The sequence below is a fragment of the Symphalangus syndactylus genome, chromosome 6 (genome assembly GCF_028878055.3).
Source record: "Symphalangus syndactylus isolate Jambi chromosome 6, NHGRI_mSymSyn1-v2.1_pri, whole genome shotgun sequence".
NCBI lineage: Eukaryota > Metazoa > Chordata > Mammalia > Primates > Hylobatidae > Symphalangus > Symphalangus syndactylus.
This window is the reverse complement of record NC_072428.2, coordinates 138,800,254-138,929,865: the sequence shown is the minus strand read 5'-3', so window position 1 is coordinate 138,929,865 and position 129,612 is coordinate 138,800,254. Positions and strand designations below refer to the sequence as shown.

The following is a 129,612-nucleotide window of genomic DNA, read 5'->3' as shown; positions in this document are numbered from 1 at the left end:
TTAAAAATTAGCTGAGCATGGTGGCTCCCGCCTGTAGTCCCAGCTGTCAGGAGGCTGAGGTGGGAGGATTACTTGATCCCAGGAGGTTGATGCTGCAATGAGCTGTGATTGCACCACTGCACTTCAGCCTGGGAGACACAGCAAGACCCTATCAAAAACAAAAAAATAAAAAACCTGAAGTGTGTCAGCACGGTAGGATTTGACAAAGTTAGATGGCATCCAGGTTTTTGTATATTTTTCTCCTTCTCTGTGTGCCAGAAGTATTTCTAATAAGTTAAACCACTGGCCAGGTGCAGTGGCTCATGCCTGTAATCGCAGCACTTTGAGACGCCAGGGTGGGGTAGGACTGCTGGAGTCCAGGAGTTTGAGGGTAGCCTGGGCAACATAGTGAGACCCCATTTCAAAAACTAATAAAAAAAATTAGCCAGTGTGGTAGCTCTTGCCTGTAGTCCCAGCTACTCAGGAGGCTGAGGTGGGCAGATCAGTGGAGCCCAGGAGGTTGAGGCTGCAGTAAGCTGTGATCATGCCACTGCACTCCAGCCTGAGAGACACAGTGAGACCCTACCTAAAACAATAGTAATAATAACTTAAAGCATTATTTTAAAAACTCCTTTTTGACCACATTTTTGCCGTAACCAACTTGCTTTAAAATTGGACCCTATGATTTGGCTGTTATTAAATCACTGTTAAGAATATTGAAGGCTGGGCGCAGTGACTTACGCCTGTAATCCCAGCACTTTGGGAGGCCGAGGCAGGCAGACTGCTTGAGCACAGGAATTTGAAGCCAGCCTGGGCAACACGGTGAAACCCGTCTCCACTAAAAATGCGAAAATTAGCTTGGCCTGGTGGTGTGTGCCTGTAGTCCCAGGCTGAGGTTGAAGAATTACCTGAGCCCAGGAAGCATGATTGCACCACTGTACTCCAGCCTTGGCAACCGGAGTGAGACCCCATCTCAAAAAATAAATACCTAAATAAATACATAAAAAAATGTATATATATATATATATATGGCATTAGCCATTTTGTTTTTGGACAAAATACAGCATTGCTAAATGTGTGGGGACCATGACAAAATTAAAACAACATACCTGATCTAACATGCCCAGACAGACTAGGAGGCATTGTTAGATGTGTAGGCAGTTTTTTCATCTTTGTGTAAACCTTTTTTTTTTTTTTTTTGACATGTTGTTCTCATACTTTGTCCCAGGAGTGAATGTTGAGAAATTTAGACACTTAGTGTGCTTTAAATTCCGGAAGCCAAACTACCCTGTCTGACTTCTCTGTGCAGATGATGGACTTCCAAAACCAGAACTAATATCCTGGATTGAACACGGGGGAGAGCCCTTCAGGAAATGGAGAGAATCACAGAAATCAGGAAACATAATTTGCTCCTCTGTTGATATGCATTTTGATCCAGGTTTTGAGGAACAGCTGCTTTGGGGTGAGTATTAAGAAATCAGGGCCCCGACCTTGAGACATTGTGTTCAGATTTGTTTCTCTTCTCTGATCTTGTCATCGTGTTTGGGTGAGCTGAGGTTTGATGACTCTTATCTTCTAGATAAAGGCAGTAAAGCATAATAGTTAGGAATGTGGGTTCTAGAGTCTATGTCTGGATCTTGCTTTTTCTTGGTGACCTTGGGCAAGTTATTGAACCTTTCGGTATTTCAATGCCTGATCTATAAAATGAAAGTACCCATGTTAACAGGATTGAATTGGTTAATATATATAGTGTTAGGCCAGGCATGGTGGCTCCGGCCTGTAATCCCAGCACTTTGGGTAGCCCAGTTGGGCAGATCACTTGAGGTCAGAAGTTCCAGACCAGCCTGGCCAACATGGTGAAACCCTTACTCTACTAAAAATACGAAAAAATTAGCCGGGCATGGTGGCAGGTGCCTGTAATCCCAGCTACTCAGGAGGCTGAGGCAGAAGAATTGCTTGAAACTGGAAGGCAGAGTTTGCAGTGAGTGAGCTGAGATTATGCAACTGCACTCCAGCCTGGGCGACACAGCAAGTCTCAGTCTCAAAAAAAAAAAAAAATATATATATATATATATATACACATACACACATATATATGTGTATATACATATGTATATAAATGTACACATAAATATATAAATATATGTGTATATATGTATACATATATGTGGGTATATATATTGAGAGACAGTTTATATAGTAAGAACTCAGCAGAAACTGGTTATCCAGATTTTTTTTTTTTTTTTTTTTTTAAGACACAGGATCTTGCTGTGTCACCCAGGCTGGAGCACAGTGGCATGACCATAGCTCACTGCAGTCTTGAACTCCTGGCTTCAAGCAGTCCTGGCCTCAAGCAGTCCTCCCACCTCAGCCTCCCAAAGTGCTGGGATTATAAGTGTGAGCCACCATGCCTGGCCCATGGTTATCCAGATCTTCGTGACTAACGTGGCTTCCTTCCTAACTAGAGACTGTTGTCTACTTGAATACTTCAACCTGAGCTCTTCCCTTTCATTTCTTGTCATGATGAGAGAGTCTAAGATTTTTGGATTCTTAAAGTACAGAATGAAATGAATACTTCAACCTGAGCTCTTCCCTTTCATTTCTTGTCATGATGAGAGAGTCTAAGATTTTTGGATTCTTAAAGTACAGAATGAAATGAATACTTCAACCTGATCAACCTGAGCTCGTCTCTTTCATTTCTTGTCATGATGAGAGAGTCTGAGATTTTTGGATTCTTAAAGTACAGAATGAAAAAGTCAAACAGGAGCATCATTTCAAGAAATCTTGTCAAATAGTTTTAGTTTTTAGGTGCTTATTTCGAAAGTGAAGCTTTTTCCCCACAAATTACCTAACTTTCTACCATCTATTAATTATTTCAAGAAACCTTCTTGAAACATTGGCAGAAATGGGGGCAGGGAGGGAGGAAGAGGCCCAAGCCTTGCTGCCAGGTCTTAGAGACAGGATGGCTCAAGGATCACGTATAACTGTGGTATTAGTCAGGGCTCCAGCTCGGGACTCCAGGTGTGTCTGTACATCAGAATGGGATACACTGGCTTTCCTGAAGTCATGAGAGCAGTCAACACTTACAGAGTACATGCACTATGCCAGGCACCATGCTAAGCACCTCATGCACATTAGCTCATTTAATTCTCACAGTAATCTTATGTACTTTTGTTTCCACGTTTTTACAGAAGGAGCTGAAGCCAAAAGAGAGCTTGACAAAGGTTACATAGTGGACAGATAGGATTCAAAACTAGGCAGACTGATTCCAGAGCTTACACTCTATATTTGCGACCTATATTTTCCTTTTTTCAGTATTATCCAAAGATACGTCTGTTCAGTTTAGTTTCAGCAGACTCACCAAACTCACGGCCATGAGACAGACCACACTACATGGTTGGGTAGCTCAGTGGAAGCTGGGTTCCCAGGCCACCAAAAGGCACTCTTGTGGGTCACTTGACTGTGAGAATCGCTAGTAGTGCTGCAGACAGGAATACCGACTGAATTTTTGTTTTCAATTGCAGGAAGCCAGCAGGCTGTGAATTCAGGAAAAACTAAAAGCCATTTCCAATTAGATCCTGAGAGCCAGTGTTCCTTTGGATCCTTTGTTTCCTTCAGGCCTGACCAAGGCATCACCCTCGGGAGCCCACAGAGACACGACGCCAGGGCTCCTCTGCCACTAGCCCGCGGCCCCAGTCAATCTACCCTAAAAGAAGGAATCCCAGGTCCCAGAAATCTGGATCTTCCTGGTTTGTGGGACGTCCCCACCTGGGAGAGCACCCAGCACCCTTGTCCTGTCTGCGGGGAAAGCTGTTGGGAGAACAACCACTTAGTAATGCACCAGAGAGGCAACTCAAAGGACCGGACACGTAGGGCCTGGGAGAAATTCAACAAGAGGGCGGAGACGCAGATGTCGTGGAGCAGCCCTCGGGTACAGAGGCACTTCCGGTGTGGCGTGTGCGGTAAGAGCTTCCGTCGGAAGCTGTGTCTGCTGCGCCATCTGGCGGCCCACACGGGGAGGGGCCAGTTCAAGAGCGCTGACGGTGAAATGCGCTTCCGACACGAGCTGGCCCATCCCAGCCACCGCCTCCCGCAGCAGGGGGAGAAGCCTGCCCAGTGCACCCCATGCGGCAAGCGCTGCCTCCCGGTGGACAGCACGCAGGCTCGCCGGTGCCAGCACAGCCGGGAGGGGCCGGCCTCTTGGAGAGAAGGCCCTGGGGCCTCCAGCAGTGTGCACTCGGGACAGAAGCCAGGCTCGCGCCTGCCCCAGGAGGGGAGCGGCCACCAGGAAGGGGACACGGAGGCGCTGCAGCACGGCGCAGAGGGGCCCTGCTCCTGCTCGGAGTGTGGCGAGCGCTCCCCTATGAGCGCCAGGCTCGCCAGCCACTGCAGGGCGCATACTGGACAAAAGCCCTTCCAGTGTCCGCTTTGCACCAAGCGCTTCCGCCTGCGCCGCCTGCTGCAGGTCCACCAGCACGCGCATGGTGGGGAGAGACCGTTCTCCTGCAGGAAGTGTGGCAAGGGCTTCGCCAAGCAGTGTAAACTCACGGAGCACATTCGAGTCCACAGCGGAGAGAAGCCTTTCTGGTGTGCCAAGTGTGGCAGGAACTTCCGTCAGAGGGGACAGCTGCTGCGGCACCAGCGGCTGCACACGGACGAGAAGCCCTTTCAGTGCCCAGAGTGTGGGCTGAGCTTCCGCCTGGAGAGCATGCTGAGAGCCCACCGGCTCCGGCACGGTGGGGAGTGGCCCTTCTCCTGTAGCGAGTGTGGCAGAGGCTTCACCCACCAGTGCAAGCTCCGTGAGCACCTGAGAGTGCACAGCGGGGAGAGGCCCTTCCAGTGCCTGAAGTGCGACAAGCGCTTCCGCCTGAAGGGCATCCTGAAGGCCCACCAGCACACGCACAGCAAGGAGAGGCCGTTCTCGTGCGGGGAGTGTGGCAAGGGCTTCACCAGACAGTCCAAGCTCACGGAGCACTTGCGCGTGCACAGCGGGGAGAGGCCCTTCCAGTGCCCGGAGTGCAACAGGAGCTTCCGCCTGAAGGGGCAGCTGCTCAGCCACCAGCGCCTGCACACGGGAGAGAGGCCCTTCCAGTGTCCGGAGTGCGACAAGCGCTATCGCGTGAAGGCCGACATGAAGGCCCACCAGCTGCTGCACAGCGGGGAGATGCCTTTCTCCTGTGAGTGCGGCAAGGGCTTTGTGAAACACTCCAAGCTCATCGAACACATCAGGACGCACACGGGAGAGAAGCCTTTTCAGTGTCCCAAGTGTGACAAGAGTTTCCGCCTGAAGGCGCAGCTGCTCAGCCATCAGGGCCTGCACACAGGGGAGAGGCCTTTCCACTGCCCTGAGTGTGACAAGAACTTCCGGGAAAGGGGACACATGCTGAGGCACCAGCGCATCCACAGGCCCGAGAGGCCCTTCGCCTGTGGCGACTGTGGAAAGGGCTTCATTTATAAGTCTAAGCTTGCAGAGCACATCAGAGTACACACGAAATCCTGTCCTGCTCCAAATGAACTAGACATTAAGAAAAGACTCAGCCAACTGTTCGCAATGATAGAGGCCGATTGGAGTTGAGGCAGAGTGGGACATCCAAAGCGTTCAGCAGGATTGGTATTGCCCAGGAATCCACAGCAACAGTAGCCAGACCCGCTGGTAGACGGGTTTTAGGAGCAGGTGTCCTTCTTTGAGCAAGAGTGTCATATAAGTTAGGAATATGAGGAACCACAAAGGATTTTCTCTTTGGAAACATCACCAATTATATTTCTTTTTTTTTTTTCCAAGATGGAGTCTTGCTCTGTCACCCAGGCTGGAGTGCAGTGGCATGATCTCGGCTATATTGGAAAAGATGGCATTATAAAACAAGGACATAATTTTATGAAAAAGGAAGCATCTGCAAACGAAAACAATTTCTACGAGGTTATATGTGATTGTTAAAATTTTTAAGAAAAAGTGCACACAGAAATCCAGATAGGATGTGATTACCTTTGCATTTATATAAAAATATATGTGTGTAATTACAAGGAAGTTCTGACATTTTAAAAAGTAATTGTTATAAAAGTAAATTTAGGCCAGGCACAGTGGTTCATGCCTGTAATCCCAGCACTTTGGCAGGCCATGGCAGGAGGATCGCGAGCCAAGGAGTTTGAGACCAGCTTAGGCAACGTGGCAAAACCCTGTCTCTACTAAAAATACAAAAATTAGCTAGGCATGGTGGTACACACCTGTAGTCTCAGCTACTCCGGAAGCCTAGGTGGGAGGATCGCCTGAGCCCAAGGAGGTCGAGGCTGCAGTGAGCAATGATGGTGCCACTGCACTCCAGTATGGATGACATAGCATGACACTATCTCAAAAAAAAAAAAAAAATTTAGGCCAGGGGTGGTGGCTCATGCCTGTAATCCCAGCACTTTGGGAGGCAAGGTGGGCAGATCACAAGGTCAGGAGATCGAGACCATCCTGGCTAACATGGTGAAACCCTGTCTCTACTAAAAATACAAAAAAAAAAAAATTAGCTGGGCGTGGTGGTGGGCGCCTGTAGTCCCAGCTACTGGGGAGGCTGAGGCAGGAGAATGGCGTGAACCCAGGAGGCGGAGCTTGCAGTGAGCCAAGATCGAGCCACTGCACTCCAGCCTGGGCAACAGAGCGAGACTCCATCTCAAAAAAAAAAAAAACAAATTTAGTATCTTCCAAAGGAAGCTTGGCAAGTCCTTTTAATTCTCTTTAGAATTTATAGAATATAGCCTGATGTGGTGGCTCACACCTATAATCCCATTACTTTGAGAGGTCAAGGCAGGAGGATCACTTGAGGTCAGGAGTTTGAGACCAGTCTGGCCAACATGGTAAAACACTATCTCTACCACAAAGTACAAAAATTAGCCGGGCATGGTGGCGTGCACCTGTAGTCTCAGCTACTCTGGAGGCTGAGGCAGGAGAATCGCTTGAACCCCAGAGGTGGAGGTTGCATTGAGCTGAGATTGCACCACTGCACTCCACCTTGGGAGACAGAGCAAGACTCCATCTCAAAAAAATTATAGAATATATAATTAATATATAAACATATAGAATAATATATACTTATAAATTCCTTTTTTTTTTTTTTTGAGACAGAGTCTCACTCTGTTGCCCAGGCTGGAGTGCAGTGGCATGATCTCGGCTCACTGCAAGCTCCAACTCCCAGGTTCATGCCATTCTCCTGCCTCAGGCTCCCAAGTAGCTGGGATCACAGGTCCCCGCCACCATGCCACCACACCCGGCTAATTTTTTGTAGTTTTAGTAGAGACGAGGTTTCACTGTGTTAGCCAGGATGGTCTCGATCTCTTGACCTCATGATCTGCCCGCCTCGGCCTCCCGAAGTGCTGGGATTACAGGCATGAGCCACCATGCCGGCCTGTTTTTTTTTTTTTTTTTTTTTTAGAGATGGTCTCTGTCACCCAGCCTGGAGTACAGTGCCATGATCGTAGCTTGCTGCAGCCTCCACCTCCCAAGCTCAAGTGATCCTTCTGTCTCAACCTCCTGAGTAGCTGGGACTACAGGTGCACGCCATCACGTGCCACCACGCCTATTTTTGTATTTCTAGTAGAGACTAAAAATACAAAAAATACTAAACGTTGGCCAGGCTGGTCTTGAACTAACCTCAGGTGATCTACCCACCTTGGCCTCCCAAAGTGCTGGGATTACAGGTGTGAGCCACTGTGCCCGGCCTATACTTCGCCATTTGTCTCTTAACACGGGTGCTCAAGAAGCTGCTGCTTAGGGGGGGCTGCATTCAGTTAACACTTACTGTTAACAGGTGTGGACCATCAGGAGATTGTCTCTCCCTGGCTGCCGAATTCTCAGAGAGGCAATTTGTTAATTGCCGAACCATCACCTGACATTTCTCTGCTGCCCTGTTCATGCCTAACTACCTGTAACAATCTGGTTATTGTAAGTTTTCCTGTATGCAGTATCACCTCCAACATTTATTAAGGAGTTGTGTGAAATACCACCTCACAACCAGATGAAGAATTTTATCACCACCCCCGCCAATTCCTCATAAGGGAGAAGTAGGAATTGCTCTGAGCCCAAAGGAACCGTTCCCGAAATGTTGAAAACCATCATTGTGAGTAGGTGAGTGGTGGAGAGGTGGAGCAGTGAATCATCTGTACAGTGGCACTGTCAAAAGACAAAATTACAACACATTTAGTTTAAAAATCTTAATTGGCTTATTTGGCATTCTAGAATTGGGCAACACTTCATCCCATGAAACAGAATAAGTGGCCGGGCGCGGTGGCTCACACCTGTAATCCCAACACTCTGAGAGGCTGAGGCAGACGGATCACCTGAGGTCAGAAGTTCAAGACCAGCCTGGCCATGGTGAAACCCCGTCTTTACTAAAAATACAAAAAATTAGGCGGGTATGGTGATGCGAACCTGTAATCCCAGCTACTCGGGAGGCTGAGGCAGGAGAATCGCTTGAAACCGGGAGGCAGAGGTTGCAGTGAGCCGAGATTGTGCCATTGCACTCCAGCCTGGGCAACGAGTGAAACTGCATCTCAAAAACAAAAACAAAACAACAGAATAAGTGTTTGGATGAGCCAGCCCAGGCAGGTTTTTTTTTTTGAGAGGGAGTCTCCCTCTGTCGCCCAGGCTGGAGTGCAGTGGTGCCATCCTGGCTCACTGCAACCTCTGCCTCCTAGGTTCAAGCAATTCTGCCTCAGCCTCCCAAGTAGCTGGGATTACAGGTGTGCGCCACCATGCCTGGCTAATTTTTTGTATTTTTAGTAGAGACGGGGGTTTCACCAGGATGGCCAGGCTGGTCTCAAACTCCTGATCTTGTGATCCGCCCGCCTTGGCCTCCCAAAGTGTTGGGATTACAGGTGTGAGCCACTGCGCCTGGCCGGCAGTTGGTTTTATGGACAGAAAAAGCTTGGGAAAAGCAGAAACAGAAAACTAAAAGTGGGTTGGTTGTTTCAAAGTTACTTTTTTCTTCTAAAGGTTAAAGCAGAGGGATCTTCTGGCCGGGCACAGTGGCTCACGCCTGTAATCCCAGCACTTTGGGAGGCCGAGGCGGGTGGATTACCTGAGGTCAGGAGTTCAAGACCAGCCTGGCCAACATAACATGGTGAAACCCCCGCCTCTACTAGAAATACAAGAATTAGCCGGGTGTGGTGATACACCCCTGTAATCCCAGCTACTCGGGAGGCTGAGGCAGGAGAAGTGCTTGAGCCCGGGAAGCAGAGGTTGCAGTGAGCCGAGATAGTGCCACTGCACTCCAGCCTGGCCGACAGAGCGAGACTCTGTCTCAAAAAAAAAAAAAAAGCAGAGGGGTCTTCCTTATCATGCTGGCCTGTTTGGTCAGATGAACATCTTCATTTGCCTTGGTGATGTGGCACTTTTGCATGAATAACTCCATTTTGGTGTGGTCTGTTGGAGCCTAGTGCTGGAGCTGAGTCCGAACCAATGGCCTCCTAGTATTTTATTTAATAACACTTAATTTCTTCCTTTTTTTTTGAGACGGAATCTTGCTCTGTTGCTCAGGCTGGAGTGCAGTGGCGCCATCTTGGCTCACTGCAACCTCCACCTCCTAGGTTCAAGCGATTCTCCCGCCTCAGCCTCCCGGGTAGCTGGGACTACAGGCGTGTGCCACCACGCCCGGCTAATTTTTGTATTTTTAGTAGAGACGGAGTTTCACCATGTCGGCCAGGCTGTTCTCAAACTCCTGGCCTCAGATGATCCGCCCGCCTCGGCCTCCGAAAGTGCTGGGATTATAGGCATGAGCCACCGCGCCCGGCCGATAACACACTTTCATTTTGAAGACAGGCGGCTTGAAGTAGCAAAAATTGAGACCGAAAATGGCGACGTTACACATTCTCCAACTCCCCACTAATTTACATACCGATCAATTTCAGAGGCAATCTCGTGTAACCCTAAAGGAGGAAGAGGTCAGACCTCTGGAGAGCCTGGAGCAGCTCCAGTTCAAGTTCAGAGATCCAGGGAGCCCAGAATGCACAGCGCCGCGGGGGTGCCTCCCGCCAGCAGGCGGCGCTGTGGGATCCCTGCCGGAGCTGTGTCCAGGCACAGGAAAGGCAGAGCGTTCTCAGCATGCCCTGCCTGTTCCCTGGGCAACGGCCGCCGCCGAGCGAGATCCCGGGGTCGCGCAGGGTGCGGCTGGGACTGAAGGGCGCAGGCCCCGCGTACGGAGGCCGCCCCTGCTTTTCCTCCGCAAGACCAGAGCTCAGACTACGGCAGGACTAGTCCCTGGGGTTCCCTCTCGGGTCTCAGACCCTCTGTGGGCGGTCGCGGGAGGGCTCGGGCTCGCAGGATCTGCAGGTGTTGGGGCTGGGGCAGTGGGGAGTGGTCCGTGGGCCCAAGAGGACGAAGCGGAGTCGGGCGGTTCCGACCGGAAGGAGGCGCCTCCCTGGGGCTGCCCTGACTTAGTAAAACCTGCGGGGAAGCCCTGGCCGGGGAGCCTTCCCCCGGCTCGCTCCCTGGGGCCTGGACAAAAGGCCGTGAAGGAAACGCAGCCCTGGGCTCTGCGCTCTTTGGAACAGAGACTGCGATTTTTCATCCTCGTTTCCCACCTAGTGTGGGGCCCCCGTGGGTGCTGTACAAACGCTGTGGAATCAAAGAATTAATCAGTGGAGGAGTCCTGCACGCACCCCTTGATTTTACTCAGTCCAGAGTTTTCGGAGACTGCCTGCTTTCCTAAGCGCAGCTTGTGGGCGGAGACTCTGCTGGACGAGGTGCAGATTGGGAGGAAGACCAGGAAATTACGGGTGAGAAAAGGAAAGGATTCCCATAAAGGGCACGTGTGAAAGTACAATGCTAAATTGCAATATTAGGCACTTGCATTTTCTTTTTATTTATTTATTTAAGATGGAGTCTCGCTCTGTCACCCAGGCTGGAGTGCAGTGGTGCCATGTCAGCTCACTGCAACCTCCGCCTCCCGGGTTCAAGCGATTCTCGTGCCTCATCTTCCCAAGCAGCTGGGATTACAGGCGTGGGCTACCACGCCCGGCTAGTGTGTGTGTGTGTGTGTGTGTGTGTGTAGCTGGGATTACAGGCGTGCGCCACCCCCCCCGGCGAGTGTGTGTGTGTGTGTGTGTGTGTGACGCAGCATCAGTCAGTTGCCCAGGCTGGAATGCAGTGGCGCGATCTCGACTCACTGCAACCTCCGCCTCTCAGGTTCAAGTTATTCTCCTGCCTCAGCCTCCTGAGTAGCTGGGACTGCAGGCACGCACCACCATGTCCGGCTAAGCTTTGTATTTTTAGTAGAGACTGAGTTTCACCATTTGGCCAGGCTAGTCTCGAACTCCTGACCTCGTGCCCGCCTGCCTCGGCCTCCCAAAGTGCTGGGATTACAGGCGTGGTATTATTAATGTTAATGGTGTTGCGTCTCTGGGGTAGTGACTGCCTAGTCAAGCTTCTGTTCTGTTTTCTAATTACTAGGAAGCTAAAGGGTATTTTCCTTATTCTGCTTTGTCACCTTCTTCTAGGGAAAGTGATGTTTTGTTTTTCTGGTGCAAAATGTTTTGAAGAAGATAATTTCTCATAGTTGTATTGGAGCAAACTGTCAGTTTAAATTTTATTTTGGTGAAATGGTACCAATTATGGCCGGGAGCGGTGGCTCACGCCTGTAATCCCAGCACTTTGGGAGGCCGAGGCGGGAGGATGCGGAGGCGGGAGGATCACGAGGTCAGGAGATCGAGATCATCCTGGCTAACACGGTGAAACTCCGTCTCCACTAAAAAATACAAAAAAAAATTAGCCGGGCATGGTGGCGGCGCCTGTAGTCCCAGCTACTCGGGAGGCTGAGGCAGGAGAATGGCGTGAACCTGGGAGCGGAGCTTGCAGTGAGCCGAGATCATGCCACTGCACTCCAGCCTGGGGGACAGAGCGAGACTCCTTTTCAAAAAAAAAAAAAAAAGAAATAATACCAATTATGGAAGTCTGCAGATGTAACTATTTTTTTGCTTATAAACACAGGTGTTTTTAACATCTCAAAATGTTGAAAACAGTTCAATGTGTACTTTATCACGCGGTACTATAACATTATATGACTGTATAGTAGGCTAGGTGCTTACAGAACTATGTCCTATGGTAATTGCTCAAATGTTCATTTAATTGAATCAAATTATTTCAGATTGTGTTTCTCCAGTTAGAAATAAGTGTCTGCAGAAGTTCCAATGATTGACTTCTCTATGAGTCTCCCCAAACTATTCCTGTAAAACAAGGGCCTATGTATTCAATATTCCACCTCTGTCAGGGTGTAAATCTGCTTTGTTTGCAGCACTGGTTAACTTTTGAAAAGAGGAACAGCAAAATCATCACAAGTCTATTCCTGGAATTATGTCACTAAAGCCTAAGTCAATTCACATGATGAATATTCTGCCTTCTCAAGATTTGTGTCCTAACTCCTTCCCCAATATAACAAAGGTAGAAGTGCTTTTAAACATTACTGATGAGGACAGGTGTGAAGCCACCCTGAGACAAAAGGAAATGTGTTTGGGGTTCCAAGTGGCAATGACCTTTGACGACATGGCCATCTGTTTTTCAATACAGGAGTAGGAGAATCTGGATGGATATCAGAAGGAACTTTACAAGCAGGGGATGAGGGGTATCTGTGAGACTCTGATCTCTCTAGGCAAGATGGGTTTTTGTTGAAAATTTGAGAGTAATTCATGAAATCAGGGACTAAGCAAGTCTCTGCAGGTTACCTGTTCTTTCTGTTTGCTGCTTGGTTGGCCTTTGGAGACAGCAACCTACTTATCAGTAGGATCTCCTGAGAAAAATTATTTCCTTGATAATTATGCCTAGTTCACGTCTTCCAAGTATCCTATTTGCTTTATAATACCTTAATCAAATGCTTTATTGCCACCAATTTCTTAGGGTCTCTGCATTTTGGCTTTATTGTCTTAGAACCCAACCCACAAAACAGCCAGAAGTGTATGTGCCAGTTAAATCAATGCTCATCTTTCCAGAATTTTCATTCCTTTATTTAATTCAGGAGAAATCAATAAACACTTACTGCATACTTCCTATGTATCAGATTCTGGGGTAAGTAGAAGATAAATAAAATATAGTCCCTACCTTCATGGAGCAAATAGCCCACTAAGAGAGACATATGGGCTGGGTGCAGTGGCTCACACTTGTAATCCCAAGACTTTAGGAGGCCAAGGCGGGCAGATCACCTGAGGTTAGGAGTTCGAGACCAGCCTGGCCAACATAGTGAAACCCGGTCTCTACTAAAAATACAAAAATTAGCCAGGCATGGTTGTGGGCGCCTGTAATCCCAGCTACTGGGGAGGCTGAGGCAGGAGAATTAATTGCTTGAACCCGGGAGGCGGAGGTTGCAGGGAGCTGAGATCGTGCCCCCGCACTGCAGCCTGGGTGACAGTGTGAGACTCCATCTCAAAAAAAAAAAAAAAAAAAAAAAAAAGACATATGTATTGCATGATGGCACTTTTGCTTGCAGATCACAGAAATTCAGCTCAAAGTACCTAAAGGAAAAATAAAAAGTAGCTTATAGGTTCATGTAATAGGAAGCCCAGTGGTCGGATTGTCTTCACGGCTGGCTGGGTGCAGGGGCTCACGCTGTGGTTCAGGGCACTTTTATGCTCTTTCTTCTTAGTTTTGCTTCCTTCTGTGTTGACCTTATTTTCTCCAACTGCATAAGTTTCTTTCATATGCTGAGGATGGTAGCTGCCAATAGCCCCAATTTCACTTCATGTTCCCAAGGGTGTTCTCCAGAAAAGGCAGATTTACAATTGCCCTCAGCATTTTTTCTTTTTTGACACAGTTTCACTCTTGTTGCCCAGGCTGGAGTACAATGGCACAATCTCGGCTCACTGAAACTTCAGCCTCCTGGATTCAAGCGATTCTCCTGCCTCAGCCTCTCGAGTAGGTGGGATTACAGGTGTGCGCCACAAGGCCCAGCTGATTTTGTATTTTTAGTAGAGATGGGATTTCACCATATTGGCCAGGATGGTCTCAAACTCCTGACCTCTGATAATCATCCCACCTTGGCCTCCCAAAGTGCTGGGATTATAGGCCTGAGCCACCGTGCCTGGCCATGCTGTCAGCATTTTTTTTTTTTGAGACGGAGAGTCTCGCTCTGTCGCCCAGGCTGGAGTGCAGTGGCACAATCTCGGCTCACTGCAAGCTCCGCCTCCCAGGTTCACGCCATTCTCCTGCCTCAGCCTCTCTGAGTAGCTGGGACTACAGGCGCCCGCCACCACGCCCGGCTAATTTTTTGTATTTTTAGTAGAGACGGGGTTTCAGTGTGGTCTCGATCTCCTGACCTCGTGATCCGCCTGCCTCGGCCTCCCAAAGTGCTGGGATTACAAGCGTGAGCCACTGAGCCTGGCCTTTTTTTTTTTTTTTTTTTTAACGGAGTTTCGCTCTTGTTGCCCAGGCTGGAGTGCAATGGGGCGGTCTTGGCTCACTGCAGCTCTGGCCTCCCAGATTCATGTGATTCTTGTGCCTCAGCCTCCGGAGTAGCTGGGATTACAGGCGCCTGCTACCATGCCCGGCTAATTTTTTTTTTTTTGAGATGGAATTTCGCTCTTGTTGCCCAGGCTGGAGTGCAATGGTGCAATCTTGGCTCACCGCAACCTCCACCTCCCGGGTTCAAGCGATTCTCCTGCCTCAGCCTCCCAAGTAGCTGGGATTACAGGCATGTGCCACCACACCCCACTAATTTTGTATTTTTTTAGTAGAGACAGGGTTTCTCCACATTGGTCAGGCTGTTTTCGAACCCCTGACCTCAGGTGATCCGCCCAGCTCGGCCTCCCAAAGTGCTGGGATTACAGGCGTGAGCTATTGCTCCTGGCCTGTATTTTTTATTTTTTATTATTTTTTAGTTTTTTAAAATGGAGTCTTGCTCTGTCGCCCAGGCTGGAGTGCAGTGGCGTGATCTAGGCTCACTGCAACCTCCGCCTCCCAGGTTCAAGCAATTCTCCTGCTTTAGCCTCCCAAGTAGCTGGGACTACAGGCACACGCCGCCACCCCTGGCTAATTTTTTGTGTTTTTACTAGAGATGGGGTTTCACCATGATGCCCAGGCTGGTAGCGAACTCCTGGGCTCAGACAATGCACCCCCCTCGGCCTCCCAAAGTACTGGGATTACAGGCGTGGGCCACCGCTCCCGGCCTAATTTTTGTATTTTTAGTAAAGATGGGGTTTCACCATGTTGGTCAAGCTGTTCTCGAACTCCTGACCTCAGGTGATCTGCCCACCTCAGCTTCCCAAAGTGCTGGGATCACAGGCATGAGCCACCGCGCCTGGCCAAGAACGCTTTTTACAAATATTTGGTAGCCACACCCTTTAGAGCTGGAATTCTGTGGAATTCACTTTGGGAAGTACTGTGAATTTCTTATACAAAGGACGGAGCAATTAATTCTTCCTGTGTAGGTTTCACTAAGGAAAAGTCAGTTGCTCTAGGCCTTAAATGATTTAAAAAGAGAAAGAAAATATTTTCCTAGGTTAAGGAGATGGGAGAGGGGCGATTCCTTAGGGATCTAGAACTAGAAATACTATTTGACCCAGCCATCCCATTACTGGGTATATACCTGAAGGACTATAAATCATGCTGCTATAAAGACACATGCACACGTATGTTTGTTGCGGCACTATTCACAATAGCAAAGACTTGGAACCAACCCAAATGTCCAATAACGATAGACTGGATTAAGAAAATGTGGCACATATACACCATGGAATACTATGCAGCCATAAAAAATGATGAGTTCGTGTCCTTTGTAGGGACATGGATGAAACTGGAAAACATCATTCTCAGTAAACTATCGCAAGGACAAAAAACCAAACACCGCATGTTCTCACTCATAGGTGGGAATTGAACAATGAGAACTCATGGACACAGGAAGGGGAGCATCACACTCCGGGGACTGTTGTGGGTTGGGGGGAAGGGGGGAGGGACAGCATTAGGAGATATACCTAATGCTAAATGACGAGTTAATGGGTGCAGCAAACCAACATGGCACATGGATACATATGTAACAAACCTGCACATTGTGCACGTGTACCCTAAAACCTAAGTATAATAATAATAATAAAAAAAAGAAAAGGGGTGGTGAAATGGAGTGCGTTCAAGACTGGCCTGTCATCTTTTCTGGCTAGATCATAGGATTCTTTGGGGGAAAATGGCAGGAAATAACCTGTGTGAGGCCAGCTCATGGACGGCCTTGAATGCTGCATTGGATTTGGCCTGCATCCTAAATGCATTAGGCTGCCACAGGGGCTTTAGAGATGAGAAGAGTATGATCTGTATATTGGAAAGTTAGCTGATCACATGATGTAGGTTGAATGAATCTGGAGAAATTGGAAGCAAAATGGCTAGATAAGAGGCTATTTCTGCTGCAACTTCTCAACTCTCCTGTTACAACATGAAAGCAGCATAAAAGATACATAAACAAGTGAGAGTGGCTGTGTGCCAATAGAAATTTATTTATGAATTCTGAAACTTGCATTACATATCATTTTTACATGTCAAGAAACATTATCCTTCTTGTTTGTTTGTTTTTTTTTGTTTTTTTTTTTTCCGAGACAGAGTCTTGCTCTGTTGCCCAGGCTGCAGTGCAGTGGCGCGATCTCGGCTCACTGCAAGCTCCGCCTCCGGGGTTCATGCCATTATCCTGCCTCAGCCTCCTGAGTAGCTGGGACTACAGGCGCCCGCCACCACGCCCAGCTAATTTCTTGTATTTTTAGTAGAGATGGGGTTTCACCGTGTTAGCCAGGATGGTGGCGATCTCCTGACCTAATGATCCGCCTGCATCGGCCTCCCAAAGTGCTGGGATTACAGGCTTGAGCCACCACGCCCGGCCAACATTATCCTTCTTTTGATTTTTTTTTTTTTTTTTTGGAGATGGTGTCTTGCTTTTTTTGAGGCTGGAGTACAGTGACTGGATCTCGGCTCACTGCAACCTCCACCTCCTGGGTTCAAGCAATTCTCATGCCTCGGCCTCCCAAGTAGCTGGGATTATGATGGCTATTTTTTTTTTTTTTTGAGATGGAGTCTTGCTCTGGGTTCAAGCAAGTCTCGTGCCTCAGACTCCCACGTAGGTGGGATTACAACGGCCTTTTTTTTTTTTTTTTTTTTTTGAGACAGACTCTCGCTGTCACCCAGGCTGGAGTGCAGTGGTGCTATCTTGGCTCACTGCAAGCTCCACCTCCCGGGTTCATGCCATTCTCCTGCCTCAGCCTCCCAAGTAGCTGGGGCTACAGGCACCTGCCACCATGACTGGCTAATTTTTTTGTATTTTTAGTAGAGACGGGGTTTCACCGTGTTAGGCAGGATGGTCTCGATCTCCTGACCTTGTGATCTGCCCACCTCAGCCTCCCAAAGTGCTGGGATTACAGGCTTGAGCCACCATGCCCAGCCTTGTTTTTGTTTTGAGACAGAGTCCCACTGTGTCTCCCAGGCTGGAGTGCAGTGGTGCAATCTTGACTCACTGCAACCTCTGCCTTCTGGGTTCAAGCAATTCTCTTGCCTCAGCCTCCCAAGCAGCTGGGATTACAGGAGCCCATTATCATGCCAGGTAATTTTTTTTTTTTTTTTTGTATTTTTAGTAGAGATGGGGTTTCGCCTTGTTGGCTGGGCTGGTCTCAAACTCCTGACCTCAGGTGATCTGCCTACCTCAGACTTCCAAAGTGCTGAGATTACAGATGTGAGCCACTGGCCCAGCTGTATTTTTTTTTTTTTTTTTAGTAAAGACAGGGTTTCACTATGTTGGCCAGGCTGGTCTCGAACTCCTGACCTCAAGTGACTCACCTGCCTCAGCCTCCCAAAATGCTGGGATTACTGGCGTGAGCCACCGTGCCCGGCCCTTCTTTTGATTTTTTTTTTTTTGTTTTCTACAGCTAAAAAGTGTACGGCCAGTCATGGTGGCTCACAACTGTAATCCCAGTGCTCTGGGAGGCTGAGGCAGGAGGATTGCTTCAGCCCAAGAGGTCGGGCTGCAGGGAGCTGTGATTGTGCCAGTGCACTCCAGCCTGGGTGACAGAACAAGACCCTTGTCTCTTAAAAAAGAAGAAATATAAAAACCATCCTTAGTTCACAGAATGTGAAAATAAAAGAGGCTGTGCACTGGATTTGCCCCACAAGCTGTAGTTTGCTGATCTCTGTCTACAGCTCAGAAGACATGGAACTGGTATCAAGTGCAAGCTTGATAGGAGTGCAAGCTTGTCCAACCCTCAGCCTGCAGGCTGCTTTGAATGTGGCCCAACACAAATTCATAAACTTTCTTAAAACATTAGGCCGGGCGCGGTGGCTCACGCCTGTAATCCCAGCACTTTGGGAGGCCGCGGCGGGCGGATCACAAGGTCAGGAGATCGAGAGACCATCCTGGCTAACACAGTGAAACCCCATCTGTACTAAAAATGCAAAAAATTAGCCGGGCGAGGTGGCGGGCGCCTGTGGTCCCAGCTGCTCAGGAGGCTGAGGCAGGAGAATGGTGTGAACCCAGGAGGCGGAGCTTGCAGTGAGCCGAGATCGGGCCACTGCACTCGAGCCTAGGCGACAGTGCGAGACTCTGTCTCGAAAAAAAAAAAAATTATTAGTCTTTTTGTGATTTTTTTTTTTTTTTTTTAGCTCATCAGCTATATTGGTCAGGGATCTCTAGAGGGACAGAACTAATGGAATATATATATAATATATTAATCTATATTATATATAGATAAATATATATAAATATCTACTATATAGTATAAATATAATATATAAATTATAATATATATTACAAGTATATAATGTATATTATATATATAAAATATATATGGGGAGCTTAATTAAGTATTACTCACACCATCACAAGGTCTCACAGTAGGCCATCTGCAGGCTGAGGGGCAGGGAGAGTGAGTCAGAGTTCCAAAACTGAAGAACGTGGAGTTCGATGTTTGAGGGCAGGAAGCATCCAGCATGGGAGAAAGATGTAGGCTGAGAGGCTAGGACCGTCTCTCCTTTTCACATTTTTCTGACTGCTTATTATTCGCTGGCAGCTGATTAGATGGTGCCCACCCAGATTGAGAGTGGTCTGCCTTTCCCAGCCCACTGACTCAAAAATTAATCTCCTTTGGCAACACCCTCACAGACACACCCAGGATCAATACTTTGTATCCTTCAGTCCAATCAACTTGACACTCAGTTTTAAGCATCACAAATCCACCCCTTGTCAACTTGAACCAATACACATCTCCTGAGATCATATATAATCTTCAAATAAAGATAATAATAGGGTCATAATCATGCCTAACATAACTATCCTTCCTACAACCGGAAATGCACCAATCCCCAACCCAAATACTATGACATAAAGTTAACAATACTTAAATGCTGATTTGAAGTCAATAAATCTAAATGTCATGTGATACAGGAGAAAGGAAATAGCATGTTTTTTTTTTGTTTTTTTTTTTGAGACGGAGTTTTGCTGTTGTCGCCCAGGCTGGAGTGCAATAACACGATCTCAGCTCACTGCAATCTCTGCCTCCTTGGTTCAAGCAATCCTCCCAGCCTCCTGAGTAGCTGGGATTACAGGCGTGCACCACCACGCCCAGCTATTTGTTTATTTTTTTGTGGAGATGGGGCTTTGCCATGTTGGCCAGGCTGGTCTTGAAATCCTGACCTCAGGTGATCCACCTGCCTCAGCCTCCCAAAGTGCTGGGATTACAAGCGTGAGCCACCGCACCCGGCCTAACATGAAGATATTTTCTTAAGTACAAGTGTATAAATGCACAAACACATTTTTAACAAAAGGAGGAAATACTCATGAAAATTACAGTCCTTTCTGCAGCTGGTCATGCGGTCATAGCTGGTATTGATGACTACCTTCTTCACTACCCATTCTGTATTCCCTTTGTCTTCAGCAAGCACCTCAGCAGGTTGTGGTATTTTCCTGGTGGAGTGACCCAAACCTTCATTCCTGAAGGGTCTGGTTCACTTGTAGTCCTTCCTGGATTGCACTGTTGTAGTTTCTGGTAGACCTTAATCACAGGGCATGGTAGTATCATATGGTAATACTAAGAGACACCCTAGGCTGGGCATGGTGGCTCACGCCTGTAATGACACCCTAGGCTGAGGCAGGCGGATCACAAGGTCAGGAGATCGAGACCATCCTGGCTAACACGATGAAACCCCGTCTCTACTAAAAATACAAAAAAATTAGCCGGGAATGGTGGCAGACGCCTGTAGTCCCAGCTACTTGGGAGGCTGAGGCAGGAGAATGGCGTGAACCCGGGAGGCGGAGCTTGCAGTGAGCCGAGATAGCATCACTAAGCTCCAGCCTGGATGATGGGGCGAGACCCTGTCTCAAGAAGAAAAAAAAAAAGAGAGACACCCTAATGGATCTCCTCTATTCCATACATACTCCTCCTTATCTCCACTGTGGAGTAGTAGACTGATTTCATCTTGATAGTCCGGGTCAGTCACCCCAGCCAACACTGTAACTCCCTTCTTAGCCTGTTGATTTAAAGGTAGGAGGACCCCAAAGTGTCCAGGTGGCAATTTTAACTTCCAATTTAATGGAATCGTGTCTCCTGGTGGCAGCGTTCCTCCCTCTGGGACTAACACCTCTAGGCCAGCAGAACATAATGTCATAGGAACAGGAAGCAAAAATTTTGCTAGTGGATTACTAGGGGTGATGGTGAGTGGTGCCACTTCCACTTCAACCCCTTGCTTCCCGGACCCGTGAATTCTGGCTATGGGAGAAATAGTACCATATATTGGACGCTGATTCAGAGCATACATGGTCTTGTGGAGAACTTTGCCCCAGCCCTGCAAAGTATTGTCACCTAGTTGGAGTTGTAATTGTGGCTTCAATTACAGTGAAGGCCATTCCACCATTCTATCAATCCAGCTGCTTCAGGATGATGGGCAACATGGTAAGACCAGTGAATTCCATGAACATGAGCCCACTGTTACACTTCTTTTTTTCTTTTTATGTTTTATTTTTTTGAGACGGAGTCTCACTCTGTCGCCCAGGCTGGAGGTCAGTGGCACGATCTTGGCTCACTGCAAGCTCTGCCTCCCAGGTTCACGCCATTCTCCTGCCTCAGCCTCCCGAGTAGCTGTAGTAGACTACAGGCGCCCGCCACCACGCCCAGCTAATTTTTTGTATTTTTAGTAGAGATGGGGTTTCACCGTGTTGGCTAGGATGGTCTCGATCTCCTGACCTGGTAATCCACCCACCTCGGCCTCCCAAAGTGCTGGGATTACAGGCGTGAGCCACCACACCCGGCCGCCCACTGTTACACTTCTTTAGCCCTAAAGTGAGTGCCTCGGTCAGAGGCAATGCTGTATAGAATACCATGCATTCCGTGAGTCCACAGATGGTAGTCTTAGCAGAAGCATTGCATGCAGGATAGGCAAACCCATATCCAGAGTAAATGTTTATTCCAGTGAGGACAAACCTCTACTGTTTTCTTTTTTTTTTTTTTTTGAGACGGAGTCTCGCTCTGTTGCCCAGGCTGGAGTGCAGTGGCGCACTCTCGGCTCACTGCAAGCCCCGCCTCCCGGGTTCACGCCATTCTCCTCAGCCTCTCCGAGTAGCTGGGACTACAGGCGCCCGCCACCACGCCTGGCTAATTTTTTTGTATTTTTTGGTAGAGACGGAGTTTCACCGTGGTCTCGATCTCCTGACCTCGTGATCTGCCCGCCTCGGCCTCCCAAAGTGCTGGGATTACAAGCGTGAGCCACCGCGCCTGGCCACCTCTACTGTTTTCATGATGGAAGAAGTCCAATATAATCTTCCTGCCACCAGGGAGCTGGCTGATGGAATGGTGCCATATCAAGGGCTCAGTGTTGCTCTCCACTGCTGGCAAATTGGGCACTCAGCAGTGGCCGGAGCCAGGTCCACCTTGGTGAGTGGAAGTCCATCTTGCTGAGCCCACATGTAACCTCCATCCCTGCCACCATGGCCACTTTGTTCATGGGCTCATGGGGTGATGATGGGTGGCTGGGGAAAGAGGCTGAGTGGTGTCCACAGAACGGGTCATCCTATCCACTTGATTGTTAAAATCCTCCTCTGCTGAGGTCACTTAGCAGAGCACTCACATGGAATACAAATATCTTCACAGTTTTTGACCACTCAGAGAGGCTCCATTCACATACCTCTTCCCCAGATTTCTTTTTTCTTTTCTTTCTTTTTTTTTTTTTTTTTTGAGACAGATTCTCACTCTTGCTCAGGCTGGAGTGCAATGGCGCAATCTTGGCACACTGCAACCTCTGCCTGCCAGGCTCAAGTGATTCTCCTGAGTAGCTGGGTTTACAGGTGCCCACCACCACACCTGGCTAATTTTTGTATTTTTAGTAGAAATGAGCTTCACCATGTTGGCCAGGCTGGTCTTGAACTTCTGACCTCAGGTGATCCTCCCGCTTCAGCCTCCCAAAGTGCTGGGATTACAGATGTGAGCCACCATGCCCAGCCCATTTTCCTGACCCTTTCTCTTTGCATTGGACCTTAACTGTTATTTTTCTGCTTATATAAATTAAGTAGGAATGCAGTAGGCTGCCTATCAATTTCACTTCTAGGAACACTGATTAATTAGCTAATGCCAGAGTTCTACAGGAGTCAGACTATTCTGATTGCCACTTTGCCTCTGCTGTCTGTTAGGGTAGCTATGCCCACCTTGCCTTTGACAATTGAGTGCTGCCACTTGGTCTCTGCCAACTTGGGATCCAGTTATTCCCGCTGTATTTAAGTTTTTTTTTCCCATGAGTTTTTATTAGCAGTGAAGTCATGATTTCGGATCCCAGGGCGGGGATCACCGTGTACTAGGTCCCCCTTCACCACCCTGGGAGAAAGACAGAGGACAGAGGAGGGGGAGGTGCAGCCAGTTCAGATCTTCCCAGGAAATGTGCCTTCAGCCCAGCACTCATCCCAGGCTGTGACCCAGGATGTGGAGCAGAGGGACTTGTACACACGCTGGTACCATTCATACACAGAGATATCGCCTCCTTTAGCGGTCATTGCCTTCTGACAGCAGTGGAAGTCCAGGTAGTTCTGCCAGCAGTTCCTGGTCTGGTTCTGGTTGGGAAGCAGCAGTCAAAAGGGGCAGTCTTGTAGTTCTTGATTTTGGTCTTGATGTCTTCTTCTGCCATGGTGCTGAATCCCAAAGGCAGCCTAGATGCAACTTCTGTATTTAAATTTTGTAGTTGAGTGACTGAGTTTCCCACTGTTGGATCTGACATACAGAGAAGAGCAATTACAGGGCTCTTCAAAGATGCAGGTGCTGCCCTCACAAATCTATTTTGCAAAGCACTGGTCAAGGGTATATCTTCTGGACCTTTCCAGCTGGGATGAGTAGGTCTAAAGTGACTAATGCACTCCACCATCCCAATCTCCCTAAGCCTTCAGATCCCTTGCTCTACATTAAACCAAGGGAGATCAGGCATTTCCAGCTCACTCACAGTGGGCCATCTTCTAGTCCATAGTTCAGCTGACTAGGCAAATAAACTATTAGAACCTTTTTTTTAACTCCCTGAGCTGCAACATTAAATGCGGAGTCCCTAATGAGTAGGCCCAAATCAATAAATTCAGCCTGATCCAACTCTATGTTTCTTCCATCTCCCTCCCTCCCTTCCTTTCTTTCTTTCTTTCTTTTCTTGACAGAGTCTCGCTCTGTTGCCCAGCCTGGAGTGCAGTGGCATGATCTTCGACTCACTGAAACCTCCACCTCCCGAGTTCAAGCAATTCTCCCTGTCTCAGCCCCCCAAGTAGCTGGGATTACAGGAGCCCACCACCACGCCCAGCTAATTTTTGCAATTTTTTTCGTAGAGACAGGGTTTCACCATGTTGACCAGGGTGGTCTTGAACTCCTGACCTCAGGTGATCCGCCCGCCCTGGCCTCCCAAAGTGCTGGGATTACAGGCATGAGCCACTGTGCCCGACCTGTTCCTTCCACCCTTATCCCACAACCATAATATCCATTCCCATGCCTGTTCTCCAGATTTCTGTTTATATAAATTAGAAAACTCAAGCAGTTCTTTCTGAGTGTAGCACATGTCCTGATGGGTCACACTCTCAGCCTCACCTCTAGGGGCCCACTGGGACTTTAGTTATAGGTCTAGAAGCAAACAGGGGTGTTGGGGTGGTGTTTGAGGAGAATCAATATTATCTTGCCTGGCAACCGCCTCAGGGGAGGCCATCACTGTTGTCTCAGGCAGCACAGGTTGTATCTCCTCAGACAAAGGTGGAAAGGCTGATGGCAGCATAGGCTGATGGCAGGGGAGGGATGTTGCCACTACTGGAGATGGGGAAGCTGTTCCTTCTGGCAAAAAAGGTTCATCAGAGTTCACAAACTCAGTGCCCCCAGCTTCATCAGGGTCCTCCCACACGTCCCCATTCCAAGTTGCAGGGTCCCATTCTTTTCCGATCAATGCCCTCACTTTAATAGTAGACACCTGGCTGGGCGCGGTGGCTCACGCCTGTAATCCCAGCACTTTGGGAGGCCAAAGTGGGTGGATCACGAAGTCAGGAGATCGTGACCATCCTGGCTAACACGGTGAAACCCTGCCTCTACTAAAAATACAAAACAAAACAAAACAAAATATTAGCCAGGCGTGGTGGCGGGCACCTGTAGTTGGCGGGTGCCTGTAGTCCCAGCTACACAGGAGGCTCAGGCAGGAGGATGGTGTGAACCTGGGAGGTGGAGCTTGCAGTGAGCCCAGATGGGCCACTGCACTTCAGCCTGGGCAACAGTGTGAGACTCCATCTCAAAAAACAAACAAAAAAAACAGTAGACACCTGGTGAGGCTGTGCATGCACCTTTCATTGCAGGTCAGCCGCTCACATGATAAGAGCTTGTGTCAGTTTTTCCACAATTTCAGCTCTTTCTCTACAGGAGATGAGACTCTCAGGGCAATCTTAGCAGACTTGAGGCTCAGTATCTGCTTCTGAAGCTGGGAAATAGAATCCCTGAGTTCATTATTTTATTTCATTGCTCTGTCCACTGAATTTAGAAGCAACCAACCCGCTTCATTTTGTTCCTTGGTTCTCCACATATGGTGAAAGGTATTAGGTAAGAGTCACTAAACTCCTTGCCTCTCACAAGCAATGAATCAGGAGTGTCAAATGCATTTATTTTGCATAACTCTCTAAACAGTTCATGCTAAGGACTATCAGTGTTCTCCAAACTATTAGAAGTATAGTCCTTAGCATTTCTAATCATATTACGCAGCCAACTCCAGAAACCCCAAAACCAACAAAAGAATTCCATCCTTAATATTCTGTTCCTCTAGAATCACTCTTGGTACTAAAATCTGTATTAGTCGGGGTTCTCTAGAGGGACAGAACTAATGGAATATATATAGATGTCTGTGTGTGTGTGTGTGTACATATATATATATATGAGTTTATTAAGTATTAACTCACACGATCACAAGGTCCCGCAATAGGCCATCTGCAGGCTGAGGAGCAAGGAAAGAGTTCCAATACTGAAGAACTTGGAGTCCGAGTTTCCAGGGTACAAAGCACCCAGCATTGGAGAAAGATGTAGGCTGGGATGCTAGGCCAGTCTCTTCACATTTTTTGCCTGCTTATATTCTAGCCATGCTGGCAGCTAATTAGATGGTGCCCACCCAGATTGAGGGTGGGTCTGCCTTCCCCAGCCTATTGACTCAAATGTTAATGTCGTTTGGCAGCACCCTCACAGACACATCCAGGATCAATACTTTGTATCTTTCAATCCAATCAAGTTGACACTCGGTATTAACCATCAAATCAGCTATCGTTAATGTTAGCGTATTTTATGTGTGGCCCAAGACAATTCTTCCAATGTGGCCCAGGGAAGCCAAAAGATTGGACACCCCTAGAGTAGAGAATTGTTGCAAAGAAGTCAAGGATGAGAATACTTGTGGTGAGTGTGGCTACTCGCCTAACCAGCCAGGGGGCAATCAGTGAGGTAAGTCCCAGTCAGACAGCCCTCATGCAGGAATAGAGCACAGGAAGAGACCTTTGTAAGTGGTGATGAGAAGTGTTATTGGTTGGCTGGGCACACTTGCTTATGTTTGTAATCCCAGTGCTTTCGTAGGCCAAGGTAGGAGGTTACCAAGAGCCCAGGAATTCGAGGCTGCAGTGAGCTATAATTGTACCACTACACTCCAGTCTTCATGACAGAGTGAGACCCTGTCTCTGAAAAAAAAAAAAAAAATGAGAGAGGCCGGGCGCAGTGGCTTATGCCTGTGATCCCACCACTTTGGGAGGCCAAGGCAGGCAGATCGTGAGGTCAAGAGACCAAGACCATCCTGGCCAACATGTTGAAACCCTGTCTCTACTAAAATACAAAAAAAATTAGCTGGGTGTGGTGGCGTGCACCTGTAATCCCAGCTACTCGAGAGGCTGAGGTAGGAGAATCGTTTGAACCCAGGAGGCGGAGGTTGCTGTGAGCCAAGATCGTGCCACTGCCTTCCAGCCTGGGCAACAAGAGCGAAACTCCATCTCAAAAAAAAAAAAAAAAAAGAACGACAGAGACCGAGAGAGATGTCATCATTGGCAACTGGTGAGATTCTAGGGTTTATAGGGAGTAGAAACCAATTGCATTAAGTATGGGAGATGAGGCAGTGGAGGAAGCCCAGCCTGTTATGTGGGCGACTATTCTTTCAGGATTTTTTTTTTTTTTTTGAGACGGAGTCTTGCTCTGTTGCCCTGGCTGGAGTACGGTGGCACAATCTCGGCTCACTGCAACCTCCACCTCCCAGATTGAAGTAGTTCTCCCACCTCAGCCTCCTGAGTAGCTGGGACTACAGGCGTGCTCCACCATGCCCCGCTAATTTTTGTATTTTTAGTAGAGACAGGGTTTCGCCATGTTGGCCAGCCTGGTCTTGAACTCATGACCTCAAGTGATCCACCTGCTTCAGCCTCCCAAAGTGCTAGGGTTACAGGTACGACCCACCATACCTGGCCTTCTTTCAGGTTTGATGGTTAAGGGAGGAAAAATCCTTATAAAGAAGAAACCTTACAAAGTGAAAGAAGAATCCAAAGTAAGGATTTTTTTTTTTTTTTTTGAGACGGAGTTTCGCTCTTGTTGCCCAGGCTGGAGTCCAATGGCGCGATCTCAGCTCACTGCAACCTCTGCCTCCCAGGTTCAAGCAATTCTCCTGCCTCAGCCTCTCAAGTAGCTGGGATTACAGGCACCTGCCACCACGCCCAGCTAATTTTTGTGTGTGTGTGTGTGTGTTTTTAGTAGAGACGGGGGTTTCACCATGTTGGCCAGGCTGGTCTTGAACTCCTGACGTTGGGTAATCCACCCTCCTCAGCCTCCCAAATTGCTGGGATTACAGGTGTGAGCCACTGCACCTAGCCCCAAAGTAAGGATTTTTAAGAATGAAGACGCAGCCGGGCACAGTGGCTCACACCTGTAATCCCAGCAATTTGGGAGGCTGAGGAGGGTGGATTACCTGACGTCAGGAGTTCAAGACCAGCCTGGCCAACATGGTGAAACCCCGTCTCTACTAAAGATACAAAAATTAGTTGGGCATGGTGGCGCATGCCTGTAGTCCCAGCTACTCGGTAGGCTGAGGCAGGAGAATTGCTTGAACCTGGGAGGCAGAGGTTGCAGTGAGCCGAGATTGTGCCACTGCACTCCTTTGAGAAGGAGCTCCTTTGAGAAGGAGCAAGACTCTTTCTCAAAAAAAAAGAAAAAAAGAGGACATAATTTGTGAAGCAAACAGGGGATGGGGTCCAGGGGATGGGACAAAGGGCTCTTTTTGAAAAGGAGTAAGGACCTGACCTTCCTTTGGAGCTAAGTATTGACAAACTACCTATTACCTATTGTTGCGTAAAACATTACCCCAATACTTAGTGGGTTAAAACAGCAAGCATTTATGATCTCACAGCGTCTGTTGTACAGGAATGCAGGCACAGCTTAACCAAGTACCTCTGGCTTAAAGCTTCTCATGAGGTTCGAGAAGCTGTTAACGGGAGCTGCAGTCTCATCTGAAGGTTTGACTGAAGGAAGGCTCCACTGCCATGCTCTCTCCTGTGGTTGGTGGCAGGCCTCAGTCCCTCCCACATGGGCCTCTCCATAGAGCTGCTTCACAACATGGCCGCTGGCTTCCACCATGGAGACAGAGACAGAGAGAGATGGAGAGCAAGTGCTGGAAAGAACAAGAGAGCTCACTCACTATGGAAGCCATCGTCTTTTAAAAACTTAATCTCAAAAGCGATAGCTCGGCCGGGCGCGGTGGCTCACGCTTGTAATCCCAGCACTTTGGGAGGCCGAGGTGGGTGGATCACGAGGTCACGAGATCGAGACCACGGTGAAACCCCGTCTCTACTAAAAATACAAAAAATTAGCCGGGCGTGGTGGCGGGCGCCTGTAGTCCCAGCTACTCGGAGAGGCTGAGGCAGGAGAATGGCATGAACCCGGGAGGCGGAGTTTGCAGTGAGCCGAGATTGTGCCACTGCACTCCAGCCTGGGTGACAGAGCAAGACTCCGTCTCAAAAAAAAAAAATAAATAAATAAAAAAAATAAAAAATAAAAAAATAAAAATAAAAATAAAAACTTAATCTCAAAAGTGATAGCTCGGCCGGGCGCGGTGGCTCACGCTTGTAATCCCAGCACTTTGGGAGGCCGAGGTGGGTGGATCACGAGGTCACGAGATCGAGACCACGGTGAAAACCCGTCTCTACTAAAAATACAAAAAAATTAGCCGGGCGTGGTGGCGGGTGCCTGTAGTCCCAGCTACTTGGAGAGGCTGAGGCAGGAGAATGGCGTGAACCCAGGAGGCGGAGCTTGCAGTGAGCCGAGATCGCGCCACTGCACTCCAGCCTGGGTGACAGAGCAAGACTGTCTCAAAAAAAAAAAAAAAAAAGTGATAGCTCATAATTTCCTTGCTATCCTGTGTGTGAGAAGGGAGGCAGTATGTCCATTCCATGCTCAGTCAGATGGAGGGGCCTGCAGAAAGATGAGCAGATCAGGAGAGCAGGGGTTGCTGGGCACCATCTTGGAGGCTGCCCACCACCGCTGGTGCAGAAGGCAGAGAAGTTTATGTCTCTTTTGCCTCTGAAAATGAAATATCTGCTGTGGATGAAGATGATAAACAATGGAAGTAGGGAACTTAAGTAATATGGTAAAGCTTTTGTATAGACACTGAGAAAAGTGGGAAAGGAAGCTGTCCAAGAGCAGCATCTGGATATGAAAAAGTAATGAAACAGAAATACAATCAAAGTTCTGGAGGCCACGGCCTGGTTAGGACGGGGACAGATCTTAGTGAGAGGTGCTTACTGTAAGTTGCTTTCTTGAATCAAGTTCCCTCCTAACCTTAGTCATCAGAATCTCACTTTGCTCTATCAGGTAAGGGAAACTTCAAAATATTTCTATTCCTTTTTTTTTTTTTAAGATGGAGTCTCGCTCTGTCGCCCTGGCTGGAGTGCAGTGACACGATCTCGGCTCACTGCAAGCTCCGCCTCCTGGGTTCACACCATTCTCCTGCCTCAGCCTCCTGAGTAGCTGGGACTACAGGCTCCTGCCACCACGCCCGGCTAATTTTTTGTATTTTTAGTAGAGATGGGGTTTCACCGTGTTAGCCAGGATGGTCTCGATCTCCTGACCTCGTGATCTGCCCGCCTTGGCCTCCCAAAGTGCTGGGATTGCAGGTGTGAGCCACTGCACCCGGCCAATATCTCTATTCTTTCTCTTAACCTTTTTGAATATCACTGACTTACCCATTTGATGACTTTTAAACTGACACATCTTTCATTTTAAAGTCACTTTTGCATTGAAGATTCAGCAGTGACTCAATGAGGCATCCACATAGTGGTGAAAGAAAGTAACTGTACAGAAAATTATCCCCTTCTGCCATTCCCTTCAAGTTTTCATGCAGGGAGAAGAGAAAACTACCTGTAATTTTACTATTTGAAAATTACAGGCGGGGCGCGGTAGCTGACACTTGTAATCCCAGCACTTTGGGAGGCCGAGGCGGGTAGATCACCCGAGGTCAGAAGTTCGAGACCAGCCTGACCAACACGGAGAAACCCCGTCTCTACTAAAAATACAAAATTAGTCGGGCGTGGTGACACATGCCTGTAATCCCAGCTACTCGGGAGGTTGAGGCAGGAGAATCATTTGAACCCGGGAGGCGGAGGTTGTGGTGAGCTGAGATTGTGCCATTGCACTCCAGCCTGGGCAACAAGAGCAAAACTCTGTCTCAAAAAAAAAAAAAAAAAAAAAATTACATTAGGCCAGGTGCGGTGGCTCATGCCTGTAATCCCAGCACTTTGGGAGGCTGAGGCAGGTGGATCCCCTGAGGTCAGGAGTTCCAGGCCAGCTTGGCCAACATGGCAAAACCCCATCTCTACTAAAAATACAAAAAAATTAGCCAGATGTGGTGGCACACGCCTGTAATCCCAGTTACTTGGGAGGCTGAGGCAGGAGAATAATTGCTTGAACTCGGGAGGCAGAGGTTGCAGTGAGCCGAGATCACGCCACTGCACTCCAGCCTGGGTGACAGAGCCAGACTCCGTCTCAAAAAAAGAAAAGAAAAGAAAATTACATTAGAACTGCCTTATTCAGTGAGAATGACTGATGGGGGGAAAAGAGCCTCTTTCCTACTGGATAGAAAAGAGGAAGGACATAGCTGTAAGAACTGCTGACCCAACACCATGGAACCACGGAAGCAGAACTGCGACAGGGAAACCTCCTCCTGTTAACCTTATCGTAGCCCTGGATTAAGCTACGCCTGAAGTTATACTACGCCAGGATGCCAGTTATAAAAACTAATAAAATTCCCTTCTTGTTTAAGACACTTTAGAGTTGAATTTTCTCTTACAAAATAGAGTCGTAACTGACATAGAAATTGTTAACTAAATGGGAGGTTGCAAGTAACAGATCCTAAACTATGGAACTGGTCGCGAAGAGTGGGATGGAGGAAAGTGAGGACTGTCCTGGTTCAGGAAGTTGACAGTCTTTGTTGGGTGGGAGCTATCACCTGCTGTTTCTCGGGACTTGACCATGTACATACTAATATGAAGCACTAGGGACTTGGTAGGAAGAAAGTTCAGGCATTACAGCTTGCTTGTCTTAGCCCTCAGCAAATATCTAGAAAAAAGAAACAGCCTTATCCTGAAACTGATCAGTTTGTAAACAAAGAAGGGAGAAATATGGCTTTGCTAAGAGAGGCCCTTTCTAAACTTGAGGAATTTTTCACATTTAATTTCCATTTACATTTCTTCAGGTAAAATTTAAATTTAAATGATTTTATTAAGAATTATGGCCAGGAGGCCGGGCGCAGTGGCTCCTGCCTGTAATCCCAGCACTTTGGGAGGCCGAGGTGGGTGGATCACGAGATCAGGAGATCGAGACTATCCTGGCTAACACAGTGAAACGCCATCTCTACTAAAAATACAAAAAATTAGCCGGGTGTGGTGGTGGGCGCCTGTAGTCCCAACTTCTCGGGAGGCTGAGGCGGGAGAATGTCATGAACCTGGGAGGCAGAGCTTGCAGTGAGCCGAGATTGCACTACTGCACTCCAGCCTGAGCGACAGGGCCAGACTCCATCTCAAAAAAAAAAAAAAAAAATTATGGCCAGGAGTTGTGACTCATGCCTGTAATCCCAGCACTTTGGGAGGTCGAGGTGGGAGGATCACTTGAGGCCAGGAGTTCGAGACCAACCTGGGCAACATAGTGAGACCACCACCCCCGTATCTATTAAAAAAAAAAAAGAATAGTGTGAAGAGCATGACTGCACTTAGTGAAATAATTCCCATCTATAGTTTTTAAATTTTTTTAATTTTTAAATTTTTTTATTTTTTCCTGAGTCAGAGTTTAGCTCTTGTTGCCTATGCTGGAGTACAGTGGCACACTCTCGGCTCACTGCAACCTCCACCTTCTGGTTTCAAGCAATTCTCCTGCCTCAGCCTCCTGAGTACTGGGATTACAGGCCCCCACCACCACGCCCAGCTAATTTTTGTATTTTTAGTAGAGACGGGGTTTCACCATGTTGGTCAGGCTAGTCTTGAACTCCTGACCTCGTGATCTGCCCGCCTTGGCCTCCCAAGCCCATCTATCTTTATCCTGTCCTCTCAATTCTTGGAAGTACAATGCAGAGAAGTTTTATTCTCAGCCATTTGAGAGTAAATTGCCTGGGGCTCCATTACCCTCCAAACAAGGACATTCTCCTACATAACCACAATGGCACCATCAAAATCAGGAAACTGGAGTGATACCATCAAAATGATACCATAACCATGAAAACCAGGAAACTGGAATGAAACTGCCAATCCTTAGGGCCCCTTCGAGTTTTGACAATCATTCTAATAATGTCCTTTTGCAAAAGGAGCCAGTTTAGAGTCGCCTGCTGTATTCAGCTGTCCTGTCTCTCTAGTCTCTTTCAGTCTAGAACAGTCTCAGTCTGTCCTTGACTTCCATGGCCTTGCTGCTCTTCAGGACTACAAAAAAGTTATTTTGTTGAATGCCCCTTAATTTGGGTGTGTCCAGTATGTCTGTCTTCATGAGTAAGTTCAGGGTCATTTCTTCAGGAGCATGTCCAGAAGTGATTCTGTGTTCTGTTGCATCTCAGCAGGTGGCACACGATTCCAATTTGTTTCATTACTGGTGATGTTCACTTTGATCACTCAAGTTAGTGTCTGCCAGATTCTTCCACTATAAATAAGGAAGTTGCTTCCCCATCCCCTTTTTTTTTTTATTTTTATTTTTTATTTTTTGAGATAGAGTCTCGCTTTGTCGCCCAGGCTGGAGTGCAGTGGCTCCATCTCAGCTCACTGCAAGCTCCGCCTCCCAGGTTCACGCCATTCTCCTGCCTCAGCCTCCCAAGTAGCTGGGACTACTTGGAAGGCTGGGACTATTTGGAAGCCACCCGCCACCACGCCCAGCTAATTTTTTGTATTTTTAGTAGAGACGGGGTTTCACCGTGTAGCCAGGATAGTCTCGATCTCCTGACCTCATGATCCACCCACCTCGGCCTCCCAAAGTGCTGAGATTACAGACGGGAGCCACTGCGCGTGGCCCCCTTTCCCCCCTCTTGATAACTTTCAAGTATTTTTGTGATTTTTGTGGGGGTAATTTGAAATCATGTGAATATCCCATTCCTCATCGAGTTTTTCATTTATTCCTCTGCAGATTTTATACCTCTATGACTCATCATTTCCTGTAGTCCTGTTTTATCCCATGCATTGTAATCCTTCTCTCTCGTTATTTTGATGCTCTGTCTCAGATTTGGCCAGTGGGAGCCCTGTACACAGACATCTGTGCCTTTTGCATGTCCCTGGCATTCTTTGGGCAACCTCCTTGCTCTCTCTGGCACAAAAAGATGTTCTGGGTTCATTTATATTTTCCCTGTCCTGATACTGGAATCAACCATTTCTCAAAGGATCCCTTGCTCCTTTTAATGGAGAATGGTTAGAAGCCAAGAACTGGACACAGGATGTGCTCGTGGCTATTTAAGTGTGGCCATGTCCAGGTCCTCTCAGTGGGCAGAGCTAGGATGTGCATACGTGGAACACACATGCAAACACAGAACACACATGCGAACACAGAACACAGCGCACACATGGAGCACATGCGAACACAGAACATGTACACACATGAAGCACATGTGAACACAGAACACATGCGAACACAGAACACACGTGCGTACATGGATCACACATGTGAACATAGAACACACATGCATACATGGAACACACGCATACCTGGAGCACAGAGACATATTTACACATACACTTATTCCCATATCTTTAAACATTTTTACTGCTTTTTTAAGGTCTCATTGAAAAATAAAAATTGCTTACATTTAATGTGTACAATGTGATTATTTGATACTCGTGTACACTGTGAAGTGATGACCATGACCAAGCTATAACATATCCTCCACCTTCCCTAGTTACCATTTGTGTGGGGAGAACACTTGAGACTTACTCTCTGTGCTTTTCAGGTATACAACACAATATTGTTAACTGTAGTCACCATGCTGTACTTCCAAATCTTTTTTTTTTTTTGAGAGAGAGAGAGTCTCCCTCTGTCGCCCAGGCTGGAGTGCAGTGGTGCTATCTCAGCTCACTGCAAGCTCCGCCTCCCGGGTTCACACCATTCTCCTGCCTCAGTCTCAGCTGAGGACTACAGGCGCCCGCCACCACGCCCAGCTAATTTTTTTGTATTTTTAGTAGAGACGGGGTTTCACCGTGTTAGCCAGGATGGTCTCGATCTCCGGACCTCGTGATCTGCCTCCCAAAGTGCTGGGATTATAGGTGTTAGCCACTGTGCCTGGCCAATTTTTTAATTATTTATTCATTTTTTGAGACAGAGTCTTGCTCTGTCACTCAGGCTAGAGTGCAATAGTGTGATCTCGGCTCACTGCAACCTCCGCCTTCTGGGTTCAAGCAATTCTCATGCCTCGGCCTCCTGAGTAGCTGGTATTACAGGCATGCTCCACCATGGCTGGCTAATTTTTGTATTTTTAGTAGAGACGGGGTCCCACTATATTGCCCAAGCTGGTCTCAAACTCCTGGCCTCAAGTGATCTGCCCGCCTCAGCCTCCCAAAGTGCTGGGATTACAGGTGTGAGCCACCACGCCTGGCCCTCTAAATCTATTTTCTAAATGACTTTAGGTGGTGTGTGGCTCAGGCCTGTAATCCCAGCACTGTGGGAGGCCGAGGTGGGAGGATCGCTTGAGCCTGGAAGCTCGAGACTAGCCTGGGCAACACCGTGCCTGGTCAGAAATGTGTTTTTGTTTAAAACAGTTCATGTATGATTTTGACGGAAGGCAGATCCAAGTCCTTGTAAGGAGGGAACTGAGACTAATATCTGCAGCCCTCCAGTCCCAGACTCCCCATTCCACACTCCGGGGCTCCCACTGTCTTCCAGCATTTGCTTCCTAAACTACAACCCAGTCAGCTCCACTGCTCACTTCTTGGACCTTGTTGTCCAGCCCCTTGGAAAACAGTTGGAACAGCCGTTGGGCTCTGAGCAGCATGGCCCTTTTATTTCGGTTAGATGCTGGTGAGAGCTGCTACTTGCAGCATTACTGACAACGTTTATCCTGGAGCAATCCCTCCCCTTCTCTCCCCTCCCCTCCCCTCCCCTCCCCACTCTCCTTCCCTCCCTCCCTCCCTCCCTCCTTTCTTTCTTTTTTTTTTTGTTTTTTGAGCCAGAGTCCAGTCTGTTGCCCAGGCTGGAGTGCAATGGTGCCATCTCGGCTCACTGCAACCTCCACTTCCAGGGTTCAAGCGATTCCCCTGCCTCAGCCTCCTTAGCATCTGGGACTACAGGCACCCACCACCACACCTGACTAATTTTTTTGTATTTTTAGAAGAGATGGGGTTTCGCTATGTTGGCCAGGCTGGTCTTGAATTCCCGACCTCAGGTGATCCGCCCGCCTCAGCCTCCCGAATTGCTGGGATTACAGGTGTGAGCCACCGCGCCCGGCCTTCTACAGCAGTATTTCTACTGCCGCCATACAATATAGGCCACACTGTGCTTTTTAGTTGCATGAAAAGTGTAGTAAAATGGGTACCACAACTCCAAATAAAGGCTACGATCCTGGGAGTATGGGTGGCTTCATTTTCCCTTCCTGGCATCACAGGGTCTTCAGGATTTGGGGATTTAGTTTTGATTTTATGTCCCCCAGTATCTTGTGCCTGTAGTAAAATATGGGAATTCTAGCACCCCTGATTGTGCATTCACACATAAAGCTCAAGGAAACTAAACCACCTCATGATGTCCTCTCTGTGCAGACTACACCATTCCAACACCAGATTTGATATCCCAGATTGAAATACTGGGAGATCCATTCTTCAGGGAGCAAGGGGGAAAGGAGAAAATGGAAAGGGTGGTTCACCTTCATGCCAACGAGCATCTGTATTTGAAGAGCATTAAAGCGTGGCTGTTTGGAGCAAGCTAGACGGGATTAGGGTGCTGACATTTGAAGCTATACATTGGCATGATCCAAATTCCTTTTCTTAGTATTCTTGTCATATTGGCAGGATTCGGGTCTGGGAAATGGAAATGACAAGTAGTAAAAGGCCTCGGATCTTCTAGATGGGATAAGAGATGCTGGCTTGTTCATTGGTCGATTTATAGTATACATTATATTATATATTAATATATAGATATACATACACATGCACATGCATGCACACACACACACATATGAAATTGTGGGTATGTGTGTCTGTGTAAATAAAAGACGTGCAGCCCTGGGTGGATTTAGAGGGACAGTGCAACTCTGATGAGCCCAAGCTGAGTCACAGATGAAGACTGGGAAGACACACTGGAAATATTCTATGTCTGTGTCTGAGATAAAGGTTCTAAGGCCCAGAGAAGTTGTCCTCACCCTAGGACTAGAAGTCAGATATTTTATTTATTTATTATTTTTTTGAGACAGAGTTTTGCTCTCGTCACCCAGGCTGGAGTGCAATGGCGTGATCTCAGCTCACTGCAATCTCTGTCTCCTGGGTTCAAGTAATTCTCCTGCCTCAGCCTCCCAGGTAGCTGGGATTACAGGAGCGCGCCACCACACCCAACTAATTTTTGTATTTTTAATAGAGATGGGTTTTCATCATGTTGGCCAGGCTGGTCTCAAACTCCTGACTTCAGGTGATCTACCCACCTTGGCCTCCCAAAGTGCTGGGATTAGAGGTGTGAGCCACTGCGCCCAGCCAAACCCAGATATTTTAACTCTATCTAGTGTTCTTTCTAACTTGACTACACTCCTTCAATTAAATTGGCTCTGAGTCTAGGAAGAAAGAAAAATTGTCACGTAGAAGTATTTCTTTCTTAGTTCATGAGTTTTTATTTTTATTATTATTTATTTAATTTTTGTTTTTTGAGATGGAGTCTCGCTCTGCCGCCAGGCTGGAGTGCAGTGGTGTGATCTAGGCTCACTGCAACCTCTGCCTTCCAGGCTCAAGCAATTCCCCTGCCTCAGCCTCCCGAGTAGCTGGGACTACAGGTGCATGCCACCACACCTGGCTAATTTTTTATATTTTAGTAGAGACAGGGTTTTACCATGTTGACCAGGATGGTCTCAATCTCCCAACCTCATGATCTGCCCACCTCGGCCTCCCTAAGTGCTGGGATTACAGGTGTGAGCCATCGTGCCCAGCCTGTTTATTTATTTTTTTGAGACGGAGTCTCACTCTGTCACCCAGGCTGGAGTGCAGTGGCACTATCTTGGCTCATTGCAACCTCTGCCTCCCAGGTTCAAGCGATTCTCCCACCTCAGCCTCCTGAGTAGTAGCTGGGATTACAGCTGCCCGCCACCAAGTCCAGCTAATTTTTGTGTTTTTAATAGAGACGAGCTTTCGCCATGTTGGCTAGGCTGGTCTCAAACTCCTGACCTCAGGTGATCCACCCACCTTGGCCTCCCAAAGTGCTGGGATTACAGGTGTAAGCCATCATGCCCAGCCACAGTTTATGAGTTTTTAATATTGGTTATCCTCTAGGGTGTCCAGGTCATCCTGGTTTTCTTGGTTTTAGCATTAAAAGTCCCATGCCCTGGGAACCTCCTCTGTCCCAGGCCAACTGGGATGGTTAGTCAACTTATTATCTTCCTGGGCTCTTAGACATTTTAAAAGTGTCTATCATCCTGGTTTCTTCAACAAGTCCATGGTGTGAAAACAAAAGTTGTCAAGGAGCCGTTCTAAATTAAAAGAACCTTAAGGGCCTAACAACCACCAAAACACCCCAACCAACCAAATAAGCAAATCTTTGCTGAGTTCCTGCTGGCCAGGCACGGTGCTTGTGCTGGATCTAGAGAGACTCTTGCCCCCTGGAGCTCACTCTGTGCTTCCCTGTGACTTTCCAGGTTCAATGAACCACTGTTTCCTTTCCTCAAGATCCACATCCCCTTCCATCTCGCGCGAGGAATCTTCCTTTTATTTAGTGGTACTGCAGGCCTTCCTGCCTGATACTCAGCCTCACTCGTCATGGGACAAGGCTGAGTTTTTTATTTATTTATTTTTTTATTTTTGAGATCAAGTCTCACTCTGTCACTCAGGCTGGAGTGCGGTGGTACGATCTTGGCTCACTGCAACCTCTGCCTCCTGGGTTCACGCGATTCTCCTGCCTCACCCTCCCAAGTAGCTGGGATTGCAGGCATGCGCTACCACACCCAGCCAAAGCTGACTTTTAACAGTGATGGAGTCACTCAGCCCATCAACATTGTATCAGGCTCACTCTGCAGGAAATCTGTGGTCTTCAAATGACTTCTCTTGATGTTACTGCCAAGAAGCTTTGTGACCCGTTTGTAACCTGTCTTGTTCTGGACCTGCCTGCTGCAAGTGAATCTCATAGTCTAGTTTTATCAGCACTGTTACTGAAAAAGAGAATTTGGTGCAAAGTTGCCTTTCTTAAGAAACATATTTCTTATAGATAAGTAGATTTTTACAACAGTCTAGGTCATTGTTGGTGTCTCACTTTGGAGTTTCCAATGTAATTACTCTCTCTTTTTTTTTTTTTTCTGAGACAGAGTCTTGCTCTGTTGCCTAGGCTGGAGTGCAATGGCCTTCCAAACTGCTGGGACTACAGGCATGAGCCACAGCACCCGGCCAGAATTATTCTTTAATCTTGTTATCAACCAGACATGAATAATAACTAGATACTTCCCTTAACTTCCATGGAAACAAGATGATGTGAGGACAAATGAGCATGGCTGCCTTTTAGGTGGTCTTCAGAGGTAAGGCCACGCTAGAAATTGCACAGAAAAAAGGTATGAGTCATTTCAAAGACTAACCTAGGATCTGACATAAAGGACCCGGATTGCCAAGGGCCTCAATCTCTACCTCCTAAAGCACACAGACGTGAGGGCTCTGCCTGTCTCTTTAAGAGCTTCTTGGTAGGGGACCCTGCACCTGCCCTGACTACTGGGTGAATAGCCAGCTAATGCAACACCAGCGGACCCCCTTCAAAGACTCACACTGGTAGGTGCCCCAAGTACCAGCAGAAGCCCAGTGGGCCCTCGGCTCTCCAGGGCTGTGAGGCTGTGCTGTGGGGAGCTTTTCCAGTGCAGTGAGTGTGCCCAGAACCTGCACCTATGGGTGAAGCTTGTTGGCTGCTAGCTCAGGCCTACTGGTGAGTGTGGTAGAGCTTCCCATAGAAGAGGAGCCTAAATCCCCACGGCTTGCACATGCAAGACAGAAGCCTTTAAATCCCGTGCGTATGACAGAAGCTTCCATCAGAAAAGCACCAGCAGGGACACTGGGGAGAGAGGCCAGTCCCTTGTTCTGAGTGTGGCAGGGGCTTCACCAGGAACTCGAAGCTCACGACCCGTATCAGTCTGCACACCGAGAAGAAGCTATTTGTGTGCCCTGAGTGTAAGAAGAATTTCCACCTACTCAGCCATCAGCACCTGCACAAAGGGGAGAGACCACACCTGTGCCAAGAGTGCAGCCAGCACTTCGCTTGTAGGGTGACATGAGGGCCCACCAGCACCTATGCAGCGGAGAGGGTGCATTCTCCTGCAATGAGTGTGAGAAAACCTTCCCCTGAAGTCCAAGGTCATCACTCGCGTCCCACTGCACACAGGTAAGCTGCCTTTCCAGTGCCCAGAGTTTCCACTTCATGGCCGACAGGAAGTCCACCAGCATGTCCACAGTCAGAAGAGGCCTCTTCCTGCAGGAGAGGGTGGCAAGAGCTCCACTCACCAGAGCTCCCCAAGCTGCTCAGAGTGCATGGTGGGGAGAAGCCCTTCCAGTGCCCAGACACTGAAAAAAAGGAGTACCTGCTTGCCTCCCAGGGCCTACACACAGGGCAGAGACCCTTCCAGTGCCCAAATGTGGCCAGACATCCCTCCTGAAGAAGCACATGAAGACGCACTGTGGCTGGTACAGTGGGCAGTGGCATTCTCCTGAAGTGAATGTGGCAAAGGCTTTTCTCATCAGGACAAACTCGGAGTGCACTGAAGTCCCCACCAGGGAGAAGTCCTTTCAGTGTCCCAGTGGTCAGAAAAGGGACCACCTGAAGACTGACATGAAGGCCATCAGTGCTGAAATGGGCGAGACCTTTCTCCTGTGGCCAGTGTGACAAGAGCTTCACTCAGGAGCCCGGGTCACCATCTCCTGCAGGGCACGTGCAGGGCAGAGGCCCGATGACTCAGCCCAACAGAGCCTCCTCCGATGGTGGTGGCTTGAAAGCGAGAGCGGCAGGCACACCCAGTGAGTGGACACAGCCAGGTTCCATGAGTGCTTCTTAGCTGCAGTGTTAGGCAGATCATGAAAGTGAAACTGGAAGGACCATCATTTTACAGTCGCATGTCGGATGCATTCCTCTTGCTCCATCCATGCTTGCTCTTCTGTTGGAGACCCGCAGGGAAGAAGGGGTTAAAAACATGTGATAATGAATGAAAGTGACAGAAACAGACGGTCAGGATTCTCTGCTGTCTCTCCAGGTAGAACAACTAGATGGCTGTGCGCTCCCGTCCATGCCGTGAACATCCATTTTGGGATTAACATTCTGAATACTATCTTAGGTAGAGGTTTGATATATTTTGTTTTGTTTTAGTTGTTGTTGTTTTTGAGATGGAGTCTCGCTCTGTCGTCCAGGCTGGAGTGCAGTGGCGCAATCTCAGCTCACTGCAACCTCCGACTCCTTGGTTCAAGCAGTTCTTCCACCTCAGCCTCCAGAATAGCTGGGATTACAGGCATGCACCACGACGCCCAGTTAAGTTTTGTATTTTTAGTAGAGACAGGGTTTCACCATGTTGGCCAGGCTGGTCTCCAACTCCCGACCTCAAGTGATCTGCCTGCCTTAGCCTCCCAAAGTGCTGGGATTATAGGCATGAGCCACCACGCCTGGCCTGTTTTAAATTTTTTTATTTCCATGACACAGCCTCAAAAGGTCCTGACATGTGCCCCTGATATATTTTGCTATTCATATTACAAATAAATGTAGTATCTCAAGTTAGTTCCCATTTCTTATCTCATTTCAGCACTTCTCTAGGGATACCTGGGTTCTGTTCTGTGCGTGATTAAGGCTTAACAGGCCAGGTTTTCCCACGTCCGATTCCTTGCAGTTGAGCTGCAGTTGCTGGTGTCCCATCAGCCTCCACCCCAATTCCTCACTCACAGCTGATGGGAGAAATATCTGAAGCTTCCCTTGAAAGGCTTCTTCTCTTTTTCTACTCATTGCCTTAGCTGTGGCTGTGAAGTCATTTTATGTCTGGGCATTCCTTCCCCTGACCCGTGAACTCTCCTACCCAGCCTTCCTGAACACTTCTTTCCCAGTGCATCGACTCTTTATTTATCCAAATTTTTACAGCAGTGGGTCCTTTCATGTCCAATTCTTGCTTTGTCGTTGTTCTAACCCACATGGGGAATGTTTTCTGGGCAACACAGAAATGAATTCAAGATGAGTCTTTTATGTATACGAAACTGACCCAATAGTCCCATAGACAGTTTTTTCTTTTTCTTTTTTTGGATAAACATAGAAATTGTCCCTTCTAGTCTTTTTTTTTTTTTTTTTTTTTTTTTTGAGACAGAATCTCACTGTGTCGCCCAGGCTGGAGTGCAATGGCACGATCTTGGCTCACTGCAACCTCTGCCTTCTGAGTTCAAGCGATTCTCCTGCTCAGCCTCCCAAGTAGCTGGGATTACAAGCACCCACCACCAAGCCTGGCTAATTTTTGTATTTTTAGTAGAGACAGGGTTTCACCAGGCTGGTCTCGAACTCCTGACCTCAGGTGATCCGCCTGTGTCGGCCTCCCAAAGTGCTTGGATTATAAGTGTGAGCCACTGTGCCTGGCTTTGTTTTCATTTTTTTTTTTTTTTTAATTTTTTTTGCATACAAAAACAATAAACATTTTCTAAAAATACATACAAACAAAAAGATGCGTATCAAACATATTAGGAAGGTTGCACATGGGAAGTCGGGGAATAGAAATGGGGGTGGGAGTTAAAATAAATGAGAGAGGGACTTTATATGGATCAGTGATAATAATCCTCTATTTGACAAAGAAGAGGGAGAAGGAAGAGGAAGAAAAAGAAAGTGGGATAAAGGATCAGAAAGGGAGGAAAATAGAAAAAATTAGAGTATGACTCCAGGGTAGACCTGTTTTGTTGTCATTGAGTTGGTTGGTTGGTTTGTCTGTTGTATTCTTCATGTTTCGCCAAGTTGGCCAGACTGGTCTCGAACTCCTAGCCCGAAGTGATCAACCCGCCTCGCCCCCCAGAGTGCCGGGACCACAGGCGTGAGCCACCACGTCCAGCCCCCACATTGCTTCTGGCCTCCGTGGTAGACCTCCCAGACGGAGCGGCCAGGCAGAGGAGCTCCTCACTTCTACCCAGACACGGGGCGGCCGGGCAGAGGGGCTCCTCACTTCCCAGACGGGGCGGCCAGGCAGAGACGCTCCTCACTTCTTCCCAGACGATAGGTGGCCGGGCAGAGGCGCTCCTCACTTCCCAGACAATGGGTGGTCGGGCAGAGGCGCTCCCCACTTCCCAGACGATGGGTGGCCGGGCAGAGGCGCTCCTCACTTCCCAGACGATGGGCGGCCGGGCAGAGGCGCTCCTCACCTCCCAGACGATGGGTGGCCTGGCAGAGGCACTCCTCACTTCCCAGATGGGGCAGCCGGGCAGAGGCGCTCCTCACTTTCCAGACGATGGGTGGCCGGGCAGAGGCGCTCCTCACTTCCCAGACGATGGGTGGCTGTGCAGAAGCGCTCCTCACTTCTTCCCGGATGGGGCGCCCGGGCAGAGGCGCTCCTCATTTCTTCCCGGACGGGGCGGCCGGGCAGAGGCGCTCCTCACTTCCCAGACGGGGCGGCCGGGCAGAGGCGCTCCTCACTTCTTCCCGGACGGGGCGGCCGGGCAGAGGCGCTCCTCACTTCTTCCCGGACGGGGCGCCCGGGCAGAGGCGCTCCTCACTTCTTCCCGGACGGGGCGCCCGGGCAGAGGCGCTCCTCACTTCTTCCCGGACGGGGCGGCCGGGCAGAGGCGCTCCTCACTTCTTCCCGGACGGGGCGGCCGGGCAGAGGCGCTCCTCACTTCTTCTCGGACGGGGCGGCCGGGCAGAGGCGCTCCTCACTTCCCAGACGGTGGGTGGCCGGGCAGAGGCGCTCCTCACTTCCCAGACGGTGGGTGGCCGGGCAGAGGCGCTCCTCACTTCCTCCCGGACGGGGCGGCCGGGCAGAGGCGCTCCTCACCTCCCAGACGATGGGAGGCCGGGCAGAGGCGCTCCTCACTTCCCAGACGATGGGTGGCCGGGCAGAGTCGCTCCTCACTTCCCAGACAGGGTGGCCGGGCAGAGGCGCTCCTCACTTCCCAGACGGTAGGTGGCCGGGCAGAGGTGCTCCTCACTTCCCAGACGGTGGGTGGCCGGGCAGAGGCGCTCCTCACTTCCCAGAAGGTGGGTGGCCGGGCAGAGGCGCTCCTCACTTCCCAGACGGTGGGTGGCCGGGCAGAGGCGCTCCTCACTTCCCAGACGGTGGGTGGCCGGGCAGAGGCGCTCCTCACTTCCCAGACGGGGCAGCCGGGCAGAGGCGCTCCTCACTTCCCAGACGGGGCGGCCGGGCAGAGGTGCTCCTCAACTCCCAGACGGGGCGGCCGGGCAGAGGCGCTCCCCACCTTCCAGATGGGGCGGCGGCCGGGCAGGGGCTGCAATCCCAGCACCCTGGCAGGCCAAGGCAGGCGGTCGGGGAGTAGAGGCTGCCGCGAGGCCAGACCACGCCACTGCCCTCCAGCCCGGGCAACACCGAGCACTGGGTGAGCAAGACTTCGTCTGTAGTCCCAGTACCTCGGGAGGCTGAGGCGGGCAGAGCACTTGGCGTCAGGAGATGGCGACCAGCGTGGCCAAGATGGCGTGCCTGCATCCAAAGGAGAAAAGGCAGGCAGCGGTGGCGCGCGCCGGCAGTCCCAGGCAGTCCGCGGCGCGGGCAGCAGCAAGCCGAGTAGATTGTAGCCTGGGCCAGAGAGGGGAAAGGAAGGCAGGCAGGCAGGCAGGCGGGCGGGCGGGCGGGCAGGCAGGCAGGCAGGCTGTTTTCATTTTTTAACAGCCTCCCAAAGGATTAGAAGTGTAAGCCACCTCACCAGGTGCAATTGTCAACAATTCTTGGTGTTCTTCCGCTTGTAGCTGCATCACTGCAATCCCTGCATATGTCACCACATGGCCATATTCCCTCTGTATGTCTGTGTATCCTTGTGTAAAGATACCACTCAGATTGGGTTAGGGACCCACTCTACTCCAATACAACCTCATCTTAATTTATTACATCTGCAATGACCCTGTTTCCAAATAAGGTTACAGTCTGAGGTTCTGGGAAGGACATGAATTTTGGGGGACACTTTAATTCAACTGTAGGAAAATGGCAACAGTATTTCAGAACTCACTCAGGCTGGGCGCAGTGGCTCACACCTGTAATCCCAGCACTCTGGGAGGCCGAGGCAGGCAGATCACTAGGTCAGGAGATTGAGACCATCCTGGCTAACACAGTGAAACGCCATCTCTACTAAAAATACACACAAAAAAATTAGCCGGGTGTGGTGGCGGGTGCTTGTAGTCCCAGCTACTCGGGAGGCTGAGGCAGGAGAATGGCGTGAACCTGGGAGGCGGAGCTTGCAGTGAGCCGAGATCATGCCACTGCACTCCAGCCTGGGCGACAGAGTGAGACTCCATGTCAAAAAAAAAAACCACCTCACTGGGTTAATATAACGTTTGCAGGGGAAGACAAATGTACATTAAATAAAGACCAATTACAATAGCAAATAATGAGGCCAGGCGCGGTGGCTCGTGGCTGTAATCCCAGCACTTTGGAAGGCCGAGGCAGGTGGAGCATTTGAGGTCAGGAGTTCGAGACCACCCTGGCCAACATGGTGAAACCCCAACTCCACTAAAAATACAAAAAAATTAGCTGGTCATGGTGGTGCACCTGTAATCTCAGCTACTTGGGAGGCTGAGGCAGGAGAATCACTTGAACCCGGGAGGCGTGTTAGGTAACATGGGCACAGTAAGATGGTGCCGGTTCCGGGTTCTTCACCCCCCAGTTCTCGGTTCTCCACCCTGCGAGCCCACCAAGAGAAGGCCAATCAGGGAAGAACACCTCCTGCCTTTTACTCAAACCCCACCCCTAAGCCAATCACCAATGCCCACGTAGCCCCACTGAGTATAAAAACCCAGCACCTAAGCAGCTCGCCGCTTCTTCCTTCCTTCTCCTCCTCCGTGTGGTGTCGCCTTGGTGCCTCCAATAAAATCTCTTGACCGCGACCAGTGTGTCTTTGGTTTGAGCCCGATCGGGTCTGACTCTCTGAGTCGGTCCGACTCTTTCAAGGCGGAGGTTGCAGTGAGCTGAGATCATGCCACTGCACTCCAGTCTGGGCAACAGAGTAACACTGTCTCAAAAAAAAGCAAATAATGAAATGCCAAGCATGAAAGAGTTTAATGTGGGCTGGAATAACTGGGTAAGTCTTCAGGAAAAGGTGAAACTTGGGTAGATCATTGAAGGAAAGTGAGTGCAGGCATTTTGAGGTGGAGCACAGTGAGGTTAACACATGGAGATGAGGATGATCAAGGGCCAAGTGGGTGAACAGGCTGGTGACGACTGGTCTAGCATGAGAGGCAGAGATACGCTTTTGAAACTGGCTCCATAGTCCTATAGACAGTTGTTTTCGGATAAACATAGAAATTGACCCTTTTGCTCTTAAAGCCTGAAACTTGTTTTTGTTTTATCTGAGTTCCTTCCTCAGGAAAGGACCTTCAGGAAGTATCAAAGAACTGAAACTCACCAGATCATCACACCAGATGCCTCCTTCCCCTCCCTAGCTCCTGTTTTCTTACACATTGTTACATTTTTTCCCTGCTTATACACCCCTTGTTCTAGTCAGATGGATTTGAGACTGAGCTCCCATCTCCTCAGCTGCAGCACCCAATTAAAGCCTTTTTCCTTGGCAATACTGGTTGTCTCAGTGATTGGCTTTCTGTGCGAGCAGCAGGACCTAGACCAAATCTCTGGTGTTTTGGTAACACTTTCAGACCAAGTTTGTTTCTTTTTTTGTTTATTTGTTTTTAGATGGAGTCTTGCTCTGTCACCCAGGCTGGACTGCAATGGCACGATCTCGGCTCACTGCAACCTCTGCCTCCTTGGTTCAAGTGATTTTCTTGTCTCAGCCTCCCAAGTAGCTGGGATTACAGGCATGCACCATCACGCCTGGCTAATTTTTTGTATTTTTAGTAGAGACAGGGTTTCACCATGTTAGCCAGGCTGCTCTTGAACTCCTGACCTCAAGTGATCTGCCTGCCTCAGTCTCCCAAATTGGTGGGATTACAGGCAAGAGCCACTGTGCCTGGCCCAGACCAAGTTTTTAGAAGAAGCAAACTGCACCTCTACGTATGTCTTCCCAAATCAAACTTGGTGTCTTGTCAATTTGGCCAGGCCCAGTGCCAGAAGGATTTCTTCTTAGGGAACATTGTGTTATAGACCAGGGGTGGTACCAATTTAGGTGAGTATACGTCTTTTTTGTTAACTTTAGATTGAGGGGGTACATGTGCAGGTTTGTCACACGGGTAGATTGCGTGATGCTGAGATTTCAGCTTCTAATGATCCCATCACCTGAGTAGAGAACACAGCACCCAATAAGGTATTTTTTCAACCCTTGGCCCCTTCACTGCCTCCCCCTTTTGGAATCCCCAGTATTTACCATTGCCATTTTTGTGAATATGTGTACCAAATGTTTATCACTTACAAGTGAGAACATGCAGTATTTGATTTTCTGTTTCTGCAGAAATTCACTTAGGATAATGCTCTCCAGCTGTATTCATGGTGCTGCAAAGGACATGATTTTATTCTTTTTTATGGCTGTATACTTATTTTCTTAGGCTTTTTTTTTTTTTTTTTTTTTTGAGACGGAGTTTTGCTCTTGTTGCCCAGGCTGGAATGCAATGGTGCAGTGGTGGCTCACTGCAACCTCCATCTCCCGTGTTCAAACAATTCTCCTGCTTCAGCCTCCTGAGTAGCTGGGATTACAGGCGTGCGCCACTACGCCTGGCTAATTTTTTTTTTTTTTTTTTTTTTTTTTTGAGATGGAGTCTTGCTCTGTCGCCCAGGCTGGAGTGCAGTGGCGCAATCTCGGCTCACTGCAAGCTCCGCCTCCCGGGTTCACGCCATTCTCCTGCCTCAGCCTCTCCAAGTAGCTGGGACTACAGGTGCCCACCACCACGTCCGGCTAATTTTTTTTTTTTGTATTTTTAGTAAAGACAGGGTTTCACCGTTGTCTTGATCTCCTGACCTCATGATCCGCCCGCCTCGGCCTCCCAAAGTGCTGGGATTACAAGTGTGAGCCACCACGCCCGGCCTACTTCGCTAATTTTTTTGTATTATTAGTAGAGACAGGATTTCACCATGGTGGCCTTGCTGGTCTTGAACTCCTGACCTCAGGTGATCTGCCTGCTTCGGCCTCCGAAAGTGCTAGGATTACAGGCATGAGCCACTGCGCCTGGCCATTTTCTTAGTTTTATCCATGAACTTTTCTATTTCAAATAGGTTGGGAATTAATATCTATGGGAGAGGATTCAACTATTCAGGCTTTCAAAATTGCCCCAGTATCCTGGCAAAAATTCGAACCTACATTTAGAGGCATAGAGACAGGTTGTGTTTTTGTTTTGTTTTATTTTTGTTCTTAAACATTTGGGGTATCTAAGGCTGATTTCTGAGAAGTAAAAACATTTGGTAATGTGTTGAAGTATGTCACATCATAAAAGAAGAGCCTGCAATGCATTATATTGGTTTCGTTTCTGCCTTCATTTTCCAGGGAGTAAATAAACCAAGACTTTTATACACATTACTAAATTTCTAATTATACCTTGGGAAAGAATAACCTTTGAGAGTATATCGTTATCTCCCCTTGTCTGAGACTAAAAGACATTGGTTTAGTCACTGATTTCATGAAATTTCTAAAGACTCTTTAAATTAAAAAAAATACGTAAGACACAGGGAATTTTTAAAATATTGTATTTTATGAGGTTGGGTGCAGTGGCTCATGCCTGTAATCCCAGCACTTTGGGATGCTGAGGTGGGTGGATCACCTAAGGTCAGGAGTTGGAGACCAGCTTGGCCAAAGTTGTGAAACGCCATCTTTACTAAAAATATAAAAATCAGCCAGGTGTGGTGGCAGGCACCTGTAATCCCAGCTACTTGGGAGGCTGAGGCAGGAGAATCGCTTGAACCCAGAAGGCAGAGGTTGCAGTGAGCCAAGATTATGCCACTGCACGCCAGCCTGGGTGACAGAGTGAGATTCTGTCTCAAAAATAAATTAATTAATAAAAATAATAAAATTATTGTATTTTAGGCCAAGCATGGTGGCTAATGCCTGTAATTCCAGTACTTTGGGAGGCCAAGGCAGGCAGGTCACTTGAGGTCAGGAGTTCAAGACCAGCCTGGCCGACATGACAAAACCCTATCTCTACTAAAAATATAAAAATTGGTTAGGCACGGTGGCTTATGCCTGTAATCCCAGTACTTTGAGAGGCCGAGGCGGGTGGATCATGAGGTCAGGCGCGGGTGTTCAAGACCAGCCTGGCCAACATAATGAAACCTCGTCTCTACTAAAAATACAAAAAATTAGCCGGGTGTGGTGGCCCGTGCCTGTAATCCTAGCTACTCAGGAGGCCGAGGCAGGAGAATCACTTGAACCTGGGAGGCATAGGTTGCAGTGAGCCGAGATCACGCCACTGCATTCCAGCCCGAGCGACAGTGTGAGACTCCGTCTCAAAAAAAAAAAAAAAAATTTAGCTGGGTGTGGTGGTGCATGCCTGTGGTCCCACCTACTCGAGAGGCTGAGGCATGAAAATTGCCTGAACTTGGAAGGGAGAGGTTGCAGTGAGCTGAGATAGCGCCACTGCACTTCAGCCCAGGAGACACAGTGAAACTCTGTCTCAAAAAAAATATTTTTTTTTTTTTAACTTTAGTTTATTTTGGCCCGAGCCACATAGATAATTTCCTGGATTTCTTTCTTTTTTTTTTTTTTTTTTCTTTTTTTTGAGACGGGTCTCACTCTGTCTCCAGGTTGGAGTGCAGTGGCGCGATCCCGGCTCACTGCAACCTCTTCCTCCCGAGTTCAAGCGACTCTTCTGCCTCAGCCTCCCAAGTAGCTGGGACTATAGGCACCCGCCACCACTCCCAGCTAATTTTTGTATTTTTAGTAGAGATGGAGTTTCACTATGTTGGCCAGGATGGTCTGGATCTCTTGACCTCGTGATCTGCCCGCCTCGGCCTCCCAGAGTGCTGGGATTACTGGCGTGAGCCACCGCGCCTGGCCAATTCTCTGGATTTCTAAATAAAACTATAATGTCCTAAACTAGGACACAATATGTCACATATTGTCTAATCTTATACTAGACAAGTTTGAACTCTGATAGGATTCCTTTTCCTGTCCTCATTGCATAGTTTTTCTCCTGAATTTAGCAGTATATAGAAGTCTGATTTGTGGGAGGACAACAACCTTTTCTTCTGGGTGCAGTGTCTCACGCCTGTAGTCCCAGCCCTTTGAGAGGCCGAGGCGGGCAGATCACCTGAGGTCTGGAGTTCAAGACCAGCCTGGTCAACATGGTAAAACCCCATCTCTACTAAAAATACAAAAATTGGCTGGGCATGGTGGCACATGCCTGTAATCCCAGCTACTCGGGAGTCTGAGGCAGAAGAATCACTTGAACCTGAGAGGCGGAGGTTTCAGTGAGCTGAGATTATGCCACTGCACTCCAGCCTGGACGACAGAGTGATACACCGTCTCAAAAAAAAAAAAAAAGAATATGTATCTTTCTGTAAGGCTTTTTGTACAATAGCAATGAAGTCGGCTTTGATGAGAATTTATGATTTGTTTATGTTAAAATATGAAACACTTCCCGAATTTATGTGTTATCCTTGCACAGGAGCCATGCTAATTTTCTCTGTATCATTCCAATTATTTATTTCTTTTTAGTATATTGCTGCCAAAGAGAGCATGTGATGACAATTTAATGTAATTCACCTAGATACTTCTGTAGTTTAAAAAAGGGCACCGTAAAATTATCCAATATTAAAATATCAAGGAATATCAAACTTTTTTTTTTTTTTTGAGACAGAGTCTCGCTCTGTTGCCCAGGCTGGAGTGCAGTGATGCCATCTCAGCTCACTGCAAACTCCGCCTCCCGGGTTCACGCCATTCTCCTGCCTCAGCCTCCCGAGTAGCTGGGACTACAGGCGCCCGCCACCACTCCTGGCTAATTTTTGTTTTTGTGTTTTTAGTAGAGACGGGGTTTCACCGTGTTAGCCAGGATGGTCTCGATCTCCTGACCTTGTGATCCGCCCGCCTCAGCCTCCCAAAGTGCTGGGATTACAGACGTGAGCCACTGCGCCCAGCCTTTGTTTTGTTTTTTAAGATGGGGTCTTCAGGCATCGTGGTGCGTTCTTGTAGTCCCAGCTACTCGGGAGGCTGACGTGGAAGGATTGCTTGAGCCAGGAGGCAGAGGTTGCAGTGAGCTGAGATCGTGCCACTGTTCTCCAGCCTGGATGACAGAGCCAGGGCTTATCTTAAAAGAAACAAAAACAAAAAAAACCAGCTGTCAGCCGGGCGCGGTGGCTCATGCCTGTAATCCTAGCACTTTGGGAGGCCAAGGTGGGCAGATCATGAGGTCAGGAGATCAAGACCATCCTGGCTAACAGGGTAAAACCCCGTCTCTATTAAAAATACAAAAACAAAATTAGCCAGGTGTTGTGGCAGGCGCCTGTAGTCCCAGCTACTCAGGAGGCTGAGGCAGGAGAATGGCGTGAACCTGGGAGGCAGAGGTTGCAGTGAGCTGAGATCGCGCCACTGCACTCTAGCCTGGGACAGAGCGAGACTCCGTCTCAAAAAAAAAAAAAAACCAGCTGTCATCCAGGCTGAGGCTGGTGTGCTGTGGTGCAATCATAGAGCTAACTGCATCCCATCCTCAAACGCCTGGGCTCGGCCGGGCACGGTGGCTCACGTCTGTAATCCCAGTGCTTTGGGAGGCTGAGGAAGGCGGATCACTTGAGTTCAGGAGTTCAAGACTAGCTTGGCGAACATGGTAAAACTCCATCTATACTAAAAATACAAAAACTTAGCCGGGCATGGTGGCGGGCGCCTGTAATCCCAGCTACTTGGGAGGCTGAGGCAGGAGAATTGCTTGAACCCAGGAGGCGGAGCTTGCAGTGAGCCGAGATTGCGCCACATCACTCCAGCCTGGGTGACAGAGTGAGACTCCGTCTCAAAAAACAAAAAACAACTCAAAACAAAAAAACCCTCCTGGGCTCAAGGGATCTTCTCGTCTTAGGCCACAGATGTCTGCCACCATGCAAGGCTAATTTTTAAAAGTTTTTTTGTAGAGACAGAGTTCATGTAGGGTGGAGGGTGGGGTTGATGTTGCTTTGTTGCTCAGCCTGGTCTCAAACTCCTGGCCTCAAGTGATCCTCCCACATAGGCCTCCCATCAGCTTTTCCTCATCACCCAGTGACCCCAAGACGTGCCTTCACTGAAAATGACTGTACCCTCAAATGGGTTTTATTTCCTATCAGTAGATAGATAGTTCCATTGGATATGTCACCGTACTTATGAGATTAAGCGCATGGGTCTGATCTCTCAGCTGGACTGATGTAGTGTGCCAAGTCTATAGCTACAGATCTGGTTTCTTTATATTGAATTCTTTTTTTTTTCTTTTTTTTGAGACAGAGTCTCACTCTGTCACCTAGGCTGGAGTGCAGTGGTGCGATCTCTGCTCACTACAGTCTCTGCCTCCTGGGTTCAAGTGATTCTCCTGCCTCTGCCTGTGGAGTAGCTGGGATTATAGGTGCCCACCACTGTGCCTGGCTAATTTTTGTATTTTTATTTATTTATTATTATTTTTTTGAGACGGAGTCTCGCTTTGTCACCCAGGCTGGAGTGCAGTGGTGCAATCTCAGCTCACTGAAACCTCCACCTCCTGGGTTCAAGCAATTCTCTGCCTCAGCCTCCAGAGTTGCTGGGATTACAGGCGCCCACCACCACGCCCAGCTACTTTTTTGTATTTTTAGTAGAGACGGGTTCACCATCTTGGTCAGGCTGGTCTTGAACTCCTGATCTTGTGATCCACTCGCCTCGGCCTCCCAAAGTGCTGGGATTACAGGCATGAGCCACCGCGCCCAGCCAATTTTTGTATTTTTAGTAGAGATGGGTTTTCGCCATGTTGGCCAGGCTGGTCTCGAACTCCTGACCTCAAGTGATCCATCCGCCTTGGCCTCCCAAAGTATTGGGATTACAGGTGTGAGCCACCACACCCCGCCTAAATTGAATTCTTTATGGATTATGTCATCTATGGAATGTCTATTAGGTTTGAGCACTAAATTGCAAGATCGTAAAAACAGTTTCTTCCTGGGTTTATATCCTGGTTGAGTCCTGCCCTCCCACCCCCTCAAAAAATGTCTTTAATGGACGGTCTTGGTTTTCTACTTTCCTTCAAGAAATGCAGGGTGATGGCACTGTCCCGCTGTAAGGAGTGCCATTCACACCGTATTCTCTGTGGCTGTGATCCAGGGCTGGCCATTCACTGAGATTCCAACAAGAACGGTGCTTCCTGGAGTTGGGCAACACAGCGGCCCTGTTTCTTCATGACATCTTTATACATTTTCAAGAAAAGTAAATAAGGTGTATGTATTTATAAAGTGTCAGAGTTCACAGAGAGATTAAAAACAAGCATGCTGGAGTCACACAGAAGGTTCCTGTCCCAGCTCTGATGATTAACAGCTGTACGACCCATGACAAGATAATCAGGCTTGCCAACTCTCAGTCTGATTTCTGTAAAATGAAGGCAGAGGTAATACTCAGGTTATAGGATTACTGTGGGGTTTCAATAGAAAAAAATTTAGGTTTAAATGCTTACCACAGCGCCTGTCAAATCATGTTCTGGGGTCACTAATTTCCCAATATAATAAATTTCACAAGGGAAATGACAGTAACTGATGGTCACCACTATGTCCCTGGGCCTAACTCCACCCCTATCCCCACAGTTGGTATCCAATCAACATTTATCTTAGTGTGCTTCTCCCTACATCCTTTATCAAGAACATATGTGGCTCTGATACTATCGAAATGTCACCTAATGAACTGTACACAACCAGTTACCAGGTTCAAATGGTTCAAATCTAGCTTTGCCGGTGCCTAAGTCTTCCTTTCCTTGAAGATGCGTGTGCTCTCATATGGGTTTCCTTTCTGTCCTGTCAGTGACAGCTTAACTCCGCTAGATACTCGCCACAGTAATGAGGATAAAGTGCACCTCTCATCTCTGAGTAAGTGTTACCTTTAAAAGGATTTTTTTCTATTTTTCTTTAAAATGGGTTTTCTGTCTTAAAAAAAATCATGTTTTGTTCCTATTTTTCCATTATATATAATTACTTATTTATTTATTTTGAGATGGAGTTTCACTCTTATTGCCCAGGCTGGAGTCCAGTGGTGCAATCTCAGCTCACTGCAAACCTCTGCCTCCCGGGTTCAAGCGACTCTTCTGCCTCAGCCTCCTAAGTAGCTGGGATTACAGGTGCCCACCACCACTCCTGGCTAATTTTTTTTTTTTTTTTTTGTATTTTTAGTAGAGACGGAATTTCGCCACGTTGGCCAGGCTGGTCTCGAACTCCTGACCTCAGGTGATCCACCTGCTTCAGCCTCCCAAATTGCTGGGATTACAGGCATGAGTCACTGTGCCTGACCTATATATAATTATTTAAAAATACTCACAAAGTAGGCTGGGTGCAGTGGCTCATGCCTGTAATCCCTGCACTTTGGGAGGCTGAGGCAGTAGGATCACTTTAGCCCAGGAGTTCCAGACCAGCCTGGGCCACATAGCAAGATCTTGTCTCTATTCTCTAAATAAAATGCCTATAAAGTAGAAAAATACTTTTAATATAATGAAAGTGGGAATTATGGCCGGGCGCGGTGGCTCACGCTTGTAATCCCAGCACTTTGGGAGGCCGAGGCGGGCGGATCACGAGGTCAGGAGATCGAGACCACGGTGAAACCCTGTCTCTACTAAAAATACAAAAAAATTAGCCGGGCGTGGTGGCGGGCGCCTGTAGTCCCAGCTACTCGGAGAGGCTGAGGCAGGAGAATGGCGTGAACCCGGGAGGCGGAGCTTGCAGTGAGCCGAGATCGGGCCACTGCACTCCAGCCTGGGTGACAGAGCGAGACTCCGTCTCAAAAAAAAAAAAAAAAAAAAAAAAAAAAAGAAAGTGGGAATTAAAAAAACAAAACACCCAGCACCAAAGACTGTATACATAGTATTTCGATTTTGTGAAAGAAAATTGTCTCAGCACATTGCCCATGGGGTAGCCCTGCTGAACAGGCACAGTCAAAAAAATAATAATTAATAAAAAAGAAAACTGTGGGTTGGGCCTGGTGGCTCATGCCTATAATCTCAGCACTCGGAGGCCGAGGGGAGTGGATCACTTGAGTCCAGGAGTTCAAGACCAGCCTCGGCAACATGGCAAAACCCCGTCTCTACAAAAAACCCCACAAAAATTAGCCGGACGTGGTAGTGCGCACCTGTGGTCCCAGCTACTCGGGAGGCTGAGGTGGGAGGATCACTTGAGCCTGGGAGGCAGAGGTTGCAGTGAGCTGACATGGCGCCACTGCACTCCAGCCTGGGAGACAGAGCCGGACCCTGTCTCAAAAAATTATGTGTGTGAATGTGTGTATTGTGTATGCATGCTGATAAGAATAAAAAAAAAAGACCAGAAGAAGAGAAAGCATGACATTCACAGTAGTAATCTTTGGGTAGTGGGACTATAGATTTTTTTTCTTATTATGTCTTTTTCTTCTTTTTTTTTATTTTTTATTTTTTTATTTTCTGAGACGGACTCTCGCTCTGTCGCCCAGGCTGGAGTGCAGTGGCGATCTTGGCTCATTGCAAGCTCCGCCTCCCGAATTCACGCCATTCTCCTGTCTCAGCCTCCCGAGTAGCTGGGACTACAGGCGCCAGCCACCACGCCTGGCTAATTTTTTGTATTTTTAGTAGAGATGGGGTTTCACCGTGTTAGCCAGGATGGTCTCGATCTCCTGACCTCATGATCCGCCCACCTCGGCCTCCCAAAGTGCTGGGATTACAGGCGTGAGCCACTGCGCCTGGCCTAGGCTACCTACTTTTTTTTACCCCCCACCATAACCACCATCTGTCATCAAGATTACTGTGAGAACAGGCCAGGCGTGGTGGCTCATGCCTCTAATCCCAGCACTTTGGGAGTCCGAGGCAGGTGGATCACCTGAGGTCAGGAGTTCAAGACCAGCCTGGCCAACACGGTGAAACCCCGTCTCTACTAAAAATATAAAAAAATTAGCCGAGTGTGGTGGTGGGCACCTGTAATCCCAGCTACTCGGGAGGCTAGGGTAGGAGAATTGCTTGAACCCAGGAAACAGAGGTTGCAATGAGCCAACACGGTGTCACTGCACTCCAGCCTAGATAACAGAGTGAGACTCTGTCTCAAAAAAAAAAAGATTAGTGTGAGACCACCTTCTACTTGGTCTTTCTGACTCTAGTCACATTTGCTCCCACACGGCCCCCAGAGTGATTGTTATAAAACGCAAATATTATCATGCCACACTCACCTGCTTCACTGATACTTTACTGCCCTCAAGCTAAAGCCATTTATCGCCTGGCTCCTTCTTTCTCCATCTTTATTATCCCGTGCTGCACCTCCTTTCACTATATGTCAGCTTGCCAAATAACCTGCTTTTCTTCAAATTCTCCTCATTCTAATTCTTTACACAGACTCCCCTATAGCCACCATTTCCACCCACCTAATTTGAGGTCTGAAGCAGTAATTAGGAATAATTTTATAACACAAAATGCCCATATTAAAGGAGAAGAAAGATCACGAATCAATGATGTCAGCTTTCACTTTAAGAAACTACAAAGAAAAGGCCTGCGCAGTGGCTCACGCTTGTAATCCCAGCACTTTGGGAGGCTGAGGCGGGCGGATCACGAGGTCAGGAGATCGAGACCACGGTGAAACCCCGTCTCTACTAAAAATACAAAAAATTAGCCGGGCGTGGTGGCGGGCGCCTGTAGTCCCAGCTACTCGGAGAGGCTGAGGCAGGAGAATGGCGTGAACCCGGGAGGCGGAGCTTGCAGTGAGCCGAGATGGTGCCACTGCACTCCAGCCTGGGCGACAGAGCGAGACTCTGTCTCAAAAAAAAAAAAAAAAAAAAAAGAAACTACAAGAAAAGAGTAAATACGACCTAAAGTAAGCAGAAGAAAGATAATATAAATTAAAATTGAAACCAATGAAATAGAAAATAGAAAACGATAAGGAAAATCAGTGAAGCCAAAAGAAGATCAATATAATTTATAAACCATTAGCTGACTCACCATTAAAAAAGAGAGAAGACAAAAATTATCGGTATCAGTAATGAGAGGTGACCTCACTACAGACTTTAAAGTGATTTAAAACATGAGAAAAGAATATTCTCTTAGCACATTCTTGCTGCTATAACAAAATAGACTGGGTTATTTACAAAGAACAGAAATTTATTTCTTACAGTTCTCGAGACTGGGAAGCCCAAGTGCTGGCATTCAGTGTCTGGTGAGGTCCTTCTTGTCATTAATACATCTCCACATGGTAGAAGGCGGAACATGGAAGGGCATGGGGGATGAACACTGTGTGCTCACATGGTTGATGAGAATGAACCCATTCCCTCAAGCCCTTTATAAGGGCCCCAGTTGCATCCATAACGCTCTACCCTCATGCCTTTATCACCTCTTAAAAGCCCTATCTCTTATTACTATCACATTGGCAATTAAGTTTCAACATACAAATTTTGGGAGATATATTCAGACCATAGCAAATGTCACCAAAAACTGTATGTCAATAAATTTGACAACTTACATGAATGGACAAATTCCCACCAACTACTGAAACTCACTGAAGAAGAAATAACCTGAATAGCCCCATATCTATTAAAGAGATTGAATTTATAGTTAAGATTGATGTTTGATTTTTTTTTTTTTTTGAAATAAGGTCTCGCTTTGTCACCCAGGCTGAATGCAGTGGTGTGATCACTTCTCTAGGGAGTCTGTGCAGAAGCAGAGGAAAATGCATGTTCAAATTGGTCTGTAAACCCAGCATAATAGTGTTAAATCACAGCTCTGGGGATAAGCCAGGGAGAAGTTCATTTACATGAATGAATTTCCAAACTACGGTCTGTTTCTATGATTCTTTTTTTTTTTTTTTTTGAGATGGAGTCTCACTATGTCACCCAGGCTGGAGTGCAGTGGTGCAATCCCAGCTCACTGCAACCTCCGCTTCCAGTGTTCAAGTGATTCTCCTGCCTCCTCAGCCTCCCAGGTGGCTGGGATTACAGGCACGCGCCACCATGCTCAGCTCATTTTGTATTTTTAGTAGAGACAGGATTTCACCATGTTGGCCAGGCTGATCCGGAACTCGCCACCTCAGGTGATCCGCCTGCCTTGGTCTCCCAAAGTGCTGGGATTACAGGAGTGAGCCACTGTGCCCAGCCTCATACCTATGATTTGACAGACAGCCTCTCTACACTTACAACAACCAATTGTGGAGATCTTGGATATATTCATGAAAGTATCATTTCTAATCTCTCTCCATTCTGACCCTCAACACGGTGCTGTTTGTACCCATAACAAAATTGAGTGAAAAATTTAGGGATAAAGGAGCTTTCCAACTTGATAAAATTCTGTGTTGTTGAATGAACTTCTACAGCTATACCCTAAATGCTTTCAAAAAGAACATTGTTACTTTAATTTCACAAGATACATGTGTGTTTATACACATATACAGACAGCACTTCAAGAGCCTTCTTCCTATCTTTGTATCAACAAAAGGCCAGTGAAATTGTGTTTCTCCCACCACTGGGCAAATGGGGTCCTCATTCCTCTCAATTTAACAGAGTCATAGGAAACAAGTAGAAAGATGAGAACTCTGACTTGTCTTTTTGAAGAACATGGCTATCTTTAAAATGATATTAAGGCTGGGCACGGTGGCTCACACCTGTAATCCCAGCACTTTGGGAGGCCGAGGTGGGTGGATCACTTGAGGTCAGTCAGGAGTTTGAGACCAGCCAGGCCAACGTGGTGAAACCCTGTCTCTACTAAAAATATAAAAATTAGCAGGGAGTGGTGGCGGGCGCCTGTAGTCCCACCTACCCAGGAGGCTGAGACAGTAGAATCACTTGAACCCAGGAGGCGGAGGTTGCAGTGAGCGGAGATGGCGCCACTGCACTCCAGCCTGGGTGACAAGAGCGAGACTCGTCTCAAAAAATAACATGATACTGAACTGTCTGGTAGCCCACATTCATAGCACTCTAATAAATCAGTGTGTACTATAGAGTTAGTTGCATAATGTTCTGCCCTACAAAATTGACCAGGAACCATCAGATTAATAGGCATTCATCAAAAAAATTAAGTATTTTTAATTGCTAAGGTCTGTGAGTTACCCTTTTCTTCTTCCTCACGTAATAATCTGCACACACGAGAAAATACTCCTGAACTTGAGTTTCTATCTTTTTTCTTTTCCCTATTTGCCTTCTAAAACTCCCAGGTGTTAAAAAAAAAAGTCCCAAACTTAATGCACATTACAGACTTCTTTTCTGACATACAAAAATCGTCATCTTAACCCAGTTTTCTTCTCCAAAGTGGTCAAGAGGGAAAACCTCAAGCTTATATTCAGATCTATGTAAACCACTAGATTGCCTATCTGGTATTTCCTTTTGCAGAAAATCACTAAAGGACTAAATAAGACGAGGCAAAAGTTTAGACAAGGATCTGATGGCTTGTTTCTCCGAGATGAAACCTTGGAGAGAGGCTTCCCCAGATTCTAGTCTGGATTCACTTTACTGCATGCTCTTCCCTGCTCTCTAGCTCAATACTCCGGAGAGAAATGAAACTTTTATTTGCTCCAGCAGAAAAAGAAATTAAGAAGGCCACGAACATGTAGCGGACTTGGAAGCCCCGTTCCCCCCTCTTTCTAGCAACAGACAGGCTCGTGCTCCTCCGCCCGCGTTGGTCTCCAGCTTCCCAGAGCCCCGGCGGGTTGCGAGGACCGCCCTGCTCGCCGCTGCTCCTCACCGCTCCGGTACCGACACGTGTTCTTACTGCCAAGCTCGGCCTCAGGATGCTGAGCCGAGCCCCGCCCCGCTCCACATTTCCCAGGCTCCGCCCCTCCTGCCCCGCCCCCGGCACCGATTGCCAATAGCGCCCCGAGGCGTACCCAGGTCCCACCCTCCCCGTGCCCGGCCCGCCGCCTTTGTTCTTCCCCGCTCCCTCTCTTGGCCTGTGCGTTCCCGGCAAACCGAGTGGCAGCCGCTGATTGGTGGTCGTGGCGCAGCCAATCAGAAGGGGGCACCTCACGTTAGGGCTCGGAGTTTTAAACGCGCAGCCGAGGGCCGCGCGCAGGACTGGGGAGGGCCTAGGGCGGTGGAGCCTACTCGGTGCGGGTGAGGCGCACGCGGTCCGCGCCGGCGTCACTCTGGGATTGGCCGGCCCGCGGCTTCCTCCGCCCCCTGCTAATCGCCGGGGCCGACTTCCCGTGGGTTTTTCCGGCTCTCACGCGTCGCTAAGGAGCGACGGGCGGTCGGCCAGTCCCCGAGTTCTCGGTGCGCTCAGCGGCCGCCGACGAGAGGAGGCCGCGCTCCGCCCTCGCTACCATGAGGCCCCGGAAAGCCTGCCTGCTCCTGCTGCTCCTGGGGCTGGCGCAGCTGCTGGCCGTGGCGGGTGCCGAGGGCCCGGACGAAGGTGAGCGGCAAGCGCGCCGCGGGTCGGGCTGTGCTTGCGGGGGCTGCAGAGCTGTGCGGGGGCCTGGGCGCTGCGACCCCGGCGGGCGGGCTTCCGCGCGGTCAGTTCCAGAACTAGCGACGGGCGCCGAGCCAGGGGTAAACTTGGCGGAGTTGAAGGGGCGGGGGCGGGGGAAGGGGCGGGGGCGGGGGCGGTGGCAGGATTGATTTGGGGTTCCCGAGAGAGGAAGGCGGCTGGGGTCTCTTCGGCTCCGACGCCCTGGAAGCCCCCTGTCACCCGAGGCTGGGAGAGGGCTGCAGAGCGCCTTTTTTGCAGCTGGGTCCTTCGCCCTAATTTGCAGATTTTGCTGAGGTCCAGGCGAACGCGCCCAGGCAGTGGGAAGGGAGAGGGAGCCACTGGAGAGAAGGGGCGAGGGCGTGAGGAACCAAGTGCGAGTTCTTTGGAACAGCAAGCATTCCTTTTCAAAGTGTGGTCTGTAGATTTAGAAATGATTAATCCAAAGATTCTGGAGAAAGGGATGGCTTGGTTTGCACCTTTGAGAAACTAGAGATACCATTCCTTTTGCATTTATTCAGCATTTACTGTGCGCCAGTCCCTGTACAGGGTTCTGGGAGGAAAAGATCGTGAGTGTGGCCCCTGCCCATGAAGCGCGCACTCCAGTAGGAATAGTAACTACTTCATGGTTCCTGCATTTTTCTTCGAAGTGAGCTAGCTGCAAACATAAGAACTCTGAAGACTAGGAAGTACTAATTAACAGAATGTTGTTATTGCTAGAGAATAAGGCATCCAGGTACTGGTCTTAACCTTCTTCCTCTCTGCCCTTTTAATCACTAGCTTTTTTAACTTTCTGAGTTTGTTCCAATATAAATATACACTCTTTCATAATGTTAGTGTGTAGGGAAATTGTGAACTTTATATTCTTTCAAACAGATTGAGTAACTTCTGTGTGGGTCACTGATTCAAAGAGTCTTTGCCCAAAAAAAAGGGAAGTAAAAACCCACACTCGACGAGAAAACCACCTGCCGAAAGGAATCAGATAGCGGGACTGCTTACAAGTTGTGTTTTGAGACCTTTACCCAAATCATGTTTGTTTAAATAGTGTTTATTTAAATACAGATACCCAAAATACACTGAAGCAGAATGCAGGGGTGGGCCCCGGAATCTGCGTTTTAAGTCAGTTCTCCTTTGAGACTTAGAATTAACTTCGGGAGGCACAATGAAGTTTGAGGACCAATGTGGGTGGGAGATGCTTTTTGGAACAGCAGAAAAGCACATAGCACTGTCTTGGTTTTGATCCAGTGATTCTGTTTTTGGGGGGATTCTTGAGAGGCCTGGGAGAGTGGCTTTAGGAGCTGTTAGGACCAGCAAGTTTATCCTTCCGGTCAGAGGTCTTTAACACAGCAGAGTCTCTGGGAAGCAGTTGCTCCTGGGGTGAGCCTAGGAATCCCAGAGGTCATCATGGCCAAGGGCAGGCCTCCTGGGGCTTTTAGCTCCGTTTTTTTTTTTTTTCCGAGATAAGGTCACGCACTGTTGCCCAGGCTTGAGTGCACTGTCGCGATAATGGCTTACTTAAGCCTCAAACTCCTGGGCTCATGGGATCCTCCTGCCTCAGCCTCCCAAGGAGCTGGGACTGTAGGTGCTTGCCAACACGCCTGGCTAATTTTTTTTTCTGGCTCTGTCGTCCAGGCTGGAGTGCAGTGGCGCGATCTCAGCTTACCACAACCTCTGCTTCCCGAGTTCAAGTGATTCTTCTTCCTCCACCTCCCGAGTAGCTGGGACTACAGGCACATGCCACCACACCCAGCTAATTTTTTGTATTTTTTAGTAGAGATGGGGTTTCACTGTGTTAACCGGGATGGTCTCGATCTCCTGACCTTGTGATCCGCCTGACTTGGCCTCCCAAAGTGCTGAGATTACATGAGTGAGCCACTGTGCCCAGCCTGGCTAATTTTTTTTTTTTTTTTTGGTAGAGATGGGGTCTCACTATGTTGCCCAGGCTGGCCTCAAGCAATCCTCTGTCCTTAAACTGCCAATGTTTGGGATTACAGGCGTGAGCCACGGTGTGGGCTTACCTTGACCCTTTCTCATCCCTGAGGGCATCCCTCAGCCTTTCATTGTCAAAACCTGCCATAGGTTCACTGATAACTTGTCCAACAGATTTATTTCAAGTCTGCACTACCTCATCCCTCAAGTGTTTCAAGTCTCGAGGCTTTCTTTCTTTTTGCTTCTGTTACATTTTAGATGTAGATAGCACAGTGGTGTCTAGGTACTCAAATGCCCTCCTTCCCCCCAACATGGTTACTAAATACACCCTAAGCTCTGATGGCTTAAGCCTCAGGTTGCAGGGCTTTCCGTGTCTCAGATTAGAAGGTGCCTGCGCTCTCCACATCCTTCCTGCTAAAATAGGAAAGGAAAATATTCTGATCCTGTTTGTTGCCTGCTTTTATGTGGTATTGGTTTGTTTAGATTTAAAAGTAAGTGGAAATTCACCTATTTTTCGTGCGAAGGAACTGTTAAACTGTCATCCTGTTTTCATTCCTGAGACATAATTATTTTTGGAGCCATAAAAATGTGGAAAATCTAAATGATTCCACCAAAACTTTGGACGTATTGGGAAGAAAATCTAATGTGACAATACAGCATAGCAGTTAAGTGGTCAGGGCCCTCCACTAAGTAGCTTTGTGATCTTTAGACAGGTGACTCAAGTTCCTGCATCTCAGTTTCTTCATCTGTTAACGTGTAATGTAACGTGTAATCTCCCTTAAGGGGTGAAGTGTGTTTAAGAGCCCAGCACAGTGCCTGGTACATACAAGAAATATCAGCTATAATGGTTACCATTAGCTGATAACACAGTTCTTGTTTCTGTGTTTAATATAAAGTTTTCAGTATTGGCTGGATGGTAGAGTTTATGCAGCTGTTACAGGTACTTTTCTGGGGGAGATGAGAGTGATCAGCTGAGGATGGAGAGTGAGGACATCCTAAAAGGAGCCGCATGCGTCTGGGCAGGAACCCAGTGTTGTCATCAGGTGTGCCCTGTGGGAGTGCACAGGGATTGTGGCAACCTGCTTAGGTGAGGGTCCCACATTTCAGGAGAGGCCTTAGCATGTGGACTGAGCAATGTGGAGATGAACGTGGGAATTCATTTGTCTCATGCTGAGGAAGGTTGCATCTTTTCAGAAGGTGCTGAAAGGCTCTGGACGTACATATGTATATGTATGTGTATATCTATCTATCTATCTATCTATCTATCTATATATTTTTTTTTTGAGATAGAGTTTCACTCTTGTTGCCCAGGCTGGAGTGCAATGGCGTCATCTCTCGAGTAGCTGGGATTACAGGCATGTGTCACCACGCCCGGCCAATTTTGTATTTTTAGTAGAGGTGGGGTTTCTCCATGTTGGTCGGGCTGGTCTCGAACTCCCGACCTCAGGTGATCTGCTTGCTTCGGCCTCCCAAAGTGTTGGGGTTACAGGCATGAGCCATCATGCCCGGCCTTTTATTTCTTTATTTTTTTGATGAAAGTCTTGCTCTGTCGCTAGGCTAGAGTGCAGTGGTGTGATCTCGGCTTACTGCAACCTCCACCTCCCAGGTTCAAGCAATTCCCCTGCCTCAGCCTCCCGAGTGGCTGGCATTACAGGCGTGCGCCACCATGCCTGGCTAACTTTTTTTTTGTATTTTAGTAGAGACAGGGTTTCACGATGTTGGCCAGGAGGGTCTTGATCTCCTGACCTCGTGATCTGCCCATCTCAGCCTTCCAGAGGAGCACTTGGATTAGAGGTGTGAGCCACCGCACCCAGCCCTGGATGTATTTTCTATCCTAGAATGTCCACCTTTAAAAATGAAGCCCAGTGAAAAGTGTTGCCCCACTAAAATGTGGACTGTTTTGCTTGCAGGGATGTGTGGGTTTCTGGTAGATAGGAATCTAGAGCTAGCACCTTCCCAAATTGCAGAGCAATCAATCCTGGGCTTGTCTGTCAGCTAGGGAGGAATGGAAAGGTAGGGGCCATGAGAGTCCTTAATTACATAGGGAATGTCCTATTATTTTGTTTATTCTTTAAAAAGATAATGGGATTCTTTTTTTTTTAATTTTAATTTTAATTTTTAATTTTTTTTTATTTTTTTTTGAGACGGAGTCTCACTCTGTCACCCAGGCTGGAGTGCAGTGGCGCGATCTCGGCTCACTGCAAGCTCCGCCTCCCGGGTTCACGCCATTCTCCTGCTTCAGCCTCCCGAGTAGCTGGGACTACAGGCGCCTGCCACCATGCCCGGCTAATTTTTTGTATTTTTAGTAGAGACGGGGTTTCTCCATGGTCTCGATCTCCTGACCTCGTGATCCGCCCGCCTCGGCCTCCCAAAGTGCTGGGATTACAAGCGTGAGCCACCGCGCCCGGCCGGGATTCTTTTTTGTTGTTGTTAGTCTCGCTTTGTCACACAGGCTGGGGTGTAATGGCGTGATCTTGGCTCACTGCATCCTCTGCCTGCTGGGTTCAAGCAATTCTCCTGCCTCAGCCTCCTGAGTAGCTAAGATTACAGGCATGCACCACCACGCACAGTTAATTTTTGTATTTTTAGTAGAGACGGGGTTTTGCTATGTTGGCCAGGCTGGTCTCAAACTCCTGACCTCAGGTAATCCACCATCCTTGGCCTCCCAAAGTGCTGGGATTACAGGCGTGATTCACCATGTCTCGCCAAAATTCATTTTTTAAAAGGGTCAAGAAAGAAGTTGCCTCTTAGGAATGCTGTGTCCCATGGTGACTAGTCAGCTCCCACTTAATCATGAGAGCTCTGTCACATTGTAGTGTTGAGAGCCCACTTGAGGCCGACCGTAGGTAAGAACACATCTTTGTTTGTTGTAAAATTCACCCTGTGAAGGAGTTGTCTATGTGGTCATGTTTTAGGCCTCTTCACTGCAAACGTCAGTCTTATGCTGTGCACCAAACCAATTAGTGAGTTTCCCTTCCTCTCCTAGCTGTGATTCCTAGCTGGAAGAGTCGATTAAGTTCCCCAGTGCATTATTTCCGACCTTCCTCCAATCTTCCTATCTGCTTGCAAGTAACTCTGACTCCTACTAGGCAGAGTAGCTAGGTAGTGAGAGTGGATATGGATGGCCCAAAAGCAGTACTTAACTGCCAGCCGGGGCCCCTGGCGGTCTCCCCCAGGGACCACCTAGGATTTAAAAAAAAAAAATATGTCAAAAATCTCAGTTACTTTTGCACCAACCTAATGCTTGGGCTTAGTACTTAATGACATCAGAGCAAGATGTGTATTTCAGCCTCACATGGTTCTTCCAAAGACACAGGTAAATAGAGTGGGCAAGATTTTCTAAATAGCACAGAGCAGAGGATCTTTTCTTTTTTCTCTGTCTTGGGGGTCTAGAATGATCTGAAAAGGAAGACCAGAAAACCTTGGGAACACTGGGTTTCCCTCTGCTCCTCGGGGAGGTGTCAGCCTGGTCTCTGCCTATACTGTCAGACACATGCAGTCCCGAGACCCCAGGGGAGGTGGGCCTGCGCCCAGGCTGTCTTTCTCTGTGTTCTGCCCTCCATGAACTTCTGACAGTGCCTAGGGAGTTCCTGGTGTGGAGGGAGGGGTGGCAGGCAGGAGGCTTATCTCAGATGGGTGGGTTTGCTTTTGGCATTTTAGAGCGTTTCTCCCTCCTCCTTAAGTTGGAACAGGAATGTGCAAGTCAGGAAAAGCTATGGGATGCTTAAAAGGAAAAGGACTGAGTGCAGGTGACTAGTGTGCCGGTGGGCTTTCTTGTTGGCTTTTTTGTAAAGTTTGCAGATTGGTAAATGTTGACAGTGATGAACAAAGCTGCCCCCTTCTCCCTGCCCCACACAGACCCAAGGAGTAGGCTGGAGGAGCAGAGGGCAGACACGGCCATGTAGGGTGGGTGCAGGCTGCCTCTGTGGCCAGGCAGCCATAGAGTCCACGCAGGGTTCCATCATCAGAGTTGGTGAGCCCCAGGAGTTCCAGGATCCCGGAGGCAGGTTTTCAGACCCTGACCTCACCCACAGTCCAAAACAGTAACTAGCAGCGCAGCGTTCATGTACCTCCTGGGACACATCTCCAGAAAAGAATAATTGGCCCCAGAAACATTTCTGGCTTCAGCGTTAATGAAATTACCATGCTTGCTGTGCCCAGTTCTGTTCACTGGTGTGACAGTGGCCAGAGAACCTGGTTAATAAAAATGGCAATTCCATGTTCTTTGTATCTGTGGTTTGGCAAAAATAAAATAAAATAAGTTGAACCTTGAAAATAAAATATACACAATTCCTCACATTCTAGGAAGAAAACTTAGCTTCCAAGCAAAGGTGTGATTTTTGATGCATGTTGACCCCATCAATTTCTGTATTTGTCATCCTGGAAATTACTCAGGGGTGCCTTTATAAGTAAAATGTGATTTCCCACCCTCTTCCCCTTCACACTTGAGCCTTTTCCTCAAGGATTATAAAACCTGAAGGGCTATTTTTTATGGGTGAGGTAAAATGCCACCCCCTTTCAGAAATGGAATTAGTATTCCATCCTCTGCAGTGAAAAGTCAAGATTGAGTACTTGTTTCCTGTTGGTACTCTTTTGGGGCCAGGCAGATAATTTGTTGATGGGAGGTGTTACTGAGGCCCTGCCTGTGGAAAGCATACAGGGTGAGGAGGAGGAGGCACATCAGTGAGCAATAACCTAGAACACAGACAGGCTAGGGCGAGATCACGAAATGCGGTGCCCTGAAACGCAGAGTGTGGGATGTGGGTAGGGGAGCCCAAGCTACAGGAGCGAGGTCCGGGAAGAATGCAGAGGGTGGTACAAGGAAGTAGGGAGGAGGTGGCCAACGCGGAGGCTGTCTGGGCTCAGGGCAGGGTTTGCAGAGCAAGGCAGGGGGCCGCGACTCTGGAAAGGTAGTCTGTGCTGCCCTCCAACTTCTGCTGGGACATTGGGACTTTATATTCTAGAACTGTGGTTTTCAAATATTGTTTAGCCATGACCTCCCTCTGAATGAAATTTTAAGTAGCAAACTTAGAAGAGAATTGCTGGCATGAGGGAGGCCTGATGTCAACAGCCAGTCACGTGGTGGGCCCCCAGGGACCACCCCGGACTTGACACGTTCTGAAGTGTATGAGTTTTAGGAAAGTTTTTTTTTTTTTTTTTTTTGAGATGGAATGTCACTCTGTCACCCAGGTTGAAATGCAGTGGCGCAATCTCTGCTTACTGTAACCTCTGCCTCCTGGGTTCAAGCGATTCTTCTGCCTCAGCCTCTCGAGTAGCTGGGACTACAGGCGCGTGCCACCATGCCCGGCTAATTTTTGTATTTTTAGTAGAGATTGGGTTTCACCATATTGGCCAGGCTGGTCTTGAACTCCTGACCTCACGATCCGCCGACCTCAGCCTCCCAAAGTGCTGGGATTACAAGTATGAGCCACTGCGCCCAGCCAGGAAAGTTTTAAGGGGAGTCACCACCAGCTTTGTAACCAGTCTGGGTGTTTTCCACTCAGATTCTTCTAACAGAGAAAATGCCATTGAGGATGAAGAGGAGGAGGAGGAGGAAGATGATGATGAGGAAGAAGACGACTTGGAAGTTAAGGAAGAAAATGGTGTTTTGGTCCTAAGTGATGCAAACTTTGATAATTTTGTGGCTGACAAAGACACAGTGCTGCTGGAGTTTTATGCTCCATGGTAAGGATCGCGTTCTAATTCCTGCGGGTGGACAAGCGCTGTGCTCCATTAGCTCAGCCCTTCACCCGGTCATCCAGACCTTGGGGGGTGGGGTAGGAGTGTCTGGGTGCAGGAACTCGCACTCTAGCTTTAAGAACACTGGGAGCTCCCTCGTTCTACCACTGTGCTTTGAACGGCCAGTGAGCCAGCCCTCATGGAAGGCGATGTCTTCTTGTCTCAGTCCAGTGGGTTAAAGATGAATACGTCCTCTGATAGTCATAGCTGGGGGACGGGCATTTAACAAGCAGCAATGACACAGAGCCCTGTGTTGGTAACAGACATGTCCTTGTTATAGATTCTGCTCTGACCTGTCTCAGGCCACCCTGCCTTCCTCTTCCCTCGAAGGCTGGTGCTCAGGCAGCTGCCCCAAGTGCAGGCTGTTGGCCTGTGTGGTGGATTTTTTACTACACACATAGGCCCTGCAGGGGGACCAGTCAGGCATCCCCACTTCTTTTCCTGTCTTTACCTCTCCTAGTGCAGTCCGTTATAGCTCTCGTGCCCCTCTCATCCCTTACTTCTCCTCTACTGTTTTGAATCTCATGACCCCTGCTTTGCTTTTCTGTCTCATGCCCTCTCTGTTTCACTTCTGAGACCAAATAGGATATACTCACTTTTGTCCAGTGCCTGAGGGTCAAGCGTAGCACAAGTGTTTTATTTAAAACATTGAAATAGGCCAGGCGTGGTGGCTCACACCTATAATCCCAGCACTTTGGGAGGCCAAGGCGGGCAGATCACTTGAGACCAGGAGTTTGAGACCAGCCTGGCCAACATGGTGAAACCCCATCTCTACTAAAAATACAAAAATTAGGCATGGTGGTGCGTACCTGTAGTCCCGGCTACACGGGGGGGCTGAGGCAGGAGAATTGCTTGAACCTGGGAGGCAGAGGCTGCAACTAGCTGAAATTGTGCCACTGCACTCCAGCCTGGGCGACAGAGCAAGACTCTATGAGGTTATATTATTCCTCTTTCATGAATCATCAGATTTCATACTTTTTAGTTCAAAGAGACCTTAACATTCTTAAGAAGTGAGGACCTCAGAGGGCTTTTTATATGGATCATGTTTATCAATATTTACCATATTTGAAGTTAAAACTGAGAAGTTAAAAAAAAATTTTTTTGAGACAGATTTTCACTCTTTTGCCCAGGTTGGAATGCAATGGCATGATCTCTGATCACTGCAACCTCCACCTTCTGGGTTCAAGCAATTCTTGTGCCTTAGCCTCCTGAGTAGCTGGGATTACAGGTGCCTGCCACCACGCCCAGCTAATTTTTGTATTTTTAGTACAGACAGGGTTTCACTGTGTTGGCCAGGCTGGTCTTGAACTCCTGGTCTCAAGTGATCTGCCCGCCTTGGCCTCTCAAAGTATTTTTTGTAAAGATGGAGTTTCGCCATATTGCCCAGGCTGGTCTCAAACTCCTGGGCTCAAGTGATCTGCCCGCCTCAGACCCCCAAAGTGTTGAGATTACAGGCGTGAGGCCAAAGACTGAGGTTTAGATATTGAAAGTATTTGCTCTAGGGCAGAGCTGGAATTTAAACCTAGACCTGTTTGACTTTGAAGCCCCTTTGGTCTTCCCCTTAATGTTTTGTTGTGTCTCTCCTCTTAACTGCAGATATTTCCAAAAGTTCCCTTTTTTTTTTTTTTTTTTTTTTTTTTGAGACAGAGTCTCGCTCTGTCGCCCAGGCTGGAGTGCAGTGGCGCGATCTCAGCTCACTGCAAGCTCCGCCTCCCGGGTTCACGCCATTCTCCTGCCTCAGCCTCTCCGAGTAGCTGGGACTACAGGCGCCCGCCACCACGCCCGGCTAATTTTTTGTATTTTTAGTAGAGACGGGGTTTCACCATGGTCTCGATCTCCTGACCTCGTGATCCGCCCGCCTCGGCCTCCCAAAGTGCTGGGATTACAAGTGTGAGCCACCGCGCCCGGCCAAGTTCCCATTTTTGTGTGTGTGTTGATGTGTTTTGTGTTGCTGTAACAGACTACCTCAGGCTCAGTAATTTATAAAGTAAAGAGATTTATTTCAGTCATGGTTCTGCGGGCCGGGAAATACAGGAGCATGGTGCTGGCATCTGCTCAGCTTCTCGTGAGGACCTCATGCTGTTTCCACTCCTGGCAGGAAGTGGAGGAGAGTGGGCGTGTACAGAGATAATATGGTGAGGAGGAAGCCAAGCTTGCTTTTTTTTTTTTTTTTTGAGATGGAGTTTGGCTCTTGTCGCCTAGGCTGGGATGTAGTGGCTCAGTCTTGGCTCATGGCAACCTCCACCTCCCACCCAGTTCAAGTGACTCTCCTGCCTCAGCCTCCTGAGTAGCTGGAATTACAGGCACCCGTCACCACACCTAGCTAAATTTTTGTATTTTTCATAGGGATGGGGTTTCACCATGTTGGCCAGGCTGGTCTCACGCCAAGCTCTTTTAAACTACATTCCTGAAAGTGCATTTGCCTATTCATGAGGGATCCACCCTTAAGACCTAAACCCATCCCACTAGGTCCCACCTCCCAACACTGCCACACTGGGGATCAGATTTCAACATTTTGGTGTGGACAAACCATATCCAAACCATAGTGGTATGTATTATTGTTGGATTTAAATCTCCATAGGTACAGTTAACGTTTTTCACCCTTCTTCATACTAATTGTTAGGTGTGGACATTGCAAGCAGTTTGCTCCGGAATATGAAAAAATTGCCAACATATTAAAGGATAATGATCCTCCCATTCCTGTTGCCAAGATCGATGCAACCTCAGCGTCTATGCTGGCCAGCAGGTTTGATGTGAGTGGCTACCCCACCATCAAGATCCTTAAGAAGGGGCAGGCTGTAGACTACGAGGGCTCCAGAACCCAGAAAGGTGAGCTGGTACCTGAGCTCGTGGAGGAAGAACTCCTTCCCGCAGGGAGTGGGAATTTGGTTAATGGAAGAAAAGCTGAGGGTACCAGGGACTGACTTTCTCAGGAGCCTTAGCCCTCTGGAATGTTTATTTGTTCTTGGGGCATGATGGGGGGTAGGAAGGGGAGTAGGAGGGCGGGCAGGGTGGGTTGGGGCATGGCATCTTTACATTTCAGACTTGGAAACTCAAAACACGAGCAGGAGTGTTAGGAAATGGGCCAGACATGGTGGCTCACACCTGTAACCCCAGCACTTTGGGAGGCCAAGGCAGCTGGATCACTTGAGGTCAGGAGTTCAAGACCAGCCTGATGAACATGGTGAAACCCCATCTCTACTAAAAATACAACAATTAGCTGGGTGTAGTGGCTCATGAGTGTAATCCCAGCTACTTGGGAGGCTGAGGCAGGATAATCACTTGAACCTACGAAGCGGAGGATGCGGTGAGCTGAGATTGTGCCACTTCACTCCAGCCTGGGTGACAGAGTGAGACTCTTGTTTCAAATAAATAAATAAGTAAACAGGAGTGTTAGGAAATGACATCGGAGGTCACGGGTCTGGGTGGTGGTCTAGAGCACTGGTTCTTAATGTTTAGCAAGCGTCAGTCATCTGGAGGGCTTGTTCAGATGTCTGGGCCCCAGCCCCAGAGTTTCTGATTCAGCACATTTCAGGCCAGATACAGTACAAGTCAGGCCAGATAATTTGCATTTCTTTTTTATTTATTTATTTTTTTGAGACGGAGTCTCACTCTGTCGCCCAGGCTGGAGTGCAGTGGTGTGATCTCAGCTCACTGCAACCTCCACCTCCTGGGTTCAAGCGATTCTCCTGCCTCAGGCTCCTGAGTAGCTGGGACTACAGGCGCCTGCCACCACATCCAGCTAATTTTTTTTTTTTTTTTTTTGTGACGGAGTCTCGCTCTGTCGCCCAGGCTGGAGTGCAGTGGCGTAGTCTCGGCTCACTGCAAGCTCCACCTCCCGGGTTCATGCCATTCTCCTGCCTCAGCCTCTCCGAGTAGCTGGGACTACAGGCGCCCGCCACCACGCCCGGCTAATTTTTTGTATTTTTAGTAGAGACAGGGTTTCACCGTGGTCTCGATCTCCTGACCTCGTGATCCGCCCGCCTTGGCCTCCTAAAGTGCTGGGATTACAGGCGTGAACCACCACGCCCAGCCAATAATTTGCATTTCTTACAAGCGTGCAGGGCTCACCATTGCTGCTGGCTCAAAGCCATGTGCTGAGAACCACAGGTGCAGAGAGCCACATCCGGGGATTCTCTGAGGATGTCTGCGATCTGGCCTGATGGATCCCTGCCTGGCTCACATTAGACACTACATACATTTTATTAAATGAATGAACAAATAAATGACTTAAATTTTATTTAATTTTATTTCGATAAAATTAATTTCATTTTGATAAAATTTATTTAATTTCATTTTGTTTTTTTCTTTTTTTCTTTTTTATTTTTTATTTTATTTTTTTTAATTTTTATTTTTTATTTTTTATTATTATACTTTAGGTTTTAGGGTACATGTGCACAATGTGCAGGTTTGTTACATATGTATACATGTGCCATGTTGGTGTGCTGCACCCATTAACTCGTCATTTAGCGTTAGGTGTATCTCCTAATGCTGTCCCTCCCCCCTCCCCCCACCCCACAACAGTCCCCGGAGTGTGATGTTCCCCTTCCTGTGTCCATGAGTTCTCATTGTTCAATTCCCACCTATGAGTGAGAACATGCGGTGTTTGGTTTTTTGTCCTTGCGATAGTTTACTGAGAATGATGATTTCCAGTTTCATCCATGTCCCTACAAAGGACATGAACTCATCATTTTTTATGGCTACATAGTATTCGATGGTGTATATGTGCCACATTTTCTTAATCCAATCTATCATTGTTGGACATTTGGGTTGGTTCCAAGTCTTTGCTATTGTGAATAGTGCCGCAATAAACATACGTGTGCATGTGTGTTTATAGCAGCATGATTTATAGTCCTTTGGGTATATACCCAGTAATGGGCTGGCTGGGTCAAATGGTATTTCTTGTTCTAGATCCCTGAGGAATCGCCACACTGATTTCCACAATGGTTGAACTAGTTTACAGTCCCACCAACAGTGCAAAAGTGTTCCTATTTCTCCACATCCTCTCCAGCACCTGTTGTTTCCTGATTTTTTAATGATGGCCATTCTAACTGGTGTGAGATGGTATCTCACTGTGGTTTTGATTTGCATTTCTCTGATGGCCAGTGATGATGAGCATTTCTTCATGTGTTTTTTGGCTGCATAAATGTCTTCTTTTGAGAAGTGTCTATTCATGTCTTTTGCCCACTTTTTGATGGGGTTGTTTGTTTTTTTCTTGTAAATTTGTTTGAGTTCATTGTAGATTCTGGATATTAGCCCTTTGTCAGATGAGTAGGTTGCAAAAATTTTCTCCCATTCTGTAGGTTGCCTGTTCACTCTGATGGTAGTTTTTTTTGCTGTGCAGAAGCTCTTTAGTTTAATTAGATCCCATTTGTCAATTTTGGGTTTTGTTGCCATTGCTTTTGGTGTTTTAGACATGAAGTCCTTGCCCACACCTATGTCCTGAATGGTATTGCCTAGGTTTTCTTGTAGGATTTTAATGGTTTTAGGTCTAACATTTAAGTCTTTAATCCATCTTGAATTAATTTTTGTATAAGGTGTAAGGAAGGGATCCAGTTTCAGCTTTCTACATATGGCTAGCCAGTTTTCCCAGCACCATTTATTAAATAGGGAATCCTTTCCCCATTTCTTGTTTTTATCAGGTTTGTCAAAGATCAGATAGTTGTAGATATGCAGCATCATTTCTGAGGGCTCTGTTCTGTTCCATTGATCTATGTCTCTGTTGTGGTACCAGTACCATGCTGTTTTGGTTACTGTAGGCTTGTAGTATAGTTTGAAGTGAGGTAGCATGATGCCTCCAGCTTTGTTCTTTTGGCTTAGGATTGACTTGGCGATGCGGGCTCTTTTTTGGTTCCATATGAACTTTAAAGTAGTTTTTTCCAATTCTGTGAAGAAAGTCATTGGTAGCTTGATGGGGATGGCATTGAATCTATAAATTACCTAAATAATTTTCATTTTGATAAAATTTATTTAATTTCATTTTGATAAAATTTATCAAATTTTATGAGGCTGCATTTTCCATTCCCAGTGTGGAGTAGAGGAAAGAGCGTTGAACAGGCTTCCGGTCCTCATAGACATAAGATAGGCCTGTGTTCTGGATGAGCGCCTTCCCCTTGCCAGGCCTTGGCATCTCATCTGTGGAGCATGGTATCAGTTGGATCTTATCTGAGATCACATCTCTGAGATGGTGTGAGAGGCTCTCCTCTGCTCCTTTAAGCAATGGTACTCACTGTGGGGTATACAAAGAAAATGGATTCACTTCCGTTGATATTTAGTGTCACAGTTTGTTGACTAGGTAATACGTTTATAAACTTGGTAATTCAGAGAGGTAGATTAATGAATAGTCTTTGTTCCCTGAACCTGGGTGATCCAGCTCCCCTCTAAGAAGGTACTAGTAGGCTGGGCGCAGTGGTTTACGCCTGTAATCTCAGCACTTTGGGAGGCCGAGGTTGGTGGATCACAAGGTCAGGAGATGGAGACCATCCTGGCTAACACGGTGAAACCCCGTCTCTACTAAAAATATAAAAAATTAGCTGGGTGTGGTGGCGGGTGCCTGTAGTCCCAGCTACTGAGGAGGCTGAGGCAGGAGAATGGCATGAACCCGGGAGGCAGAGGTTGCAGTGAGCTGAGATCGCGCCACTGCCTTCCAGCCTGGGCAACAGAGCCAGACTCCGTCTCAAAAAAAAAAAAAAAAAGGTACTAGTGTAACAAGTTTCTTCTGTGTTGTTTGGAGATACTTTGTATACATAAAAGGTGTGTGTGTGTGTGTATGTGTCTGAGAGAGATTTTCTCATTTTTACAGTTATTAGTGTATGTCAAATATTATGCTGTACCTTCATGTTTTTATTTAACAGATGTGTCTTAGCCATATCAGTACATAAAGAACTTAATCTAAAACAAGTTGAAAGTTGAGTACTTCTTTATTTTAGATGGAGTCTTCCTCTGTCCCCCAGGCTGGAGTGTGCAGTGGTGCAATCTTGGCTCACCGAACAGCCTCCACCTCCCAGGTTCAAGTGGGTTCTCCTGCCTCAGCATCCCGAGTAGCTGGGGTTACTAGCATGTGCCACCACGCCCGGCTAATTTTTGTATTTTTAGTAGAGACAGGGTTTCACCATGTTGGCCAGGCTGGTCTTGAACTTCTGACCACCCATGATCCACCCACCTCGGCCTCCAAAAATTCTGGGATTACAGGCGAGCCACCACCCCTGGTCTAAACGTTGAGTACTTCTCTTGTTGCGAAGTAAACAGGCATATGTGTTTGGAGGTCTGTGGCCAACATTTTTGACTGCGAGAGACTTGGCTGTTTTGCAAACTTCAGAGCAGTGTATGCTATGTTTTGATAAACAGGCCTATGTGTTAAGTGCCTCAGGACCCCTGGGTATGGGCTGGGGGGCAGGGGACAGACACTTCATGCTGCGAATGCACAGAGGAGGTGCTTGTGCACGTTTCAGTTTGAAGACTGCAGCTTTGCAGGGGTGGCCCTAGATTTGGCTCCTTGGTAGATTCTGCAGTGGGGAAAAGAGGACAGTTTGCAACCACTCGTCGTAAGAACTGCTTGGCACGTTTTTTGTACGAATTTATTGTTCCACTCCAGTCCTGGAATCCATTTTTGGGGAATGAGGCCACAGACGGGCATTTTTTAAAAGCCTTCTCAGGTAATGCCACTGCACCTTAAGCAATGGGAGGTACTGCTCCTTTTTCAAATTTTTCCTTTTTTTTTTTTTTGCTTACATTTTATGACGTATGTAATATAGTAATATTAGATGTGAATGACTATGTATACATTTTGTACGTGTTCAGGAGATGCCCCAAAATGCTATCCATAGGCATATGTAATCAAAACCATTGGGAGTTGGTGAGGGTTTGCGTGGAGTTAATACCATAGCCCGATGGTAAAGGAAGTCTCAATCATCAGTAAGTCTTAGGCCATTTGGAGAAGTCTGCAGGCTGTGGAAATGCGATGGACAATTGTTGGGAAACAGCAAACCTTCTGACTCTTGGCTGTGTCCCCAAAACTGCAGAGACGCAGCCAGGTTTCAGGAAATCAGACACCTTCTGTTCTTGTGGGCCCCGATGCTTGCTTTCTTCCCCCTCCCCATCTGCTTCTGGAGGGAGGTGAAGTGCCTGCCAGTTTGGGCCTTGTATGCTCAATCTTGCTTGGTTTCTTTCAGAAATTGTTGCCAAGGTCAGAGAAGTCTCCCAGCCCGACTGGACGCCTCCACCAGAAGTCACGCTTGTGTTGACCAAAGAGAACTTTGATGAAGTTGTGAATGATGCAGATATCATTCTGGTGGAGTTTTATGCCCCATGGTAAGGTGGTGTCAGGCCCTTCCCATATTCAGTACCCTGCTGGGCACTAGGTGCAGGGTGGCAGGTGCAGATGGCAGGCCCCTGTCCGTGAGGCAGGAACAGTAGAGGAGCAAGGTGGGCACGAGTTGTAGGTTAGGGTTGAGGCTCCAGGTCTTCTGGAAGAAGCGTGGATGTAAGAGAGCTGTTGGGGGAGTGGATGTGGAAGGAAATGCCAAGTAGTCCATTCTTGGGTGGGAGAAGGGGCCCAAAGGAAAGAAGATGGCAGAAAGAGAGGTGGTCGGAGTGGGAGCAAGTACAGTGGCTGGTCTGAGATTCCCAGCTAGGGGAACTGAGGTGGCTGCTTCATGGGGAGGGGAGGGACGCACAACCAGTTGCACGGATAAGCTGGGAGCAGTCAGAGTAGACAGAGCAGAGCGGAAGAAAGACAGCTTTCAAGGGGGAGGGGAGCCTGGCTTCAGGAGAGACCATCTGCCTTCCCAGGAGACGGCCCAGGGTACCATCTGTCTTGGTGATTTTGTGGTGGGTCAGCTGTGGTTCTGGTTCTTGAGCAGTCATGGTATGTCTGACCATCAGGCCAGTAAGAACTGCCTCAGATGGGTGTGTTCTGTAGTGAGTCCGGGAGAGTCAGTAAGCAGAGGAAGCTTTTGGTCCTAGAACCAGCAGGTGGAGGCCATGGCTGATGCACAGGCCGGGGGAGCGGGTTTGGGACCAGGACACCCTTTTTCCAGGCAATGCCTGGATAAGCCCAAACCTGAGGCCACAGATTCTGCAGCAGAAACCTGGGAGTTGCTGAATGTGCAGATGAAAAGTGAAGTCAGGTGGGTGATTAGAGAAGGAAATGATCTAGGAGAGAAGGAAGGAAGCGTCTGGGACACGTGGGGCACTCTCCTAACCCCCCTGCGGTGCTGGAGAGACACAGACCCTTGTTTCGCTATGCATGGGTCCCTGGCCTGATGGGCGGGAGGTGTGAGAGGGAGAGTGGCAGCTGCACATCTAACTGCTGGTGGGTTGCTTTGTGGCTCGCTCAGGAGCTAGGTTGAGCCGACTGCTGCACAGTGCATGCCCAGCGAGTGTAGTGCGATTTCCCTGATGTGGGTGATGATGCCTCAGAAGATAATTATCCATTTATTCACAGTTTTTTGGTCTTTTGATGTGTTTTTGTGTGTGTGGTGGGAGGTCTTTTTTTGTTTTGTTTTCTTAGGTTTCTTTTGAGATAAGGCCTTGCTTTGTCACCTGGGCTGGAGTACAGTAGCACCATCATAATTCATTACAGCCTTGAACTCCTGGGCTCAATTGTGCTGCCTCAGCCTCCCTAGTAGCTGGGACCACAGGTGTGTGCCACCACGCCTGGCTAATATAAAAAATATTTTTAGAGATGAGGTCTTGCTATGTTGCCCCGGTTGGTCTTGAACTCCTGGCCTCAAGCGGCTCTCCCACCTCAGCTTCTGGAAGCACTGGGATTACAGGAGTGAGCTACTGTGCCGGCCAACAAATGGTTTTGAAGTTGCAGGATGCATCCTTTAATTCATTTGGGTGTCCTAAGGACCTTGACAGGGTGGTGTTTTATCTTAACTCAGGACTGAGCCTCCTGTGTGCCAGGCCCCAGCCGGGTGTGGGATGTTGGTTCTTTTTTGAGATGGATTCCTGCTCTGTTGCCCAGGCTGGAGTGCAGTGGTGCGATCTTGACTCACTGCAACCTCTGCCTCCTGGGTTCAAGCGATAACTCCTGTCTCAGCCTCCTGAGTAGCTGGGATTACAGGCGCCCACCACCATGCCCCGCTAATTTCTGTATTTTTAGTAGAGATGGACGGGGTATTGCCATGTTGGCCAGGCTGGTCTCAAACTCCTGACCTCAGGTGATCCGCCCGCCTTGGCCTCCCAAAATGCTGGGATTACAGGAGTGAGCCACTGCGCCTGGCCAGTTCTTGTGGGCAGTGGGCTGTGTGACGTAATACTGACTCCACAGGACTCTCCCTCATCTCCTCCCTGGGTGATCTGTGTCAGTGAGGGTTTGTGATGCTCTTCTGTTCTCCATGCTTCTGTTCTTGTTACCTGGACCTGCTGACCCTCTCTTCGCCCCACCTCCCGTGGGCTCCTGGCTAATTCCTCGCTGTCCCTTGGATCCTAGCTCCACTGCTACTCCTTCTCTGAAGCCATCTGTGACTTATATCCTTGCTGGCCCCCAACTCTACAACCAAGAAAGTCCTCTTCCTCAGGACAGTGTCTCTCTTGGCCTCTCCATGTTTCCCCTGTGCCACAGTTACTAATGTCCTGTCTGTGTCCTGTGCATGTGTGTACGCATGCCCTACTCCCAGTGTGTGAATGCCGTGGGATGAAGTTTAGTGTCTGTCCAGCGGTAGCGCCCTCAATAGCACCTGAGGGCCTGAGGGTCTAGGAGACATTCGGAGGCTTACTGGGTGTGGCCGGGTTACTGGGGAGCATGGGATGTGTTTCTGCAGCTCATTTAGCTAGAAAGTGAGTCCACACTAGAATGAGCCCCTGACAAACCAGTTTTCTCTTGGCAGGTGTGGACACTGCAAGAAACTTGCCCCCGAGTATGAGAAGGCTGCCAAGGAGCTCAGCAAGCGTTCTCCTCCAATTCCCCTGGCAAAGGTCGACGCCACCGCAGAAACAGACCTGGCGAAGAGGTTCGATGTCTCTGGCTATCCCACCCTGAAAATTTTCCGCAAAGGAAGGCCTTTTGACTACAACGGCCCACGAGAAAAATACGGTATGGCCACTCCCTTCTCTCCCACTACAGTGGGGAAGGGAAACTCCCTAACAGGAAGCTGCCCTTGAAGGTGCTGGGAGCTGGCAGGCATGGGCCATGGGAGATGGGCAGTTCTGAGTGCCTCTGCTCAGGCGTGTGCCCTGCTCCCAGGAATCGTTGACTACATGATCGAGCAGTCCGGGCCTCCCTCCAAGGAGATTCTGACCCTGAAGCAGGTTCAGGAGTTCCTGAAGGATGGAGATGATGTCATCATCATCGGGGTCTTTGAGGGGGAGAGCGACCCAGCCTACCAGCAATACCAGGATGCCGGTGAGTTGTGGCCCTTTGGGCTGAACAAAATGTGCGTGCCCTGGGCCGTCTGCAGTTGCCTGGTTTTTCAGAAAGCTCTTGGGACATCCATTAGGGGGTGGTTTGATGAGCCATCTCTGGGAATAAGCTTTCCATTCTGGGGTTGGAGTTGGGGCTGGGGCTGGAGATGGGTCTCCTGTGGCCCTCCTGGCCTTGGTGCATGGGAGGGGCACAGTCAGACCGGTCCCAGCTCCATGTCTGCCTTCCAGAGCCCGAGGAGGGCACGTTCAGGCCATAAGGTGCCAGACTCTGAATCAAACCAGCTTTCAAGGCCTGGCTCTTCCAGTTATTATCACCGTAACCACAGGCGGTGACTCAGTTAGCCTAGTGGTCTCTTGCCCAAGGTGGTGGTCTTTTCTGAGAGGTTATTACACTGAGATAATGTAGATGAAGTGCTTAGCAATGTGCTTGATAATGCTAAGTGCATTATAAATGCTAGTCTTGATAGCCTGAGGAGTGAAATGACTGTGAATAGCTGTCAGCAATAGTGTTCTGTGGGGGTAGGGGCAGGCAGCAGTTGCCCCATCCTGAAATCCATCGTCTGCCTTGGTCTGGCTCCTGATGCCTGGGGACAGGTGTACTCAGGGTCCTTGCCATCCTCATCGATGTCTTCTGAGTGCCACTCTCTCCCTCCACCAAAACCAGCTTGGCTAAGTGCTAACCGATTATAATTTTTCAAATGCACAGCTTGCTACTTAGTGCTAATTCTGTGCTTTACAGTAACAATTGTGCATAAGTCAAATGCAGATTAATGTATAAAACCAGTAGAGCTAACTTCCCTTCATCTGTTAATTAGGTGGCCTTGTTATTCACGCCTAACTAGTCAGGAAGAAACTTGCAGAAGGAAACCCCAGCCTACCCAGGGTTATGGGCAGCAGGGGAGTCCCTAGCCCCAAATCTGACTGCAAGTTATGTGCATTGATGTGCATGCAAGTCCCCAGGGAATTTGTTAAAATGCAGGTTCCAGTGCAGTGGGTCCCAGGCGGGCCTGGCACCACATTCCTAGGAGTTAGAGTCCGTGATGTGGCTTGGGCAGGGTTAGGGCTGCAGATGGGGCAAGAGTCACTGGGCCTGCTCTGTCTGCCCACTCATGAGAGAGAGGTTAGCCCCAGGGCCACAAGATGTTCTACAGACAGGTTGGCGGGGCTGGAGCAGAGAGGGCGGCTGTGGGATGAAAGGGTTTATGGTCCTGGGGTAGGCAGGAGGTGAAGTTCTTGATGCAGGTCTGTCTCTGCCTGAAGCCAACTGACTACAAATCCCTGGGATACCTGGAGGCTTAGAACAGGCGCCATCTAGATAGATGTGGCCTTATTTATTTATTTTGAGACCGGGTCTCACTCTGATTGCCCAGGCTGGACTGCAGTGGTGTGATCTCGACTCACTGCAGCCTTGACCTCCCCAGGCTCAGGTGATTTTCCCACCTCAGCCTCCCAAGTAGCTGGGACTACAGGTGAACGCCACCACATCCAGCTAATTTTTGTGGAGACAAGGTTTTGCCATGTTGCCCAGCTGGTCTTGAACTCCTGGGCTCGAGTGATCCTCCTGCCTCGGCCTCCCACAGTGCTGGGATTACAGACATGAACCACAGCACCCAGCCCACGTGGCCTTATTTAGTGGATTTTAATGCCCCTGTTTTACAGAGAAGGGCCTGCGGCTCGGAAGGTTAATAACAAGCCTAAAGCTACACAGTTAGTAGGTCACAAAACTATCATTTGAATTTAAGTCCATCTGACTGAAAGCCACAGGCTTATCCAGGCTGCTCCCCCATCCCCTGCCCTCCCAAAAACATGCTTTACCATCTCAGCCACTTGTGTCCTATAACCCAGTTGAGAGTCACAAACCTCTAGACCAAGAGCCCTTCAAGGGTAGGGTGACACCCAATGTTTAAATCTCAAAATTAGCCCGGGATGAGTTTGGATGCCTTGGGGAGGAGAATGGGGAGGGACTGAAGGTGTGTTTACCCGTAGGATCTAGGGTAGGGGTTGACACTGTGGCCTACACACCCATTCTGGCCATGGCCTGTCTTTGCATGTGACATCTCATTGGAACACAGCTTTGTTCACATCCTGTCCGGCTGCTTTCACACTGCAGCAGCAGAGTTAAGCAGTTGGGACAGACCACGTGGTCCTTAGAGCCTAAACTACTCACTCTCTAGTCCTTTTCAGAAAGTTTGCCCAGCCCTGTGGTAGGGTGCCCTCAGACCGTGGGGTTTCGTCATGCATTTTCACAGATTTAAGTAAAACTATCTTCAGCCAAAGAACTTCATTCGGAGCTCCAGCCCACAAACAGGCAGCCTACCAACTCGAGGAAGGGAGATTTAAACCTCCGTGAAGGGTGCTGGATGTGAAAACTCAAATAGAGATATAGGACTGTGTGCTGCTCATGTGGGCTCCAGAACATTCCGCCTGCCAAAGAATCCGTGCTACTTACAGACATCAGTTGACAGCAGCTCCTGGCAAATTAGCTGTTTTTCCATGAACTTTTCTGGTTTTTTTTTTGTTGTTGTTATTTATTTTATCTTTATAGAAATGGGGTCTCACCATGTTGCCCAGGCTGGTCTTAAACTCTTGGGCTTGGCCGAGCACGGTGGCTCATGCCTGTAATCCCAGCACTTTGGGAGGTCAAGACAGGAGGATCACTTGAGGTCAGGAGTTCGAGACCAGCCTGGCCAACATGGTGAAACCCTGTCTCTACTGAAAATACATAATATAGCCAGGCATGGTGGCATATGCCTGTAGTCCCAGCTACTCGGGAGGCTGAGGCAGGAAGGAGAATTGGCTTGAGCTTGGAAAACAGATTGCAGTGAGCCGAAATCACACCACTTCACTCCAGCCTGGGGGACAGAGCAAGACCTCGTCTCAAATAAATAATAAATGAACTAACTCCTGGGCTTAAGCAGTCCTCCTGCCTCAGCCTCACAAAGTGCTGAGATTACAGGCGTGAGCCACCATGCCCGGCCAGGATTTAGACGTTATACCTTGTACCAAGTTTTAAAAAAAAAAAACCTCCTTTCAAGCGTTTAAGTTGTAGAAATTGTTCACACAATTTTTGGTGTGACTTTTTCTTTTCTTTTTTCTTTTTCTTTTCTTTCCTTTTTTTTTTTAGACAGTCTCGCTCTGTCGCCCAGGCTAAAAGTGTACAGTGGTGTGATCTCGGCTCACTACAACCTCCACCTCACCTCCCCAGTTCAAGCAGTCCTTGTGCCTCAGCCTCCCAAGTAGTTGGGACTACAGGCTTGCATCACCACACCCGGCTAATGTTTGTATTTTTAGTAGAGACAGAGATTCACCATGTTGGCCAGGCTGGTCTCAAACTCCTAACTTCAAGTGATCCACCCGCCTGGGTCTCCCAAAGCGTGCTGGAATTACAGGCGTGAGCCACCGCGCCCGGCCTACGGTGGTCGTTTTCAGAACATTTGCTTTGGCTGATGTGGGTAACGAATTAAATCTCAGACATTTAAGCAATTTTCAAAATTACATCTTATTCTGTTAACATTCCAGCTAACAACCTGAGAGAAGATTACAAATTTCACCACACTTTCAGCACAGAAATAGCAAAGTTCTTGAAAGTCTCCCAGGGGCAGTTGGTTGTAATGCAGCCTGAGAAATTCCAGTCCAAGTATGAGCCCCGGAGCCACGTGATGGACGTCCAGGTAAGCGGGCCCCTCTGCCGTGCCAGCCCCGGGTACCCAGCAGGCGTGAGGACTCTGCTTTGAGCCACCTCTGAGGTTTCAATCGTGGAGGTTTCAGCCCGTTCTCCCCACCCCACAGGTTTTCTGCAGGCGGCCCGTGGTCTGTGTTTGCCAGAGGGACAGGGCTGGGGCTCCCGCACACCTGGCAGGTCCTGGGGCTGGGCAGAGCTCCACTTGGTTTTGCCAGAACAGTTGCTGCCACCCTTTGTCCCTCCTGGCAGGCAATCACCAGTCTCCCTCCAGCGCCTGTTCCACTGTGGGTTTGGCCTGGGCCAGCACGTGATGCTCTGTTGAGGCCAAGTCGTGTTTGTTCAGGCCGTGTTTGTTCAGGCTGCTTGGGCTGGGGGCTACAGAGGGACAGCAGCCCTGTCTGTTCACCAGAGGGAGCTGTGGAGCTGTTGCGCTGTTGAGATTTTGCCTTTCTTTCCATTACTGCACCCCTGCACTTCATCCTCCTAGAGTGTGACACACTCAGCCCTACAGGGGCAGTGGGAGTTCCCAGCCCAAGGGGAACCTGGGGCCAGTTCAGCCTTCTGAGTGCTTTAGAAGGGGCCCTGCACTTCGGTGGGTAGATCTTAGATTTGGAAGGATCCTAGATGTCGAGTTTGAAGCTTTTGTTTAACAGAGATTGGGCTGCAGAGAAGTGAGCACTACCCGCCACCCCGGACCCCACAGCTCCTGGTGGGAAGTAGAGCTGAGATTGGGGTGAAGGGGCCTTTGCAGGTCCTACTGGCCCATAGGGTCAGGACCCTGGCTGTTTGGGCTGTGGGCGCTCATGGGACCTGGAGGAGGGGGCCTGACAGGACAGGAATCCCGGGGGCCTGCACCAGAACATGGCAGTACCTTGGAGAGAACCACCCTGAATCTTTCTGGTCCCCAGGTCCTCTGCCTCCTTCCTCAGTCTTCAGTCCTATCGCTTTTTCTCAAGGTCTGTGTGTCCATCCCATCTGTTTCTCTGCCAACTTGAAGCTCAGGGCAGCTCTCCTCTTCCCTGGACTCACAGTGGCTGCTGCGACTCCTCCCCCCAGCTTCACTTCCTTCCATCCAGAGATAAGATCCTGGGCCCAAAGAGGGGTCCTGATGAGCTTGGGGGGCTATGGATCCCAAGAATCAGACACAGCTCTGTGTGTGAGTGCATGTTCCAGGAAAGGGGTCTGTGGCTTTCAGTAGCCGCTTCAAGATCTGTGCAGTCTTGTCTGTTGGGCACATTACTGCTGCCCCCAGTTCCTCCGGTGTTTCCCTGCTGAGCGAAGTGCACACAGCGCCGTGTAGTGCTTAAAGACTCCACAGCCTCCTGCCACCTGGGAGATATTCGGATTAGCTGTGCCGTAGCATGGCCTCCCAGGCCTTCCTTGCCCACCTTTTCAGCACATCCCATCCTCCAGTGCTGTCACGCCAGATACTCGTTGTGCCTCGTGCCCTGCCTCAGTCTCTGCTGCTTCCTCCCTGAGTGCCTTCTGCTCCCTTCTCACCAGCGGGGCCCTCTTGCCCTTCAGTGCCACACAAGGACCCTTCCCTGAGTATCCCATCCCCACGGAAACCCTTGGGCTCACAGACCCACCCACCACTTGCTGGCTACGCAGCCTTGGGCAGGTGGCTGACCTTGCTGTGCCCACCCCTGGAGGGTGATGTCTCTGAGGGACTCCAGTCCTTGTGAAGTGTGAGCCCTCAGGACCTCCTGCGTGAAGATCACACAAGCTGAAGGTGGAACGTTCCATGCAGCCCAGTCCGTGATAACCCTTCCTGACTGCCAAGAGCCAGGCCTGCCTTGAGTGGTCTCTTTTTGGGGTTAGTGAGCCCACACCCCCAAGGAAAGGGCCAAGGTGTTTGCCTTTTCCCGAGAAGCCACCTACGGTTCACTGGAGGGAAAGGAGCCCCAAAAGACCGTAGGGAATGACTGGGCTGTGCTTGAGTGGGGTCGAGCCCCGGGGTGTTTTGCCTCCTGAGACTGATCCCTTCAAAGTCGCCACTCCCCCAAAGTCCCTCAAACATTGTACTCAAGAACAATGGTGGGGAGATGGTGAGCCCCTCACCTGTTCCCTCTTTGAAGCAGGGCTCCACCCAGGACTCGGCCATCAAGGACTTCGTGCTGAAGTACGCCCTGCCCCTGGTTGGCCACCGCAAGGCGTCGAACGATGCTAAGCGCTACACCAGGCGCCCCCTGGTGGTCGTCTACTACAGTGTGGACTTCAGCTTTGATTACAGAGCTGGTGAGGGACCCCCACCACGACCTGCGGGGGTGGGGGGTGGGGGGACTCGTTCTTTCAGGCAAGGTGGAGTGTTGAGGGAGGTGTGGCTATATGTACATGGCTCACTCAAATCCCAGCCTGGGGCCCTTGCACGTTGGTGGCTCAGGTGTATTTTTTAATTGATGGCTTCCCTTTTTAGCAGGATGGGAGCTTAGATTCAGGTCTAGAACCCTCTCAGAGTTGAGATAGCTGAGACTTGGAGGAGTTCAGAGGCTGCAGAGCTGGGACTAGACCAGCCCTGGCCCCAGGCAGGCATGGCCATGCCACATGGGCACAGGTCGTGTGGGCCTCTTGGGCTTGCAGCCGTGGCCCCCGTGACAAGTGGGGCTTTTCCAGAAATGCGTTTCCCTCCAGTTGAGGTAAATCCAGGGCTTGAGCATTGTCAGAATATTAGCGACAGGACCTGAAGCCTGACCTCAGAGTCTCAGCTGGGACTTGCTCTGTGTGGCCACCTGGCTTACGGCCCTTGGTCCCTTTCAGCGACTCAGTTTTGGCGGAGCAAAGTCCTAGAGGTGGCCAAGGACTTCCCTGAGTACACCTTTGCCATTGCGGACGAAGAGGACTATGCTGGGGAGGTGAAGGAGCTGGGGCTCAGCGAGAGTGGGGAGGATGTCAATGCCGCCATCCTGGATGAGAGTGGGAAGAAGTTCGCCATGGAGCCGGAGGAGTTTGACTCCGACACCCTCCGCGAGTTTGTCACTGCCTTCAAAAAAGGTGAGCCCGTGGCTGGGATTGGGGTCTCCCATCAGCTGCTGTGCTCCTCACACAGAATCCAGACAGGCTATGGGGCGTCTGGTGCTCTGGCCATGGGCATGACACCCCCCTAAGTCAGCCAGCAGCCCCCTGTCACCCGAGGGACCCTCTGACTTCTCGTCCAGAGAAATGTCGGGTGTGACCCCAAACTCCAAGGCACCAGAAGAGCTTTGAAGAAGGAACATTTGCAAGTGTTACTATTTTCTTCTTGGCAGTTCTCCCAGTGTTTACTTTGAAAGCAAAAGCAAGATTTGGAGTCCATCTCAGGGCTTATCTAGCAGCACTCAGTGGCCTTAGCACATTTTCAGCGCCGATGTGCTAAAATTGCAGACTAGGGCCGGGGTGTGCAGAGGGGGCATCTGAAGATGGAGCCCAGACAGGGCAAAGTCTGGGTGCGCTGAACACCCCTGTGGCTTCTTCAAGGAAGCCTCTTCACCCTCGGCCACCTTGCTGTGCAGCTTTAAACAGAGCCTCTCTATTGATGTTGGCTGAGCACACGGCCCCAGGCCCCCAGCGCTGGCCACATTGTGGGCAGACCGTGCTGTTCCGATGTCTGTGGGTTGTCCTGGCACTTCCCCACCGTGGCTCCCGGGCCCTCAGTGCCAGTGCTCACGGGAACTCCTCTGCCTGGGCAGTGACTCTTGTGATGGCCTCCCTGACAGGACCCAATGGCCCATTAGGCCTGAGCTGGAGCCACCTGCAACCTCTCTGGCCTTTGCAGGGACAGACAGAGTAGAGAGTAGCGGCTACTACTTTCTACAGTAGTAGGCTCTTCCTGTGTGACTGGCTCCTCTGGTGGCTACACCAACCTCACTGCCTGGTCCAGAGAGGGCCCCCAGAATCTTTAGCCTTTTCAGCACTGACGCCCTCTCCCGCCTTGCTTTCCTTGGCAGGAAAACTGAAGCCAGTCATCAAATCCCAGCCAGTGCCCAAGAACAACAAGGGACCTGTCAAGGTCGTGGTGGGAAAGACCTTCGACTCCATTGTGATGGACCCCAAGAAGGACGTCCTCATCGAGTTCTACGCGCCATGGTGCGGGCACTGCAAGCAGCTAGAGCCTGTGTACAACAGCCTGGCCAAGAAGTACAAGGGCCAAAAGGGCCTGGTCATCGCCAAGATGGACGCCACTGCCAACGACGTCCCTAGCGACCGCTATAAGGTGGAGGGCTTCCCCACCATCTACTTCGCCCCCAGTGGGGACAAAAAGAACCCAGTTAAATTTGAGGGTGGAGACAGAGATCTGGAGCATTTGAGCAAGTTTATAGAAGAACATGCCACAAAACTGAGCAGGACCAAGGAAGAGCTTTGAAGGCCTGAGGTCTGCGGAGGGTGGGAGGAGGCAGACGCCCTGCGTGGCCCGTGGTTGGGGCGTCCACGCCGAGGCCGGCAACAAACGGCAGTATCTCGGATTCCATTTTTTTTTTTTTTTTTAATTTTTTATACTTCGGTGTTTCACCTCATGCTCTGAATACTGAATAACCATGAATGACTGAATAGTTCAGATTTTTACAGAGGATACATCTATTTTTATCATTATTTGGGGTTTGAAAAAAATTTTTTTACACCTTCTAATTTCTTTATTTCTCAAAGCAGATGATTCTTCTGTGTGAAAATGTTTTCTTTTTTAATTTAAGGTTTAAAATTCCTTTGCCAAATCATATTGATTTTGCTCTTTGCTTTTTCGTTGTCTGAGAAATTGTTGGCGTAGATGTGACTTCTGGTATGTGTTTCTGATTGCTTCCTGTTCGGCACAAAGTGAGAGCTGCCACTGAGCAACCCTGCCAGGGGTGCCGTTTCAGGCTGGGCATCGCCAGGCGGCCTCCCTGCAAACCAAGGGCTGGGGACAAAGGGGCATGGTCCAGGGTCCCCCAGGGTGGACTCAGCTCCAGGGAGAGGCCACCCATGTGGCAGCCCCACCTCTTGAGAGCCCCCAGTGCCGGAGCAGAAAGGACCCCGGACCCAGACGCAGATACTGCAGGGTGGTAGAAAAGGTAGAGTAGGCTGTGGCAATGGAATAAAACACGATTAAAAATGAACGTTAAGAACCACGTTAGAAAACATCTGGTCTGTGCTGGGAGCCTCGGGGTGGGGCAGGAGCGGGGTGTAGCTGAAGCCGTGCAGAGGCCTGGCAGGTAGCCCCCACCTGCCGGACACGGGTGGGGATCATCCTGACCTAGGCTGAGGAGCTTCAGAGGTCTCCCCTCAGCACTTCTGCTGGGGTGGGGGCTCCGCTGGACCGGCCCTTGTGTATAGGTGGTTCTGTGCCACAAGGGTTCCAGGGCATTTGAGTGAGACCTGAGCTTCATTTCATCGCAGGGGCGTGTTCGAGATGAGCCATCACCGTCCTTGCTCCACGCCTCCCCCGTTATTCAGCTGCTTCTAATTGTGGCTGAAAAAGTGGCAAAGGTGAAAATCCTTGTGCTGATGGCAGCTCTTGCAGCAATGACAAGTGTGTGTTGCTGAGGTTGATGGGGGCAGGAAGCATTGGGTCTCCCAGGAAGGGGCAGCCTTGGTGGACTTACCCAATTATCTGCTGTAAAGTTAAGCCTGGCCAGGGCAGGCTGGGAGATTATCCGCTGTAGAGTTAAGCCTGGCCAGGGCAGGCTGGGAGTTGTGGGTGGGCCGTGCTGTGTAAGTCCTCAGTTCCCTGTGTGATGAGAAGTCTCTGCACCCACCCCCAACTGTTGTGCGCTCCCTCACATCAGGAGAGCAGGTGGTCCTCACTCCTGGGATGGGCCCTTTCTTCAAGGCCCTTCCCTCAACACTGGTAAAAAGCTTGGAGTTGTGACTCGGGGTAGGGCAGCGGTTAAGGCTGTTTCCTGAAGCAGAAGTCCATTCATTCAGCGCTGTACCATGAGAACAAAGTGGTTCCTGTCCTGGTAGGCTCCCATGGGTTCAAGGGGCCCTGAGGAAGACAGTCCCTCTGGGGAGGAGCAGCAATGTGGCCTCACTTCCGTGTAGGTGTCAGGGAAGCCCTGTTCTGAAGTGACATCTAAGCCAAGACCCTCAAGAGGAGTTGGCTTGAGCTGGGAAAAGAATAGGAGTGTCCAGGGACCTGCAGCTTTGGTATCACTGGGATGTCTGTTAGAAATGTAGAGTCTCAGGCTGGGCCCCGGTCCTACTGAATTACTCTGCGTATAAGAATATCTCAGGAGGGTCACAGGCAAATTGAAGTCTGGGAAATACCAGGAGTAAATGTTCCAGGCTTGGGGCCAGCATGTGCAAAGGCCTTGAGGCAGAAATCAAACTGTTTCCTCTTTGGAAATACAGTCTGGAAGTCAGGTAGCCCAAGAGTGTCTTAACTGAGTCAACTCCCTCTATATTGCCTGCAAAAGGTGGGACCTCTGAAGGAATTTACCCTGGACCTGTGAGAGACCTCAGAAAGGAGATGGGCAAGTAGGTCGATGACAGCCCAGCGTGATCGGTGCCACCATGAAGGTATGTACAGGGCTATGGGAACCCAAGAGAGGGGACTCTGTCCCAGGTGCAGGCCTGGAGAGGCCGACTCAGGAGCTGGGAGGAGGAGGAGGAAGCGAACTTCCCGCCTTCCCCCTTACCAGCCACGGAGTGCTGTGCAGGGAGGCTGGGTTGCTGAGGTTAGGTGAGGTAGGGCCAGGTGGGGGGGCCTGCATTCAGGAGCTTGACCTTTATGTTAGTTTGCAGGGAACCATTGACGGTTTTAAGCAGGGAAGTGATGTGATGAGATTGAGACTGATAATAAGAGTAACAGTTAACATTTATCTCACCTTGAGCAAAAGCCAGAACCTGTGTTGAGCATTGCCAGATTGTCTCATTTAAGTGACCTGTGAGGTAGGTTCTTGCGTTCATTTTACAGCTAGAAAGGAGGGGGATGTGGGGGCTGAGTAGCAAACAGAGCCAGGATGTGAGCGCAGGCCACTCTCACTGCTGTGGCACCTCCCTCGGGAGCAAAGGAGCGAGGACGGGCTGCGTTGTGAGTGGCCAGTGGGTCTCAGGGATAAGGGGGCAGGACCTCCAGGGCTCTGAGACTGATCAGATGCTGAGGGTGAGTGAGTGGACCTGAGAAGACGGGTAAGACGCCCAGGTTTCTGAATGAAGAGTTTTGTCACTTATGAAACTTTTCAGCATATGTAAAAGTAAAGAGACTAGGATAACACACACCCTTTACTTATCATCCACCTAAAACAAAATGTTGCTCCATTTTTAAACATGTGCCTATCCCACTCCACCACCCGCCCCTCCTTTTTTTTTTTTTTTTTGAGGATGTGATGGAGGCAGGACAGGTCTTGCCTGCCTAGGTCATATCACCTTTGCCTCATAGAAAAGGAAGCAGAGGTCAGATATTAAAGAATTTCCCCCAAAGCCACAGGGTGGGTAAACTGGGAAGCTGGAGCAGAACTCAGAACGGGTATCCTTCAGAGCACCAGCAGCTCCTAGAACGTGTTGAAGCCTTCTGAAGGAGGTTAATGTGCACTCCACTAAAGTAGAATCTGTGACTTACTTGGCTTGGGAAATAATGGAGCTCAAACAAACAAAACTTCCGTGGGGTTCTTGGGTGAAGAGCCTCTCAGAGCCTGTAGCCCTGGCAGGCCGGGCCTCCCTCCCGGAGATGGATAGGACCTTTGACTTCAAGGTCCCTGGCTTTGACTGCACATCCCACAGATCCACGAGCTCCCGAATGATCAGCCTTCCTAACACTAAGTCTCGTCAGCTGAGTTTGTCTTCTGAGCACACACCTGCCCTTGGAAGGACCAAGGCGTCCCCTGTCAAGGTGGGCCAGCCCTAGGGTGAGGGCTGTGAGGTAGGAAGGGCTCCAGGAGCCCCACGGACAAATCTGACCCTCCAGGCCACTGGGTGCACAACCTCAGACCCTACCAGGTGCAGCAAAGGGATTGAACCCGAGTGGACATGATTGATTCTTTGATTCCTACTATAATGAATTAAAGAGGTACACTCATGCACTGAGTAATGACATTTCTGTCAGTGAGGGACCACATTTATGACGTGGTCCCATAACATTATAGTAGAGCTGAAAAATTTCTTTCACTTAGTGATGCTGTAGCCTTCATAACGTCATAGCAAAATTACCGTATTTTATTTTATGTATTTTTCTTTGAGACGGAGTCTTGCTCGTGTCGCCTAGGCTGGAGTGCAGTGGTGCATTCTCGGCTCACTGCAAGCTCCGCCTCCCGGGTTCAAGCAATTATTCTGCCTCAGCCTCTCCAGTAGCTGGGACTACAGGTGCGTGCCACCATGCCCGGCTAATTTTTGTGTTTTTATCAGAGACGGGGTTTCACCATATTGGCCAGGCTGGTCTTGAACTCCTGACCTCAGGTGATCCTCCTGCCTCAGCCTCCCAAAGTGCTGGGATTACAGGCATGAACCACCGAGCCTGACCGCTACCATATTTTAAAAGTAAATTTAGTGTGGCCTAAGCTTGCGGTGTTTATAAAGTCTACAGTAGTGGACGGTAAAGTCTCAGGCCTTCACATTCACTCACCACTCACTGATTCATCCACAACAACTTCCAGTCCTACAAGCTCCATTCATAGAAAGTACTCTTTATAGGCATACTGTTTGAATCTTTTATGCCATATTCTTACTGTACATTTTCTATGCATAGACACACAAATGCTTACAATAGCACAGGAGCATGCTGTACAGGTTTGTAGCCTAGGAGCGATACACTATACTGTACAGCCAGGGTGTATAGTGGGCTGTACCATCAGGGTCTGTGGAAGTACACTCTGATGTTCACACAATGCCAGAATCGCCTAACAATGCATTTCTCAGTACATGCTCCTGTTATTAAGTGACATGACTGTATTTAATGTTTATTCAGTATTTAGTATAGTTTTTAGTACTTAGTATTTTTAAATCTTGCAGAAGGCTTGGGAAGCAAAAGTGAGAGGTAGGGCCGGGCACGGTGGTTCATGACTGTAATCCGAGCACTTTGGGAGGCTAAGGTAGGTGGATCACATCAGGTCAGTAGTTCGACAACAGCCTGGCCAACATGGTGAAACCCTGTCTCTACTAAAAATACAAAAATTAGCCAGGCGAGATGACGGGCGCCTGTAATCTCAGCTACCCAGGAAGCTGAGGCAGGAGAATCGCTGGAACCTGGGAGGCAGAGGCTGTAGTGAGCCGAGATTGACCCACTGCACTCCAGCCTGGGTGATAGAGTGAGGCTCCGTCTGAAAAAAAAAAAAAAAATAGAGGTGGAACTGGGAGGCCACCCACGGCCAGCGCATAGTAACAGTAACTGAACACCTTTTGAATGAGTAAATGGAGAACTGTAGATTCTTGGGAAGCCCAGGCTTGAGGGGCCAGATAGGGAAGGGGCTCTCTTACCTAAGCCAGAGCCTCCCCTCAGCCACACCACTCGCTCCACACTCTTCACTCGGCTCAGCACAAGGCAAGATGAGCACAGCTCTTGAATTCAATGTGTTCTCATCTTAGATTACAGACTGTGGAAGAGGGAGGAGGACAAAGAACCTCTAGCTCAAAAGTAAAAACTGAGAAGTTTTTCTTTTTTTTTTTTTTTTAAGACAGTCTCGTTCTGTCATCCAGGCTGGAGTGCAGCGGCACGATCTCAGGTCACTGCAACTTCCATTTCCCAGGTTCAAGCAATTCTCGTGCCTCAGCGTAGCTGGGATTACTGGCATGCCCCACCCTGCCTGGCTGATTTTGTTTTGTATTTTTAGTAGAGAGTGGGTTTCACAATGTTGGCCAGGCTGGTCTCGAACTCCTGACCTCAAATGATCTGCCTGCCTTGGCCTCCCAAAGTGCTGGGGTTACAGACATGAGCCAGAAGGGGGTTTTTTAGAAAACCGCTTGGAGAAGGAGTTGTGGGAAAGGAGTCAATTTTTTTTTTTTTTTTTTTTTTTTTTTTTAGACAGAGTCTCACTCTGTCACCCAGGCTGGAGTACAGTGGTGTGATCTTGGCTCACTGCAACCTCTGCCTCCTAGGTTCAAGTGATTCTACTGCCTCAGCCTTCTGAGTAGCTGGGATTACAGGTGTGTGCCCCCATGCCCAGCTAATTTTTGTATGTTTAGTAGAGACAGGGTTTTGCCACATTGGTCAGGCTGATCTCGAACTCCTGACCTCAGGTAATCCACCCACCTTGGCCTTCCAAAGTGCTGGGATAATAGGTGTGAGCCATCATGGCCGGCCAGTGGCCTCTTTTTTTTTTTTTTTTTTTTTTTTTTTTATTAATTTTTTTTGCATACAAAAACAAACATTTTCTAAAAATACATACAAACAAAAAGATGCGTATCAAACATATTAGGAAGGTTGCACATGGGAAGTCGGGGAATAGAAATGGGGGGTGGGAGTTAAAATAAATGAGAGAGGGACTTTATATGGATCAGTGATAATAACTCAATCCTCTATTTGACAAAGAAGAGGGAGAAGGAAGAGGAAGAAAAAGAAAGTGGGATAAAGGATCAGAAAGGGAGGAAAATAGAAAAAATTAGAGTATGACTCCAGGGTAGACCTGTTTTGTTGTCACTGAGTTGGTTGGTTGGTTTGTCTGTTGTATTCTTCATGTTTCGCCAAGTTGGCCAGACTGGTCTCGAACTCCTAGCCCGAAGTGATCAACCCGCCTCGCCTCCCAGAGTGCCGGGACCACAGGCGTGAGCCACCACGTCCAGCCCCCACATTGCTTCTGGCCTCCGTGGTAGACCTCCCAGACGGAGCGGCCAGGCAGAGGAGCTCCTCACTTCTACCCAGACACGGGGCGGCCGGGCAGAGGAGCTCCTCACTTCCCAGACGGGGCGGCCAGGCAGAGACGCTCCTCACTTCTTCCCAGACGCTAGGTGGCCGGGCAGAGGCGCTCCTCACTTCCCAGACGATGGGTGGTCGGGCAGAGGCGCTCCCCACTTCCCAGACGATGGGTGGCCGGGCAGAGGCGCTCCTCACTTCCCAGACGATGGGCGGCCGGGCAGAGGCGCTCCTCACCTCCCAGACGATGGGTGTCCAGGCAGAGGCACTCCTCACTTCCCAGATGGGGCAGCCGGGCAGAGGCGCTCCTCACTTTCCAGATGGGTGGCTGGGCAGAGGCGCTCCTCACCTCCCAGACGATGGGTGGCCGGGCAGAGGCGCTCCTCACTTCCCAGACGAAGGGTGGCCAGGCAGAGGCGCTCCTCACTTCTTCCCGGACGGGGCGGCCGGGCAGAGGCGCTCCTCACTTCCCAGACGGGGCGGCCGGGCAGAGGCGCTCCTCACTTCCCAGACGATGGGTGGCCGGGCAGAGGCACTCCTCACTTCCCAGATGGGGCAGCCGGGCAGAGGCGCTCCTCACTTTCCAGACGATGGGTGGCCGGGCAGAGGCGCTCCTCACCTCCCAGACGATGGGCGGCCAGGCAGAGGCGCTCCTCACTTCTTCCCGGACGGGGCGGCCGGGCAGAGGCGCTCCTCACTTCTTCCCGGATGGGGCGCCCGGGCAGAGGCGCTCCTCATTTCTTCCCGGACGGGGCGGCCGGGCAGAGGCGCTCCTCACTTCCCAGACGGTGGGTGGCCGGGCAGAGGCGCTCCTCACTTCCCAGACGGTGGGTGGCCGGGCAGAGGCGCTCCTCACCTCCCAGATGGGGCGGCCGGGCAGAGGCGCTCCTCACTTCTTCCCGGACGGGGCGCCTGAGCAGAGGCGCTCCTCATTTCTTACTGGACGGGGCGGCCGGGCAGAGGCGCTCCTCACTTCCCAGACGGGGCGGCCGGGCAGAGGCGCTCCTCACTTTTTCCCGGACGGGGCGGCCGGGCAGAGGCGCTCCTCACTTCTTCCCGGACGGGGCGGCCGGGCAGAGGCGGTCCTCACTTCTTCCCGGACGGGGCGGCCGGGCAGAGGCGCTCCTCACTTCTTCCCGGACGGGGCGGCCGGGCAGAGGCGCTCCTCACTTCTTCCCGGACGGGGCGGCCGGGCAGAGGCGCTCGTCACTTCTTCCCGGACGGGGCGGCCGGGCAGAGGCGCTCCTCACTTCCCAGACGATGGGTGGCCGGGCAGAGGCGCTCCTCACCTCCCAGATGGGGCGGCCGGGCAGAGGCGCTCCTCACCTCCCAGATGGGGCGGCCGGGCAGAGGCGCTCCTCACTTCTTCCCGGATGGGGCGGCCGGGCAGAGGCGCTCCTCACTTCTTCCCGGATGGGGCGCCCGGGCAGAGGCGCTCCTCATTTCTTCCCGGACGGGGCGGCTGGGCAGAGGCGCTCCTCACTTCCCAGATGGGGCGGCCGGGCAGAGGCGCTCCTCACTTCCCAGACGATGGGTGGCCGGGCAGAGGCGCTCCTCACTTCCCAGACGATGGGTGGCCGGGCAGAGGCGCTCCTCACTTCCCAGACGATGGGTGGCCGGGCAGAGGCGCTCCGCACTTCCCAGACGGTGGGTGGCCGGGCAGAGGCGCTCCTCACTTCCCAGACGGTGGGTGGCCGGGCAGAGGCGCTCCTCACCTCCCAGATGGGGCGGCCAGGCAGAGGCGCTCCTCACTTCTTCCCGGACGGGGCGCCCGGGCAGAGGCGCTCCTCATTTCTTCCCGGACGGGGCGGCCGGGCAGAGGCGCTCCTCACTTCCCAGATGGGGCGGCCGGGCAGAGGCGCTCCTCACTTCTTCCCGGACGGGGCGGCCGGGCAGAGGCGCTCCTCACTTCTTCCCGGACGGGGCGGCCGGGCAGAGGCGCTCCTCACTTCTTCCCGGACGGGGCGGCCGGGCAGAGGCGCTCCTCACTTCTTCCCGGACGGGGCGGCCGGGCAGAGGCGCTCCTCACTTCTTCCCGGACGGGGCGGCCGGGCAGAGGCGCTCCTCACTTCTTCCCGGACGGGACGGCCGGGCAGAGGCGCTCCTCACTTCTTCCCGGACGGGGCGGCCGGGCAGAGGCGCTCCTCACTTCTTCCCGGACGGGGCGGCCGGGCAGAGGCGCTCCTCACTTCTTCCCGGACGGGGCGGCCGGGCAGAGGCGCTCCTCACTTCCCAGACGGGGCGGCCGGGCAGAGGTGCTCCTCAATTCCCAGACGGGGCGGCCGGGCAGAGGCGCTCCTCACTTCCCAGACGGTGGGTGGCCAGGCAGAGGCGCTCCTCACTTCCCAGACGGGGCGGCCGGGCAGAGGCGCTCCTCACTTCCCAGACGGTGGGTGGCCGGGCAGAGGCGCTCCTCACTTCCCAGACGGTGGGTGGCCGGGCAGAGGTTCTCCTCACCTCCCAGATGGGGCGGCCGGGCAGAGGCGCTCCTCACTTCCCAGACGGTGGGTGGCCGGGCAGAGGCGCTCCTCACTTCCCAGACGCTGGGTGGCCGGGCAGAGGCGCTCCTCACCTCCCAGATGGGGCGGCCGGGCAGAGGCGCTCCTCACTTCTTCCCGGACGGGGCGGCCGGGCAGAGTCGCTCCTCACTTCTTCCCGGACGGGGCGGCCGGGCAGAGGCGCTCCTCACTTCTTCCCGGACGGGGCGGCCGGGCAGAGGCGCTCCTCACTTCTTCCCGGACGGGGCGGCCGGGCAGAGGCGCTCCTCACTTCCCAGAGGGGGCGGCCGGGCAGAGGCGCTCCTCACTTCCCAGACGGTGGGTGGCCGGGCAGAGGCGCTCCTCACTTCCCAGACGGTGGGTGGCCGGGCAGAGGTTCTCCTCACCTCCCAGATGGGGCGGCCGGGCAGAGGCGCTCCTCACTTCTTCCCGGATGGGGCGCCCGGGCAGAGGCGCTCCTCATTTCTTCCCGGACGGGGCGGCCGGGCAGAGGCGCTCCTCACTTCCCAGAGGGGGCGGCCGGGCAGAGGCGCTCCTCACTTCCCAGACGGTGGGTGGCCGGGCAGAGGCGCTCCTCACTTCCCAGACGCTGGGTGGCCGGGCAGAGGTGCTCCTCACCTCCCAGATGGGGCGGCCGGGCAGAGGCGCTCCTCACTTCTTCCCGGATGGGGCACCCGGGCAGAGGCGCTCCTCATTTCTTCCCGGACGGGGCGGCCGGGCAGAGGCGCTCCTCACTTCCCAGAGGAGGCGGCCGGGCAGAGTCGCTCCTCACTTCTTCCCGGACGGGGCGGCCGGGCAGAGGCGGTCCTCACTTCTTCCCGGACGGGGCGGCCGGGCAGAGGCGCTCCTCACTTCCCAGACGGGGCGGCCGGGCAGAGGCGCTCCTCACTTCCTGCCGGACGGGGCGGCCGGGCAGAGGCGCTCCTTACCTCCCAGACGATGGGAGGCCGGGCAGAGGCGCTCCTCACTTCCCAGACGATGGGTGGCCGGGCAGAGGTGCTCCTCACTTCCCAGACGGCGCGGCCGGGCAGAGGCGCTCCTCACTTCCCAGACGATGGGTGGCCGGGCAGAGGCGCTCCTCACTTCCCAGACGATGGGTGGCCGGACAGAGGTGCTCCTCACTTCCCAGACGGGGCGGCCGGGCAGAGGCGCTCCTCACTTCCCAGACGGTGGGTGGCCGGGCAGAGGCGCTCCTCACTTCTTCCCGGACGGGGCGGCCGGGCAGAGGCGCTCCTCACTTCCCAGACGGTGGGTGGCCGGACAGAGGCGCTCCTCACTTCTTTCCGGACGGGGCGGCCGGGCAGAGGCGCTCCTCACCGCCCAGACGATGGGAGGCCGGGCAGAGGCGCTCCTCACTTCCCAGACGATGGGTGGCCGGGCAGAAGCGCTCCTCACTTCCCAGACGGGGCGGCCGGGCAGAGGCGCTCCTCACTTCCCAGACGATGGGTGGCCGGGCAGAGGCGCTCCTCACTTCCCAGACGATGGGTGGCCGGGCAGAGGCGCTCCTCACTTCCCAGACGGAGCGGCCAGGCAGAGGTGCTCCTCACTTCCCAGACGGTGGGTGGCCGGGCAGAGGCGCTCCTCACTTCCCAGACGGGGCGGCGGCCGGGCAGGGGCTGCAATCCCAGCACCCTGGTAGGCCAAGGCAGGCGGCTGGGGGGCAGAGGCTGCCGCGAGGCCAGACCATGCCACCTCACTCCAGCCCGGGCAACACCGAGCACTGGGTGAGCGAGACTCCGTCTGTAGTCCCAGTACCTCGGGAGGCTGAGGCGGGCAGAGCACTCGGCGTCAGGAGCTGGCGACCAGCGTGGCCAAGATGGCGAACGCGTGCCTGCAGCGAAAGGAGAAAAGGTAGGCGCGCGCCGCAGCAGTCCCAGGCAGTCCGCGGCGCGGGCAGCAGCAAGCGGAGTAGATTGTAGCCTGGGCCAGAGAGGGAAAGAGAAAGAAAGAAAGAAAGAAAGAAGGAAAGAAAGAAAGAAAGAAAGAAGAGGGAGGGAGGGAGGGAGGAAGGAAGGAAGGAAGGAAGGAAGGAAGGAAGGAAGGAAGGAAGGAAGGAGTGGCCTCTTTTTAATCACTGCCTTTTGGTCACCCCAAGACTAACTTGGGTGATACAAGCAGCAACAGTCTTCTGGTGGCAGGGCTGGTTAGGCTCAAGCCCATCAGAATCTGCTGTTCCTTCCAAAGCCTTGACACTTTGAACTCCCTCTTTTTTTTTTTTTTTTTTTTTTGAGGCGGAGTCTCGCTCTTTCGCCCAGGCTGGAGTGCAGTGGCGCTATCTGGGCTCACTGCAAGCTCCACCTCCCGGGTTCACGCCATTCTCCTGCCTCAGCCTCCGGAGTAGCTGGGACTACAGGCGCCCGCCACCACGCCCGGCTAATTTTTTGTATTTTTAGTAGAGACGGGATTTCACCGTGTTAGCCAGGATGGTCTCGATCTCCTGACCTCGTGATCCACCCGCCTCGGCCTCCCAAAGTGCTGGGATTACAAGCGTGAGCCACCGCGCCCGGCCTTGAACTCCCTCTTTTTTTATTATTTTTTTTTTATTTGAGACAGATTCTCACTCTGTCTCCTAGACTGGAGTGCAGTGGCACAATCTCAGCTCACTGCAACCTCTGCCTCAAGCAATTCTTATGCCTCAGCCTCCAGAGTAGCTGGGACTACAGGCACCCGCCACCATGCCCAGCTAATTTTTTGTATTTTTAGTAGAAATGGGATTTCACCGTGTTGGCCAGGCTGGTCTTGAACTCCTGGCCTCAAGTGATCCACCCACCTTGGCCTCCCAAAGTGCTGGGATTAAAGGCATGAGCCATCGCACCTGGCCAAACTCCCTCCTTTTAAGGAAACTGAGAATTGGAGAAGAGATGGCCTTGCCCAAAGCCACAGAGCTGACCAGGATACTTCTAAGTATTCAAAACTGCATGGGAGGCCAGGTGCAGTGGCTTACGCCTGTAATCCCAGAGCTTTGGCCAAGGCAGGAGGATCACTTGAGCCCAGGAGTTTGAGTCCAGCATGGGCAACACAGCAAGACCCCAGTCTCTAATAATAAAAATAATTAAAAAACCCAAACTGCACAAGGTTGAATGCTTGCCGAGTATGTTCCATTTTGATGCCTTGAGAGTTCAAGGCTCTCTGCTGAGTTAGCACAAGGCGTAGACTCCACCTGTCCCCTTTGCTGCTACCAGCCCAGGTGCCTAAATGTTGTGACCTTGTGGCTGCCAGGCTCCTGCCCCTAGTCACAGGCCTGGAAACAATCCCTCTACTCTGATCACAGGCCACAGTAGCCCTACCTCCTCAGTCCCTCTTTCCAGATCTCCTCCTCTTTGTGAAAACCAAACCAGCTAAAGCGGGGGCTGTGGTGCTCTCCAGCGGGGCTGTTTGCAGCACACACTTGTCCCATAAGAGTTCAGGTAAAGAACTCCTGGATCTTCAGAAAGGCTGTTTAGAAAACTTTCCCAACTGAGGCCGGGCACGGTGGCTCACGTCTGTAATCCCAGCACTTTGGGAGGCCGAGGCGGATGAATCACGAGGTCAGGAGATCGAGACCATCCTGGCTAACACGGTGAAATCCCGTCTCTACTAAAAATACAAAAAATTAGCCAGGCGTGGTGGCGGGCGCCTGTAGTCCCAGCTACTTGGGAGGCTGAGGCAGGAGAATGGCGTGAACCCGGGGGGCGGAGCTTGCAGTGAGCCGAGATCATGCCACTGCACCCCAGCCTGGGCGACAGAGCGAGACTCCGTCTCAAAAAAAAAATAAGAAAAAAAAAGAAAAGAAAACTTTCCCAACTGAGGCAAGGTGGCTGGCCCAGGAGCAGGCTGGAGGTGAGAGGAATGTCCCTTGACCCTGTCAAAGGGGACCCAGCTGGTACCTGTGAGCCTTCTCTCTGACCCTAGGAGCCTCTACTTGTAAGGAAGACAGAGACAGGGACAGAGGAGGCAGCCTCCTTTTGAAAAGGATGAAATCTGTAAGGGAAAACCCAGATGCTGAGGCCGTGAAAAGGAGGTGGTCAGGCCAGGCCGAGGCCGTGAAAAGGAGGTGGTCAGGCCAGGCAAAGGCCATTCAAATTCCAGAGAAGGCTGAGGATGGATATTTTTATAGTTACAGTTACTTGTGACTTAGAGCTTCCTGAGACAAAGTCATTTCTATAACCAGGGGAACACCTGGGAGTCACCCTGAGGTCTGAAAATGCCCATCCCCACACCCAGCAACCTGCAGAATGGCAGAAGGCAGCACCCTGGGGGGACAGTGGGGAAGGGCATGTGGGCAGACCCTTCGTGTTTTGAGGGATTGAAAGGAAAGTAGCCAAGCCACGAACCAAGGTCCTCAGGGAGGGAGGGGCCACGGGATTCAGCATCTCTTGGGTGTTGGTGGGAGACCCAGTGCCCCAAGCCTGGCTGTGCTGAGGGGTGTCAGTTACATGACCCACAGGGGCTGAGAGCTGCAATTTCGGGGGCCTGAGCAGGAAGCAGCCAAGTGCACCCATTTTCACTTTGAAGACCACTCCAGCCTGTGCAGTGACCTGGACCAGGAAAAGTAGATCAAGCAGGGACCAGCACCACAGGTCTGACTGCACAGGGCATAGTTTCGGCACAACCCTGGTGAAGCCCCGGCTGCAGGGGGCCACTCAGACCCCAGGCTCTTTCCAGCTGGATGTGAAGGTCAGAGGGACCCCAGTTCCCTCATGGGACCCTGGAAGCTCTGGGACACTTTTTATTTTTATTTTTTATTGTTACTTAGTTTTATCTATTTATTTTTGAGACAGAGTCTCCATCAGTATGTGACCTTTTGCCCAGGCTGGAGTGCAGTGGCTCGCTCTCTGCTCACTGCAACCTCCGTCTCCTGGGTTCAAGTGATTCTCCTGCCTCAGCCTCCCAAGTAGCTGGCACTACAGGCACAAGTCACCACGCCCGGCTAATTTTTGTAGTTTTAGTAGAGATGGGGTTTTGCCATGTTGGCCAGGCTGGTCTCGAACTCCTGGCCTCAGGTGATTCACCCGCCTTGGCCTCCCAAAGTGCTGGGATTACAGGCATGAGCCACTGAACCCGGCCTATTGTTAGTTTTATTTTCACAATTTAAAGGCTGGATTACTGTCGGTTAGCACTTAAATAAAAATAAAAAATAAAAATAAAGGCTGGAGGGTTTCAAGCAGGGAGACACTCGATTTCCAGCTCACTCTCCAGGTGGATGTTTACATGGGGCAGGCAGAAGGAAAAGCCGTGACTTCCTTCCAGGTTTTGGTATTTGTACAATCTTAAGTGTCATTTCCCCAGGTTTTGGTTTTTGTTTTTGTCCCGTGTTTATTTCCCTGTGATCCAGGGCAGTAACAGACGAGGAGGCAAAGAGCAGCTCACACATGGGAGGGTCAGAGTGGTGCCAGTCCCATGCCCCACACCCTACGAGTGAGACCGCCTTTTCGTGAGTGCCCCAGGAGCCTCACTGGCACAGCCCCACGATGCCAACGTGTGAGCCACCACGCCTGGGTAATTTTTGTATTTTTAGTAGAGATGGGATTTTGCCATGTTTGCCAGGCTGGTCTTGAGCTACTGACCTCAGGTGATCTGCCTGCCTCGGCCTCCCAAAGTGCTGGGGTTACAGGTGTGAGCCACCGCACCCAGCCAAGATTTTCAACATTACCTCCATTGTCTATCGAAGGTAACATTCAGAAGCAACTCCACGTCACTCACACCAGCCTCAGCCTTTGCAGCGAGTCCTACCTGGCTCAGCCGGTGGATGTGGCCCTGGCCCTGGCCCTGGCCTCCTGGGAAGAAGCAGCCCCATGTGCTGCACTGCGTGCCTGCTGCAGTTGACCAGGAAAGCAAGTCCAAGGGTCAAGGCAGCATGAACCTCAGCAGATGGCCCCAAAGCCCCTTTGGGCTCCTCTGCAGGGCTGACCACAAGGGCTATGGGACCACCCTCCCTGACCCCACCATGCCTGGGGAGGTGTTGCGCCAGTGGAGTGGGGTGAAAGGGATGCAGAGGGGAATGGCGGAGGCCACACTGGTCCTGGAATCAGACTTCTTGAGACCCCATCTGCCATCACTTAGCTTATTAACTGGGCAAACCTCCCAGTCTCATTTTTCTCAAACAGAAAACTAGAAAAAATATCACCAGTCCTACTCACTTCACAAGACTGTCAAGAGGACCAGATCAAATGGGATACTATTAGTTGAAAGCATTTTAAAAAACTGGGGTGGGGGGCCGGGCATGGTGGCTCACGCCTGTAATCCCAGCACTTTGGGAGGCTGAGGCAGATGGATCATTTGAGGTCAGGAGTTCGAGACCAGCCTAACCAACACGGTGAAACCCCATCTCTACTAAAAATACAAAAAATTAGCTGGGCATAGTGGCATACGCCTGTAGTCCCAGCTACTTGGGAGGCTGAGGCAGGAGAATCACTTGAACCCAGGAGGCAGAGGTTGCCGTGAGCCGAGATCGCGCCACTGCACTCCAGCCTGGGCGACAGAGCAAGACTCCGTCTCAAAAACAAAGAAACAAAAACAAAAAACTGGGGCAGAATTCACATAACATAAAATTAACCATTTTTAAGGGTACAGTTCAGGGGCGTTTAGTACATTCTCGCTGTTGTACAAAACTAGTTCCAAAACATTAAGAGCCCCAAAGGAAATCCTGTAGCCATTAAACAGTCACGCCCTCCAGCGCCTGGCAGTCACCAATCTTCATTCTGTCTCTATGGATTTGCCTATTCTGAACATTTCATATAAATGGAATCCTACAATATGTGACATTTTATGTCTGGCTCCTTTCACTTGGAATAATGTTTTCAAGGCTCACCCATGTAGGATGTGTCAGAACATCCTTCCTTTTTTTTTTTTTTTTTTTGTTTTGAGAGGGAGTCTCGCCCTGTCGCCCAGGCTGGAGTGCAGTGGCATGATCTCGGCTCACTGCAAGCTCCGCCTCCCGGGTTCATGCCATTCTCCTGCCTCAGCCTCCCGAGTAGCTGGGACTACAGGCGCCCACCACCACGCCTGGCTAAGTTTTTGTATTTTTAGTAGAGACGGGGTTTCACCGTGTTAGCCAGGATGGTCTCGATCTCCTGACCTCGTGATTCGCCCGTCTCAGCCTCCCAAAGTGCTGGGATTACAGGTGTGAGCCACAGCGACAGGCCTCATCCTTCCTTTTTATGGAGGGATAGCATTCCATTATACACACGTACCCCCGTCATTTATCCATTCTTGCTTCAGCGGACACTTGGGTTGTTTCCACATTTTGGCTATTGTGAATAGTGCTGCTGTGAACATTTGTGCTCAGACTTGTGTGTGGGCATGTTTTCTGCTCTTTGGGGTATATACTTAGGAGTGGAAATTTGGGGTCATATGGTAGTTCTGTATTTAACTTTTTGAGGAACCACCAAACTGTTAGTTGAAAGCATTTTTGCAAAGTCAAGAATCACTCACCTGGAGGAAGTGTGTGTTACCATCTTGCTCACCTTGCCCTGGGCAGTTATCCTTTGTTGACGTCTTTTTTTAAATATGGGACCCCAAACTGACCCCTGAGCCCTGGGTTCCACCCAGTGAGAACAGACTTCGGGGACAATGACAGCCTTCTGTGAAACTACACAAGTATTTGCATTTTTACTGTGTGGGATTCTCTTATCTGGTACTTGGTCAGATTTGTTGCTGTTTTTTAACCGAAAAGGGAGACTTCAGCTCTGATAATTTCTGTCTGTTACCTTGTTAGTTTATGTCTGTTAGTTTCTTGTTAGCTTGTGTCAAGTCAGCCAGGAAAAATGATTCTGAACCCTGAGAGCTAACATTCTTTTTTTTTTTTTTTTTTTTTTGAGACGGAGTCTCGCTCTGTCGCCCTGGCTGCAGTGCAGTGGCGTGGTCTTGGCTCACTGCAAACTGTGCCTCCCGGGTTCACGCCATTCTCCTGCCTCAGCCTCCCCAGTAGCTGGGACTACAGGCACCCGCCACCACGCCCGGCTATTTTTTTTTGTATTTTTAGTAGAGATGGGGTTTCACCATGTTACCCAGGATGGTCTTGATCTCCTGACCTCGTGATCCGCCTTCCTCAGCCTCCCAAAGTGCTGGGATTATAGGCGTGAGCCACCGTGCCCGGCCGAGAGCTAACATTCTTTAAAAAAAAATTTTTTTTTTTTTTTTGAAATGGAGTCTCGCTCTGTTTCTCAGGCTGGAGTGCAGTGGCATGATGCTGGCTCACTGCAACCTCTGCCTCCCGGGTTCAAGCAATTCTCCTACTTCAGCCTCCCGAGTAGCTGGGATTACGGGCATGCACCACCACACCCCGCTACTTTTAGTATTTTTAGTAGAGACAGTTTTGCCATGTTGGCGGGGCTGGTCTTCAACTCCTGCCCTAGGTGATCTGCCCGCCTTGGCCTCCCAAAGTGCAGGGATTACAGGCATGAGCCACCATGCCCGGCCTTTAATTTTTAAAAATCTTCTATTTCCATAGATTTTGGGGAAACAGGTGGTATTTGGTTACGTAAGTTCTTTTTTTTTGAGATGGAGTCTTGCTCTGTCTCCCAGGCTGGAGTGCAGTGGCGCAATGTCGGCTCACTGCAAGCTCCGCCTCCCGGGTTCACATCATTCTCCTGCCTCAGCCTCCCAAGTAGCTGGGACTACAGGCATGTGCCACTGTGCCTGGCTAATTTTGTATTTTTAGTAGAGATGGGGTTTCTCCATATTTGTCAGGCTGGTCTCGAACTCCCGACCTCATGTGATCTGCACACCTCGGCCTCCCAAAGTGCTGGGAATACAGGCGTGAGCCACCCCGCCCGGCCCAGAGAACAGCTTTGTCTCTTTCAGAGAGAGAGGTGCACCCAAATGGGACCTCCAGACCTCAGTGGAGTGCACGGGATTTTATAGGCAGGCTTGAGGAGGCGGTGTCTGATTTACCAGGGGCCCAAAGATGGGTTGGACCAGGTGGGATATCTACATAGCATGAGAGGAAGCTGGGACTACAGGCACCCACCACCATGCCTGGCTAATTTTTTTTTTTTGTATTTTTAGTAGAGACGGGGTTTCGCCGTGTTAGCCAGGATGGTCTCGATCTCCTCACCTCATGATCCGCCTGCCTCGGCCTCCCAAAGTGCTGAGATTACAGGCATGAGCTACAGCACCTGGCCATGAGTAAGTTCTTTAGTGGTGATTTGTGAGATTTCGGTGTGCACCCATCACCAGAGCAATATACACTGAAATCAATTTTTAGCCTTTTAATCCTTATCCCCGTCCTACCCTTTCCCTCACAAAGTCCCAAAGTCCATTGTATCATTCTTATGCCTTTGCATCCTCAGACCTTAGTTCCCACTATGAGTGAGAACATACGATGTTTGGTTTTCCATTCCTGAGTTACTTCACTTAGAATAATAGTCTTCAATTCCATCCAGGTTGCGGCAAATGCCATTAATTCATTCCTTGTTATGACTGAGTAGTATTCCATTGTATATATATGCCACGGTTTATTTTTTCTTTTTATTTATTTATTTTTTTGAGACAGAGTCTCACTGTGTTACCAGGCTGGAGTACAGTGGTGTGATCTTGACTCACTGCAACCTTCTCCTCCCAGGTCCAAGCGATTCTCCTGCCTCAGCCTCTTAAGTAGCTGAGACTACAGGTGCACGCCACCACACCCGGCTAATTTTTGTGTTTTTAGTAGAGACGGGCTTTGACCATGTTGGCCAGGATGGTCTTGAACTCTTGACCTCGTGATCCACCTGCCTCAGCCTCCCAAAGTGCTGGGATTACAGGCGTGAGCCACTGCGCCCAGCCCTATACCACAGTTTCTCTATCCATTTGTTGGTTGATGGGCATTTGGGCTGGTTCCATATTTTTGCAACTGCGAATTGTGCTGCTGTAAACATGCATGTGCAAGTATCTTTTTCATATAATGACTTTTTTTTCCCTCTGGGTAGATATCCAGTAGTGGGATTGCTGGATCAAATGGTAGTTCTACTTTTAGTTCTTTAACGACTCTCCACACTGTTTTCCATAGTGGTTGTACTAGTTTACATTCCCACCAGCAGTGTAGAAGTGTTCCCTTTTCACCATATCAACACCAACATCTATTATTTTTTGATTTTTTTTATTATGGCCATTCTTGCAGGAGTAATGTGGTATTGCATTGTGGTTTTGATTTGCATTTCCCTGATCATTAGTGATGCTGAGCATTTTTTCATATGTTTGGTGCCCATTTGTGTATCTTCTTTTGAGAATTGTCTATTCATGTCCTTAGGCCAGTTTTTGATGGGATTGTTTTTTTCTTGGTAATTTGAGTTCCTTGTAGATTCTGGATATTAGTCCTTTGTCGGATGTATAGATTGGGAAGACTTTCTCCCACTCTGTGGGTTGTCTGTTTACTCTGCTGACTGTTCCTTTTGCCGTGCAAAAGGACAGCTAACATTCTTATAGTTTTTTTTTTAATGTGCCAGTAAACTCTATGTGGCTTCTCATTTAATCTTCCCAACACCCTATAAGATAGATACTTCGATTATGACCATTTTCTAGATGGAGAAACTGAGGTTCAAGCAAGGTAAGCGACTTGACCAGAGATAGCTAGCTAGTAGGTGGTGAAAACTAGGACTCAAGCCAAGACAATGTGGCTGCAGCCCATGCTGTTCATCTCTAGTGCCTGCTGGATTCTCACCGCATATCATGACACCTATTGGGGCATCAGTCTATTTGATTAGTCAGCTTCAGTGTCTTTATTCGTGGGGTTGTTGGAAACAGATGAGACAGGATCTGGCCGAGAAACAGCCCCAGAAACCTCCTCTCCCAGAATGGCACCAATCCCCATTCCCTGCCTCTGAGCCTGGCCACTGGGTGGACTTCCAGGCCGCATAGTAGACTAGATCATCCCCAGCGCATGCAAAGGCAGAGTGAGAGGTATAAACAACTTAGTCAAATCAAGCTGTACAATGAAAAACAAAAAGAAATAAAACTACTCTGGTGCACACCTTTTTCTTATTAATTTCAAGTTGGCTGCCAATGTTTACCTGCCTTGTTCTTAAAATAATCCATTCTAGAATTTTGCTAGAGAGCAACATCGTTTAGAGATCGTCATTTATGAAACTCTCACTCTCATTTTCCTCTCTTTTGAAATTAGGACAACATCTACCCATGTCTACTTTTCTGGGGTTATTCATTCTCCTCAATTGCATTCATTCATTCATTCACTCAACACATTTACATAGCACCTGCTGTGTCCCAGGTACTGTGCTAGGTACCAGAAGGAGTCAAACATAGTCAATGATTCTGCTTTTCCATTAGCTTGGGGCATCCAGGGACACATTTTCTCAGGCATTGGAGACGTGAACTCCAATGGGCAGCTGCCTGCCCTTCCCCTCCCCTTGCCTGCACCTTTACAGTAGGGTCTACTCGCCGCTGCAGCAGGAAGATCCTCCATTAGGAGTAAAACAGAGCTGTGAATTCTGCTGCCCTAGGAACAGCCCGTTCCTTGTTGCTCCAGACACATCCCTACTGTCTCTTTGCTGTTCTTTGCTTTTGGCATGAGTTTCAGGTCTTTCAGAGCTTTGCCTCTGACACTTTCACAGAAATCTTTTCCACTGGCCTTTTCTTAGTCATTTTTACTTCGGACTTCCTGCTTCTGCCTTTTGTCCCTGTAGATTCTGAAGTCCTCAGGAGCAATCCAAGATCTTTTGGTGTTTCAGATGCTTCCCCTTCACGTTCCTCAGGTGGTGGTTTCTGTTCTATCAGTTGGGGTTTAGGGAGGAGGCAGGGATCTTGGGCAATGGGGGAAGCACCTCTGTAGGGAGCTGACTCTGCCAAGATGGGGAAGTGTCAGCCTCCAGGTAGTGGCGCTTGCTGGGATTTACCGACGCTGAAAGCACAGACGTTATCTGTAGGGCTCACAGTTTCCTCCAGGTCCCGCAGAGCTGTCCTGAGGGTCACGCAGCAAACAGATAAAGGGGGCCAGCGCAGATTGGGCGGCTCTCCGGTACCTTGCAGTGGCTGAGCCACTCAAGACAAACCGGAGGAGAGACGCCCTGATGACGAGTTGCTAATTTTGCATATCTCTTTCCCAGGAGGCTTAGCAACACTTCTGATTCTTGTTTTTCAGTACATTTTTCCATCTATTGATAAATAGATGTGCCAGAGAATTCTTAAAGGATGTATATCATCGATATTGTAAATATAGTCATCAAGAAACTGAAACCAAAACATCACTATAAGGGTAAAATGAACAAATTTAAGGGCTTTAAATAGTTCAAACAGTAACAAAGTTTCTTGGCTGGTCCGAAGGTAGTGAGTTATCTCAATTGATTGTTCACAGTCAGTTACAGATCGAACTCCTTGTTCTACTCTTTCCCCCCTTCTCACTACTGCACTTGACTAGTCTTTTACAAAGTTGCCACCCTCCCGGCATCCCTTGTTTCTTGTTTTCATCTCAATTTTAAAATGTTGAAAGTCAGCATCATCAAATAAAGTATGGAATACAACGGGGAAACAAAGGAAATACTATTCTTTTCTTCCAGAAACAGTAAATTTGGGAAAACCCATCACAGACAAGAAGGAAAAAGAAAACAAAAATCAAATAAATGGTAATAGATACTACGGACCCATTATTGGTAAAGATAGTGTAGTATGTCCTAAGAGATCAAAGACAGGAAATGAGATGAGGGTGAATAGGGGTTTTTCTTTTTCTTGTACTTTTTCTTTTATTTTTTTCTTTTCTTTTTTTTTTTTTTGAGACAGAGTCTCACTCTGTCACCCAGGCTGGAGTGCAGTGGTGTGATCTCGGCTCGCTGCAACCTCCGCCTCCTGGATCCAAGCGATTATCTTGCCTTAGCCTCCTGAGTAGCTGGGACTATAGGCGCGCACCACCATGCCTGGCTAATTTTTCTATTTTTGTAAAGACTGAAGTTTCGCCATGTTGGCCAGGCTGGTCTTGAACTCCTAACCTCAAGTGATCCTTCCGCCTCAGCCTCCCAAAATGCTGGGATTACAGGCGTGAGCCACCGTGCACAGCCAGGATTTTTTAATGTTTTAATATCAGTAGGATTAAAGACTGGTACTTGATGATACAACACTCAAGGGACAAAATTAAGAGGCATTTCAAAGTCGACAATCCTGTTAAGTTTTGCAGCTAAGAGAAGCGAACATTTTCAGAGAGAAAGTATTTTGGAGGAAGACAAACCAAGTCCAAGAGTTTGAAAATAGAGAAGAAGGCGGAAGAGGGCAGAATATATTGTGGGATGCTCACCACGTGAGGCACCAGAGCCACTTTCTAATCCTGGTTCAGCCCTTAGGTTCTTGTGTAACCTTTAGAAAGCCACGCAGCTGCCTCCTCATCAGAAACAAAGGGTCATTACACTGATCTTCCTTCCCTCTTCGCTACATGGAAGTATACATTCCTAACAGCCTCCAGGCAAAGTGTTGTTTGATAAGATTGTGGTGGTGCTGCAGTACAGTGTGACTGCCACAAATGTGTATATAACAAAAGAATATTTAGTTTGTTCTTATACATAAAAGTAACCCAAGGCACCTTGAGGGCACATGTGGGTTTCCCAAGAGCTTCCCTATGGTTTTTTTTTTTTTTCTTTCTGAGATGGAATTTCACTCTTGTTGCCCAGGCTGGAGCACAATGGCGTGATCTCGGCTCACTGCAACCTCCGTCTCCCAGGTTCAAGCGATTCTCCTGCCTCAGCCTCCCGAGTAGCTGGGATTACAGGCATGTGCCACCACGCCCAGCTAATTTTTTGTATTTTAGTAGAGACGGGGGTTTCTCCATGTTGGTCAGGCTGGTCTCGAACTCCCGACCTCAGGTGGTCCCCCCACCTCGGACTCCAAAGTGCTGGGAATACAGGCAAAAACCACCACACCCGGCCTTCAGTTGTAATTCTCAGGTGTTGAGGGAGGAACCTGGTGAGAGGTAACTGAATCAGGAAGTCAAGACTTAAGGGCCCCTTGTGAGTCTCAATCTAAGTCCCGAGCCTTTTCCTGTACAGCTAGCTTGCTGCTTCTTCGGTAATAGATATGCCTTAATTACAGTGATTGTTCAAGCCAACTCATGTTGCTATGATCACGCACCAGCTATGAACACAGGACTGTCACTGTATCTCAGGAATAATGGCAATGAAATGATATTGCAAGAGAGTAACAGTCTATTGGCCATAGTCACCATTTTATATTTGCAAAGGAATACATTTGTATTGTGTTTTATAATGTATTTTCATATGACTTATTTCATTTAATATTCTTTGCAATCCAGTTAAATTAGTATGACAGACATTACCATTTTACAAATGAATAAACTGAGGTTCTGAGAGAGATCACATAAGCAGCTGAGAGCCAGCCACTGAGTTCATTGCTTGCAGAGCCAGAATAACCTTTCTTCCCTAAAAGTATTCCCTCTGCTACCCGGCAAAGAAAAACCAGCAATCAAACAATGTCAACAAAGCCATGAAACCAATTGCTATACTATTCCAGTCAGTGGAAACATTGCTAAAAACTAAAAGATAGATGGATGGATAGTTAGGAGGGAGGGAGAGAGAGAAAAAAAAGTATGTAATTGATGGTGGAATAACTGTTAATATGGACACTACGAAACTAACACTAGCGCAGAGTCAATTTATCTGACTTTAGGTAGATTTCATTCCACATATATGAGACTGCACAATTCTATCAGTCTTGATGACATATGTACCCTATCTCCAGAAGCTTCCTAACCAGATAATATCTGCAAAGCAATAATGAATGCCCAGTGCAACTATAAGGCCAGCTCAGAGTAATATGATAACTTGAGGAAGAAAAGAGTTTGGCATTAGTTCTTCCCTAAGACATATTTGAATAAGATAGGATTGTCAGATAAAATACAGGATGCCTGGTCAAATTTGAACAATTGTGTAAATAGATTTTTAGTATAAGTATGTCCCAAATATTGCACACTATATTCTACTATCATTGCACAGACAGTAGTTTGAAGCCAAAATAATTTTGATTTGCTAAAGCGCGGCATTTGCGAAGAGAAAGCGGATATTTTCCAATACCAAAATCTTTATGTTTTACAAGAAAAACAAAGCTTAGTGGATCCAGGTCTTAGAGATAATACCATGAACCATGGTGTCCGAGGTGAGCAGTTTCCCCGCCACACAGTAGAGGAAAGCTTCGTGTCTGCATCATTTCTAGGTTAACAGCTTGGGATTTTCTTCATCTTTGATCTTGCTAATACTGTGTTAACACAGACAAGCTTACGCACAGATGTGCAAAGTGTTTTACTTTTCAGTGTGAAATAGAATCATGCTATGTACATTACTTTGCAACTTGCAAAGCTTGCTCTCTTACCACTGCACTCTGTGGACCTTTGCCCTCTCCTGGATCCCTCTTCTTCATGCCTGACACCGTGGATAAGGAGGTGCGTGAGACATGGTTCATTCCTTAGGTCACCTAAACCTATGGTTCTCCTTATTCTCAAGGTACAATTCAGAGACAAGGGGACCTCCCTTTTCAACACGTAGCATGCCAGGCTCCTAAAAACACTCAGTGTGCTCTGTGCACTAGTCATCTTCACTGGCAAGTAGTGGTGTGTTTAAGAAAAACCCTCAGGCAGGATCTTGGCTGTTCTGTATTGGGGAACAGAAAATGCTTTCCCACCCCAAAACCACAGCAAAAGGCTAGTCAAGTGAAGCAGTGGGAGTGGAGAAGGAACAAAGAAATCTGTAACTGGTTGTGATCAATTAGTTGTAAACACCACTGCACTCGGACCAGCCGAAGCACAAAGATATGGGGCTACTTATATAAGCCTCGAAAGCTCCATCTCTACCATAGTTACGGTGACTATTCACAGGAGCTAAAAAAAAAAAAGAAGAGTATAAATACAGCCCAAACAGAAAGCATCCGTTTAAAAAATAAAACTGCTAAACACATTGACTTTGTAGGAAAAAGGTCCTTCTCTCTTCAGTGACATTAAAGGAGCTCGGGCAACCCTGCTCAAAGCATTGTGGGTGATTTGCATGGAAACCCTGCATCAGCCACATCCGTCAAAGACTCCCACGGTGCACCCGACGGGGCCTCAGTCTCACAGGGCCAGGGCGTCTGGAGCGCCAGAGGCACGTCCTCTTAAGAAGGAAGAGGCAACCCACCGCAGGGGTTGGGGGGCGGCGGGGGCGGGGGCCCCTTGGAATTCAGTCGCCCCCCTGGGATCAGGGGTCCCCGCGGTTCGGTTGTCCCCGGGGTTCGGTGGTCCCGGACACCTCCCCCCGCCCCCCGCCCTCCCGGTTCCCCGTGGAGGGGGAGCGCGTGTCCTGCGAGGAGCCCAGCGGCCTGGCGTCCCCTCCCCTTTTCCTTCCCAATGACCCTCTTTAAAAATGAATGAATGAATGAATGAAGTCACAGATCCTGGTGTCACCCACGATGCTTTTCTTGAGCTTTCCAAGGTTCGTTTTGTTTTGTTTGAGCTCTCTGGGAAGCTTTCCTGGCGGTTTCGCCATAGTCCTGCACTCCTGTTACCAAGTGGTTTTGTTTCAAAGCGGCTGCATTGGGGACCTTGAGCTATTCTGGAAGGAGGTAGGAACCCCACTCTAAACAGAAAGAGAAACATTCAGTCCATGGAAGCTAAAATTTTAAAATACATAATTAGCAATTATCTTTTTAAAAAGCGATGCCGTGGAGGAATGAGGCGCACAGAGCCTCGGAGAAACGCCTGGGGGCTGAACGCGCGCCTGGCTTCTCAGCAGGGGCAGCCTGGGACCCCAGCCCTGGGCCGCACAGCGGCGCGCTGCCGGGTGATGCCGGACCCAACACGAAGGGCGAGGGGAGCGCAGCCTCAGGGGTCTTTGCCTTTCCAGGCTCAGCAGTGGGGACCCGACCCCTTGACCCCCAGAGCCGATCGTTTTGAACAATCCTCTTACGACAAAATTATTTTCAGTAAAACGCATGAAATAATCAGTATGTATCACTGGTTTTTTCGATTAGTCCATTAATTTTTTTTTTTTTTTTTTTTTTTTTTTGAGGCGGAGTCTCGCTCTGCCGCCCAGGCTGGAGTGCAGTGGCGCAATCTCGGCTCACTGCAAGCTCCGCCTCCCGGGTTCACGCCATTCTCCTGCCTCAGCCTCTCCAAGTAGCTGGGACTACAGGCGCCCGCCACCACGCCCGGCTGATTTTTTTTTTTTTTTTTTTTTTTTTTGAGACGGAGTCTTGCTGTGTCACCCAGGCTGGAGTGCAGTGGCGCGATCTCGGCTCACTGCAAGCTCCGCCTCCCGGGTTCAGGCCATTCTCCTGCCTCAGCCTCCCGAGGAGCTGGGACTACAGGCGCCCGCCAACACGCCCGGCTAATTTTTTGTATTTTTAGTAGAGACAGGGTTTCACCGTGTTAGCCAGGATGGTCTCGATCTCCTGACCTCGTGATCCGCCCGCCTCGGCCTCCCAAAGTGCTGGGATTACAGGCTTGAGCCACCGCGCCCGGCCCGGCTGATTTTTTTTATATTTTTAGCAGAGACAGGGTTTCACCGTGGTCTCGATCTCCTGACCTCGTGATCCGCCTGCCTCGGCCTCCCAAAGTGCTGGGATTACAAGCGTGAGCCACCGCGCCCGGCCTAGTCCATTAATTTTAAAAGAAGCAATTGACAATTTAAAAAAGAAGATATGTCCATTTTAAAGATTTTTTTTTCAAATTTAGGAAAAGATTTCATGTTATGAAATGAACTTTCCACCTACCAAATATTACATCTTGTGGTGTTCCCTGCGTAAAGGCTGTGTGTTTTCACTTTTACATTAAACACATTTAAATTTTCTTTCCTTTTTTTCTTTTTTTGAGAGAGGGTCTGTCTCCTCGGTCTGTCGCCCAGGCTAGAATGCAATGGCACGATCTCGACTCACTACAACAACCTCCACCTCCCGGGTTCAAGCGATTCTCCCGTCTCAGCCTCCAGAGTAGCTGGGAATACAGGCACCCACCTAATTTTTGGTAATTTTAGTAGAGACGGGATGTCACCATGTTAGCCAGGCTGGTCTCGAACCCCGACCTCAGATGATCCACCCACCTCGCCTCCCAAAGTGCTGAGACTACAGGTGTGAGCCACCATGCCCGACCTTAAATTGATTTTTAAAATATAAAATTTTGGCCAGGCCGGTGGCTCCCGCCTGTAATCCCAGCACTTTGGGAGGCCGAGGCGAGCAGATCATCTGAGGTCAGGAGTTCGAGACCAGCCTGGCCAACATGGTGAAACCCCATCTGTACTAAAATACAAAAATTAGATGGGTGTGGTGGCAGATGCCTGTAATCCCAGATGCTCGGGAGGCTGAGACATGAAATTCGCTTGCGCCAGGAGGTGGAGATTACAGTGAGCTGAGATAGTGATACTGCACTCCAGCCTGGGTGACAGAGTGAGACACTCTCTCTCTCTCACACACACACAATCAATTTAAATCCCATTGTTCCACAGCCGTTTGTTAATCTGTTCTCTGCTGTGCTGCCATTGCCTCTTTGTGAAACATCAGTTGACTACCCTTATGTGTGCCAGTTTGTGGGTTCCCTATTCTGTTGCATTGATCTATCTGTTCTTTCACTAATACCACACTGTCTTGATTACTGTAGCTTTATACAGTCCTTCTTGAGGTTGGGTACGGTCAGTCCTGTGACTTTGTTCTGCTTCAACGTTGTTGGCTATTCTGGGTCTTTCAGCTTGTCCATGGCATCTGTTTCATTTCATTTCTCTTTCTGATATTAGTGATTTGTGTATTCTCTCTTTTTCGAGCCTGCCCAGAGGCTGATCTTCTCTACTGATTTCCTGTTTTTTAAGTTAATTGATTTATGCTCTAATTTTTATTAGTTCTTTTCTTCTGCTTACTTTGGATTTAATTTGCTTTTCTTTTTCTGGCTTCCTAAGGTGGGAACCTAGAATACTGACTATAGATCTTTCTTCTTTACTAATGTATGCATTTAATGCTATCAATTTTCCTCTAAACACTCCTTTTGCTGCACCACACGAATGGGATGTATTTTCATTTTTTATTTAGTTCTAAATATGTTATTTAGAAGTGTTCGCCGGGCGCGGTGGCTCACGCCTGTAATCCCAGCACTTTGGGAGGCTGAGGCGGGTGGATCACGAGGTCAGGAGTTCAAGATCAGCCTGGCCAAGATGGTGAAATCTCGTCTCTACTAAAAATAGAAAAAGTTAGCTGGGCGCAGTGGCAGGCACCTGTAATCGCAGCTACTTGGGAGGCTGAGGCAGGAGAATCGCTTGAACTAGGAGGGCAGAGGTTGCAGTGAGCCGAGATCGCCTCACTGCACTCCAGCCTGGGTGACAGAGTGAGGCTCTGTATCAAAAACAAACAAACAAAAGAAGTGTTAATATGGGCTGGGCTCGGTGGCTTACACCTGTAATCCCAGCACTTTGGGAGACTGAGGTGGGCAGATTACCTGAGGTCAGGAGTTCGAGACTAGCCTGGCCAACATGGCGAAATCCCATCTCTACTAAAAACACAAAAATTAGCCAGGCGTGGTGGTGGCTGGGTGACTGAGGCACCAGAATCGCTCCATTGCGGGAGGTGGAGGTTGCAGTGATCCGAGATCACTCCACTGCACTCCAGCTGGGCAACAGAGCAAGACTGCCTCAAAAAAAAAAAAAAATTATATATATATATATATATGGTTTGACTTTGCGTTCCCACCCACATTTAATCTTGAAAATTGTTTTTTCTTTTTTTTTGAGACGGAGTTTTGCTCTTGTTGCCCAGGCTGGAGTGCAATGGTGTGATCTGCAACCTCCTTCTCCTGGGTTCAAGTGATTCTCCTGCCTCAGCCTCCCCTGTAGCTGGGATTACAGGTGCCCACCACTGTGCCCAGCTAATTTTTTTTTTTTTTTTTGAGACTGAGTCTCACTCTTTCGCCCAGGCTGGAGTGCAGTGGCGCTATCTCGGTTCACTGCAAGCTCCGCCTCCTGGGTTCATGCCATTCTCCTGCCTCAGCCTCCCGAGTAGCTGGGAATACAGGCGCCCGCCACCGCGCCCGGCTAATTTTTTGTATTTTTAGGAGAGACGGGGTTTCACCGTGTTAGCCAGGATGGTCTCGATCTCCTGACCTCGTGATCCGCCCGCCTCGGCCTCCCAAAGTGCTGGGATTACAGGCGTGAGCCACCGCGCCTGGCCATGCCCAGCTAATTTTGTATTTTTAGTAGCGATGGGGTTTCACTGTGTTGGCCAGGCTGGTCTCAAACTCCTGACCTCAGGTGGTCCAGCCGCCTCGGCCTCCCAAAGTGCTGGAAGTACAGACATAAGCCACCGCACCAGGCTTTGAATTGTAATCCTCAGGTGTTGAGGAAGGAACCTGGTGAGAGGTAATTGAATCATGGAGGTGGTTTCCCCCGTGCTATTCTCGTGATAGTGAGTGAGTTTTCCTGAGATCTGATGGTTTTATAAGTGTTTGTTTTGGTAGTTTCTCTCCTGCTTGTTGCGGTCTTTCTAGTGCTGTTTTATGAAGAAAGTGCTTGCTTCTCCTTCTGCCGTGATTATAAATTTCCTGAGGCCTCCTCAGCCATGAGAACTGAGTCAATTAAACCTCTTTCCTTTATAAATTACCCAGTTTTGGGATGGAGTTTTTTTGCTTTTGTTGCCCAGGCTGGAGTGCAATGGAGCGATCTCGGCTCACTGCAACCTTCGCCTCCCAGGTTCAAGCGATTCTCCTGCCTCAGCTTCCCAAGTAGCTGGGATTACAGGCATGCGCCACCACGACCAGCTAATTTTTGTATTTTTAGTAGAGACGGGGTTTGACCACGTTGGTCAGAAACTCCTGACCTCCAGTGATCTGCTTGCCTCAGCCTCCCAAAGTGCTGGGATTACACGTGTAAGCCACAGTGCCTGTCCCTCTCTCTTTTTTTTTTTTTTTTTTGAGATGGAGTTTTGCTCTTGTTGCCCAAGCTGGAGTGCAATGGCACAGTCTCGGCTCACTGCAACCTCTGCCTCCCAAGTTCAAATGATTTTCCTGCCTCAGCCTCCCAAGTAGGTGGGATTACAGGTACCTGCCACCACACCTGGCTAATTTTTTGTAATTTTTTAGTAGAGATGGAGTTTCACTGTGTTGGCCAGGTTGGTGTCGAACTCCTGACCTCAGGTGATCCGCCCTCCTTGGCCTCCCAAAGTGCTGGGATTACAGGCTTGAGCCACTGCACCTGGTCGGGAAATTCATTATAGCAGTGTGAGAACAGACTAATACAAGTTTATTGTTTAACCTTCAAATATTTGGGGATTTTCCAGATATTGTTGTGTTATTGATTTCTAGTTTAATTCCATGTGGTCTGAGAGCAGATGTTGTATGATTTCTATTTTTTTAGACTTGTTGAGGCATAAACATGCCTTTTATTGCCCAGAATATGGTCTATCTTGGTGAGTGTTCCATGTGAACTTGAGAAGAAAGTATATTCTGCTGTTGTTGGATGAAGTAGTTTACAGATGTCAAATGGTAGTTTATTATTAATCATGTGAGTCCTGGGAAACCTAAAGGAACTCACTCTTCAAATAAATGTTTTAACTGAGTCTGCATGTCGTGTTGGCTTGAGAGTTCTCCAAATTAACTCTCATGTAGTATATGATGCGTAGTAAAGGGAAGACTTAAAATGTGCTCATTCCAATCCTACATGTATATGACTGAAATCCAGGGGCAACTGCAGCAACATTTCAGAATTTAGATCAATGGAGGCTTTGGGGGAGGAGCCTTTTCTTGTTGGCATTGTTTAAAATTGCCAGGGCATCGCCATGAAAATCATGAAAAGCCAGCCACCTTCTAGTTGGTTTCTGGTTGTTTTAGATCTTCTCTGACAGCTCCCTGCCCTGTGCGGGGTGATAAGCCCGACACCCCAGCAAGTTCCCTCCTGGCATGATTATTATTTCTCTCTCCTGGGATTCCCAGGCCCCAGGGAGAGCTGTTTGTTCTGTTGCTTTCAGTCTGAGCCTGGGGTCTGAATGATGCTGCTCACAGCTGCCTGGGCCCTGATGTGGGGACAAGTCCCTCTCCCTTCCTCAGGTGGCTATTAATGGGACACTTCATCTTGTCCCCTTTCTGCTGTCCGATCCCAGTAGATCCCAAGCAGCTGCAAGGCTGCCCTTCCCCGCCTCTCCACATCCTCTAATCTCCGATTTTCCTGCAAATCCCTGAAGTTCCCGTCCCGCAGAAGTGCACGTCCTCATTCCTCAGCTGTGCTGTACCCACCTCCTGTAACTCCACTGGAGGACATATTTCATTCCTCTGTCCCGCCTGTATGGAGTAGGCTCCTGAATTGGCCCAGAATTTGGGGAGGAATGTTGGGTATTTCCTCCCATGCTCATCATCAACAACTCATATGCTTTTGTACCCACACCCCAAATAATGATGATGGGTTTGCCATGAGCTACTGAGGGTCTTAGCGATACTGGTAAAAGGATCTCCTTTCTGAAGAAAAAAAAATTTTTAGTTAACATATTATGTATAATAATAATAATAGCAACAGGTATAAAATCATTCTATATAAATATAAAATTATTGAACATAAAATGATAGAAATATGAGTTTGAAATCACTATAAATTAAAAACTCAAAATCACCAAAACACGATAATTTTTATTTTTATTTATTATTTATTTTTTTATTTTATTGAGACGGGAGTCTCACCCTGTCACCCAGGCTGGAGTGCAGTGGTGCTATCTCAGCTCACTACTACCTCTGCTGCCCAGGTTCAAGAGAGCCTCGTGCCTCAGCCCCCCGAGTAGCTGGGACTACAGGCATGCACCACCATGCCTGGCTAATTTTTTTGTAGTTTTAGTAGAGATGGGGTTTCACCATGTTGGCCAGGCCGGTCTTGAACTCCTGACCTCAGATGATCCGCCCACCTCGGCCTCCCAAGGTGCTGGGATTACAGGCATGAGCCACTGCACCCAGCCTAAAACACAATAATTTTCTATAAAATAGTCTTGCATTAAAAGAAAGGAAATGGCATTACAATGCTTATTTGCATTACATTATAGCACTTAATTTTTTTTTTTTTTGAGATGGAGTCTTGCTCTGTCACCCAGGTTGGAATGCAGTGGCATGATCTCGGCTCACTGCAACCTCTGCCTCCCGGGTTCAAGTGATTTTCCTGCCTCAGCCTCCCAAGTAGCTGGGACTACAGGCGTGTGCCACCACGCTGGGCTAATTTTTGTATTTTTAGTAGAGACGGGTTTTCACCATGTTGGTCAAGCTGGTCTCAAACTCCTGACTTTGTCATCTGCCCACCTTGGCCTCCCAAAGTGCTGGGATTACAGGCGTGAGCCACTGTGCCTGGCCTTTTTTTTTTTTTTTTTTTTTAAATTTATTGAGACGGAGTCTCGCTCTGTCGCCCAGGCTGGAGTGCAGTGGCATGATCTCGGCTCACTGCAACATCCACCTCCTGGGTTCAAGCGATTCTCCTGCCTCGGCTTTCTGAGTAGCTGGGATTACAGGCATGTGCCACCACACCTGGCTGATTTTTGTATTTTTAGTAGGGATGGGGTTTCACCATGTTGGCCTGGCTGGTCTCGAACTCCTGACCTCAGGTGCTCCACCTGTCTTGGCCTCCCAAAGTGCTGGGATTACAGTCGTGAACCACCGCACCCAGCCAGGTTCTCTAGTTTGAATGGCCCCTTCCACAAACACGGTAGTCTGAGTGAAGGCTTACATCTTGAAAATAAGTCCTCCGCTGCCTCTGCTCCAATACACACAGCCCTTCAGTTTGAAATAGACAGATGTCCAGACGACCCAAGAACAACTTTGGCAGAGCCTGAGGAGGTCCGTGTTGTAACTAACTGCTTTGTTTACAGAGTCTCGGAGGCTTTAGATAATTTACTATATAACTACTGAGCTTCTTGGTTTTTTGTTGTTGTTGTTTTTTTTTTTTTTTGAGACAGAGTCTCCCTCTGTCACCCAGGCTGGAGTGCAATGGCACGATCTCAGCTCACTGCAAGCTCTGCCTACCGGGTTCAAGCGATTCTCCTGCTTCAGCCTCCCAAGTAGCTGGGACTACTACTACTACTACTACAGGCATGCATCACCACACCAAGCTAATTTTTGTATTTTTAGTAGAGACAGGGTTTCACTATGTTGGCCAGGATGGTTTCGATCTCTTGACCTTGTGATCCGCCCGCAAAGTGCTGGGATTACGTTTCGTTTTTCACCTGGATAAATGCAACTTCCCTTTTTCTGCATCTCAATGCTTGGCCCTCCGCACTGCAGACACTCCTCCTGGAGCCTCTCCACACTGCAGGGCCATGACAAAGGCAGGGAGGCAGTCGCTCTGCTCAAGTACCAGAGGCGGAACCCGTCCCATGGTGAGGCCCGTGCTTCTCCAGACAATGCGCTCTAGTTAGAGATGAGAGGGACGACCTCCCAGCCTCTAGACCTGGTCCTTGGAGGGGCTTTAGAAGATCCTGGCACTCCTTGTATTTTATAAAAAATCTTTTGTCTCCTCCTCATATGCATGTGTTTTCCTGGAAAGAAGATCCACAGCTGTCATCAGATTCCCAAAGGAGCCTCTGAGTTGGTTATGAACTTCACTCTAGCTAATATAAGCAGAAGGGATCAACACCGCCCAAAGCCTGGCGCAGGTCTGGGCCTTTGAGAGAGCTCATGCCCCTGCCCAGCTTCAGGAGATCCTCGGCTGCCAGGAGGCAGTTATGGCCATGAATCCCTGCTCTCTGCTCCAGTCTGTCCCAACAAAATGTAAGCCTCATCTTGCCTGCCCGCACCCCATCTGATTAGAAATTCAAGTCTTGCAGTGAGTTAGTGCATCTAAGAGGCTGAACCTACATCACCTCCAGACCCAGCTGCAGGGACTTCTGGGAAATGTGATTTTTGGCTTTGTCCACCACCTTGGTACTGAAAAGAAAGCTGGATGCTGAAAAGCATAACCATGGCATCTGTCACCTGCTGTCAGTCACAATTTTTAACCACTTAAAAATTAACCCCGGTCAGGCACCATGGCTCACGCCTGTAATCCCAACACTTTGGGAGGCCAAGGCAGACAGATCACCTGAGGTCAGGAGTTCAAGACCAGCCTGACCAACATGGTGAAATCCCATATCTACTAAAAATACAAAAATTTTCCAGGCTTGATGGCGCATGCCTGTAATTCCAGCTACTTGGGAGGCTGAGGTAGGAGAATCACTTGAACCCGGGAGGCGGAGGTTGCAGTGAGCTGAGATTGAGCCACTGTACTCCAGTCTGGAGTGAGACTGTCTCAAAAAATTAAAAAAAAAAACCCCACTGTTCCCTGGTATCTGTTGCAATCCCTTTGTAATGGTAGAGCTGCTACATTACTGACTTTTACAGTGATTGTTTCACTGACACCTCCATTCAATGATCCTGCAAATCTGGGATGTGGTGTGAAGGATTCCATGGCTGAGCTAGGATCAAACCCAGGTCTGTCCAATTCCAAAAAGCCTGTGCTAAGCCCACTAGAGCTTCCTTGTGTGCTGCAGAGAATGTGCCCAAAATACCTTCTCCACTTCATCCTGACTCCTCAAATCAGCCACGCCCTGCCATCCCCACTTTGGCATGAAATAAACTCTCTAGCTTGCTACAAATCCATTATTCGAGCAGTAGTTGGCCAGCAAAGACCAGAGGGATCGCCCATAGCTTCTGCCAGCATCTTCTCTAGGCACAGAAATTGCCACCCAACTTGTCCTTAAACAAACAAGAATGCATTTTAACTAAGTATAAAGAATATGCATGTAGGCCGGGCACGGTGGCTCACGCTTGTAATCCCAGCACTTTGGGAGGCCGAGGCGGGCAGATCACGAGGTCAGGAGATGGAGACCACGGTGAAACCCCGTCTCTACTAAAAAAAATACAAAAAATTAGCCGGGCGTGGTGGCGGGCGCCTGTAGTCCCAGCTACTCGGAGAGGCTGAGGCAGGAGAATGGCATGAACCTGGGAGGCGGAGCTTGCAGTGAGCCGAGATCGTGCCACTGCACTCCAGCCTGGGTGACAGAGCGAGACTCCATCTCAAAAAAAAAAAAAAAAAAAAAGAATATGTATGTAGAGTGAGACTGTCTAAAAAAAAAAAAAGTTTTTTTCCAGCTTGTATTTTGAATTTGAATCCAAAATAAGACCCATCCACTGTAATTGGTTAATGTGTTTCCTTTTTTTTGTTTGAGACGTAGTCTCACTCTGTCACCCAGGCTGGAGTGCAGTGGTGCGATCTTAGCTCATTGCAACCTCCGCCTCCTGGGTTCAAGTGATTCTTGTGCTTCAGCCTACCTAATAGCTGGGACTACAGGGGCATGCCACCACACCCGGGTAATTTTTGTGTTTTTAGTGGAGGCAGAGTTTCACCATGTTGCCCAGGCTGCTCTTGAACTCCTGGGCTCAAGCGATCCAACCACCTTGGCCTCCCAAAGTTTGGGATTACAGGTGTGAACCACCGCGCCCGGCCCAGTTAATGTATTTCTTAAAATCTTTTTTTAGTTAGGATATAACTCACATGTAAAAGTCACCCTTAAAAGTATACAATTCAGCCGGGCACAGTGGCTCATGCCTGTAATCCCAGCACTTTGGGAGGCCAAGGCGGGTACATCACCTGAGGTTAGGAGTTTGAGACCAGGCTGGCCAACATGGTGAAACCCCATCTCTACTGAAAATACAAAAATTATCTGGGCATGGTGGCTCATGCCTGTAATCTCAGCTACTCGGGAGGCTGCAGCAGGAGAATCACTTGAACCCAGGTGGCGGAGGCTGCAGTGAGATCATGCCACTGCACTTATGTTTAGCATATTCAGAAGATTCTGCAACCATCACCCACTATCTAATTCCAGAACGTTTTCATCACCCCAGAATGAAATGTCTGTATTCATTAGCAGTCACTCCCATTTCCCTCTCCTGCCCCCCAGCCCCTGGCAACCACTAATCTACTTTTGACTCTTAATTCTCTTTTAACCTGCAGGTTTCTCCTTCTCTCTTGCAATTTGCTTGTTGAGGAAACCTGTGGCGTTTTCACAGGTTCAGCTTCATGACTGCCCTCAGTGGTGGTGTTTAAAGGGCTCCCTTCCTTGGCATCTACTGTAAGTGGGAGGTTGGGTCTGGAGTCTTGATCAGATTCCAGTTGTATCTCTTTTGGCATTACTTTCTAAATGGTATTTTGAACTTCGATGAAGAGGTACATAATGTCAGATTACCTCTTTTTGTGGTACTAACAGCTGTTAATAATTATTGCCTAACTTTGTTAATTCATCAGGGGTTGCAAAATGGTGATGTTTTAATTCTATTATTTCTTCTTCATTTCATAGGTGACATACTCTATAAACAGAAACTTTCCTTCAGCGACTGTTAAGTTACTGAGGTGCATGCAGTATGTTTAATAAAGGCAGAAAGGTTTGACTCTTTTGGTTTATTTACACTTATACAAATAATGAGTTGCTTGAGTCCCAGGCATTCCCCAAAACCGATCTGTGAGGGCTTTTGAGGAGGGCGGAGGGGGACGAAAATCAGATTTTTATAAACCACTCATTGTAAAACTCACTATACAAGTAGGAAAGGTAGACTGGGTCCAGATTCTGGGGTCCTTTGCCCCTGGCAGGGCATCTGCATTGCAGCAGTAGGGGAGCCTGATTCATTCCTAATTGAGGTGTTGTTTGGTGAAAATGGTATTGAAAGAGGGGTGGAAAAGGCAGGCAAATGGCAGAGCAGACTTGGGTGGGGTGGGGGTTAATACTCGCAGCTCATGGAGCTCAGCCAGGTCAGTCAGGAACTGTCCTGTGATTTCTTTTTTTTTTCCCCTTTCATGAGCCATGTGCAGGAATACCTTTTTTTTTTTGAGACGGGTTTCACCATGTTAGCCAGGCTGGTATCAAACTCCTGACCTCAAGTGATCCGCCCACCTTAGCCTCCCAAAGTGCTGGGATTACAGGCATGAGCCACCGTGCCGGACCAGGAACACCTTTTTTAAAATTATTTTCATTATTATTTATTTATTTTGAGATGGAGTCTCACTCTGTCTCCCAGGCTGGAGTACAGTGGTGTGATCTCGGCTCACTGCAACCTCCACCTCCCAGGTTCAAGCGATTCTCCTGCCTCAGCCTCCCAAGTAGCTGGGATCACAGGCGCCCGCTACCATGCCCAGCTAATTTTTGTATTTTTAGTGAAGGCAGGGTTTAGCAATGTTGGCCAGGCTGGTCTCGAACTCCTGACCTCAGGTGATCTGCCTGCCTCGACCTCCCAAAGTGCTAGGATTACAGGCGTGAGTCACTGTGTCTGGCCACTTTTTTTTTTTTTTTTTTACTTTTTTTCTTTTTTTAAATGTTGCTGTAATTTAGAGACGAGCAGCTGGACAAGAATGGAAATGAAAGTAAAGAACACAACAGAGGAATCATTTTGAAGAACAATTCAGACAAAAGCAAGTGATTGACAGTGGATGGGGAACCTCGGAGAAGCCTCTTAAGGTTTCCAGCGAGGGGCAGAGGGGATGATCATTCCATGAATCAAAACAGGGAAGTTGGGTGAGGGAGGCAGTTCTGAAAAAGAGAAGGAAAGGATGGCAAGGTTGGTAGTGAAGAGGTTGCTTGAAGTTCCAGTGAGATATTCATGTGGAACTAGCTGGCTGAAGCTGTGGGGTAGGAGATGTGTCCAGGGACAGGCACATTTGTGTAGGCCAAGGGCTGGAGAACACAGAGAAAGGGAAGCAGAGTCAGGCAGAAGGGAGGAGCTTCATGTTAGAGTTGGGTTAAGGAGAAGAAGGACTCAACAGCCACTGGGTTTGTCAAGACAGAAAGAACTGGTGACCCGAGAAAGGAGGGGGATTCAGAAAAACGTTTTAAAGGGAACATCTACTGGATGTGCCCAGTGACATTCGGTACCCGTTTGTATCCACCTCCTGGATACAGAATAGGAGGCTGGCAGTGAGTGGAAGGCAAAGAGAGGGCCACGGTGTTGGGAGGAATCACAGTTTTTCTTCTTTTTCTTTTCTTTTTTTAAGACGAAATCTTGCTCTGTTGCCCAGGCTGGAGCGCAGTGGCGAGATCTCGGCTCACTGCAGCCTCCGCCTCCCCGGTTCAAGCAATTCTCCTGCCTCAGCCTCCCGAGTAGCTGTGACTACAGGCATGCCCCACTATGAGTGGCTAATTTTTGTATTTTTAGCGGAGACGCAGTTTCACTACGTTGGCCAGGCTGGTCTCAAACTCCTGACCTCAAGCAACCCTCCCACCTTAGCCTCCCATAGTGCTGTGATAAAAGGCGTGAGCCACCGCGCCCGGCTGGAATCATCGTTTTTCAAGATGGTTAAGATGGGTGCATGTTTTCAGATGGTGGGGGAAATTGATATAGAAGAGGTGAGGGATTAAGTGCTGGGGGGCCACTGGAGTCAGGGACCACCCAGTTACACAATGCAATCAAAATTAACTTGAGGGCCAGGCGCAGTGGCTCACGCCTCTAATCCCAGCACTTTGGGAGGCCTGAGGCAGGAGGATCACTTGAGCCCAGGAGTCTGAGACCAACCCAGGCAACATGGCAAGAACTTATCTCCACGAAAACATTTAAAAAAAATTAACTGATTGTGGAGGCACACGCTTGTTGTCCCAGCTATTTGGGAAGCTGAGGTGGGAGAACTGTTTGAGCCCAGGAGGTCGAGGCTGCAGTGAGCCATAATCACACCACTCCACTGCACCCCCAGCCTGGGAGCAAGACACTGTCTCAAACAAAACAAAACAATAAAACACTGTGGCTCACGCCTGTAATCCTAGCACTTTCGGAGGCCAAGGCTGGCGGATCACATGGGGCCAGGAGTTGGAGACCAGCCTGGCCAACATGGTGAAACCCCATCTCTACTAAAAATATAAAAATTAGCCAGGTGTGGCACGCGCCTGTAGTCCCAGCTACTCAGGAAGCTGAGGCAGGAGAATCGCTTGAACCTGGGAGGTGGAGGTTGCAGACAGCGGAGATCGCACCACTGCACTCCAGCCTGGGCCACAGAGAGAGATTCAGTCTTGAAAAAATAAAAAATACAAAAAAAAATACATTAACCGGGCGTGGTGGTGCGCATGTAGTCCCAGCTACTAGGGAGGCTGAGGCAGGAGAATTGCTTGAACCTGGGAGGGGGAGGTTGCAGTGAGTCGAGATTGTGCCACTGCACTCCAGCCTGGGCGGCACAGAGAGAATCTGGTTATATATTACCAACATGACTTATCCCTGGTAATGTAAACCTTGTTCCCCTGGCTGAGGTGTGTTTGTCAGCTTTCTCTGCTGTAAAGTGGCTCTTTTTACTTACTCTCTCTCCCCATACTGTAGTTTTTGGTGGAAGTTTGACCAGGACAGTTTTTCAATCGTATTTATCTTCCATGGGCCTGACTTTTCCTTTGTCACAACAACACTCACATCTGTGAATACACCCACATGCTACGTTTGCCGCCACAAATACTTCTTTCCTTTATTATCTTATTTTCCTCTATCGTCTTCTTTTCCTTTCCTTGTGTACAGCTTTCTCTTGAGTCTTGCCAGTTGGTCTGCATTAGATGGTGAATAAACACCCATATGAAGCAAGAACTTGGCAAATGGGTGTTGCTGGAGCATGGGAGACAAACAGTTCCTGTGACCTCAGGTGATGAGGCTGTGAGCTGCAAAGGGAGTTGTTTTAATTGTAATGCTATCAGCAGTGACACATGTAGCAGTTAATCACCACATCAATCCATCTATAGCATAATTATCATCTCAGTTAAAACATCAGAGCCTGCTGGCAAGTATCATTAAGTCTAAATTGGATCCCTGGGCAATGTTCTAATTACAACATTTGAATTTTTAAAGTGAACTCATAGAAAGATTAGCTTCACGCTGTAATTATTGATTTCCTCCTATTGAACAGGAATATGCACAATGTACTCTTGAAGTAAATGATCACTCTCTCCTTGTAGCACTAAGGTGGGCTTATTTATATGATTAATTAAAGTAATTACATCTTGCTTATTATAATAAAATATATATTAGAATATATTCAATTCTAATTACATCATACATTATATTATAGAAAATATTTTGTTTGAGCTCAGGAGATCAAGACCAGCCTGATCAACATGGTGAAGCCCCGTCTCTACTAAAAATACAAAAATTAGGCCAGGCACGGTGGCTTATGCCTGTAATCCTAGCTCTTTGGGAGGCCGAGATAGGCGGGATCATGAGGTCAGGAGATCAAGACCATCCTGGCTAACATGGTGAAACCCCATCTCTACTAAAAATACAAAAAAATTAGCTGGGCGTTGGTGGCGGGCGCCTGTAGTACCAGCTACTCGGGAGGCTGAGGCAGGAGAATGGCGTGAACCCGGGAGGCGGAGCTTGCAGTGAGCCAAGATTGTGCCACTGCACTCCAGCCTGGCGGACACAGCAAGACTCCGTCTCAAAAAAAAAAAAAAAAAAATTAGCCAGGTGTGGTGGTGTGCATTTGTAATCCCAGCTACTCAGGAGGCTGAGACAGGAGAATTGCTTCAACTCAGTAAGCGGAAGTTGCAGTGAGCCGAGATGGCACCACTGCACTCCAGCCTGGGCGACAGAGTGAGACTCTGTCTCAAAAAAAAAAAAGAAATTAAACTATAGGGAAGTCATCTTTTAATTAAAATAGAAAATGTAATCCTTGGCATTGGGCCTCTGCTTTTTTAGGCTCCTGCTGTACAGATTTGGGAAGCACTGGCTCTGGTGAACAGGGCAAGCCTGCTGAAAATGTGACCTTTTTGGCCTTGTATTAGGCCATTCTTGCATTGCTATAAAGAAATACTGGCCGGGCGCGGTGGCTCACGCCTGTAATCCCAGCACTTTGGGAGGCCGAGGTGGGCGGATCACGAGGTCAGGAGATCGAGACCATCCTGGCTAACACGGTGAAACCCCCTCTCTACTAAAAATACAAAAATAAAAAAAAATAGCCAGGCGTGGTGGCGGGCACCTGTAGTCCCAGCTACTCCGGAGGCTGAGGCAGGAGAATGGCATGAACCCGGAAGGCGGAGCTTGCAATGAGCCAAGATGGCGCCACTGCACTCCAGCCTGGTCGACGGAGCGAGAGTCCGTCTCAAAAAAAAAAAAAAAAAAAAGAAATACTGGAGACTGGGTAATTTATAAGAAAAGAGGTTTAAGTGATTCACAGTTCTTCAGGCTGTAGAGTAAGCGTAGCACTGCATCTGCTTCTGGGGAGGCCTCAGGAAGCTTCCAATCATGGCAGCAGCAGGTGAAAGGGGAACAGATGTGTCACATGACAGGAGCGGGAGGAAGAGTTGGGGGGAGGTGCCATACTTTTAAACAACCAGATTTCGAGTACTCACTCACTATCTTGAGGGTAGCAGCAAGCCATGAGGGATCTGCCTCAATGATCCAATCACCACCCCACCAGGCCCCACCTCCAACATTGGTGATTGTGATTACAATTCAACATGAGATTTGGAGGGGACATCCAAACGATATCAGGCCTCTATCCTAAGGGCCACAGTGCCACCGTGGATGACCAAGTGGGCTGTGTCCTGCATGACTCTCGAAGCCACCATTCCTGCAGAGTCTAGAATGTAGACTGGACTGAGACTTATGGCCTGGAGCTGTACTAGGTGGCTGTGGACCTCCCATGAATTATGTAAGTGAGGGCAGGTGCTGTGGCTCATGCCTGTAATCCCAGCATTTTGGGAGGCTGAGGCAGGCGGATCACTTGAGGTCAGAAGTTCTAGCACAGCCTGGCCAACATGACGAAACCCCATCTCTGCTAAAAAAGATAAAAATTAACTGGGCGTGGTGGCACATGCCTGTAATCACAGCTATCAGGAGGCTGAGGCATGAGAATCGCTTGAACCCAGGAGGTGGAGGCTGCAGTGAGTCAAGGTGGCACCACTACACTCCAGCCAGGGCGACAGAATTGAGACTCTGTCTCCAAAAAAAAAAAAAAAAAAAAAGTGTGGTGGCTCACACTTGTAATCCCAGCACTTTGGGAGGCCGAGGTGCGTGGATCAGGAGATCAAGACCATCCTGGCTAACACGGTGAAACCCCATCTCTACTAAAAATACAAAAAATTAGCTGGGTGTGGTGGTGGGCACCTGTAGTCCCAGCTACTTGGGAGGCTGAGGTAGGAGAATGGCTTGAACCCGGGAGGTGGAGCTTGCAGTGAGCCGAGATCACGCTACTGCAGTCCAGCCTGGGCGACAGAGCGAGACTCTGTCTCAAAAAAAAAAAAAAAAAAAAAAATGTAGGTGACGGGAGGTTTTCTCAACACTTTCCTGATTCCTCTCTTCCTTTGTTTTTAGTCCATAGTATTCACAGGACATGGATATGTAATGATTTAACATCTTGTACATAATCTGTTTGACTCTGCCATTGACACCCAGGGAATGCCATCTGACCATCTGCCATCACTTGATTCTTTTGCACTGTATCTTTTTTTTTCAATCCCTCAACGAATGTGTATCAGTATTTTAGTAGGTGCCTCCCTGTGAGCTAGCCTTCTCTTATTTTGAAAAGCAGGTATGAGGGATCATTTATCTCCTTCAATCCACTGACCCACAGTGGCAAAAAATATATCAAGACCTGTCTAAATAACCACTTAAAATCATATTGGAAACTTGGATGTTTGTAGCAGCTTTTGTCGTAATAGCAATGTCCATCAACTGCCGAATGCATAAACAAAATATGGTATATCCATACAATGGAATATTATTCTGCCACGAAAAGAAATGAACTTCTGATACATGCTACAACATGGATGAGTCTTGAAAAGATGCTAAGTGAAAGGAGCCAGACACAAAACCCCACATACGGTATGATTCCATTTACATGAAACACCCAGAACTGACAAATCTGTAGAGCAGTAGATTAATGCCTGCTGGGGTCTGGGGGTTAGGAGAATGGGGAGTTGACTGCAAGTAGCTATGAGGTTTCTTTTTTCTTTTCTTTTTCTTTTCTTTTTTTTTTTTTTGAGACGGAGTCTCGGTGTCGCCCAGGCTGGAGTGCAGTGGCGTGATGATCTCGGCTCACTGCAGGCTCCACCCCCCGGGGTTCACGCCATGCTCCTGCCTCAGCCTCCTGCGTAGCTGGGACTACAAGTGCCCGCCACCTCGGCTG

The 129,612-nt window shown here is 49.2% G+C and overlaps 3 protein-coding genes, 1 non-coding gene and 1 pseudogene across 16 annotated transcripts in view; 3 read left to right on the top strand and 2 right to left on the bottom strand.

Moving 5' to 3' along the window:
- The window catches only part of ZNF786 (zinc finger protein 786), a 22,919-nt gene extending 16,915 nt beyond the window's left edge, over window positions 1-6,004 (top strand). For all 9 annotated transcript variants that reach the window (XM_055284393.2, XM_055284398.2, XM_055284402.2 and 6 more), the window contains 2 exons: window positions 1,289-1,441; window positions 3,504-6,004. In XM_055284393.2, coding sequence (XP_055140368.2) covers window positions 1,289-1,441; window positions 3,504-5,554 — 2,204 coding nt within the window. In that variant the 3' untranslated portion in view covers window positions 5,555-6,004. The remainder of the gene's footprint in view (window positions 1-1,288; window positions 1,442-3,503) is intronic.
- Window positions 6,005-8,969: 2,965 nt separating this feature from the next.
- LOC134736929 (uncharacterized) lies at window positions 8,970-40,817 on the top strand. Of its 3 annotated transcripts, XM_063641713.1 has the most exons (3): window positions 8,970-10,731; window positions 38,390-40,073; window positions 40,307-40,817. In XM_063641713.1, the coding sequence occupies exon 1, from the start codon at window positions 9,808-9,810 to the stop codon at window positions 10,588-10,590; it is 783 nt and encodes a 260-aa protein (XP_063497783.1). In that variant the 5' UTR covers window positions 8,970-9,807; the 3' UTR covers window positions 10,591-10,731; window positions 38,390-40,073; window positions 40,307-40,817. The 3 variants fall into 3 exon arrangements, with proteins under 3 accessions (XP_063497783.1, XP_063497782.1, XP_063497784.1); XM_063641712.1 differs by having other exon boundaries at window positions 38,390-40,817; XM_063641714.1 differs by lacking the exons at window positions 38,390-40,073; window positions 40,307-40,817 and adding an exon at window positions 21,572-22,624.
- LOC129485168 (cytochrome c oxidase subunit 6B1-like) lies at window positions 22,747-23,080 on the bottom strand (annotated as a pseudogene).
- Window positions 40,818-49,725: 8,908 nt separating the features above from the next.
- LOC129485514 (U6 spliceosomal RNA) lies at window positions 49,726-49,837 on the bottom strand. Its single transcript, XR_008658666.1, has one exon. It is a non-coding gene; the product is annotated as a U6 spliceosomal RNA (small nuclear RNA).
- Window positions 49,838-59,079: 9,242 nt separating this feature from the next.
- PDIA4 (protein disulfide isomerase family A member 4) lies at window positions 59,080-87,084 on the top strand. Of its 3 annotated transcripts, none has more exons than XM_055284418.2 (10): window positions 59,080-59,622; window positions 67,110-67,290; window positions 69,968-70,173; window positions 75,516-75,654; window positions 78,180-78,385; window positions 78,536-78,694; window positions 82,234-82,385; window positions 84,478-84,634; window positions 85,154-85,387; window positions 86,320-87,084. In XM_055284418.2, the coding sequence occupies exons 1-10, from the start codon at window positions 59,535-59,537 to the stop codon at window positions 86,733-86,735; spliced, it is 1,938 nt and encodes a 645-aa protein (XP_055140393.1). In that variant the 5' UTR covers window positions 59,080-59,534; the 3' UTR covers window positions 86,736-87,084. The 3 variants fall into 3 exon arrangements, with proteins under 3 accessions (XP_055140393.1, XP_055140390.1, XP_055140394.1); XM_055284415.2 differs by having other exon boundaries at window positions 59,137-59,622; window positions 84,475-84,634; XM_055284419.2 differs by having other exon boundaries at window positions 59,198-59,622; window positions 78,166-78,302.
- Window positions 87,085-129,612: the final 42,528 nt, after the last annotated feature.

Coding starts and splice junctions, on each gene's coding strand:
- PDIA4 (XM_055284415.2), top strand. CDS start 59,535: ATGAGGCCCCGGAAAGCCTGCCTGCTCCTGCTGCTCCTGGGGCTGGCG. Junction 59,623..67,109: donor TGCCGAGGGCCCGGACGAAG/GTGAGCGGCAAG, acceptor TTTTCCACTCAG/ATTCTTCTAACAGAGAAAAT. Junction 82,386..84,474: donor GCCACGTGATGGACGTCCAG/GTAAGCGGGCCC, acceptor CCCTCTTTGAAG/CAGGGCTCCACCCAGGACTC.
- LOC134736929 (XM_063641713.1), top strand. CDS start 9,808: ATGGCGACGTTACACATTCTCCAACTCCCCACTAATTTACATACCGAT.